Source organism: Serinus canaria, chromosome 2, assembly GCF_022539315.1.
Source record: "Serinus canaria isolate serCan28SL12 chromosome 2, serCan2020, whole genome shotgun sequence".
NCBI lineage: Eukaryota > Metazoa > Chordata > Aves > Passeriformes > Fringillidae > Serinus > Serinus canaria.
In genome coordinates, this window is record NC_066315.1 from 106271234 (window position 1) to 106376837 (window position 105604).

A 105604-nucleotide genomic window follows, 5' to 3' on the forward strand; every position below is an offset into this window, starting at 1 on the left:
CTGAAGGGAGGCAGTGAGAGGTGGAGGGAGCTTAGTTTGGAGCGTCTGTCATGAGGAGAGACTGTGGGAAGTGACCCTGTTATTCTACAGAATAGATGATTCATTAATGCATGTACACATCTCAGAGGAGGGGGCCAAGAGAGTGGTGCGCAGCGTCAGTACATGGAGCAATGGCCATAAACTAGAACACAAGAAGTTTCCACTTCGACATGAGGAAGGACTTTTTTACATGGAGGATGGCAGAGCACTCCAACAGCTTGGGACGATGAGTTGGACGGCTGCAGGTTCCCTGCCCTCAGAGTGAAACAGAGCAAGAAGAAGCTCGGCTGCAACATTAAACATAAAATTAAAAATGATGGAAGCCCTGAAACCAGCCTTGATTTGTTTCAGTGCAGCCACTGGGGGGAATCTCGGTGTCGCCAAAGAGCTTCATGAACAAGTTTTTGAAAGAATGAAGAGTTGCAACGGGCAATTGGTACAGGGACATTGAAAGTCCCCAGCCAAACCTCCTTTTTCCTGGGCACATCCATTGCGCAGCCTGTGTGCATTCCAGTGCCACACTACAAGCTGTGGGTACAGAATTCCTTGCCTTTGGCCAACTGGTGGCTGCTCTTGCAGCTGGCCGAAGTGTGTGTGCTTCCTTGGCTGGCGGGACACTGCCTGCCCGGTGACAGGGTACCACAGCCACAAGACATGAATCTTCATCCTTACTTGCTTGCTCTGTGTCTCAGCAGTTGCTGGTGGAAGGCCTTGGCTCTTCCCTCCAGCCCTAGCCGGACCTTTTGGTCCCAGCACACTTTTGTCAGTGGCATCCATGGCCACCCCGTGGGTGTGCAGCTGTTTCCCAGCTGGCATGCTCTCTCCTCACACTGGGTCTAGGCTGGCTCCTGTCCCCAGCCCCATGCCGATTACTCGTGCTGGCTCTGCTGTCTGAGGATGTGCTGCGACTGCCCCTTGCTTTTTCCTCTTGACAGGCAGTTCTCGGGCTTGCTGGCTCCAAGCTGTTGTTGCATTCCTACAGCGTCCCACTCCTCAAGGGCTCGCCACCTGGGCCTGATGCTCTCTGTGACCAGAATGACACTTCTTCTGCCCTGTCTCTTCAGATTATGCAGGACCCAGAGTTGATGTGATGCTAATCTGGTTTGCTTTTCTTATTTATCACAGCATAAATATCTGTGGCTCAGTGCTCGCTCTGTAGGTTATGCTAAGATGGAGCAATGCCAGCGTGTCCATTACTTTGTGTTTCTAACCATTCCACTCATCACTGTGGTCCATTTTTTGGACTATTTTGGTCCATTTTTTCTGTCTGCTACACACTTTATCATCACTATCATCATCATCATCATCATCATCATCATCATCATCATCATCATCATTGTCACTACTATAACACTTGTAGAAAACCAAAAATTAAAAAAGAAAATTTGAAGAAACCGTATTTTTCTAAAGTTGATATGCTTCATGCTCTTGGAGTGAGCTCAGAGAGTAACTGTTGTAGTACCTGTGTGTTCAAATTGGTACTTTTTTAGTTACTATCAACAGCAGCAAAGAACCCTACAAGTGAAGAATGCATGAGGCCATGGCTAAATCAGTGTAATCAGAACCAACTATCTCCCACCCTGTTAGTAACAGAATTATGAAGACTGGTTTTTCAGCACATACTTGTCCCTGGAGAACTGGTGAGGTGTCTGAAGGTGTCCCAAGGCTGCAGGCATAGCAAACATGGTCCCATGAAATACACTGAAACACTGGGAATGCCACAAAATGTTCTTCTTTTACCAGAAGTGTGGCATCCAGATGTCATGCTCTGGTTACCCAACCCCTGTGTATAAAATGTTTTGCACTGGGGTATCTTTGTGATAGTAGTGTCTGAGACAATGTGGGTTAGATGCCAGGCACATAAACACTGCTGTTAGGATCTGAATGTTCCATTTTGTTCTTCCACACTTTCAGGTTGGCTTTTGAGTTGAGGAAGAAAAAAAAAAAAGAAAAAAAACTTACGGGAGGCCACAGATGAGGAACCTTAAAAGAAAAGGAGTAATTTCCCATTTTATTTCCACAAATGGTCCAAACTAAATATGTGAATTCTTTTAGTACATTCATATTTCCATGCAAAATACAGGAGAGCAGTGTTTGAAATGCAACTCTGTCAGTTTCTAGAGGGAAGATACAAGATCATTCATTCATAGTCATTAAAACTATCTCCTTTGCCTCATTTTGTCTGAGGATTAAATGAAATTCTTTTTTTTTTTGCCATTTGTGATTTTTTTTCATTCATGTGTTTAACATTATGGACTTCCACATTCATAAATAGCAACAAATCTAAACAAACATTGAAAAAAGCAAGTCTGAAGCTCGTTGGTTTTTTACCATGCAAAGGGAAGTTCACATGCAAAATCAACATTAAAATAATGGCACAGATGCATACAAGCAGGGAAATAGCTACAATGGAAATGTGCCACATGTCTCAGAACACATAACCACAACAGGGTTTCTCTTTTATGACTTCCTTAATGCACTGCAATATGCCTGGATATCAAAAGACATATGGTATATTTTCCCTTTAATTGCACATTTCTTTGGTCTTGTGAGTTACTCACAACCTTAACATTATTTAATTGTAATTTAGATCCATAAATCTCAGTCATCATCAAGAGTTTTAAATGCAAATATGTTTCAATGAGATCTTATTTCCACCTCTATTTCAACTTTTTCAGTGTAGTCTTTCTTTTTTGTTGATGTGCATTTGAGTATGTCATATTTTTTGGAGAGAGAAGAATTCAGACAGAGGAGGATCAGTCCTTTTCTGAAATACTTTTTCCTATGTTTCCAACTCATATTTCTCAGAAACAAGTTGTTTTCTGCCACTTGTATTATGTAAATTCCCACAGAGTCACAGACATTTCCATCCACAAGAAGGAAAATACAGAATGCTGATTCACTAACATTTTTTAATCTACATTTAAAATTAAAAAAAGTTAAACATAGTACTTATGAAACTATATATACAAGAAAGGGACAGCAAAAAATTTTATGGTAGTACCACTTGCTTGAAAACCTTCATTACTACAGGTCTTGGTATGAAATTTAAATGTTCTTCCTATGAGCCAGGTATTTTTTAGAGCTTTTAACATTTTTTTTGGTCAGAGCACCTAATTTTGTGACTTCACTCCAACAGACAGCAATCTACCCACTTGATAATATGGATGATAACTCAGGATCTACTGCTAATAGATAGGAGAGTGGTGAATTTGAGCCTCTTTCTTTTTAGGGTAGACTCCTTTTTCATCTTGAAATTGAAAAAAAAAAAAGGGGGGGTGTTTATGCTGGTGTTTTGTAACACCAACAATACCATCAGGTAACAGAGCAGATCCCAAGGAAGAAGGGTCTTCCGGTTGATGAAAAAGGAAGATGGAAAAAAATGCCATTTTTGGTTTAGTATTTCTTTACCAACTGAACTTGGTGATCTCATAACTTTTTTGGGATTTTCTATATGCCCAGTCTCTGTGTTAATTCATCTTGTGGCAAAATGAAGCTTGCATCTGAAGGTCTGCCTATGTAAATGGTTGATATTCAAATTCTGTTTATTTAAAACCCAGCAACTTGTTATCAAAATACACAACAATATCAAAGTGGCTTTTAGGGTAAATGGTGCTTATGTTTCCTAAAAGGGATGATGCTAACAGAATAAATTTGTCTTGAATTTAATATGCCAGCTTCTTGCCTGATTGTTGGGGTTTTTTTTCCCAGAATTTTGTAATTTCCATTCTGCATTGGCTGTTTATTGTATGGAATAGTAATAAAAAGGACAACGAGAAATGCAAGTCTGTATGTTCCAGTATAAAATGAAGTACTAAAACAGCACTGCACACTTCAAGGATATTGGTGGCTCTGCCATATTCCAGAGGGGCAATAACAAACCCAGAAAAAATCATTGGGATGCTAAACTTTTATTTTACTACCTGTCATTTTAGTCTGCAAATATAAATATTTAGAATAAAGAAGCTCACAGCAGGTTCAGCAGTTTGCACTAATGGGAGTAAGTGCAATATCTGCACTGAGAAAAATCTTTCCATGTCCTGATTTTATTCTTCAAAATCTCCAGCCTCTAGGAACATATGCAATAAATAAAAAATAGCAGAACATCTAATCTAAGCCTCCTTAGAGCTGCAAATTCCTCAAGTATTCTTAGAAGTTAATATTTTATTTTATGGAACAGAAGCAAAGTGCCACAGTTCACTAACTTCTTCCGTTTTTGAATGTGGAAAGCAAAGCAGGAAAGACAAACGTGAGAAGGCACTGCCAAGCCGTACTGAAGAAAAGGTAGCGATGATCTTGAAGATCACTGAACTTTCATATCTGGTAAGAGGCACCACATTTTCAGTGGAGAGTCATACTGTTCTTGGGACTCTCACTTCTGCATCATCTCCAGCATCTGCCTTTTGAAGGCTCATGACCATGAAGGACAGAAGAGATGACTGAACAACTAGAGGGCAGTACTTCCACCTTGTCACAATCCCCATCAACTTCCTGAAGGGAAAGAGAAAGTGCAAATTATGTTGAGTGTTATTTCCTTTCAGAGACTCCGATCCCATGAGGTAAAGAAGAACCCCCTAATTCTGCTGGCAGTGCTCTTTCCAGTGATGTCCAAGATGCTCTTGCCCTTTGTGGCAAGGGCACGTTGCTGGCTTACAGCCACCTTGTCCATCAGGACTCCCAGGTGCTTTTCGCAAAGTCCTCCCTCAGCATGAGCTGGTACGTGGGATTGGTTCTCCCCAGGTACAGGACTTTGCTCTTCTCTTTGTTGAACTTCATATGGTTCATGTCTGACTATTTTTTCAATCTGCTGAGGTCATCCAAGAGCAATGGTGTAACAACAACTCTCACTCTTGGAATATCTGTGAACTTGCTGAGGGTCCAGTTCCCTGCTGTCAGCCAGGTCAGTAGTGAAGAAGTTGAGCAGTGTTGGCCCCAGCAGTGACTCCTGAGATGTATCACTGTCGGCTGGCCCCAGCTGGACTCCGTGCTGCTGATCCCAACTAATGTTCAGTACACCTCGCTGTACACTTCTTCAGTCTGTACTCCATCAGCTTGCCTCTGAGACTGTTGTGGGAGATAATGTCTAAAGAATTAACTAAAGCTGAGACTATTAAAATACTCCTCTCTGCTCAGGCAATATTTCTGTATTATTCCTTCACATTGCCTGTCCTTGCTTCCACCTCTGATATGCTGCATTTTATGTTTGGGTTTTATCAGGAGCTCCTCGCTCATGTTCATCCATGCAGACCCCTTGCATCTATGCATGTGTGTTTCTTTTCAAGAAGGAGCAAAAAGGAGGAGAAGGAAGATGCTTTGTGTGAGTAAAGTATGTAAGAAGAGGGTCCCAAGGCAGAGAAGGTCTGCTGTGAATAACAGGAGAAAACATAGAAAAAATAGTAACTATGTGGATTTCTGGTATTTCTTTTACAGATGTAGCAATGCTTTTTACCACTTTCTTTTCCTTTTATCCAGCATGAAATATTAAAGCATGCCTCTCATACAAAAAGATACTTTTAAAAAGTGTTATCCCATAATTGCAGTATATTCTTTTCCAAGTAAAATAGCAATATATCTTACTATTAAGTCAGTCTGAAAATCAAGTTGAGTTTGCTCTTGGTATCAATAAGAAAAATTCTAAGTTAAAAGACTAATTAGAAGCCTTGCTGAGGGGAATGTGGGCCATAAAAATTCTTATGCCTCTTTTATGTTGATTCTATAGGAATAAGAAAGTCTTTTTCCTAGACTGTAACCTTCATTATTAAATATACTAGTCTTTGAGTAATGACAAAATGCGGTTTTTGTAATGTTCTAAATATATTCACAGTCTTGCTATTAGTGTGTATGTGTTTTTCAAGGAATAAGGTACTATTGCTCAAATAAATTCATTACCCCCTTTTGCTCTTTTGCTACTCATAAATACTCTATTCTTCTTTAGTCATTCCAAGTGAGCCTTTGATTCTCCATCCATGATGTACCATTTTACCCTGTTGATTTAGCTAGGAGAATAATGCAGTTTGGAATAATTATCTTTCATAGGATTCAATATTTAGCTATCTGTTGAAAACACTAAGCATGGATTTTATTTTTCTTTGTCTTTTTCAGAATTCCTCATAGTACTTGGTCAGCATCAACTTGGAAAGTTGATTAGATACAGTCAAGGAAAATAAATTATAACCCACGAATGAAGACTTGAAATAACTTTACTCTCTGGAGAAAGGAAACAAAAAATTTGAATTCATCAGAAATTATGACAAGGAGAGCCAAGTGGAAGAGAGAATGGTCAAATCTGATGAGAGAAGCAGATTAAACCTTCTGTGTTTATTGATATTTATTGGTTTAGACCTAATTTTTCTAAGCAATGTAAAGAATTTTAAGGCTAGAACAAAGGACAAAATTTTAGTGGACTGACATGTAACACAAAACTGTCTATAAGAACTCTTTGCTGGCATATTTTAAACCAGAACTTTTATGAGCTCTAAAACAAGTATAATTGATGGCTAGATTCTATGTACCTATTGGTTTGGACTTTTGAAAAGAGCAAACATTTTATATTACAAGTGTGAAATCATAGCCTGTTATTTTTCTTAAATTACTAAAATATCAGCTTATGTCTTTTAAAATAATATACCATTGTCTACATTTATGCATGTGAAATTTTACTTTGTATATACTTTATATAAAATAGTCACAGAAATTGTAAAGTTTGATGTTGGTTGTGATATACCAAAGCTCTGGTCTTAGGTAAACGATAAGGAGAATATTTATCATAAGAAAATTGTGTAAAAAAGGGATGAGTTTTGTATGTAATGTACTAAAAGAGCTTTACTTTCTTGAGTACTGGATAAGAAGATATATTTTTGCAAGGAAAAGACTATATGTGTTCCTGTAAGCCTTCTTTTACATCAATTCGTTAGAGTTAGTAGGAGAGCATCTTTGAGGAAGACTGACTAAGCAAGGGAGGGGTTGCTTGTGTTGTATTTCAACCATGCTTGAGATGTTCAGCTCAAAATCCTTGTTTTTCACTGTTTTTCACCCTATCATTCATTTAATTTCTTCAGTCCATTGACAGAGCAGACACAGTGCACAGTTTCCTTTTTAATTTATTTGCATCTTCTAAGAAAAAGGTTTTATGAGGGGAAGTGCTTGGCTTCAAACTGAGAAAGCAACATAGTTCTTATCTGCTCTTGAGATGCTGACTAACATTTGTTCAGTAGTCTCTCTCAGAAATTTTCAAAGCAGGAGTTGTCACCCTTCTTTCCTTTCTTTCCTTTCTTTCTCTATAAAAGGAGCTTCTCATAAGTCTCTGTTTAGCATCTGCCTTCAAAACTCATCCCCACCAAAATACTTATGAAACCACTGACAGCATTTAAGTTCCAGTCTGGTATTACCTTACACTAAGTAAACCTCACAGCAAGCTGTTACCAAAATTCGTATTTTTCCTTCAGTCCCCTCTACACTCACTTGTGTTCCCACTCTGTCTCCTGTGCCATCACTTTTACTTGTCTGATCATGTAGTGAGATGTTTAAGGAAGCTAACTTGGCAGAAAACCAATTGCCTTTCTTTAAAAGCACTTTTCTGCCTGATTAGTTTCACAGCCTGGGAGCAGATGAGTTTCAATATCAAAGCAAGGGAAGATGATTCCGGGGCAGAAGAGTGGGGCAGCTTTACCCTTCTTTGCCAGCAGTTAGCTTTTAGAAGATTGTAGCCATGACTGCACCCATAAACAGTGAACATACTGAGAATACTACTCACCACATTGATCTGTGCTGAGTTGCTATCTGCCTGGGCTCTCATGTCTGTAACCACGTTATTTCCTTTCTTTTCTACTTGGCTATAAGCCTTTTGTCCAGGGGCTGCCGATCTGTACTGTATTTGTAAACCACAACTTTTGCAACTTCAAAACTTTTTGGTGTGATCTTTACCATACCTTAGAATTTTTTCCTTCCTAACAGGTGTCAGACCTTATTATTATTTCTAATTTGGGGAGGATGCCACAGCCTCCAGCTAACTGTTTGCCAATGTCCTTGTGAAATGACTTATTATTACAACAGCTCCTCTGCAGAACATAAATAAATATTTGGGATAAGAAAAATTTATCCTTATTTAAAAGGATGGTATTTGAGGGCTGAATACAGCTGTGTTGTATATACAAAACCAAAAATGTTGCCGAGCTTCAAGAGGAAAGAACTGTGAGGAGAACATGTGCACTGGTTGATCACACCAGTTATTGGTAGGTTATTGATCAGTTATTGCAGGTATTGCTACCAGTTATTGCACCACAATATGTTGCCTTGCAAGTATAGGATACGTAGGAGACCTTTAAAACTGAATTTATGAAGATTGAATATATGAAGATAACTGAAAAACTATTATTTTATGAAGAATATTGTGAAGATGGGCACTATGGTTTGGGACACTGGTACTAGGACATGAAGGCTTCTACACAACTATTTTGAACATGGCCAAGGGATTCTTATGGGGCCCATAGGAATAATTTATAATTCTGATTTTGCAAAATAAATAGAACTTCTTTTTTTTTTTAATTATCTTTCAGGTGGTGTTTGCATCTCGTTATTAGGAGGAAGCCACTTGGATAGCAGAAGTTGCTCTTAACTAATTCCAATGGCAATAGGCAGACTGAAAGAGAGAAGAAATGCTAACCTACAGATAAAATTCATCAAAACAAATGAGGATAATATTGGACAAATTTCTGGAGACTTGGAACACAACTTTGGGCTTAAATCTCTGCTGCTCTCCTCTTCCCCTGCCCTAGCTGCTGCCTCTTGACAAGTCCATCTCTTAAAAGAGACCCCTCTTCCAAATATATATATAAGCCAGTACTTTGGAGCATTTGCCTCCACAAGGAATATTTTTCTCAGATGAGGACTGAATGGAGGCAAAACTGCATGGAAGCTCAGCAGATGGTTAGCAGAACTGCCTAGAGCATAGATATCATCCCCCTGTACAGTTCCATGGCACCCTTAAACCAACTGGTCATTGCTACCCGGCACCTCAAGGCAAAGGTCTTACCCCAGGCTGTGCCCTCCCTGTCACTTCTGTGCTGGCCTTGCTGCCTGGCTGGGGCATGGTAAACCAGGCTGGAAGCCCTGCAGGGTAGAGAGATAAGCCAAGAAAACCAGAGAAGTTTTCTTGCAGTGTCTCCCCCCAGCCAGGTGAGAGCCACAGACTCAGAAGAGGAAGCAATTCAAAGAGCAAAGCCTCAGCACTGACTTGTTTAATTCTCACATTAGTGTGTGCTACTGGGTGGTGGCACTTCTTCCTCCTGCCTCTGCTCTGTCCTAAGCACTGTCATCTTCTCCCTGGTGCCCTTTCTGATACTGCTTTGGAGCCCTTGTGAGTGGACTCAGCTCACCAACCTCCCAGAAAAAAAAATTTTTACTTTCTTGTTGCATTGATTCAGTGGGCAGCCATATGTATCCCACACATGTGGGGCAAAGGGGGAGTGAAGGAAGAAGTTGGGGGAGGAGATGTAACTGTCCTTTTTTGGGGGTCAGACCATTAATATCACCCACTGAGGGTGGAATTTGATATTACACCTAACCAATTGTGTATGCAGGCTTCTGTTGAGGATAATTGTGCTAAACTCACTGATCTGATGCAAAGTGAACTTTTTTGTGAGTTGCCAAAAAGTTGCCAAAGTGTGATTGTTAAATCCAGTTCAAGGAAAGCTGCAGGAATGTCTGTGGAAATGGCTGGGAAGAACAGAACTGCAGTATTTTGTGGCAATCTCCATTTAGGTTATGCTATCAGGAGGTGAAACTATCCTCTTTGTGTGCCTTCAAAGAGATGAAAACAAAATTCAGCTTGTCAAAAAAATTGATTTTGAGTTTGATCCACACACAGGTGGATCAACAGTAATTTAACATCTACAGAACTGCTCATCTTAAAATAGAGAGAAAATCAAAATATGCAGTGAGAGGCAGGAGAGAGTAGAATCTCTTCTTTGTAGAAATGGGCTCTTAGTTTGGCTGATTCAAAATATGGAACTGCTCCCATAAAGGGGAGTCCAAGTGATCAAAGAAATTTTCAGCTTTTTGTAGTAAACAGCTCATCAGAATGATCCAACTTAAAAAAAATTATTATCTTTTACCTTTGGAAACTGCATGTTTTCACTGGCCTCAGAAGCAGGTGAATTTGTGGGAGAATGGGAGAACGAAGAACTACACCAGAGAGTGAATAATTTACTAGGAAATTGGGAAGTAAGGAATTTACTCAACTGGCTTTACCTTCAGGAAACTTATGATGTGGTACTGTGCTTTGGATTTTCTACAGTATCTTGTAATCAAGAAAAAAAAGGATGTACCTCAGTAGCCCTCTCTTCTTACACACTATCATGCTGCTGGCAACCCCCATTTCCTGGTACTGTCGTTGGTGGGAGTGGTACAATACCAAAACCATGACATGTAGTATCTAGGGAAGAAGGTGCTTTTCATATGTATTTTTGAAGTGGCTAAACCCATATTTAGTTATGTAAGTTAACTTGCTGTAAACTTAAAAACTGTTATGGCCTGAAATTTATTTAAAATTGCTAGTTCTCAGAATAAAGTTATTTCTGTGTCAGATTTTTAATTTGTCTGTTTTTACCTACATTGCTCTCTTAGCAGTTTTTGACTTAAAAAAAAAAAAAAAGTTCCAGTTGTTTCCTCCTTCTTGAATAACAATTTGTTGTTAGTTAATGAAGGAGTCTTTGTGAGGACTTAATCATTGTGGTTATGTAGACCTGACTGCTGGTGCCACAATAGTGACTTAAAGCCCCATAGACTGACTCTTGAGGGTCCAGCCACAGCAGAATACATCACACACTGCATTGCAACTTTAGCAGATAAGGTTTGACACTTTTAGGTTTCTGCTTAAAAGTGTCAGATGATGGTGAGTATCATGAAGAGGTATGGGAGCTGGTTGAGGAAATCCTCTGGCTAAAGGAACAGTCTCACCTGACAACAGCTGGTGCTGTCCATACTTTGTGCTCAGTCCATCAAGAATGTTACCGCTATGATCCAGTGGAGTAATTTCATTGCTGAGTTTGTGCTTAGTGGATTCTGGAAGCTCTTACAGTGCCTGAGCTGATGGGTTGCCTCTTCACTAGTAAACAAAACTGCTGAAGACCAGGTTTTGTCCTCTAGACCGTGCTCAAACCAGAGTCTCCTTGTCTCCAGAATGGACCAGCTGTGCCCTGGCTGCAGGCTCCTGATGTGTGCCAGAGACCATTGAAGAAATGGAGACGAGCCTGCTCCAGTGTCTGATGACCCTTCTGTTCTGGCATAAATATAGCTAAGGCAGCTGGAAGTTGCTGCACTGGATTTGTCTCCCCAGTGCACAGCAGGAGTGGTGTCCACCTTCACTGCTCAGTTTTAATTAGTTCTCTTTGGTAAGGCTTAGTAGGAGAAGAGAGGGAGGAAAAGAGTGCATCAGCAAATTTTGTAATTGCTTCTATTCTTTGTTTATGAGTAAATATGAACAATTTTTCTGATGAATTAAAACTCCCCCAGACCTGTAAGAGTATGTGCCTTGGTGAAGGCAAAATCAAGTGTTACACTGGCTTTGAGGCAAAGGACTGAAGGGCATAAGGATCCTTTAAAGGCTTACACTAATTTTATGTATGTTCTGTTTATTTTATGAATTTCTCTGCTTTTGTCCATCAATGAAATAAAAAAATTCAAGGCTGGATTGTGATAATCACTTCTGTTATCTTTATTTCTGAGTGGGTAGTTTTATTACATAAGTACTTCTCATCACTGTGTTGGTACTGTAAATGCTAGTTTTATCAGTTTGATATTTTTGCCAATTTTCTTTAACCTCTTAATGTTATTGATGCTTTGAAGCAGTTGCTAGAACTGGTAAGTAAGTACACACTTTGTGTTGTCCCTACTTAAGAACCTTGGTGGGGAAAGTTGCTTTTTGATAACTTGCCAGGTGGTAGCCATTCTTGCTGTTACTATTATCTCTCTCTCAATTCCTTTTTGCTTAGAGATTTGGGCTCTTAACTTGGAGGTTATGGACAAAAGGTAATGACAAGTCCTAATTCCTTCTTTTCCCCTTTCTTAAGTATTGCATGTTTGTTTGTGTGGTTTTAGTTTTCCCAAGGTAGCAGAGTTACTTACCAATGCAAGTGGTGGTGTTAAACTTTGCAGTCTTCTACTGTTCTATACTCTGATGTGCCCATCACACCTTCCTGGCTCTCTGCCCCATTGGGACCTGCCTGTACTTGCCTCTTATTCCTTAGTTTTTGCCTCAAGAGTGTATTTAATTAGATTACTGTTCACATTCTCTGTTTGATTCCCAAAAGAGAGAAAGCAGGGAAGCCCTTGCCCCATCTGCTTTTCCCATCCTCTGAATATCCTTTTTTCCCCTACTGTAAACAGTGCAGAACACCTTTCTTGCCATTCTGATTTTAATTTTTAAAAATGCTGATGGATGATCCTTGTCTTCAGGACTGGTGAACATGTGTTGGCAGTTGGACCACCAGGGATAACATTTATTGGAAAAGCACAGCACAGGTGAAAATGGTCATAATCACCTCTTCAGTAAACCCAGGTGAAGTTTCTGGCACCTTCTGCATCTCTTCTAAATGAACAAATGCTACTGGGGTTTTTTTAGTGCTATTATATTAGAATTTTTTTATTATTATTCAACTGCAGGGTGGGAAAGATAATAATTGAACTGCTGCAAATATCTATTCTCTAGATAATGTAAGAAAAGAAAACACAGTACTAGAAGCTAGTCTTGCACATTAGACCATGTGGACAATCTTTAATTCACTAGGAAGCTGATAGTGATTTAGATGCCAATGAAACTGGAAAAAGTTTGGAATTCCATTTGAGAGAAACCTTGTGCATGCCTTTTTTTCTTATCTGATGTAAAGAAGTATGTACCAAACTTTGCAGTTCTTTCAAATTGAGATTTTTGGCTGTTTTTGCAAAAAAACCATGCCCAACTCAGCCATGGCATTCCTAAAATGCTGAATATAGATCTACATGGGTTACTGAAATAGTCTACATCCCAGCTTACTCAGGATGCTTCTACCATGGACAGAATTTGAGTTCCTTCAACTGTTGCTCACAGGAGTGTGTTCAAGGATTGATGTTTTTGTGCTTTCCATAGCTGTTGATCAGAAGAGGTTTTGGCTAACAAGAGTTGCCGGAGAATAAAGACGTGGCATAAAAATAGATGAGAACTGTTTCTCTTGTGTATTTATGTTCCTAGATATCCTACAATGAAGTACTGGAATGTTAGCAGAGTCTAACTATGAGCTGCAAGGGGAAATGGTTGACCTTGCAGACAGAAAAGTTGTGCACTGCCTGTTGCATAGTGACTGTGAGGGAGTCCCTTTGCAAAATGTACATAAGCCTTTATAAGATCAATTTAAGCAGGTAAATTCATGTGTGTTGTGGTGAGATTTGCAATTTCCTTCTTTCATCTGCTCTTGCTGGCAATGGTAAAGCTGGGTAAGAGTTTTTGGAATAGAAATACTCCAAAGCTGCTCCAGGAGCTCAAAGGACACCATCGAATCAGCTAAGAAGTCATCCAGTATGAAGTGCATGCTAAAAGCTTCAAGAAAAGCCTGGGCCTCTTTCCTTCATAAACATGCAAAAATACTTGGTAAATATACTTGTTTTAATTATTTCATTGTATGCTACACTGTGAAATCTGGTGGAAAAAGCATTGAACTTGCTATAATAAGGAGAAACCAGCCATCCCGGGTATGTATTAATAACTCTATAAGAAACAATTATATAAATGGTATGCAAAATCTTCTCACAAAAATTATTCCAGGTGACACTTGTGCATTCAACTTGATGTATGAAATCTCCCCTAACATCTGGTGGTACAATGTTAGGTGACTTTTGTAGTGTCTCTGTAGGTTGATAGTGCTGGGAGCTATAATGGTTGCTGCTGATTTATAATAGTGTAAGACACGGTGGGAACACTTCATGCAGGAAGCAGTGTAGGAAGGTGTATGGCAACATGCTACTTGTGTGGGTTGTATAAGACATTATCATTGTCTTTGAAAATGATGAAAATTATAGCAGTGTTTTATCCAGCAGTGATCCTTACCACAGAGTTTCTGACATGATGTTGTCCCTTTGTAGCTTAATAGCTTCAGTTTCCATCACAAGTGGACGATACAGGCTATATAGTGTATAAAAAATTGCATTAAAATATTATCAGAATGCAGTATTCTCATTTTTCATAATAGTTACTGTAATACTACCTCTATAAAGTACTGCCAGCAGATTAAAGGAAGACAAACGTTCCTCTCTGCTCAGCTCTGGTGAGGCCACACCTGGAGTGCTGTATTCCCTTCTGGGCTGCCCAGTACAAGAGAGACATGGATGTACTGGAGAGAGTCCAGCAAAGGGCCCTAAGGATGATGAAAGGACTGGAGCATCTCACCTGTGAGGAAAGGCTGAGAGTGTTGGGACTGCTCAGCCTGCAGAAGAGAAGGCTCAGGGAGGTAAAGTCAATGTCTGTAAATATCTAATGGGAGGGTAGGAAGAGGACAGTGCCAGTGGTGTTCAGTGACAAGACTGGAGGTAACAGGCTCAAACTGGAACACAGGAAGTTATGTTGAACATCAGGATTTTTTTTTTATTTTTTAAATTTTTTTTTGCAATGAGGATGATGGAGCACCAGAGGGTATTGCCTGTCTCTAGCTATTCAGCTTGAATAACAAATTTTAATGAGTGTGTACTTTGAAATGCAGTACGCAATTCCTCTCTCCCAGTATGACAGAACTTGGATGTTTCAGAAACAGCACAGAAAAAAGGGGGGGGGGGGACAATATGTACATGCATTTTCCCAAATATTTAAATAGGGCAAACAGTTTGCTTCACATTAATGCTTTTTAAATTAGGCTAATTTTTCAGTTTTAACATTTGTTCAAAGTTTAAAATACCCCTCTTTCCCCCTTCAAATATGAGAACAGTGTGAAGGCAGGAAGAGGAAGGGAAAAAAAGTCAATATTTTTAATAATTACCGAAAGGAAAAAAAGATAAATCCAGGTATTCTTTGCAGGCACTTTTTGATCAAATAAACCAGTTTCTTTGAATTATCCATGGAACAAAAACACAGAAACAAGATTGCAGTTCAAGGTTCAGAAATCATTAGCTTTCTATGCTTTTATGCTCTTTGTGCATTAAGGGTGAATCAAATTCTGAATTCCCAGTGGGAGACCAGCAGTTCAGCTAAAAATCATGCACCTTCTTAATCTAAGGAAATTTAACACACCACTCCAGCAATAGTTTTCTACAATGTGATACTTGTGAGGATAAAGGAAAAATAGATTGGAGCATCACAACTGGAAATCCATGACATTAATAGTTTTGTTTTACTCAGATTTTTAATGCAAAAGATACTGAAATGTAAGTTACAGAAGCAGAGAAGGGAAAAAGATCTAAGTCACAGAACAATTATGAAAGCACAATGTTTTTGAAGCTCTAAGAGGCAGTAATTGTCTACAGTGTACAGAGTTGCTGAATGTACTTGTTTCTAAGCTGTTTTGTGGTTTTCCTGAAACATGATAGAGCTAAAGTCGTGCTACTTCCAATATGCTTGAGCTGTGTAAAAAAGAGGCGCTTTTTTCCCCCCTTGCACATGTATTTGCCCCGAAAAATTACTGATGTGTTCCAGAAGCTGGTGGTGATTGGCCTGGGTTTTTGGAGGTACAGGATATGTAAAATCTGTCAGAACCTCTGTTTTCCTCCTCCTTTTTTATTGTCATTTTTGCAAATAGGTTAATTACTGCTCAGTGGTACTATGAGTCCAGTAAAGATCTTATTTGTGTTCTGTTTAATTTACTAAGTGTTGCAATACTGTACATTATTCATGAACAATATTAATAAATTAATAAAATAGCAATGTCACCTTACATAATGCTGTATTATTAGGCCACTGCAGTGTCAGTGATAAAACTCTTTTCTTTGAGTGAGTTTTACTGGATAGCAAGTGGTATCCAGTATAGTTTCATAGTACAGTTCTGTAATTCTTACCATATCAAGTCAGATCAATTGGTTTTATTCTGTGTTCTGTTGAGAATATATTTGTGGCCAATGGCTAAATTTAATTTGTGGATTTCTTTTGTAGAGGCATTTTTACTGGACCTGTTTCCTGTTACTTTATATTTTCAGCTCCTCATGGCTATTGTTCATGCCCATTCTTTCCTTCTTTCTTCCTTTGTATACTTAATTTTCTGATCTATCTTTTTTACTTAGAGCCAAGCTTGTGAGGTGTTTGTGCTTTCCAGACTTTCCCACCTCACTGGGTCACTTCCAGCTGAACATGAGCCAGTGTGTGCTCAGGTGGCCAAGAAGGCCAATGGCACCCTGGCCTGTATCAGGAGCAGTGTGGCCAGCAGGACCAGGGCAGTGATTGTCCCGCTGTACTCTGCGGGACAATCTGGTGAGACTGCACCTCAAATCCTGTGTTCAGTTCTGGGCCCCTCATGATGAGAAGGACATGGAGGTGTTGGACCATGTCTAGAGAAGGGCAATGGAGCTGGGGAAGGGTCTGGGGTCTGGAGCACAAGTTGTTTGGGGAATGGCTGTGGGAGTTGCTGGGAGAAGAGGAGGCTGAGGGGTGCCCTTATTGCTCTCTACAACTACCTGAAAGGAGGCTGTAGCCAGGTGAGAGCTGGTCTCTTCTCCCAAGTAACAAGTGATGGGACAAGAGGAAATGGCCTCAGATTGTGCCAGGGGAAGCTCAGATTGGAGATTAGAAAAAATTTCTTCATTGAAAGGGCTGCTGAGCATTGGAACAGGCTGCCCAGGGAAGTCATAATCCCTGGAGGTAATGCAACAATCTGCATGTGTGGTACTGAGGGACAAGGTTTAGTGATGGACTTGGCAGTGCAGGATAATGGTTGGACTTGATGGTCTTCTCCAACACATGTTTCTATGACTCTGTGATGTAGCTTGGGGTTCCTCAAATCAGCTGGCACTGCAGGTGCACAGCCAGACAGGAATTCCTTTGCTGGGACTTCACGTGCCTCACTGTTAGCTCTTGCCATCAGTAGCTCAGTATAGTCAACCAAGCTTTATGTTGTGTAACAATATAAAAGTATATGCCCAATTCTTTTATTATACCTTCCTGTTGTAGTTTTAAATGTTTTATAAGGTTTTAAAGCTGCAGGGTATTGTTCCTCATGAAACAAAAACTTTGACTTAGGCAAATCTGTACATACATTGTGACCTGAATATCTGAAAGACGCACCTCCATAAAAAGATCATCAGTCAAGATAAAAAACAGGGCAGACTGTACCTCTGACTATAAACAAACACAAAGAAATCTACTGAAATTGCAACCAACTGATGATATTAAATAGCTATCTGTGATTTCACTTTGTTTTCATTAGTAAATAGATAACACGTTTACACCTTTGATTCCCCTAACTTAGTCTTTTTACTGACGTATTCTATTCCTGAATTTCTAATTAAGAGAATATAAAACTTTTGTAAAAAGAATCATGGACAGATTAAAAACCGTTGAAGCATACTAAATAGATTTTATAGGATTATAGGAAGCTGAAACCATTGCTGTATGTGAAACTGGCTTAAGACCTAAGGACTTAAAAAGGTCCATCTTTGGAAGAGTTAAGGCTGGCTGTGTGGACAGAAATTTTGGAGGGCAGTTTGTGTTTTAAATATGCTATTTGAAAGCCTCCAGAAACTTAGAGTAGCACAGACTGATTCAATGTGCACTGTGAAGGTCTCAGCTGTTGGAAACAAGTCATGCAGAGCAAACTACGGGCAGTATGTATCTAACCTAATAGCTCCTGGAAAGGAAGTCTGAGCTGCTGTTGTAATGCTTTCCTGTGCCTGGAAGGTAAAGAAGGGACTTCTATAGGAATGTCAGATGTGCCCATTCGTGGGTTATTGGAAGTAGTAGAGCTGGTCAGTTTGCCAAGGCCAGGTGTTCATTGAAGGAAGAGTCCCATGGTGAGATACATCTTCAGCTGACTTTGAAAAGCAATTACCATGTTTAGCAGTATCCCTCAGACAAGGTTTCAGGGTAAAAAAGAGTGTAGACAAGAATGATGACTTAATTCAGAGGTTTTTAATGTATGGGGTTTTGTTTTTTGGTTGTGTTTTTTGGTTTTTTTTTTTATGGTGGCATTTAACCAAGAGAATAAAGATTTTTAAAAACTCCAAAACTCCAGGTAATGACAAAAGTACCTTCCTTACATGTGCTGTAACCTCTTCAGTTATGAAAACAGCTTTCAAGTTCCAGATTCTTTGTTCCTTTTTATTCTGAATGACTTTTTGTATTTCCCTTAACTTTGCTAATAAAGAGTGCATACTGGACTACTATGATAACATGTTTCGAGTGTGGGAAAAGGACTCTTCCTTTTGTTTCCCGTGCAGTTTCATACAATGATGGGTGCCTCTGCTTTGTTTGGAGAAGATACTTATGGCACTTTAACTTTTAAATTTTTTTAAAGATATGCATTTTTCTACATCTTCTAGGTATGGTGGGTTTTTTTCTTCTTTGTTGTAATTGTGGCATGCCTTTTCTTGTAATGCATTTCATATTGCTTCCTTCGCTCCTTGATTCATGTACTTCTTTCTCTCACTATGCTGTATTTTCTACTTCTCATTTCCACACACTGCTGTGCTTTGCAACTTTGGTGCATACAATTCTGTTGTCTTTAGCTGTTTCTTTTTGCCTCCTTCAGATGCACTTTCACTCCTGAGCATTTGCATGGGGGTGTCAGAGATTGCCTCTACAGTTCAATAGCTGCAAGAAGATAAAAACTTGGCTTTAAGCAAGAAGCCAACTCCATTCTTCCTGAAGTCCAAAAATAATAAACATGAAGCCTTGCTTTGCATCCTCTTCCCTTCTGCCATCAGTCACTGTTGGTCTTTGCTGGAACTGAAGCATCCCTCTCTCCTGGTCTCTGTGCATCCTTTGGCATGTAGGAGGTAACTCACTGTACCCTGGTTGTTACTTTATGGGTGTAACACAGCTTCATATGCGTAAGAAATGATGTAATTTGGTCAGACTTGGCAGAGCTGTACAGAGGATGCCCTCTCTTGCGTTAACACTTCTTCTTTTTCACCATCTTCTTAGCTTGCTCTGACACTTGGAAACTCTGACCATTGCTGCTGCCACCTCTTTGAGATTTTGGGCTGATTTGTTCTGGAATAGAGTAGGCATGGCAAGAGGTGAGCAATTTCTCTTCTCTGTTTCTGTTGCTGCTGACAGCAATAAAAAGCACTAAAGCTGTGGAATCAAGCAAAGCTGTTACTCAAAATGGACAAAAAGAGGAGTGTTTCCATTTCTTGTCTACATTTCTACCTGAAAAACATAGTTGCAAAGGAAGTTTAACACAAGAGTAATTCTTTTTTTTTTTCTCCTAATATTCTTTGGACTTTGAGCTTTTCATACCACTTTAATGAACCATACAGTAGGCCCTGTATTTTATAATTGCTTATGTTGTGTTCAGTTTGGGTACTTATAAGCAATACTCCTTAAATTTTATGCATAAAATAAAGCATGGGCATCAACATGCTTTAGAATGAATTGAGATTTAATCTAGACTTGGTTATGATACACAACGACCTCAAAGCAGAATTACTGAAGGTCATGCTGATTTCCCTATCACACATGCAAAACCTTTCCATTGTATTTTAAAATTTGTTTTTAGAGCTGTGTCGTGTGTATACTGTCAGCATCACCCTTGCTTTACAAGGGAGACAGTTCCACGTCCTTCCTCAGCCTTTCTTCAAGCCGAGCCCCGTGCATGAAGGTCAAACGGGACAACGCTGTCCACTTCATCCGTACAGGTCTGCGCTCCTTCCGCCGTCTCGGCCTGTCAGCAAGCTCCCATCACGACAGGACGAACTCTCCCGCTTGCCGGAGCCGCTCTTGTTTTGAATGGAAGCCCCAAGGGCACCTGCAGCCCAGGTGCAGCCGGGGGTGGTCTGGCGCAGGTAGGCGGGCCGGAGGCTGGGACGGCGGGAGGAGCAGCTCCGCGGCTCTGCCCCGGCCACCCACGCATCACCCCCATCCCGGGGCCCCGGCTGCGTCCCCCTCCGGCCGCCCGGACTCTCACGGTTGCCGCCAACTTCACCGCGGCACAGCCGCTGGAGTCCGCATGGCTCCATAAACACGGGCGTGCTCAAAGGGGCGGCGGGGCCGGGCCGGGCGCCGCCGCAGTAGGACGCGCTGGCGGCATTGGACCGCCCTTCTTCCCTCCTCCTCCCCTCCCTCCCTCCCTCCCGCCGCTGGCAGGGGAGGCCGGGCCGGCGGGGCCCACGTGCGCGGCGCCCGGGAGCCGGAGGAGCGGCGCTGCCATGTGTTTCCGCGGGCGAGCCGCCGGCCGGGGCACCGCCTGAGCGCCCCCCGCCCGCGATGCTGCGGGGCGCCGCGGGGCTCTGCGCGACGCGGCCGCCCCCCGTCCCCTCGCCGCCTCCTCCTCCATGAGCACCTCGGCGGCCCCCATCAGGCTCATGCCCGGCGGGCACCCGGAGCAGGCGGCCGCCTGCGCCCCCGCCGCGGGCTCGGCGCCCGACCGGGGCAGCCCCGCCGCCGCTGTGCCCGCCGGCCCCGCTGCCGCCCCGCCGCGTCCCGCGGCCGCCCCCGCGGGCACCCCGGTGGTGCGGGGGGCCGCTCCCGGCGTCCCGCGGCCGGTGGCGCCCAAGGTGCCGCCCGCGGCCACCCTCCAGTTGCCGGCCAACTTGCAGCTGCCCCCAGGTGAGTGATCCCTCCCGGGCTGCCCCGGCTGCGGACACGTCCCGTGTCGCGACTTACCCGGCGTGCCGCGGTCGTCGCTGCCGGGGGGCCGGTGGGCAGGACGGAGTCCGGCGCGCTGCCCTTGCTGCTGGAGACGAGCCGTGGCGAAGGACGGGCAGGGCCGCGGGGGTGATGTAGTGGCGCTGTGTGTTTCGGGCTGCTTGTCTGCCCCAAACTTCTGGGAACCGGCGTGTGCGTCTGCCTTGCGGGGCATGGGCAGTGTGACTGGGCTCCGTCGGGCAGCGCTGGGGATGCTTACAGCCTGTCTGCAGGATGGATCTGGAAGTCTCTGGATAGAGGCAACTTCGTACTTCGCTGGATAGCACGAAGAGCAGGAGAAGTAACCAAAAACTCAGCGGCTAAGTTAGCCTTATGCGTGACTTGGAAAAGACTACTCGAGGCTTTAGTGGAACTTGGATGCAGGAGTATCTCGGGGAGGTGGTGTGAGCGTGGGCTGGACGCTGCAAAGCGACTCCGTAACTTACCGATCGGGTCCCCGTAACTTACCGATCGGGTCCGGCTGCCCGCACTCGCCTCCGACCGGGCGGTCCCGCGGGAATTCTTGTCACCGGCACGACCAGGCCGATGCGACTGTTCATGGAACAAGATACTGCCATGCCTAAGGAGGACAGAGTTGAAAGTTCATTACGTGTTGCTCCTTGAAACCATTTTTTCTATAAACCCTCTGTGGGAAACGTAAGGGTTTGGAGAGATGCTGCCCTAGCAGATGTGCTTCCTATAGCAGCAGTGAGAATATTAACGTAGGAGTTGCACAGTGCTGATACAGACATCTTAATACTTTGGATAGCAACAAGGATTGCCAGGGCTTCCACCTGCACTTTCTCGTAAGAGGGAGAAGGTGCTGTTGGTTCTGATCTTCTCATTTCTCCCTGTTGGGCTGTATTTGAGTACCTTTAAAAAAAAAAAAAAAAGAAGTTGCTTTGCTTCCACTGGTTTTGGTCTCGCTCTGTTGAGACCCCAAGATATGTAATGACTTCATTGCTATTTGATGCTATAATTATTTCCTGCCAGGACAGTTCTGTTGTTGGAGCATCTGTTGCAATTACTTTCAGGTTGGATATTGCTGAAAAGGATGACTGGCTTTACAGTAATTCCTGTGATGGTAGTGCATATTTGCTTTTTTTTCTTTTCTCTTTTTTTTTTTAATCCTAATGTCTTTATCAAAGACATGCACCTCCTCCCAAGGAGATATATAATGCTAGTTAAAAAAAAAAAAGTCTTTAGTCAGTCAGTTTCACTGTAGATTTCCCAGCACTCATGATGCTGTAATGTCTGGGTAGTCAGCAGTCAAGGATGAGTTCAAATCCTTGCCAACTTTCCTCTGAAATGAACCATAATGAAAATATATTAACTTGTAGCAGGGCTTCCCAGGTATTCAGGTTTTCTATTGAATACTTTTGCTTTCTGGAATGTATTGACATTCAGTTAAACACCTTTCTGTGAAGGTGAATGATCTTGTGAGTTTCCTGTGGTTTGGGAACTACAAGTTAGCAAAACTTACAGGTTTTTTGTAGTAACTTAGGTTTGATTGCATCCAGGTATACTGTTGAATGTCATCTGACTCGAATTGTAGTAGGAAGCAGATGTCACAAAAGTAGCATTACCCTTCACTTGCATCAGCTTGTTTTCCTTGCTCCTGGGACGATGCAGTCTTTGTGTCAGAAGTTCAGAGGTGCTGGTACTCTGCAGCATTGTAAATAAAAAATAACTGTATGGACTTGAGTGCTTCAGAAAAAACTAGACGTTGTCAGATTTCAAATAGATCAATGTTTCGGGGGAACTTGTCTATGTAATTGTTGCAAGGTTATATAAAAAATGCATTCTGTCTTGAAAAAGTGTTAGTATTTTACCTCTGTATTCTAGGTGGATTCAATTTTTAATTAATAATAAAAAATGCAAGATGGATAGCATTAAAGCTACAAGTGTTAGCAGCATTAAGAAAAAGAAGTGGAATAAACCACCAAATTCCAAGGCTTGAAAAGGTTTTTATTTCAAATAAACTGTCAAATCCAGCCATACAGGATAATATACAGAAGGGAGGATGCACTTAGGTTTAAAATCATGGCATTCATCTTTTGTGGCACCTGTTAAGAAAAATGCGTACAGAAAACATCCTTCCCTGGAGTTTCAAAGGGAAGTTTTTGGGGTGGCTTGTTCTGAGGAAGGTTGGACAGCACTGCCCTTACTGGTCATGCTGAGTTTCTGATGAACTACTTGTGGCTCAGAGTGGGCATTGCTTCCACAGCACTGCAGTTTGGGGAAGGAAGGGCACCAGTGGAGCTGTGTTTGCCTCTGTGACCTGCAGGGCAGTGGAGGTTCATGGAAATCTGGGATTTACACTGCTCTTTCTTTTGCACAGAATAAAGCCAGGAGTTGGAGAAAGCAGATCACTAGCTAATGACTGACCCCTTATGTCCCTGAGCACAGATTGCCCATCTGCTAAGTGCCTCTTTTTGTCTGATTGCCCAGGAAAGACCACTGTGCTTTACAAGTTCTCTTGGTCTTGAAGGACTCAGGCTTTCTCATGAGTAACAAGGGTTTTTCATCACCTTCCTGCGATTTCCTCTACAAAGTGCTGGTTTTCAGCAGAGCAGCCAGCTGCAGAGCAGTGCTGCAGATACCCAGGGCCATCCTCCTGTTCCAGTCCATCCCTGGCTGACCACCACTGCCGGCTTTAGCAAGCAGTAGGACTCCAGCTACTCTGACATCAGGGGTGGCTTTGGTCTTCTTATCCTGCATACCGTCAGCTCTTAGACTCAGTGGTTGGGCCATGTCCTCCCAAATGAAGGGAATTTGATCTGCCAGAGGGACCTTTCCTCAGCTGCCCTCTTTGCTGATGAGAGCAACAAGGCTAGCAGCATTTCAGAAGGCTTTGCACGTAGCAGTCTGGGTCTGCAGAGAGCAGAGCAGCATGGTGAGCGCTGTGCTGCCTCTGTCCTGAGCTCCATGTGGCCTGTGCTGATGCCTACAAACCTGCAAAAGTCTCATGTCATGGACCATCTGCTTAACAAGAAATCGTGTCCTTGGTTAACCTGAGCTTAATGGGGGGGAGAAATGGCTGGGCTGTGCTATTAGACAGGAGGAAATAATTGGGAAGGGGAAGGAGAGACAATGGCTGGGACAAATGTCTGTAGTTCACCTTAGTGTCTTTTGGGCCCCACACTGCTTTGGAGAAGTGGAGGGTAGAAAAAGAGCATAAAAACAGCAAGAAGAATGTTTCTTGGTTTGGTTTACTTTTTTTGAACTTAGGTTTTTGTCCCTTCTGTGTCTGTACTTTCGGTCTATTTCTGGCCCTGGAATGCTCATTACAGGCAGGTGTTGAAAGGACAATTAGTAGATAAATCTGCTTCTCTGCTGATGGGGTGAAAAAGGACAGAACTGAAACAGATGCCAGTATCCTCCATTGTTACCTTCAGTTTGCTTAGAGCAGGAAAATTCTTTGAAAACCTCACCTCATGCCACACAGGGCTGTGGCAGCAGCTGCCATCACTCTCCACTGTAGCATTGGCTGCCTCTGGTGTGTGTATTTCTGTTTTATGCTTTCCATTACTGCTAACACCAGTGGGGCTGAGCAAGCATGGTGTCAGCAAAGAAAAGGTGTCCTGAGTGTGCTGTAATTTCACTAGCAGTCTGGTGCAAGGCATGGTCTCCGTGTAAGGTTTCCTGACTTAGAGAGAGGAACAGCAGCAAGTTCAGCTTCTTGGTTTCTGTTTGCAGCTCAGTTGTCTCTGCTTGGATGTTTTGCCCTGTCTGTGGCAGGTTTTCCACTGCCTGCAGCTTATCTAGGCTGATAGTGGGTAACTTCAGAAAGCACAGCCACTGTTGTGTCAGGTGGCTGGGCTGTGTGGCGTGGGGGCAGGCAGGCAGCATCTGGACTCCTGTGGGTGGGAGGGAGAGACCTGGCGTGGGTATTCCAAAACTGGATTGGGGTGGTGTGGAGCCTGGTCTTGTTGAGTTTTTCTTAGTTGTCTGTAGAATATAAGGCAGGTAACCTGAAGAGCTAAGGGCTGGTGAACATCAGGATGCTGCTGGCCTCTGCTTTCTCCCTTTTCATGTTCTAGTTGTTGTTTTTCAGTGGTAAAACCATGAGGAGTTCGATAATATGAATATTTGGTGATATTTGTATCTGGTCCATTGCTTTAGAATAGGAGGAAATGCTGATTTTAAAATACTTCTTAATTTATATTATGTTTGAGTAGGAGTAGGCTATCTAAAGATTTCTTGTTTCAACAGGCAGAAAACTGTCAAAATTCCTTTAAAGTATGCAGTGTCTGGTTGTTGGTAGTCCCATGAAGTCTGAGCATAGTACTTGTGCTTAGACCAGTAGGGGCTAAATAATCAGTGCTTGTAACTTTTTGTTTCCCAATAACATCCTCTGTTTAGCAGGCTTCTGGGGATGGATTCTCTGCAAACTTCTCTTCACATTAGGTGACGCTGATCAACTTTTTTTTTCCTGAGGAAGGGTGAACAAAGCTTTGGTGGGCTTGAAGAACTAAGTCAAACTTAGATAATGGTGAGGAACTGCGTTGTGCTGTAACTAGTTGAAATTTCAACTGTACTCCAGGACTTGATTTTTCTTTCAGGACTGAGTATGTCTAGAAAATTATGCCTTCATATGATTAAACACACAGCCATGTGGGAATTAAGATTTAAATCTTGGCAGAAGATGCAAAGTTAATGTCTAGATTTATGGTTTTCCAAAACACAGGAGAAAAAAATAGATGCATCTTGAATACTGAAACATGGAAATATGGTGCTCAGTAAAATTAATGTTAAATGCTGTTCAGATTTTACCATCAATTGGAGTGTATTGCAAAGAATTACAGCTACAGTTTGGTGAGCAGTAAACTTTTTTTAATCCTTAGAAGAGAGAGAACGTGAGCATGACTTATGTTGCTTCTGCAGAATTTAAAGGACCTTTCAGCTTATAGCAGTAAAAATAGCATCATTCACACAGGTGACAGCTGGAGGAAATACTAATTATGTTTCAATATTCTTTTTCCCAAATATGCTGATAAAATCTAGGTAAGCTCAGGTGCTGTTATTTTGAGTAGCAACCATACCAGTTTTTTTAAGTCATTTTAGAGAACCAGGTATTTGTTATGCCACTTGACTGGAGTCTGGGCTGTGCCTAGTGGGGAGGATTGTATTTACAGATATATGTGTGCATGTTTTGATGTGAATTGCAACACTTTTGTTAACTATCAAAGATGAATAATTAGTACTGCCTTAACCATTTAGACAAAAGCAAAATGCAAATACTTTTTTGAGAATTTTCTTGGCATTTTCTGAAAATTTATGATGTCAGAAGAAAACCAGGTGTAATTTGCAAAATGGAAAAAATCACCATAAATGTTGTTAAGCGTTTTACTATTCAGATTGTTGAGATTAAGGTCTGCTCTGCCATCTGGATCACCTTTAGAACAAAGTCCACTAACAGATCTTTTCCACCAGTGTCTTGAGGAAATAAGCTCTGATTGCAGCTGAAGTGGGGTAAAAATGGCAATAGATGGAAGATCCTTGTTGCTAGTGAGGAAATCTAGGATCTGTTAATGCTGGAGAACTGGTGAAGCTCAGTGATCTTACTGTGCTGTAAGAACAGTCTGATGATATGGTAACACTTAATTTTCACAGCTCATGTTTGCAGACTTTTTCCAGAGCACACTTCCAGTTTGGTAGAAGCAGAGGAGATGCTTTCATTAGTACTGGCTGCTCCTAGGAGTCGCCTGGGAAATCAGAGTTCCTTAGGTGGATGTCCAGGCTAGAACAACAACTGGGTGAAACAGCATGCCCTGGTTGGCAGTGCACCTGAAGCCTTTCCCTGGCAGCTTGCCCAGTGGCAGTTCCACCTCTTCCCAGCGGAGCCCTGGAAGCCAGGTCCAGCTGACTGGTGGGTGGTGCATTACCAGGCAGTCTCAGTGGGGCAGCCAGTGTTCTCTGTTGAAGGGGGTTAGTGCACTCAGAACACCTTTACAGATAGGTGCCATACTAGGTTCTTGACAAAAATCACACAGTTCTGGTGACAGTTTCCACAATATCTGTGTAGACAGAAGTTAATGCTTCCCATGAAGGTTTTGCTGTCTTCTGCAATAGTTTTTGTTTGCTCTATCACACTTAGAGCAAGGTGGTGATCATTGCTAAAATTCAGTGTTGATCTGTTGTTTGCAAGTGAAAAAACATCCAGACGAGGAGTAAATTTGCACTTTCAGAAGTGGAATTCAACTTTCTTCTGGTCCCCAAGTGAGCAATGAGGAAACAAATGTCACATTGTAAAATTAATATGAATTAACTGACTTGATTCTCTTCTTACTTAAAGGAGACAGAGATTTAAAGAGGACTGATCTTGTCCTTTGTTAAAGCACTACCAAAACACCAATGATGTTTTCAGCAACTCTTGGTTTAAAGTTAAGATTTGTGGTTCAACATTTCAGCTTCAGATTTCTCTGTAACAGCCAAATGGCTGTTCCAGAAATGGTAAGTGCAGGGTGTTGGCATACCTTCTGGTCCTTAGAAAGCTGTCTGCTGTATGTATATGGCTGCAGTGTGCCAAGCATATAACTTACTATTTGAAGAATGTCACTACAGTGAGTACTAGGAGTACACAAGAGAATGTGGTGTAGAAACTCAATGCTTCTTACAGTGCAGTAGGAATTGTCTTGAGAGCAAGGAAGTGTCACTTTGCTCCTTTAAGGTACTATTTCACTGCCATCAGCTGGGTCCCCAGCAAATATTTGAAGATCCTGTATGAGGTAATTTGGGTCCCAGAGAATGCTCAAGTCAGATCATCTTAGCTGTAGACAGTCCTAGAACTGTCTGATTACTCAGATAGGAAGGAACCAAGCCTCGAGGTGCAAAGTTGCATACCACAAAGATGCGATGGGGAAATGCTAATGGGAAATGATCCCAGTTGCTGAAAGGCGTGGCCCAAGGACAAGAGCTAGATGCTACCACAATATCCAATAAAGCTCTGCCTTGTGGCGCACAGTGTTGGCTGGGAATCCCTAATGCCTACACACAATAAAGACAGCACCTCTTGGGATTCAAGTGTAATAAATGCACTCTGAATCCAAATAGAAATGGTACTGCCATCTTGTTACTATGCTCAGAAAACCTGTTGGTTGTTTGTTGTTGGTTGTACAGTTGTACTTTTGCTTAAGAGTTTTACTATAACTGTAAAATTATGTAGATATAAATGTGTTCTCAAGGAAAGAAATTCAGCCATATGTGCTGTCGAGGAGAACTCTTTTAACGCTGAAATGTGGGCCTGTATTCTGTGAAAAGGCATCAGAAAATGTGAAAACTAAGGGGGCCCAGTTGCTAGACTGTTAAACAGATACCCATCTGGGCACCAAAATACATTGATGAGCAGCTAGTCCTCAACAGCTTGGATAAGACTTGCTGGTTGAGCAGTGTGTGAAACTTGGCTTCAGATTTTTGCAGTTTTAGCATTTTGTGTCTAGTTCCTGGAGAAAGGGAGGGAAAGCGGACTTAGTTTGCACTCTTGAGTAAGATGTGTGGTGTCCATTATTCCTGACTGTTTTAAACAATAGGATACCAGAGTCTGCTCCATCCTGCCTAGAAGAGATAGCATCATCCCTTTCCTGGTTTTCTATATCAGCCTTGAAAGTTGTATTCCAAATTCTACATGAAACTGCTGTGCCATTTGTGCAGTTGGTAAAGATGCCACCAACATCTTTAAAGAACTTACAGGTATAACATTGTATATAGACTGTGTTCTGTTGTAGCATGAAAGAATATGGGGATTATGCCCCTTGAATTTTTCTCCTGACATGGAAATAAATTATTTCCATATCCATGGGTAAAACAAGGTGTCTTTCATTGGAATTCAAAATCTGACATTTCATTGTGACTCTGCAATATCTACATGCTAGTCACTTGTCCTGAGCCATTGCTATGAAGACCCATTAGTTTAGAAGCTTCCCTGGAACAAAGGGAAAGAGCACAGAGGGTTATTTCTGAGATATGTAATTGTTTAGTTTGTGTAACAAAATGTGAATGGAATTATTGGTTGAGGGCCTGGATGTGTGGTGAGTGATTCTGGTTGCTGTAATAGCAGTGTTTGATTGTGGATTGAACATTGCTGAATTCTTATATCAGCTAGAATCGACTTCCAAAGTTTGGGAGGAATTGCTGTATGGAGTAAAATGTTCTGTGGCTGTAGTGTAGATGCTGAACAATTTATCTTGACCCCACATAGGGTAGATGAGCCCTCTACCCTGCTAATCTAGGAAATACGAGAACAATCGCAGGTGCTTTTCCCAAGAAAAGCCTAAAACAGGCAATCTTTGACTTCACAAAAGATCTGAAGTCTGCGGTTGTCTGAAGTCAGCTGCATTTAAAAATACAAGTTAGAGATCATTATTAAGAGACTGTGATGAAGTAACCTGGTAAAGCATGTAGATCATTATTGTAGCTTTGTTCGTAAAACAGTGATAATCACAACTAGATGTTGCCTCCAAATTGGGCTGTTGTCCTTGTCTTGTCATCTCCACTACAGAAATTTGCAGTAGATATCTAGGAAAACTCAAGTACTGAGTGAGTACTTACTCATAGGGAGTAAGTAGTCCTCCTGCATGCACTACAGACCATACTTCATCTGAAAACATTACAGCCCCTTCATATTAGAAGGATTATGTCAGTCATGTAGAAGTTAGGTTACTGTCTTTCCCAGTATTTCATTAACACTTTGTGCCTCTTTAGCACTCTTTTTTAGCTAACACACTGACAAAATGCACCTTGGTACAATCACTGCTAGAACAGTCTACATCTCTAATAATGCCCTTTTTTGGTCTGTCTTATTCACTCCTGTAATCTATCTTTTAATACTTTTTGGTGACCTAGTCTGTGGAGCTTGATCAATGGAATTGAAAAGGAAAAAACAGGCTTTTATTTCCTAAGGGATGTCTTTAGGGAGAAAAACTGTATGCAAACCTGTTGCATGGATTAGTAGTGTTTGATAAGTTATTTTCCAAATTTTCAATGATCCTAAATAGTCAAAGAAACTTAAAAGCAATATTCCTTTCTAATTGCCACTTAGTTTTCTATTAAAACATCCCCTTTCAAGCTTGGTTTTAGCTTCAAATAACTTCCTTAAAAGTTATTGCTTTGTTTTGAGTGCTCAGTGAAAGAATGGGATTTGTTTAGGAACAGAGAGCTCTGACACATTACTGTTGTTTTAAAACATTTTTGCTGTTTCATTGCTGATTTGAGACCTGGAAGTCCCCATTTAGCCTTGTTTTTATAACTGGGTTTAAGTGTACTTTACTAAGATTGGCAGGATACCTGATGGAGGCACTCCTTGTTTTGGAATAAGTTAAATTTACCCTTCTTTGAATGCAGCTTTTGTGACTTTTGTTCTCTTAAATGAGCTTGGTCTCACTGCGGTTGGTTCTTGCTTGTATTTTATTTTAGGAGCAAAAGACTTTGCTTCATTTCCTCACGTTATTCCCTAAGCAGCAGTTCCCAAGAGCTGTTTGCTTGAGGAGTTGGGTTGGAAACCTTGTAATCAAAGTGGTGGCTTAATGTGACAGCTGCAGCTTCACCTGTAGTAACAGCATAAGGTGTATCTCCACCTTGGAGCACAAATGCCAGCTGGTTCATCTCAGGAAATTCCTGGGGGAAGTTCCCCATCAGAAATGTCTCAGGCTTGTCTTACATGGTGGAAGTTGCCCTTATGGTGGGACGCTTTCAGCATGCACTGGTGCTCAGTGCTGCTGGATGAAGCCCAGAGCTTCAGCTGGCAGCACAGGTTTGTGTTAACAGCATTGTGGCTTCCTTAACACTATTCCCTGAAATACAGTGAAGCCCATGCAGGTGGCATTACATACAGTGGCATAAACAGATCTCTGCTGTTATCCCACAGCTTCTTGCTCATGTCTCCAGTGAGGTTTTGGTGCTTTCAGTTAAAATGCAGAGGTATCTGGAAGCAGCTAGCCTGTGTTTTGTGGTTCCTGGGTTGGGTGCTGAACCAAGTTCAGAATAAGGTGGGTTTCCTTCACCAATGGTTTTGGGGCAGGAAAAATTTGTAGCAGAGGGATCTCAAGTTTGTGAAAGGAAATTAAGTGAATTTTCATTAGAAGGCCTCTGATCTTCCATTGCTCACAGTCTCAGTAGAGGCTGATCTGGGTGGTGGCTGCCAGAGCTTTGCAGGACTGTTGCCAGGCTCCCCTCCTCAAAGCAGGGTACCTGCAGCCCTGGTTCCAGGAGAAGGCAGGGTGTAGATCTCAATGAGACCTCTTCAAGGTAAGAAGGTGTAGCGTGGCTCCTTCTGTGTAGCTTTGGGGGAAACTGGGGTGGGTTTTGGTTGTCAGATACTTCCCTTCCAGCTCCCTTCACAGGGTTACAGCTGAAGAAAGGTGTGCAGAGAACGAATGGCTGAAACAGCTAGTTGTGTTTTAACTGCCTTTTCAGCCAGTGTAGGAAAACCAAATCACTTTCCAAAGTATTTTTTTGGCAGGACAGGCAGAATATCTAAGGATGGAAGTCTCAATTCATTGCAAAAAGGGTTTTGTTTTTTGGGTTTTTTTTTAATCTGTAGGAGACACTTGAGTCCTCCAGTGAAGAATGTAAGAAATAATCTATGATTGTAACTGGTCACTTTGGTTTGAAAATAGGAACAGTTTTGTAGCCCCAAAGGGATTGTGCCTTGCTCGTCCTATCAAAGTGTGTGTATAGTGAGGAAGTCATTCCCATTCTCTGAAACAATTTCAGTAAAACTATCAAATAATGTTCTTGGAAGTACAGCCCAAAAGAGGGCTTCTCTAATGTTGTGAGGATGCTTCATCACTCTTTATTTACTACCATTGATGCTAAAAATTTGCTCCATTTGCCAATACCTTTTCTGTTCTTAAATGCAGTGCTGAGAGATGTTAGATGAAACTTCGTGCTTCAGCTGTTCAGAGATCCTGTGTTGTTTCGTTTGTTCTCTCTTTCTTCCCCCCATTTTCTTGTGGAGTTGCAGTGACTGCAAGATATGATGTGTTTTCACATTTATTTTGTTACTATTTGCTTTCTACTGGATGTAAAAACAGCTCTTGATAAGAAGTACTATCTTTCCCCCCCTGCCAAGTGAAGAATGTGGATTCCTGCACTTACCTTCCTTTCTGATAGTAGCGTCCTGGTAGCTGCACCAGTCTGTTTACATGACCTTTCTATTGAGAGCTTCAAGGTTACCATCACCTGCTGTTCCCTCATTTCACACTTGTGCAGCTGTATAAAGTGTGTGAGACTTCAGGCATTGGTTTTAAGAGCCATGGAACCTCTTCTTCTGGCATAAGAGACCTCCTGTGCCGCCTCTTGGAGTCTGTGCCATTGGCTGTAGTATGGGGTTATTGCTTTTGTTTCCAGGCAGAAGGGGAGTACCAAAGTTGTGAAAAACTGTAATTAAATTGTGGCAATGAGAGGTAAAAAATAAGTGCTGTTCTCAACAGCTTTCAAAGAGTTTCAGGCAGTTCATGTGTCAGTTTACTGTCCCTTTGTGACATTAGGTTGTAACTGCCCAGAACTGTCTCTCGTGCTTGGACAAGATGTGGTTCTTCAGTGTCTGGAGCTGTAGCTCTAACAGCTGTTTCACATTTGCCTTCAGCTTTATCTGTGCGTCAGGCATCAATAGCATTAAGCCTGCAGAAGCAGTAGTTACTAGATTACCATAGTATTATCATTTTGCCAGTGTCACAAAGAGCTGCTGCCATGAAAAGGTTACCATGCTTTATAAAAAATTCTGCCAAATGGAACAAAGATAGGGACATGATTGTTACTCTAACTTATATTCAAGTAACAGGCATTATCATAGTTGAATGTTCCAATCAAGGCTATGACCACTGGACTGGCCTTAGGTAACTTCTGCTGTGGATGCTTTCACCAAGTTATTTTAATTCAGTATGGATGTCCTTGTGTTGCCTAATCCTGTTGCTAGGGCTGGAAAGCTGCTTTATGTTTTGGGTTACATCCTTTTTGGGATAACTGCTATCCTGCTCAAATGTAAAGGGCTTACTTGTTTACCTTTTCTTTTTTGGAGCTGTTAATGAATTTACATATGAACTGTATTGTATTTGTATAAACTTTCTAGCTCTGGCTCTTGAGGTAATTTCCTGTCAAGCAAGCAGATGGAAACTCACCCCATTCAGGTGACTGGAGGATGGGCTACTTTTCCAACAGGGTCTCCATCTCTCTTGAATGCCAACTGAAAATGCAGAACAGTAGTGCAAAACCAGTCCCTGCCCTGTAATCAAGTTGACTGGTATCAATATGGTTTCTCAAATGCAGAAGTAGAAAATGCACTTCTGATAATTTGACTTAACAGACAAATGTTATGAGTAGCGACAAAATATCCAAGTACATGAAAACTAACTCTTAATGCATTCCAGACCTCTAAAGGTATGAAATTAGAAGTTTATATGTGCCTTCTCAAAGTAGTAGAGCAGTCAGTGATGTTTTAAACCAGGCTTATAAAAGAAAAGCCTAAAATCTCCAGTAGCAGCACTTCTGCCATTCTGAATGTAGACTGAGAGCAGAGAGAAATGCTATTGCTAGCAAAATGTGGTCAACTTTCTTTCAGTGAAATCTGCATAAGCACGTGGTCTGAACAAGGGAAACAATACCCTTTTCCTGGCTGATGATAAATTGTTTGCCATGAATCACTGTCTAAATGAGATGGCGTGAAAAGAAAATGAGAAATCTAATATGTTTTCTATAATTCCGGTTATTCATTGATTAAATTAAATGATCCATCTGTACCTAAATATAATTATAGTCAAGTCATCAGTGGAGGAGGAGAAAGCTGAGTTGTCAGATGGAGTTAACAGTGTTTTTCAGAATATGCAACTTGGCTTTTGCATCTGGCCTGTGTAGTAAAAGCTGCTTGAGAAAAGAGGGGATCATGTAGATGCTGCTCTTGCAGTTCTCAGCTTGTGTCTGCTATGTAAATGGCAATATGTTGATGTTACAGAATTTTATACCAGGTTTTGTGTTGTCTTGCAATATCCTCTTATGCTTTTAGATGTGGAGGATGAAAAGCTGTTTCTAAGCATGTTATGGCTTGATTGTTTTTTTTTTTTTTAAATCCAAAACACACTCAACAAAACCCAACGCGTGGAGCTTGTGGCTTTTTCTGTTGTATGCATTTAAACTCAGACAGAAGCAGTGTTTTAGACTGTATTGTGTGGTCATATTTTGTCAGCTTTCAGACTAACCAAGTAGTAAAAAGACTTTCATTACAATCTTGTTTTACTCTAGGAAATATTGTAAGTGTGCATAGAAGATCTGGGTTTCAGATATTGGATAATTTGCAAGAAAGTTTAATGCAGTCCTCCAGAAACATTGAGGTAGTCTTATTTACGTGTCTGGATTCTCCTGTACCTCCTCCTTCTTTTTATTTGAAAGATCAGTGTTAAGTGAGGGTGTTTGAGGATGGTGTTTTCAGTGGTGGACTTTGCAGAAGCTGCTGCTGAAGGCAAAGGAGGTGAGGCACCACAAAGGTAGGGTCCTCTGTAGCTCCCTTGAAGGATCTGACATGGTACAGACCAAGTATCCAGCTGGCATTTTGTATTTTTCATTGTTTTGAATCCTCTGAATTTTTCAGAGATGAGCCCTTGGGGGAGGAGGCTTTAGTAGCTGAATGGTCCTTTTTTTATTCTTTCCCACTGAAATCTCCCTATTTGGTTTCAAACTCCTCCAATAAAACTCTAGGTTTTAATGCTTTTGGAAACACCCTTGGCAGAGGGAAAGCTTCAAATATCTCAGTTACCTTAATTTTCCTGGAGACCACTGCCCTCTTAACTGGGGGGGATGATCTTGATTCAGGTAGGTGAGCTGATGCTAATCAGGCTTCAGTGCTCACTACAGTTTTCTCTAAGCTGTATTTTCCAAGTATGTGCCTAAGTGTTCAGAAACTGAAGAGGCAGCCAAGTGTGATAGTGGTGATGAATTTTGCAGATGAAGAACTGCTTAAAATTAGTGCTAAAGTAATCCCAGAGCATGTGTATATTTTGTGTGTCTGTCTTTTTAATGTTCAAAATATATTTTTGACTCAAATGGTGAGCTGCTTTGCAATTTGCATCTTGTATGCGCACTGTGTTTCAGTTTGGCCAGTAGTTAAGTTTTGCTCTTGAATTTAGGAATTATTTTCTGTTGTGAGATGCATAGTAAAGCTGATGTGCACTTTATTCTTGTATTTCTTGGCAGCTGTTCCTTGGAGTAATAAAGTAAATATTACATTATCTAGTGTGGTCTAGTTATTTCTTCCACAGAAATATAGGAAAGCCATAATATAACTTAATTTCACAGTCTGAATGTGGTTTTTTTCAACAGGAACTGTTCTTATCAGAAGCAGTGATGGCCACCTAATGCTGGTATCTCAGCAGTCAATAGGACGAGCCCAGAACCAGACACAAAACAACACAAGTGTGAGACCATCTGTGCCAACCAGCACACCTGCAATCAGAATATGTGCTGTGCAGGTAACTTCTCTCATAACTTTAGTTTGGCATAGCTGTATGTTGTGTAGTTAGAACAGACTTAGCAAATAAGTTGTGGAGGGTTAAATAAGTGTTTGAGCCCTTTCTGAGTGGGGTGATGATGTTTGGTTTTGCACCAATAAACATCACTATGTGCTTTGCTTTCTTGCTTGGAAGAAAATTTGAGATCTGTTACATATGGTAACGATCAAATTAGTGAACTCCTCTCTGATGATGATGATGATGATGATGGTGATGTAAACCATTTTAAGAAAAAAAAATGCCAGCCAAAATTGCCTAAATGGTTACTGCTAGTATCTAAAACCTTGGGATCCTCTGTTGGGATATTTCTCCAAAGCTGAGGACCTTTCCCATGTTCCCAGGATGTTCCTCTTTCCCTGAACTCTGCTGGCTTTTTGCTTCCATCTCTTGTGTAGTCAGCACACAAGAGTAAGGAGCTACATAAAAGTAACAATTTATGTTTTTCTTTAACCATTTTATCCTGATTGTGCATTATCTCTAAATATCTCTGAATCTGTTATTGAATATTAAACTGGTAGACAAAGAGCTTTGCTGAGCAGTGTTTAAATGATATGGACTGTGTGAATGATGCCTGTATTATTACTATTAAGAGGGTGTGTCTCAGTTTGTATCTGATCCCAGCTTCAATGTCTGTTTTGTCATTGACTTGTCTGACAACTGTTCTCTGCCCATGTGTAATTATTTTTCATTTTTATTTTTCCAAAGAATTCTGGCACACAGTTAGTAAAGAAAATAGCAGCTGCTCCTGTGAAAACGTTATCTCAAACAACAAATGCTGTGGTTTCTACTGTTCAGACACCTGCTGTAATACAGGTACTTTGCAAGATTTATAGTAGGTGGAATAAGTGACAGAAAGAGCTAGAGAAAATATGGATATGTGCTCTTGTTATTTCTAACAGTAATCTGGTTTTCAGTAAGCTGAGTAACCTTTGTCCTCATAACAAATTATTTCCCAAATCTGTTTTTTTTAAATACATAATTTAATTAGGCTTCTGTCAGTGTGTGTCTGATAATCTTACCTCACTACAGTAGAAAGCACATGAACAATGAATAAAATAAATAGTTCAGAGAGCCAGAGAGCCATTTCCAATGCCTTTGTAGGCTGTGATAGAGCTCCTTCAATCTCTTGCTAAATCTTTTCTGGGAGATGTGCTCCTGTTGGGGTTCCCTGACTCCTTAGTGCAGAAAAAGGTATACCTGAGATGATGTTGAGGTGAAAATGAGCTGTCTGCACCAATCAAGCTGTTTTTCATGTATATGATGTTTTTCCCCCTCATTATAAACTGAAGGAAGGTCATAGCTGAAGACCTGTTCTCTAATTGAGTGTGGCAGATGGGTTCCACAGGTACAGCTGTAAATAGGCAGTGGTTGAAAATGCCTCATTATTTTCAAGTAGTATTTTTGTCTTATTTCCTAGGTCTTATTTTGCTTTTTCTAGAGAAAAAATGTTGTAGACCCCTTCTGAAGAGAGTTTTATCACCTGCAGAGTATGAGAATTTTCCTATGTATGGTTCATCCTCTGTTTTTGGGGACCAGGCTTCTGGATGAGCATGTGGAATGAAAAGAAACCTACATTTTTCTACAGATAGTATGTTCTGTTCATAATCTGTAGGAGAAATCATGAAGAAGTCTGGCTTCTACTTGTATTTTGTGACAAGACTTCGAAGGAGACTGAGCTGTAGCAGTTGACAAAAGACTCAGTAAATGAGCAAGATCAGTCATTCAAAAAACATGCTGGATGTATGTTCTTGACCCTGAGGGTGTTTGAAGGGTTGGGGGATGTGTGTGCTGACAGTGTAACAGTCTGACTAACAAGTTCATCCTTCTGCTGTTCTTCTGTACCAGCAGCTGAACGCTGCTCACACTCTGTGCTCTTTTTTCAGTTCCTTCTCACTACAGATGGATAATGTTGGGGCTAAAGTGGAAAACCCAGAGGCCTCTCTTAATACAGTCCCTATTTTGCTCAGAATGGAAACAGTGTATGCTTTGTGTCTAAATACAGTAATGGATGTTCCTTCCTTTGGTTTTGGAACAGTAGCTTGCAAACCCTGTGTTTGTGATCTCTGCATAGAGGTTTTAGGATATAAAAACAGTAGTCATCTACTATACTACCCTTGCACTGGGGAAAAGAGATGAAGGTCATCCATCATCTGATGGATGAAGTCGCATGCATCCTTCACACTCTCATGTGGGTAAACACTGAGATTCATCATGCTATTAACTTCTCTTTTTAAAACTTTTATCTGCCTGTGGCTTGGTTTTTCTATACTTTAATTCAGTTTTGATGTAGTCTATTGAGCTTGTGTTCTTCTGAGATATTTAAAGACATAGACTTGGAGTATTTTTTGTAAGCTTTTTTTTTTTCCCCACTGTAGAAACTGGAACACTTGGAATGAGCTGTAGGGCTAGATTTAGACAGCAGGAATGATGTCTCTAGGAAAAATTGACAGAGCTGTTTTGTTTGGAGTGGCTTCCTTGAAGCCCCTCTGTTTTACAGAGGATTGCAAAGCCCTCTGTACGAGCTCCTTGTAAATGAAGAGTAAAGAGATGCAATGTGGATACATCTTGCCATCATGTGGTCATGTTGCTCCTCACCCTGGGGTGGACAAGGGAAGAGTGCTGAAAAGGGAGCCAGTGCAAAAAGTTGATGGAACCATCTGGGGAAAGAATGGCAGAGCCCTTGAGTCTGATTTCCTTGGCAGCAATTCATTCATCAGTCTTAAAGTAACTTCCTGATCTTAGTCTTGATAATTTTTTGAGATCACAGGAGTGTTGGTCTGGGAGTATGATGTCACCACTGAAGGTGGTAGAGAGTGGAGAGGAAATAATACTTGGCTTCGTTCTGCATCTTCAGTCTTGTGTGAAATACAACTTGGAACACTCCCTGCAAAACTCTGTAGGTACTGACTGCAGGATTATTCTCCTCATCAACGAAAATATTTTGCTTTTCTGACATTCCTGAATGTTTAAGCTGTGAGGTCAGACAAAATTACCTGCACATTCTTATTATTTTACCTGTTTCCCAGATGGCGTAACAAAGCTGCAAAGTGTCTAATTAGCATCATGCTGGGGCACTTTCATTTAGATGCAGAGCACTTCTTCTCCTGAAATGACTTCAAAATATGCAGGATTAATGCCATTTTTTTTTGTGGTGACCGTTTCTCTGTTGCTCAAAGTGAGAATGAGAATTGTCGGTAGCAAAAAAGGTTGACAGCAGATGACAGAAATTAATTCCCATATATTCATTTTCCTGGGAAAAGGGTCCAGCAGACTTCCTGTTGTTTCCTCCCTCAGCTGATAAAATGCTGTTCTAGTCTTGATGTGTAAGCATGCTGGAATTTGCAAGAGATCAGCTCCTGTTTTCGACTTTTAAAAGCCCAGGGCATTGCAGCTTGGCAGATCTGCACTGTGTCCCCTTCCGTCTTCCTCCTGCCCATCTGTTTGTGGGATTCTTGTGCCCAGTTTGCCTCCCTGTGGTCTCAGAGCTGTTGAGCCTCATCCTTGGAAGAGGCAGTGGTGGTGGCAAAGATCCTGCAGAGAGCTATTAAAGTGTAACCAACAGTGGGAGCCTAAGCTAGAAAGCTTTCTGCTAGCTGCCTGCTGCTTTCATGTCAAGCTGGCAGCAGCTTGGGGAGGAGAGGACACCCACCCAGAAGAGAAAAAATTGTAAATGTGTGACAAAAGTGTTATGGGTTTGCTTTAGCTTTAAATGTTTGTTCATTAATTTTCCCTATCCCGAAAGACTGCTGTTCTGTGTGACGTCTGTCCCACTTTTGATAAGTTTTTGTTTTACCCATGGCAGGGTAAGTTAGACTCCTGTCTGACTCTCTTCTGATTGATGCAATTAGCCACTATTAGTTGTGCCTGTTTGACTAAGCTGGGGTGCTTAAATGTATTAAGAGTCAGTGAAAGCCATTACATTGTGCAGATCTGAACCTAAAATTTGAACTACAGAACCAGACTTTCACTTCCTCTTCGCAGGCTTGGAGGAAACATGACAGCCAACTTTAGGTTTCAAATGTTAACCTGGAACTCTGCCTGTGGGTTCCCTCTGGCTTTTCAGTTTTTAAGTTGAGAAATCAAAAGTTGTGGTTTTTTGTATGGGCAGATTGCTTTAATTGTATTCTGTTGTGTGAGCTGTGTTGGTGTTTTGGGTATGGTTTGTTTGTTCTCTTTAAAACCTGAAGTAGAAATACTTCAGTTTAGTGGGTTTTAGATTTGGCCTAGTTTGCAAAGAAGGGAGGTATTTTTTTCCTAAACCTTAATTACTCTCCTGTTGCTGGAGCTTCTGAATCTGTTGGTAAATTATAATGAGCTTTTAAAAAGAGGTCTCAAAATAACTGGATTTTGTAAGAATTTCTGTCAGGGCAGAGGAGAAGCAGATCCAAATTGCTGCCCACGAGGAAAAAGCAGGAAGAACTTGGTAGGTCCATTTGCTGAGCTGGCTGCTTCTGCTGGCACTTACATCCTTCCAAAGTTGACATGATGTCTTTTGCCTACTCTGTGTGTGATAGGAAAAGCAAGGGGTGTTGCAATGGGGAGAGGAGCTTCAGGGCAAGACTGGAAGATAAATAATGACTTATGGTTCTGTTTGTCTTCAGAATAGTATCACCTGGCTTAGTATTGTCCAAAATCCATTAGTCTTACACTGTAGGAGCCTGGCAAAGTTAATGTATTGGTTTCTTCAAGACAATTTTATCTTCCTCTCTTCCTTCAAAGTTACAGGCAGTGCTTTGGTCTGGATGTGTCTCTGTAATGTCTTCCCCCCATCCTTGATTTATAAATAGAATTATGGCTGTGGCTGTCACTTACTATATTAAATAGAGCCTCCCAAAACAAATTAATCTAAACTCTAAAAACAAGGAGAAGAATTGTTTCTTTGTGCTTCACATAACAGTGTGGAGGGAAGCTGCTACCTGGTATGCTTGCAGAATCCAGGGAAGTTGCTGCCTTATATGCTAGCAGAATCCAGTATGTTTGTCACGTTGCTCCTTGGTTAAAAAGTGTTAATTTTTCTCTTCAGCCAGCAGCTGCAACAGCTAGTGTTACTACAGTTACTGCTGTAAAGCCTTTGAGTACTGGAACACCTGTAAAACTTCCAGTTACAGGACCACCTGCACAAGCTATCTCCCAAAAGGCAGTCTCTGTGAAAGCAGAGGGCACAACAGTAGCACAGACCAGCGCTTCTACAGTAAGGAAAAAAAAAAGTTTTTAATTAAAAATTAACATTCTGTATGTTCATCAGAGGTTGAAGAGACAGTGCAACATCTAACAGTCTTCTCTTTATTTCCACACTAGGAGATGCTAGAGAATGTGAAGAAATGCAAGAATTTTCTTGCTACGCTGGTAAAATTGGCGTCTAGCGGACCTCAAGCCCCCGAGATGGGGCAGAATGTGAAGAATCTCGTGCAAAACCTACTGGTGAGACTTTTTTCAAAACAAAGTCTGCATCATTTGTGTATAGATTTTTGACATTTACTTTATCATAGTTTTGTTCCTGTTATTGTGTAGCTTTTTTTTTTTTTTTTTAACAGCTCAGGAGTTGGATTTGTGGCTGGGTGCATCTGACCCTTGTTAAGTCTTACGTTATAAATCTTACTTTTTTTAACTGGATCCCGTGCTGTGTTATTTCCCCCCCTCACATTTCTGTTTCACTTTATGCACACAGGTAACTAATAGCAGGAGGAGCTGGTAATGTTAACACAGCTTCTGAGTATCTTTTTTTCATATTAGTGTAGGTTTGAGTCATCAGTAGCAAGAATCTGACGTGGAGGTTGCAGTGCAGCACTAAGTCCATACTACTGCTTTACTCCAAGACAGAACTGAGCAGTGGCACAGGAATGACATTATCAATAGCTTAAAACAGTAGGATGGAGCAAACAATGTGGTGGCTGCCAACCCCTCTCTCTTTGCAGGTGGCTTCCGTATGGTGCTTCGTGCTGTATCCCAGCACAGCTGGGTTTTCCTGGTAACGATTTCTCCTGCCACTTCTTGTCATGGCATTTGACCGCTGCTGCTGTGTTGTTGTTCCACTGTAGCAGAAGGCTGTGTGCTGGTGGAGGGGGGTGGCTTTGCCAGTGGTACCAAAGGGCTTTTCAGTCTGGGAAGGTGTGATGTAGATAGGTGTAATTTCAGAGAGCAGATTGTTTGAAGAATGCAGCCTTGCAAAAATTTGATTTCTTAGCCTCTGTCCCTGCTGGACTGTACACTTTCCTTCTGTGGGAGAAATTGAGTTGTTCTTTCTTGTGCTTACAGTACTTGGTTTTTTTGTTTTTTTTTTTTTTTTCTTTTTAAAGAGCAGTTATTAAGAGACATTAATACATTATTAACTGCACATTTATTTGCTTTTTGTAATAGTTTAAAAATCTGCTATTCGGTATGTGTATGATTTAAATGCATTTGTGTTATGAGAGAAATGAGTAAATAGGATCTGGGCAGCAAAATGATCCTTAAGGCAGTGTTTCATGAAGTGGGTGTCAAGCACGCTGTATGCACTGAGCCTTAGTGTACCAAATCACTTGCATCTGTATCAGGGAGACCTCAGTGACCCATGTCTGCATCTCAGTGAGATCTAACAGGCAACAAATCAAGTGGCTAAATGGGAGAGCTGCTGGAAGCTCTGTTTGTCTGCAAAAGCACAGTCTCTAAAATCCCTGTCCTGGTTGTGTAGCAACTTGGAACAGTTGCTGCAGAGGTGAATATGGGTGAGAGAAGTACTTTTTCAGCAGAAATGGAGATTGGTGTTCTATTTGTGTGTTTATACCTTTTTGGAGGAGCTAATATTCTTGATGATGCTGGGAGGGTGAGGAAGGGCAGCAGAGTCTGGGGCTTAGCCCTCTGTACAAGTGAGGGGTCTCAGAAGTTTGCTGCAGCTTCCTAACCCTCCCAAGCCCTTGAGTCAGGTGTTTGTGTTGGGACAGGCTGGAAAGCATTAAGAAAGGAAACAGTACTCTGCAATTCAGAGGACTGTTACCATGAGGGTATGCAGAAACGTTTTGATTGCTTTGGAAAGACTCTGTTAAATGTTCTGTTATCCTGTGTATGCAGTAGTCTGGAATTGTCTTACAAAAACTGCTGTGTTGTCACTAGTCTTCAATGTCTCTAAGCTTATTTTTATGCAGATAAACTAACTTTACTGAAAAAAGTACTAGTAGTTGATTTAAAATACATCTACATAACAGTGAGATACTCAAAAGGATCAGTGTTGCTTATAAACAATTTTCTATCCCTTCACTTCAGTGACTGGGTGTGAACACCTATCCCTAAGTGTGTTAACTGCCTGTAGCTGAAGGAAGCATAAACAACTTGGGTAATACTATATGAACATTACAACATTCTTCTATCCTAACTCCCCTTTTTATTCTTTTTTAAATAAAGCAGGAAAAAAGCATCTGAGTACTGAAATTGAACAGTGCCATGATAAGTTTCCATGATCTTTTGATACGTCTTGAGGTGGATTCAGTTATAACTTAAAATTGTAATTTTATTTTCCTCTCAGGAAGCAAAGATTGAACCAGAAGAATTTACAAAAAAGTTGTACACAGAGCTTAAGTCATCTCCTCAACCATATTTAGTTCCTTTCCTCAAGGTAAGTGTCTGATTATGGATCTGTAGTATTTAAAGAGGCAAGGGAGAAGGACCAGAAGAGAAGAGAGTTGGGACATTCAGATTTGTTCAGGTCAGTTGAGAATGGTGCTTAGGATACCTCTGTGACTGTTGTGCTTGGAAAGGCAGTTCTTAAGGGGGAGAGGAGTTTTTGAGGAGTAATTTATGCTGTGTTCCTAATGTTGTAGAGTAATTGCCCTCTAGGTGTTAGTGGAGACTAGTGTGTTGGAAGCTGTGCATCTAATCTACAGTAGAGCAACTGTGTTAAGATGACCTTCTACTTTCTCCTCAAAACTGTAGCAATTCTGAGTTCTAACTCAGAGGCTGACAGCAATGGCAATGCACAAGCTTATGCCATGTTAAAGACCAAAGAGTCTGCATAAAGCTATTCATCTTCTGCTGGCTTATGTTTAGCTGGAGGCAGGAAAAATCTCTGCCCCTTGCTCCAGAAAGGGTCTGACAAGACTACTGTAGCTTAGGAAAAGAATCCCAGGGACTCTACTTCTGTTCAAGCTAATAATCACATAAAGGAAAAAATGCTTCCTTGAGACTTTTAATCATATTATAGAATGGTATTAACAAAATAAAAAATTAATTATACAGCAAGCATTAAATCTCAGTGAAAACATGGAAAACTATGTTAAATTTACTAAATTCCAAGGTAGACCATACTCTTAGGTTTGTTAGACCTGTACATTCATTATAGGCATGATGGTGAATAAAGGAAGAATAGTTAAGTGGTAAAGCTAGGACAGAGTTTTTCTGGAGTTTGCCCTTTTGCTTGGTATTTGACAGGCCATATAACAATTCATGTGATAATGTTGATATTGCTCTAGATGGCTGGTGCTCATCTGCTGAAATCTGGGATAAAAATTTTCCTTACAGTGGCGATTTTAAATGCCTTGCTAGCAAGTTTGCCATGAGTCTGAAAGAGTGCAGTCATCTCTGCAGGACCTTAAGCTGAGATGAGAGACTCAGATTTGATATTAGAAAAAAAATTCACTGTTAGGATGGTCAGGTGTTGGAATGGGTTGCCCAGGGGAGTGGTCCAGTCACCATCCCCGGAGGTGTTTAATAGGATCTGGATCTGGTGCTGGGTGATGAGATTTAGTGGTTATGGGGATACAGTGGTAGTGCTGGACTGATGGTTGGACTTGATGATCCTAAAGGTATAAGGTCTCTTCCAACCTTGGTGATTCTGTGATACATAAAATTTTATCATTGGTCATTTACTACCTGTTTAATTTCCTGGAGGCTTCTTAAATAGCCATGCAAAAGCCAGACAGATAAACAGCTCTGAGAATGGGTTTTCTGCATCCAGTGTGGCTCTGGCTGCAGAAGGACCAGGCTGTGAGTACAGGGTCAGTGTGACTGGCACTCACAGAAGTGCTCAGCTGTTACAAGAAGCCATCCAGCGATGTGAAGAGCTGCTACACTTCATACAGAGAACTCAAGACAATTCTGCAGGGGTTAAGTTGGGTTCATCAGCGTGGGTCAGACCCTGCCCTGTCACAGCAGAGCCCTTGTGTGTTTCTTCTGCAGTGCACTGCCAGGTACTGGCATCATCTAGGCTTCTCTGATTTGGGCAGTATCCATACCACATAATCCTTGGCACGGTGCTGTCTCCCTGTTGCGTGCTACATTAACAAAGATATACTGTGACTTCAGAAGTGTTGTTCAGACATGGTCAGAGTTAGCTGACTCTGCAGTGTTGCCAATCCTTTAAAACATCTTGCACCCAGATTGCCTTTTCCTGAAGCGCTGTAAGGATGTGTGGCTGATACACACAATTAGGTTGATCTGTAACTCTGAGCAGCTGTGACAGGACTGACTGCCAAATGGAGGATGACTTCAGGAGCACTTCTGGAAGGTGCTAAGAGGATCAGTGCTGGCCTTGTTTGTGGGGGAAATGTTTGCAGCTTGAGTCTGGAAAGAAATGTGATACGGCTTTTTGCCAATCCACTTTTAGCTAGTGAAGTGGAATTTTAGGGAGGTCTCTCTGGAGCCAGCTCTTATCTTTGAGCTGCAGGTTTTTGGTGAAGTTGTGCATGTGTTTCGTTTTGTCTGTTCCAAGAGGTGGAAAAAGTACAGTGGCTTTGGCTGTGAAGCCTGCTTGATTTTCAAGTATCCTGGATGCTTTTGGTACATAAATTGCATCAGGAGCTAAGCAGCTTTTTAAAATAAAAGGAAGTGAATGTTAAAAAGCAGATTGGCTGCAAAAGGTCCAGTTGTGCAAACAATATGATTACTTGGTATGCTAGCATGTAAGACATGCACCTTTTGCATGAAGTCCAAAGTGGCAGCACTGTGTTAGGAGCTCTTAGAAACTTTAGCAACTGTTAAGAAAGGAGGAAAAAAACACAAGGGTTTTCAAGAATATATAGGTAGGTGCAGAACTGATTTCCCTTGGTTCAGAGCCATAGCAGATTATAAATAGTGAAGGATAAAAGTCTGTAGAGAGTTTAAAGATTATTCTGTCCATTAACCTTCTCAAACACAGCTGTAGTAAAAATGAGATGTTGCCAGATTCCTTTACTTTTGTTCTCCTATTGCAGAGAAGTAGCTGGCTGAAGTTGTGTTGCTGCAGCTCTACAGACATTACTAAAGTGGTATCCCCCCCTAGTGTAGATACAGCTGTATTGGTATAAAAGTGTTCTTGTCTTCAGAGCTTGTTCCTGCCTTCACTGGATAATTCGTAGCTCCCTGTCTGGCTCCATGAAATAAACACAGCTGTTCCAATATAGCAGGGGTTTTTGGCAAAACAAAATTCTTTGAGGTAATAAAGCAGTTAAAATCATCTTACTCTGAAACATAAATTCCAAATTGAAAAATCCAAACAGAAGAGCAAAGTTATATGTGAGTTTCCCCATCGATGGGATTACTATGTGTAGCGTAGCTGTGGTGATGGTTGACCTTTGCTCAGCTGATGTTGGTGTTTCTTGTCATCTTCACTGAACAGGATTGTCCTCAACCTAAGCATGCCTGAAATTTAGCAAAACTTGTTTGCCATTTATTGTCTCATGAAAAATTTAATTGGAAAATTAGGAAGAGGATTCGGTTACAAATGTATTATTATTATTATGGAAAACTCTGCTGCCACTACATTCAGTGTTTTTTCATTTTTCTTTTAGAAAAGTGTGCTTGCCTTACGGCAGCTAATGCCTAATCCTCAGAGCTTTATCCAGCAGTGTATGGAGCAGCCAGCTCCAGCCCAAGAAGAGGTTTCCACTTGTCCCTCTGCAGCAGCAGCTCCTTCGACAGGATCAGCAACCTCGGCTGTAGCAACAACTGCTCTTCCAGCTGTCAAACCCTCACCTGCCTCTGCAGCAGTCACAGCCCCTGTAGTTATCACACCAGTCCTTGCCAGCACTTCGGCAGCAGCTCCTCTGCAGGCTGGGAAGGCCATTCCTTCCCCTGCTGCCAGGACAGCAGCGCTGGGACCCACAGCTTCTGTCCTCCCCACGGCCGTGCCGTCATCCGGGCTGAGCGCTGTCCAGCCAGGCAAGCCGGTCCTCACCTCTGCCGTGCCAGCGCCCTCTCTGCAGTCTGCAAAGCCAGTGCTGGTCTCAACAGTGGCATCTTCAGCAACAAGTCCTCTCCAGCCTCTGAAACCAGTCATTGGAACCCCAATTGGTATTAAAATCTCGCAGCCCAGCTCCATCGTGGCGCGGTCAGCAGGTGCTCAGCAGGTGGTTAAAGTGAAGCAGCTGGTAAGATGGATTCTCTGCTTCTCTGTAATAACCAGCCTCCTTTGCTTTGATTCTTGCCATTTAATAAAGAGGGATACCTGTTTGGACCTCTGGTTCTTCTTTTGTTTTTTCTTTTAATTTTTGAAGCTAGTCTGTCTTGAGTCCATCGGTTGTGTTTGTGATAGTTTAGAAATGCTGAGCCCTTGCTGGAAAGGTGAATCTAAAGCCAAGCTGTCAGCTTGGTCTCTTGTAACACATGTTGACCACCGTTTCACCAGACTGAACACCCATTCTGAGGGGCTGGAGGATAGGAGGTCTAGCCCCCACTAAGCACATAGCCAGGTTGGCACCTGGAAGAAAAGGTAGGAAATGCGAGTGTCAGAAGCAGAAACTGCTGATGGAATATTTACATTAATTGCTCTTGGATGCCCTGTTAGTGCTGGGCTTCAGTTAGCCACCAGGGATGCCAGTCTCTCTCCCCTGGGAGTTCCTGCCCTGGGTACTTGGGCAGGCACAGGTGGCTTGATATTGTTCAGTGATCTGTTATCTGAAATGCATGAACTACCTCAAGGAGCTTTTCTGAGCTGAGTTCTGACCTCCACGTTTACTAAGACATGTTAATTATGAAGTTGTCCAAAAGTGAGTTTTTTCTATCAGGCCTCATTAGCTAACAAATTCCAGGAGGAATAACTGTCTTATTAAAACAATACCCTCAAAAGCAATGTGTTAACATTTTTTGTTCTTGGCACAGGTTAACTTCTTGCTAATATTAATATTAAATACCAAGAAACTGTGGATCCACAGGTATACCCGAAAGAGCAAGTTTGTGAAATAAATTAGGTTGGCTTATAAAGTGTTTAGGATACCAAGTAGCATGGTGTCCAGCTGGTCTACCTGTAAGCAATGCTTTCAAGTATCTTGAGAGAATTAGTCTCCCTTTGGCAGATAAAGAACTCAAATCTTGCAAAGGAATTCCTTGTAAATTTTTTTTTTTCTTTAAAAAGTGGGAACACCATTAGAAACTAGATTAACTTTCCACAGGTATGGTAGGACATCTGCTGTGCGAGTTTTCATTTTAGCTTGGATATTGTGTACACTTGATTTAACAGTGTTCAGGCCCCTAAAATGTTTTGCCTTTTTTAGTTCCTTTCAAAGGGAATAAAGTAGATATATTACAACAATCCTGCATTCTAAATAAAGAGTTCATGCTATGGTAGTGTAAGCATGCACTTTATAGCTTTCCAGACTTGCTTATGGATGGGGGGGGGAGTCCTTTTTCTGAGTGGATTTGTTAAAAAAAAAAGAGGCAAAATACCCTCAACCCCAAAACTCCAAAGCAGAGTTGTTAAGCATATGCACTGACAATCTTGGCTAGTAGTAGCTAAAATCAAATTGGAAAAGGAGTTGGTACTCATATTGTCTTTGAGGACTAAGTTTGAAATTCCAGCCAGAAGAAAAGGAGAATTTCTTAGGTAGTACAAGGGCAGGATAGCAGTTTGTTGGCTACACAGCAAGCCTTGTAATCCAGGGGAAAGGTTGACCATCTGTACAAATAGGCAAGGAAGCTTTGCTCCACACAGGGGAGTCAAAACACTTCTTGAATTTGATATTGGTGAACTCAAGAAATGGCTTCTGCCTCTACACTGCTGCACTGTGGCAGTCTGCTGCAATTGCCTTTCTTTGCTGTGCCTTACATATATAGAATTGCATACAAAACATGTTTTTATCCTCATTTGGGTAGGCACAGTGATTAAAATACTTGCTCTTCTCAGATACAGTTGAGGGACTGAGTTGACTGCTTCACAGTTTAGCCATATCAGGAGCTTGGTGTTTGCTCAGACAACGTACTAGCACAAAGGGCAAGTTAGTAGAAGTGGCTGTATCTCCTATGGCTGCTGCCCTGATGCCTTCTCTTGAAAGGGCAGAGGGTCTGTCTTCTCCCACAAGAAAACAAATCTGGACCTGCCCTCCCGAAACAGAAGGGTCCTACTGCCAGCTGAAAAAGGAAGCACACTGCCAGCTGTGCAAATCTGTATATACAATGCTGCCAGCAATTTTTTCCCTTTTCAGCCCACAGGGATGTCTGATGCCATACACTCCCTCTGTATGCCCCTTTCTAATTTGGCCTCTTGTGCTTGAGAGAATTTGAACTTTGACGTGCCAGCTCCACTATATATGTTGGCGGTGCTTAAGAGTGCAGTGCTGCTGTATTTTGGTATCAAATTTGGGACTGGAGTGATGCAACATGAAACTTGATTTCTGTAGCATTATTATCAAAACTCTTTGTGGACACTGAGGGGCCTGTTCTTCAGGGGTGCTGCTGGGATTGACTGCATTCCTGTGCTGTGGCAGTTGAATATTTTGAAGGATTTTCTGCTGTGACTTTCTTAACACCACCTCATTTAAGGCTGTTGGCTTACAAAGACATTAAATCTTGAAAATACAGTTTGTCTTGCTCTAGTGTTGCTTTGTCTCTTGTTAAAGCACAATAAATGAAAATTTACATACCAGATGCTGGCGTCCATTGGTGAGAAAGCTGCTGTGAGATTACACCTTCATGTCAGGCATAACCAGCTAGGGGTTTATGCTGTAGTCCCCACAGTTACCAGTGAGACACACTGCCTGGAGATTATTAATGACTGAACCAAGGAGTGAAGTGTTTATGCTGTTGCAACTGCTTGTTCTTAGTCAGTTGTTAGTGTCATGACCCCTCAGAGGTGAGCTTTCATGAGTCCTCTCCATTATTTTTATTGTCCTGGTTATTGCTCTTGCAGTCCATTAGTGAGGCTTCCTTCATGAAGCAATACTGCTTGTGTGTGATGATACCTCAGCATTCCTCTGCTGATCTCCAAACTTTGTTTTATGAATGTAAAACAGGTTCAGTGAGGCCCATCAAAGTCTCTTTCAGTCAGCTGTCTCTTCATTGTCAGCTGAATGTTGTGTTGCATTTTTTTTAACTTAAGAACATCAATAATTTTATTCTGATGTCTGTGTCAGCCTGCTTAACAGGGCACAAAAGAACAGTCCCTTTTCTTTTATTATTTCTTGCTGCTAACCTGAAGAAAGGATATTCTCACAGATATTACCTATGTTGGTAAGGCTTTGTTCTGGCATTGGATCCTTGTTGAAATTTCCGGTATTGTTGTTCTCTCCCATTGCAACTCTCAAGGATTTCCAGCTTTTGTTAGTCTAGAGCTAGAATGGCAATCAGAAAATGAGCTCTACTGCCAGCACATCCTCTCTGTTTCTTGGCAATGTCACCTCCTTGGTTACTGGACTTACAACCCAGTCTCCACTTAGACCATTTTTGTAACATTGCTATCTCTGTTCTTTTGTCTGCTGTACCTCAGTCTGGAATGCTTATGTTTCCTCCTGTGCTGTTCCAGTGTTTTGCATGCTGAAGATGAAGCATCATTCTCCCTGGTGGTAAGGAGGATCTCTAGGTGTGTGTTAGTGCCTGGGGAGCCTGTGAGTAGTGTGTCCAAGCTGGTTGGTTCCTCATTAGTTACCTGAACTCACTAAAGATGCTGCTAGTGCTATTCACAACTTGCAGTTTTGGAAGCCAGATCTTTCTGAGAGATCAAACTGAGCTTTGGGAAAAACTCATCAAGGTAACCCTTAGCATCTGTTCTGCTCCATGAGGAAGTGCTGCATGTGTGAGCCTCATCTCTGTCCAGAGTCTGTCCCTGTATTCCTGTAGTTCTTTCCTCCTCTAGATCTTAATGTTAACTGTCTGTCAGGTTTTCAGATACCACTTCAGATCAGTTATTCTATTACTCCTGCTACAGCAAGCCTTAGTGCTACCAATACAGAGATGGTTGAGAGGTTTATCTTGACTCTTTGATAGACAAAGTATCTTTTTGTGAATGTATGATGCTTATGTTGATGATATTTATTAATAGCAGAGAAGTTAGGTGACAGGAGAGAGCCCAATTTCTGAAGTATTGTAAATGTCAATTCTTTAATTACACTTGAGCAAGCACCCTCTAGATTTTCTGAAGTAAGAATGAAAGATGTAGAGGAGAAAAATGGCTTCTTGACCCTGATATTTTCTATGTTAGTTTTCTGCTGCTGAAAAAAATAGAATTCAGTCTGAAGGTGTTGATTTTATGCTTTGGTGAAGTAACATCTTTCTACTGCCTGTAATCAAGAACTTTTTTATAGATGTATCAAAGCTGAAGCCCACATTCTGCTAGCTAAGAGGCTTAGAAGTGAGATTTTTAGGGATGCTGCAATTTTATTACTTTCTTGCATTTTAATAGCTGCCCCTGAAGAGGAAGGATTAGTATTTATGGGCTGTGCCTGTAGGTCTGTGTTGTAGTGACATCCTGCTGTCTGGTTTTGTTTCTTTGAAGAGTCTCTTTAAACAAAACTATGAGCTGCCTTCCTTTTCACCCTTCAGCTGTGTACTGATGTCTTTGTGTAGAGGCTCTACTTGCTATAGGTGTTGCTATATAGTACTTCATGTTCCTGGCAACTGTTTAGTGAATTTTAGCTTAACACTTTGAAACTCAGCATCTCAATTTACAATTGATGCTGCAATTCCAAAAACACATCAGTGATTTTATAGCACGTACTCTTTAATTCTTAGCAGGTACAGTATTTCATGCAAGATTTCAGTTGTTTTGGTGGTCTCCCTTTTTGACTAGGTGTTTGTGATACCCATCCTTTTGAAGTTAGTGGCAGACTCACTCTTTCATAGTTAGTCTGCTGGGCGAGGTAGATGAAAGCCTCTCAGTGTAATGGCTTGTGTGATAATTAGTGACACTTGTAAAATAGAGTCATCAGTAGAGAACAGGGGTGAAGTGTCTGTTAGAGCTCACTGAATGAGCTTACAGCTCACTACCACTTGTTAAGATTTCTTGACATGAAGTTTAAGAAAAAAAGGTCTTTCCTGAGCATGCTGTTTGCTTTAAACTGAGAACTAGACAAGCATACCTGCCCAGTGGCACTTCTGGCTAAATGGAAACATTGATACTGTTTATTTCTCTGTATTTTTAGCTCTTCTCACTGTTGATATTGGATATTCCGCTTCCAGGTAGTCCAGCAACCATCGGGAGCCATTGTCAAGCAAGTATCCACGCTCCCACAGCCCTCAGTACTCACCCTGCAGACATCTGCTGAGAAGAAAATGCCACTGAATACCCTCGTTCAAACCAACCAGTTTCCTGCAGGTAAAGTGCAGGAACCTATTTCATGGACAAGGGGGAGCACTGCTGAGGTACAGAAATAAGTGCAGGCTGTTGGTAGATTTTAGGAGTGCAAGAAGGTGGCTGTCTGTCAGGAGCAACCTGTTCTGTGCATTAAGTTGAACATCTTTACTGTCTGGAGCTCTGATGAGGAAATCAATGTCACATCTACTTCTGGCACTTGTTAAGAGCACGTCAATCAAATATTTGTACTTGTTAAAATACTGGGATTGAACTCCTTGCAGTGAACTTCCTCTAAGATGAGGATTTTGAGAGTTGTTTCATGAGGCCTTGCTTTTTCCTTCAATGAGTCCAGGTTGATACACAGTAAGAGTTTGTCTCAGCCAGTGAGTTTGCACTGAAACATTTCCCTGGTCAGCACAGAAGGGAGGGTGTTTGCTGGGAGCGTGAGACTTTGGGCCATACAGAACTTGTAGAATGTAAGATTCTAGAGTGTCTGGTTTTCAGATGGACCCAATTAGTTGTTACTGAGTCTGAGTAGCCTTACCTAGAATAATGAACTAACTCAACAGTTGTTTCAGCATTTTTCTTTGTACTGCAGCATGTTCTTTGTTTTGTTTTAGGTTCCATTCTGAAGCAAATTACCTTGCCAAGAAATAAAATTCTGTCGTTTCAAGCATCTCCTGTTCAAAAAGTGAAAATGAAAGAGAATGGAGCAACATCCTTCAGGTAAAAATGAACAATATCAGAAGTATAAAAAGGAACAAAAGGAAGGAGCAAGTACAGAGGTGGGAATGGAGCCCAAATAATAGCAACTTTCTTCAGAAGCTTTTTTTCTGATACATGCTTTTCACATCACAATACTCATGGGCAGTGGGTAACCTTAAAACTTCTACACAGCTGTTAATTATTCTTAGTGTTAGAAAACTGTCCTGGTGAGGTTGGGTTTTGTGTCAGCTTTTCACTAACATGTTTTCCATCCTACGAGTACAATTACTAATCTAGTTATCTTGTAGTAAAGTCTCTCAACAGGATTAAAGCAGATGGAACCTCTGGTTTTTGCATATAGTCTGATAGCATTGAGCTGTTATTTGGACTGGCTTGTAACCGCTCTAAAGCTCTGTGCTGCATTTCAGAATCTTTTATTAGCTCCTTGTTTTTGTTTGTGTGGTGGAAGTCTTTTACTGCATCTCTAATCACGATTTCTGACATGTTCTCTAGGCCTTTAGATTGCAAGAGTGCTTAAAGCTTTTAGTTCTAGCAACTGATTAACTTTTCAAAGGCAGAAATTATTTTTGCAGCTGTGAAGTGTGATGTTGGACTAGAGGTACAGACTGCCATAAGCATTATTAGTCTTAGCACTTCAGGGCAGGTTTGACATTGCTCTTCCAAGGGAAAAAAGCATACATGACCTCTCATTGACCAGCTGACTTATCATCTGTTGCAAGCTGCAGCTTTGAATGCACTGCTATAGACAGAAAGCAGCTGCTCTTTACAGGAACACACAGTATACAGTGAACACTTAAAAACAGTGGTTGCCAGACGATGAAATGAAAAGCTCATATTAAAGCAATAGCTCTGTTCATCTGCCTCAAGGTCTTACGAAATATACTTTAGAATGTAATGTGGGATGTCAGTTTGGTTAGTGTTGTTTAAAAAAAAAAAAACACTCCTTCATAAATATTATAATAAAAAAAAGCAACAATGAACAAAGTCATACCCAAAAAAGAAAAAAAAAGAAAAAAAGTTCTGTGATCTTCCAAATGGAATATATTAGCTGTCTTACATGAGAAATTTGAATTTTTGTAAATTGTTCCCTGAATTGTTAGATTCATAGTGTAGGAAAAATACTGCTTTTACTGTGTGATTCAGTAGAGATTTCTCTTCTTGCTTTTGGATTGTGATCTTCAAAGTAGCATAAGTCCATGAGAATTTAGATAGGAAATCTCTAACTCACCCTAAATTTTCTTTGTAGAGTCTCTTGTCTCTGAAGAATTTGTCTTTGGATACACCCTTTTTGTTTCTTCTATTCAATGCTATAATCAAACTTTCTTACCTATGATCAATCAACTGCTGGTCATGAGTGAGGCAGAGAGAGGCACCATGGCCTGTTTTTAGGTTTTGTGATGAAATTTGTTACAAGCAGAGAGTGTGTCTTGTAATTGATGTGATTATACATGTGGCACTAATGAGAGTGCCCTTATTGTGCACTCTCACTGCAGTGTGTCATCGAGCCTGACTCCCTCTGCCATAGTGTGACTGGGCTAGGTTAGGATTTGAGGACATTCTACTCACTAAGCTGTACTTCATTAGCTGCAGTTTGACCTTGTCTGCTCTTTAACACCCTGCTTTAGGTTGCCTGAGCTAAGCAGTAGAAAGAGTGGTGATTTCCTGCCCCCCAAGCAAACAAACAGAAAAAAAAACAACAAAAGACAAAGCATTTCAGCCTTCGAGATGTTGTTTCAGCTAAGCATGGACATTGCACCATGGCATGTCAAGAAATAGCCTGGTTTTGAAATATCAAGATTTTTGTAAACAGATCTACATGTTTCTCTAAAGTATATGCTAGAGCACTCTAAAATCACATATTTCATCTTCAAATATTTGGTTGGAATTTATTCTGCTTAATTGAGTTTTTCTCCAAAGCACAGGCAACTTTCTGGCTTGGCTGGAATTGTTCTGGCCTGGGTAGTTGTCAGGGATGGTGCACAGAGGTTTGGGTTCAGTGTGTCTTTCTAGTTTTCCCTTTGACTCTTGGATAAAATTGAGTAAATTAGGGATATTCAGAAGACAAGTGCGGTCGTCAGACACCAGAGGGTGCCACAGACTCACTTTTCAGGCAGCAGGCAAATTCATAGATGTGAGGTGCGTCTGCATTGCTCAGGCTTCTTTTGCAGTGAATATCCAGCAGAAATGCCAAACCTGACTTTGTGTGGTTTATCACTCAGAGCTCCCAAGTTCTGCTTTCCACCCCGTCCTAGTAAGCTTAAATCACTGGAGGCTTGTAACAGCTGGGTGAGTTTTTTCTGCTCATTCCTGAGTGGGACATGATCAAATGACAAAGGCATTAAAGGAAGTGGTGCAAAAAAGGGGCTTTATGGAGGGCTGCTGAAAGTGAAAGCAAGTCAATATCCATCAGAAACACCTGCATGTACACTCTCTAATATTTTAAATTTATCACCTTAGTAGAATGATTTCTACAGCTTACTCAAAGTACTTGATACCTAACTTAAAATGATTGAAGTTTGTTTGAACAAAGAAAAGAGTAGTAAAAAGTATGAACTTACCATGGCTTCTGAAACTTCCATTAATCTCTCGTGAGCACTTTTCTAAGGAATATTGTAATTTCTTTGGGTTAAGTAAAGTAAGTGCAACAGTGTTTTCATATATTTCATCAAAGCTTGATGCAAATTTATGTCTCACAGTGAATAAGTTAGAATGGGTACTAAAGAATGGTACAGGTAGAGATGTCTTCTTGCATATAAACACTTGTATGCTTGTCCCACTAGAGAGACTGTGTGCATGGAAATAATCAAGAAATAGTAACCTGGTAAAGGCAGGTTATAAAGAAATGAACCTTCTCTATGTAGAAAAATGGATAGATGTACATTATAGAAGTTCATCTGTTGTTTGCTTGAGTGTTTAGAGTATGTGGCCAGATTAAAAGCAAAAATGATTTCCTGAAACTCCATGCTATGCAGTTGTACCTGGGATGCAAGCGTCCTTACTGGGATTCCATAAACAGTTCCACTGGAGTAATGTCAGGTTCCAGCACCGACAGCTTGTGATGTGTGTTCCTGGTGCTGGTTGTGCTGATTTTGTCAGCAGATATGTGGCAGTTGCTGTGCTTCAGTGGGATTCTTGTCTCTGCCATCAGCAAAGACCTCTCTGTAGTGGTCACTAAGAGGAGGAAACTGGAATGTACTTGTGAAGATCAGTTAGCACTCAATTATCATCCCATGAAGCTTCATTGACACGCTTGTTGAAAGTTCAGGGTCTCTGTTAGGCTGATAGAGCCTGAGTATACACTTGGAGCTGCTCAGCTGCTGGTTGGGAAGGAGTAGGAGGAGGGAAGCTGTTCTGGCACTGTTGGCTTCAGCTTTAAATTGTAGCTGTGGACATCTAACTCTTCTGACAGTCCTGGGATATAACACTTTTCTTAGCATGATGGATTTGGGGCACAAGCCTGGTTGGGAAGCTATTGTGTCTAGTTAGACATAAAGAGCTGGAGCTGGTTTGAGAATCTACTGGGTCTTTTTTTCCCTGATAACACACACACACACACACACATAGGAACTGCTAGCAATGAGGGCACACGAATGGAAGGAGGGGTAGAAGAAGGCTGGACTCAAGGCTGGACTCCTTTTCTGTCTGGATCTCTCACTGGAAGTTTGCAAAAGAATTGTCGCTTAGAAATATACTGAAACCCAAAGGAGAAAATGCATCTGTAGTTCTAAGAAGAATATACTGACATTTTCTTGTGTCTTTTGAGTATTGCTTAACCTCAACCCCAACTCATGTTCTAATAACTTTAGCCTCTGCCTCTAGTCAGTCAAGGGATAGCCTCCAAGAAATATCATTTCACCTTAGAACGACAAATTCCTGGCTAACCCTTGTTCAAGAATTATTGAGGCCACACAGTGTTTTCTGAAGGTGAACTTTATCAAACCTTGCCAGAGAATACTCTTCAAGAGGGGTGTGTCTGTGTTGGTTTTGTTTTCTGTGCTTTCCAAATAAAAAGCTGTTCAGATTGAGTGATTTTACTTATCTGTCCTAATATGTCTGTTATGGATTGGTCCTAAATCCCTGAAGCTACCATTAGGGCCTTTGTCACACTGGGAAGTAAAAATGCTTTCTCTTGATGGTCTGAACTCATTTGATAAAAACTTGGATTGTTTCACTGCCAAAGTAGTGCAAAAACTTTTCCCTATCCGATTAATTCAGTATTTTAACTTAAATGATGTCCAAAAAAAGCCATTAGGCTGAAGCACACAGGCTGTTAAAGCTAGCCTGAGTGATGTTCACCCTGAGTTTTTACTTTGAGCATATAGTCCAAAGCTGCCACATGAAAATCCAGCTAATGGAGTTACCAGCTAGAGCTGTGGCACGGTGCTTCAGAAGCAGTGGCATCTTCCCTGCTGTGTACACAAGTATAGTAGGACTGATTCAAAGTACAAGGTCTGGATTTGTTTTAGTAAATAATCAAGGAGTGTTTGTGTCCTGTGTTTTAAGGGAACTCACTAAAGAAAACTGAAGATCATGTCTGTGCTAATAAGCCTGTGCTTTAAGCCTCAGTTTGCAAGATAGGCATCTTGGTTAGAAAATGGGCTTGTTTATAGTCCAGTGAGTCAACTTTCAACTTCATTCCACACTTGGTTCTACCTGGTAAATTAGTTTTAGAACAAATTTCAGGCTGCAAGAGTGGTGGTGCAGGGTTAGGGGTTGTGGGAACTTTTAATCTGGGTTTAACTCAGTCCTGGGTTTCCAAGCTGGCTCAAAATTTCAGTTTCATATAAAGAATTTGCATGCCTAGCAACTGAGGCATTAGCCAAATTAATGTTTCAGAAGCACCTTGCAGAAGTGTGAGAGCTTTTAGGAGCTCCCTGTCCACACCCATGCTGAACATCTGTTGTATATAGGAAATGTGAATGTGGCTGCTTGTTGGTAGTTGAGACTTCTTCTTTGTGTCTGTTCTAAACAAAGCATAAAATGTTGGTCTCCTCTTTTGCAGAGACGAAGATGACCTAAATGATGTGACTTCTATGGCTGGGGTTAATCTCAATGAGGAGAATGCCTGCATTTTGGCAGCAAACTCTGAGCTCATTGGCACAGTGATTCGCTCTTGTGCAGATGAACCATTTCTGTCTCTGGAAGCTCTTCAGAGTAAGATCTTGAACATAGGTGAGAACAAAGCACACACAGCAGATATGTATGGATGTAGTGTTTCCTTGCCTCTTTCATCAGCCAGCCTCCAATCTTTGAAGAAGGACCTGGAACTATTATGATCTACCATCTCATGTGTTTCTACCAAACAATACTGAGTTTTCACTTCCCCTTCTAGGAAACAACTGTCCTTTAAGGTTTTCTTTACACAGAAACTGTCTGAAGCACAACCCGAAAAAAGAAACTGATGCCACTTTAATATGTGAGAAGTGAGCAACTTTCTTACTCCTAAACCTAATGCAACACTTAACAACCATAAAGTGCTAGCATCAAAACACTTAAATGTGCTTTTCTGTCTCAGCAGCTTCCAATTTGATGCATTACGCTGACTTCCCTAACAGTTTTTTGCATTCCTCTGCCTGTTCAGGTATATGTATCTATCAACTAACATTAGGAAGAAGTTTCAAACTTCCAATACACACAGAGCACAGCTTTGTTTATGACTCCCTTAATGGAAAAAACTTTCGTTAATCTTATATAAAAGAGATGTTGAAGATGTTTGTCTGTATAATGAACAATACTGTGGAATGTATGTTGAATGCCTGTGTTACAGGAAGTTTCTAATGTAGGTATAATTTCTTTTGAGCAAAAATAATATGTGTTGCATAGTAATGTGTTATGTCAGAGCAGGGAGCATGCAGTTGTGTAGCAGCACACTGGCTGGTCCCACTCCTGTCAACAGCAAACTTGATGCTTGTTGCTCAGCTCCTTGCTTGTGCCCTCTGTCCAGTACTTGCTGTACTGGAACACTGAGTTTTACAGCTGAGCATCCAGTAAAGCCTGAATGTACAGTCACAATTCTGTCACAGAGACTTAACCACATGTTCACAAAGTCTTTCTGTTTCCACACACAACTGGTCCAGAGTGAGCAGCCAGCCTGTGACAAGCACGTAACCTGCAAATGCTGCCTGTGACCTTGGTGCTCCTGCCCCAGTCAGCCAGATGGGTCATCTCAAGCTGTATGGGGGGTAGCAAATGCTGTGTTACTAGTGGCAAAGGGAAAATGCACATCAGACCTGGTGCCCAGAAGATGTTCTCCAAGTTCTGTAGAAGATGAATCAGTCATCATCAAGGAAAAATAAAGAGCTCTGCAGAAACAGAGAGAGTATTTCTAGAATAATTTGCTGGTTGTGGGTATAAAGGCATTGTGTTGAAAGATGGAGAATAGAAGCTTGGCTGTTTCATAGCTAGAATGGTAGTTGTTCCAAATTAATAATAATAATAATAGCAATATCAATAATTCATGTCATAAATGATAAGTGCTTGTTTGCAAGGAAAGGAGTGCTGCCAGGGAGTAGAGCAATTCAGAAAGTTAACATGTCTGCTTTTGAACCAAGCCATTTTTGGATTAAGAAATGTGTGTGTAGGGAGATCTTGAGGTTTGGGGGGATTTTATTTTGTCTTTGAGTTGCTGTTTCAGTAATCTGATAGTCTAGTGAGAAGCTGCAGAGGAAGTATTGAAAGGTGATTGACCAAAATGAGCTTTGCACTCAGTTAAAATACAGGCCAGTGCTTACTGATCAAACAGGGGAGCGCTTTGGTTGTACGTGGGAAAACATTCTAGGTTCTCCCTGCCTTGTGAGATTGTCATTCATTTTCAGTAACAGTAGCAAAAGCAAATGAAATAGGTGATTAGTTTTTTTACAGTGTGCTGTTTATCCATTCTTAACACTTCGCTTGGCAGTAAATACTGAAATGGATTTTGAAGGCGTGCTGTATATTGCATCATAAAGTATTACAGCTGCTGTAAATGCAGTGTAGGGCAAGGAAAAGTGCTTCTGACAGGTACAACACATGAGGCATGTGGAACTGCTGCCTGCCGTGCCTACCAGGGAAAAGCCGCTGCCGTCCAGGTGTCCGATGGAGCCGCGCTGAGTGATGGATGGTGTCAGCCATGGGAAGGCTTCTCCGACGGCAGCCTGCAGCCGCGGCAAGGTCACAGGGGTGATGCCCAGCTCTGGGTGCAGGGCCAGCACAGCCTTGCCTGGAGCTGTCACCAGCCTCGGTCGCAGCTGCTGAGAAGCTGAGATTCAGCAGCAGCCCGAGAGGAAAGGTTGAAGGTGGTGGTGGCAGGATGAGCCCGGCTGGACTGGAATCCGCGCTGTCCGAGCGGCTGCTGTGGCTCGGGTGGGTCTGGCTGCCCCTGTCGGTCGGTCAAGGCGCTTTGGAGGGTCTCGTGTGCCTGGAGTGCGCTGCAAAACCCATTCTTGCTCGTCAAATAAATGTCATGAGTTGTTAACAAGCACGGTGTCAAGCAGGGCAAAATGTAATTCTGTATTTTTTTAATTACTGGAATTAACAGAATATGGCACTAATTTCTACAGCTACCGCTTCTCCCCCTCCCTGAACATGAAGCTTGATTTGTGTTCTTATTAACTTTGTCCTATAAATGACCTTGCAAGGAGAGTGGTTCTGGAGGCTAAGTGAAACAATGTCTATATTTTCTGAAGCTCCAGGCTAAGTTTTATTAATGTAATGTCTAAGATCTTTGAAGTTGTGACTTTACCAGGAAAATCATAATCTCCAAACCTTTATTCATAATGGGTATGACTTCCAGGGGGAACAGAATACCTGCTGTGCTAATTATTTCAATTATCAGCTACTACTAAAACACGTAATGGATTTTCTCTGCTTCCACAGGTAAAAGGCATGACATTATGGAACTTAACTCTGATGTTGTGAACTTGATCTCCCACGCTACACAGGAAAGATTACGAGGGCTCCTGGAAAAACTAACTGTAATTGCTCGGCACAGAGTATCAACCCACAAGGTAAAGGAAATCATTAGCAAGTTTTGCTCAAAGTTTTCCTGCTTTGCAGCCTTGAAGGTAAACCTCTTCCAAGTGTGGGCACATCACAGGTGACATTTGCATTCTCAGTATCTACCAAAGACTGGTTTTAGCTGTGTCTAGCCCAGCATAGAACTGTTCCATTTGACTTGTTGGACAGGTGCTCTTAAAACCCAGCACAAGACTAAATGCATGTTTTTCTTCTCTTCCATAGCAGTGGTGGCTGTTATCCAAAATCTCTTACATGGTAAATGGAAAGCTGACTTTGAATGCTCTTGATGGTGGGTTGATTTAGGGACTTGTATTTTCCCTATGAATGTACTGTTGGTGGAATTAAACTTAGTATTGGCTCAGTAAAAAGCCTTGGGAAACTGAATTGATTATTTTATTTTTAGAAAGTTCTCCATGAAGGCAGAGGCCCTTTTCATCCTAAGTCTTTTTTTTTAGCTGCATTCTATATAAAGTATATTGTGTCCCAGTGAGCTAGTATCCCTTAAGATGCTTGTATGGTGCAAATGAGAAGTGATAATTTACTGGCCAAACCATCTCTTTCTTTTTTTCTTTTGTCATTCAATAGCAAGATACTAATCCTTACATCTTTCAATGTGAAGCTGGTTTAGAAAGAAAAAAAAAAAGTGAGGAGCAAATGTGTCTGTCTCTTGGTTTCCTGTTTGTTCAGGTTGACTTTTTTACAAGAACTTTATACTTAATGAAATTTAACAAGACCAACCAACTGATGGAATAGGAATTATTTTTGTACTGAATACTCTTTATAGGCTTTTCAGCACCACAGCAGAAATAGTAAAGAGGAGCAGCTATTTGGAAACTTCTGAGTATTTATGGTGTTTTCTGGAGCAGTAGGAGTATTCTGTTCCTTCCCAGAAGAAGATGTAATAGGAAAGAAAATCAATACAGAACAAGTACAGAGTTTTGTAGGAAAAGACTTCAGAAATCTGCACTTGTTGTATGTTGTTTTCTACAAAGTGGGAGGTACTCTTGAGCTTGTGAGCAAAAGTGAGGAGGAAGCTGAAGTCCAGAGTAACCAGTAGGACATAGTGTCTTGCAGACACCAAGAACAGAAGGAAATGGTTTTGGACAGTAGGCTGGATAGGGCTAGTTTCTTTCTGATTGAACTAAAGCAATAGAAAAACAGGTTTTTGTCTGATTGAATTGCCAGAAGCAATGATAAGATTATAAGATTGCAATAAGCTGGCTGTCTTTTCCTCTTTTCTCAAAAGCAAAACAAACAAACAAAAAAAAAAATCAAAAGTAACGGGCACAGTAATCTTAGAGGCACAGATACCCTCTTTTGTTAGGAAGATGGTATTACGTGACAGAGGAGTGTCCTACAGGATTGCCTTTTTGAGCAATGCTCTTGTGAGAGATGCTGACAGGCTTTTAGAAATCTAAAGTTCAAGAAGAGAGCACTGCAGGGTGCTGGAGTCCCGTTGTGTATTAATATAGGTATTTATACAGCCCTGTATTCCATCTGCCCTGGTGCTTACCCCCTGTTCTCTTTTCCCTCCTGGCTTTTGATTGGTCCCTCTGTGCCATGTGGGCCACATCTATGTCAGATAAATTCCCAGAGTATTTCCAGGAGGGTTGGGTGATTGCTCCATTAGGGGTTTTGCATTGGCCTATCTTCATTACAAAAAGACATTAATAGGGGTAGTTGTGATGAAACCAGAGAAACTATTGTTAGGGTGGGAGTTGGTGTAAAAAGGCCAGTAATTCATGGATCATAGTCAGGAGACTCTTCTTTCCAGTTTGCTCAGCTCATGCCTAACAGCTTTCATCTGATAGATAGCCCTGCAGAGAGAGTGAATTGGCAGGGTAAAAGCTTCATGCTATGCCATCAAGTAGACTTGTCAACTTTAGTGCTTATTTTGTTAAATTTAAGAAAAGAAATTATAATTGGAAGTCACTGACTTAATTGGGATAAAACTATAATGGTGGTCTCTTTTTATGAAGTAGGAATACCCTTTCAGATGGTCAGGAGCTGCTTTCTGTGATGCAGCTCTTGTTGCAGTGCTCTATAGAGCCTTTGGAAGACCATAAAGGAAAAGGGTTTTTATGTGGATTCATCCCAGCATGAAACAGCTGCCATGCTCCTGTGGTTGGAGGCCCTGAACTCATGGCTCTAAGAGGCATGGTGTGGTGCTGAGCTATAAATGATGCTCATGAAAACATTTTCCCCTCATGCAGTAGCCCTGAAATCCCACAACACTAAACTGCATTATCTGTAGGGCCATGGGATGTGGGTGATAATGCTTCATCATAACAGCACTGGCCACAAGTCATGAACAGGGGCACAATGTAATGTTTTCTGTCTCAGCAATTCCCTGCTATATGACCACAGAGAAGTTCATTGAGTAGGACAAAATATAACTGCAGGTGTTCCTCTTTTAAAAATTCCTGAAATAAGCTATCTTAAAACAGGTGATGAGCTGAAATACTGTTACTGAAATAGATGCACCTATTTCTTGTCCCATATAAGCTCATGGTGGTGCATTGGGGAGCTTCTGCTTGAGAGACTTGCATTGCTGGTTGGTACAGGGTCATGGATTTGTCTTAAAATGTGTAAATATCTATTCCAAAGCTAAACACTTCTAAAATTTGGAAAAAATAATCTTCTGGTACTACAGCTTTCTTCTTTGTCCTTTTAAAAGGATTGTGGCATGGTGGTGGATTATTATAAACTGCTGCTTCAAAACAAGTTGTACTGATGTACTGAGAGTGACTCAGAAATAGCTTATGCTTTTGGAGAGCAGTTAAAAAAGACTCAAGCAGTGACAGAAGTGGAGGGGAAAAGGTTTGTTGGACTTTTTTGCAAAGCCACAGACACTGCTTGGGAAAGTCTCTGGTTGCAGTATACGGTGTGTTTTGGGCCACAGTTGGTAATATGTGACAATGAGGCGGCTCATCGAAAAGGACCAAATGTAATACCAGAAAAGGGATTGATTTCATGCTCTGACTCAGTTGTGAAAATTCAGATCACGAGGCAACAGTGCTCGACAAGACAACTTTTACTTTCCTTCTGTCTTTTCATAATGCACAACTGGGTGTGAGGAGAAGAGTCTGAGTATAGTATCCTTGAAAACTGAAAACTGAGTAACTGAAGCCATGGATAGTCCATATACTTAACATATAACCTTGCCTAAAATACAGCTGTAAAATATCCTGTACTTCTTTTAAAATAGTTGTATGTCAGAATTGTTTCATTACAAGGTGAGACTGGTGTAAGATAGAAGGAAGAGACACTGAAAGTACATGGTGTTTTTGGCTGATAAATGCCCCAGGATAAATTTCTCAGGGGAAAAAAAAAAGGCAAGTTGACAAAGTAACAGAGAAAGAAGACAGCTGCAGGACCAGCACTAAAAGGTGGTACAAACAGGTGGCACAGACATGCCTCATCTAGAATGGGCTCCCTGTCTTGTGTTGCCTAATTGCCATCTGGCCAACGCATGGCTCAAGGAGTCTGTCTTTGGAAGAGCAGAGTAGTAAAACCAAGCTTTTCATTGCCAGTTCACCATGTTTTGGATCTTTCCTTTCTCTGCCTTTCTGAGCTCAAGTAAATGTCAACTCAGGCTTTCCAGTGGGGGCAAAAATAGAACGTAAAATAAACTACTGATTGCTATTCTTGAGACCAAAAGGACCTCAGTCCTGTTTCAATGTCTGTGTGTCCAGTGATTGTTGGACTAAAACCCATCAGTAGTATTCACTGGCCCAGCTTTGTACAGGTGGCTGGGCCAGATGACTTCCCTAGGTTACCTTTCAACATAAGCTATCCTGGCACTTGAAAGATTCACTGAGACAAAAATATGTATTCTTAAAGCTATAATAAACCATATATGATATATTTCACCTTCTTCACCCCTAAGATTCATTATAACTGGTTCTAGACCACCCCTCCAATACACACATCATCTTTTTGGAAATACCAGGTGATGCTTGTTTCAACTTCTGCATTAAATGGCTGAAACTGGAACACAAAGCACTAGAAACTTATGTCAAATTCTAAATATTTTTTTCTTCAAAGGAGAAAAGATATTATGCCCTGCTGCTTTACAATTCCTTTTTCTTTCCTGACGTGTTTACTGGATAATAAGTTGGTGGTTTAAAATAAAATTTCTTTAGTCTAAGGTTAAGGAAGACTTCTGGTATTATAGTCAGTATAGACTGGATGTTGTTAATGTCAGCTTGTTCAATAACCTCTTACTAGTCACAGACACCTGGAAACATGCTTCAGTGGAGAGGAGACGTGTAAATGACTACCTACCACCTGAAGTCTTTATAAAACAGCCCACGCTCTTCAGCTTTGAAAAATAGTGTTGTTCTTCTCAGATTGTTCCCATTAGGTTTATGAGCTCCTGGTTGTCTATAACAAAGTTCTTTTTTCAGGGGAGCGATAAGTACATCGTATGTAGTGACACCAGAGCACAGCTGAGATTTCTTGAGAAGCTCGATCACCTAGAAAAGCAGAGAAAAGATGAAGAGGAACGTGAAATGTTGCTTCGGGCAGCCAAGGTAAGGCTCAGGGTTTCCAGGGGAAGTGGTCATGTCCTCTAGATTGGTGACCATCTTCAGGTTTCTCCTACTTCTGCTTTAAACATAGTAACCATTAATTCTGTCACTGAAAGTCTATAATGTTTAGGACAATTGAGGCTATACAGAAAAGGATTTAACCTATTTACATTTTTTCAAAAGTCCACAAGAGTTCTTTGAAATGTGTGGTGGGTGAACTACTTTTTTGAGATTATTTCTACTGGTCAAAATGAAGTAAAAAAAATCAGTAAGTCCTTCCTGTATCTCTTTTTGCCTCTGAAACAGAAGTCTGGTGAGATCCACCATCCTTGCAGGTGTATTTGTTTTCTGTAGTCAAGTTTAGAGGGCTAGCCTTGGAGCTGGTACCACAGCATCCATGAACAGCTGATGGAGCTCTTGCTAGTACAGAATAAGTTTCTTCTCTCTTCCTTCCCCTCGGGAAGAGGAGGTAAAAAAACCCACGACAGTAGATGTTGCTTCATCAGCTGTGACTTGACCATCTTCTGTTGATTCTTTTTTTTTTTTGTTTTGTTTCAAGCCGAATTCTGGAGCCGCATGGGTGGAAGCCTAAATCTAGAGTTGAACGAACAGTGTTGTGCTTGCATGAATAGAACTCCTTTCTTTCCTATACTTCCTGTCCTTTTTAAGTGTCTGCTGCTGACGTGAACAACATCATGCCTAGACTGGACCTGACTGACAGTGTTAGCATCATTTTCAGCTTAATCTTGCCTCTGGCTAGAGCAGAGGCAGCCGGCCCAGATGAGGAGGGGTGTGCACGTATGTGTGTGGAGGGGGATGGAAGCCAGTCTGGATTGAGGCATCCAACCCTGGAGCTAAATCTTTCAATCACCAGAGAAAACTGTCATTTATTAAATATTTAACAGATAGGATGGTGTTTGGACTCCAGTAATTTCTATTCAATCTTTTTCTTCTTCCTTTGGTAGAGCCGTTCCAATAAAGAAGATCCAGAGCAACTGCGGTTAAAGCAGAAAGCGAAAGAGGTAGGAGTTTCCAGTTACCATGCTTGCCTTTGTGTGTTGAGAGAAGGTTGGCAGCCCTGTCCTGGCAATTAGGTCAGGGTTTATTTTGCTGCTGCATACCATTTGCAGAGGCCTTGGGGAAGGACAGGAACTGCCACAGGCAAGGGCAGTGCTTCAAATGAGGTCAATGAATTATGAGCTCTCTTTTTTTAACATTTTATTTTTGCAGTTTCAGTCCTGTCTCGAAACAGTCCTTTGTAAACTGCAGCAGTACACTTGGTAGGAATATAATGTGGGATTAGAAAAAAAAAAAAAAAAAAGAAACTTTGAGATTTAGCATCTGGGACTGTACAATAGGCTACATTTTTCCAGGGTAATTGTTCGTTTTGTAAATCTGATACTGCTTATAATTCTTTGGCTGGGAGGCGGTACTGGGATTTAGTTTTAAATGGAAAACGCCTCTGGCTTTTAATTTTCTGGGCCCAGCAGTTTTCTGTTCTGGAATGGAGCCCTTGTTTCACACAGTTCATGTTTAGCTGCAGGGGTTTTAGTTTATAGCTTAGACTGGTTAAGCTTTTACTCCCAGAGGCCTCTGCATAGCAACTGTAGAAATCAACAAATAAGTTCATTTATGTCTGCAGCCTCCTCTCAGTAGCTGACTTTTTACATTTCCCAATATCCATTTCCTGACTTTTCTAGCCTGAGAGAAAAAAGCTCCACTAATTGGAGCTTATTTTAATTGAGCCTTAATATTGGATCTCACTGGAGTTGCCCCCAGAGCTACTGGGAACAGAATGAAATGAAAGTACCTAAGGTTGAAGATGTGTGTGTGTGTGTATGTGTGTGTGAAATTTTTCACTTGACCTACAGATTCTTGTCCCTGCTGAATAAATCATCAAGCCTGTTCACATTTCTGATTAAGGATCTGACAGCAGACGATAATAAAGACAATTGAGGTGTGAGACGTGTGATACAGAGCTGAAGAAATTGGTTTCTATAGTTACTTGACTGATTTCATGCAATTTTTAAGGATCTTTGTGCTAAATGAGAGTGATTTTCTGAGCAACCTTTTTCCTTAACTGTGCCTCTTGAACTATGAAATTTGTTGTTGCTTAACATTGCTGCACTTGGCTCCTAGGTGCCAGCAGCAGCAGCAGGTTATTTATGAGTGCTTTAAAGGCCCTTATTGTTTGGATTAATGTAGGAGCCCAGGCAAAACAAATGGAAATCCAGTAAAATAGTATTTGAATCAATGCTCTGGATTTGCACCACAGTAGATGAAATTTGTAAAATGAGAAAGAAGGAACTTGGTTTACTATCTATCTTTTAGTTTTTTGTTTCTGCTTACAACTCTTTTCTTCATTGCTACAATCTGTGAGTACGAAGTTGCCCTAAAGCCCTTCCCAGTTTGCCTCTAGTGCCACCAGGATCAACAATCAGTGGGTGATGCTAATCTGTCTTGTTTTGTAGGTGACTTTACCTCTGCATCAGCTGATCATTTCTAGATGTACTTTCTTTTAATAAAGACTGCAAAGTAATTCATTTTTGCAGCTTCTTTTCACTTGTTTTCTGAACAATAATGTGTAAAATCATTAAAAGTGTTCTGTGGTTTGCATATTTAGAACACAAAGAAGGTTAGATTCAGTGATATTTTTCATGAGATCTCTTTTAAAAAGTGGCATAGTGGTGTACAAAAAAATGAGCCAACAGAGCAGGGAAGGCAAATAAGTTTAGTGCTTGGTGTTCTAATATGTCTTGAGTTCCCCTCCTTCAGTGCATCTCATCTTGTGCCAGACTAACACAACCTGCATCACTCTTTGTCTGTGTGTTTCTCCATGCTGTGCTGCTCCCAGAATGAGTCTCCAACTGCTCCACCAAAAGAAGAGGAGGCAGATGTGCCTCTTGGGGCAACACAGATCTTTGTGTTGGTATTCACTTGCCCTCTGTCCTGCTGCTTTGATATCCAGAGAATGAGGCAGCCAGAAGCTTCTCCAAGCTTCACACGGAGAATGGGGACGCCCACCTTCTGTGCCAGTGGTGCTTTTTCATCTGGGACCATCTCAAGATGGAGAGTGGAAATGAGAGCACATGCAACTGGAAAAAATTAGCACTTTATTGACATTTTGGAAAAAACTGGTCAGCAGACACTTGCATTGAAAAAATGGAAGCATGAATAGGACTGGAATAAGAGCAAAATAAAAATCAACAAATGTCCTAAGACTAAAACTGGTGACACAGAAGCATGGTGTGCAGTGGAATGAAGGCTTGAAATGGCTTACCCTTCTCTGTCTGTCTTGTCATGTTGTGGTTATAGTCTGATCCTAAGGAACCAAACTTGGAAACTTTGTCAGCTGGAATCAGATCCTTTCCAGGTCACTCCAGTCGAGTATCTGCTGGAAAGCCTGATCTGATTGTCTGCTTATAGTTCTTTAAGAATTAATATGGACCTGCCTTCCTCAAAGCTGTCTTTTGTATCTTGATGGGTATCCCCTGGGAGAAGGAAGAGGGTGGGGAGTAATGGCACTGTAGCATGTTCTAAAGCAAAGTTTCCCAAAATGCAGGGTGTACATCCTGACAATGAATACTTATAAATCCAGGATGTGCTGTCATCCAGTAGCTGGGAGCAACATCTTAACATTGCTAGAAGTACATCCAGAGACTCTGCAGTGGATTCTTTTATCCAAAAGGCTATACATAATTGCTGTGACCTTTTCATCCCTTTTTGCATGACCTATTGCCTCAAACTTCCCCTATGCTAAGTCATTTACTTTCCTATATTCTTAGCCTATGTAGCCTGTCCTGAATTAAGTCTGTATTTATTTCCCTCTTTCACCTGTTTCAGCAGATTTTAATACCTATGGAAAGTGCACATTCCTTCTGAGACAGCTGCAAGGCTTGCCCCAAGCTGCTGCTTTGTGCACTCAAGAATTTTGTCCTTGCTCTCTTCACAGACCAGCTCTTTGTGCAGTGGCATTCCTGCAGTCTGGGTAAATTACCCCTGTTTTTCATTCTGCTTTATCTGCCTCTTCAGGCTGAGAGGATGCAGCCCTCTCATTGTCCGTAATGTTTGCGCTATTAAACCCTGACTTTTTTTAGGTGGTTTCTGCTATTTCCTATTCTACTTTCCACAATGCTTCCAGTTACAAAGAAGATGTTCAGTCAATATGATTCTTGTTGCTGTATTTATAGTTTATCTGTGGCTTCTTCCCCTTTCCTGAAATGAGCTTTCCTAAATTGAGTAGGTGTAGGATACTGTCAAATGTGCAAGCCAGCCATATGAACGGTTCATTGCAGAAGACCTGTAAAAATGTCAGTATTAAACAGTGTGTACTATAATTCTAAATATAAACTCTGATCCCTTAGAATTGTTTAGTTTGGAAAAGACCTCTAAGATCATTGAGCCCAACTACTAACCCAGCCCTGCCAAGTCTTGTACCATCACTAAACCATGTTCCTAAGTGCCAAATCTAAATATTTTTTAGACCCCTCCAAGGATGGTGACTCAACTACTTTCTAGGACAGCCTGTTCAAACACTTGACAGCCCTTTTGGTGAAGGAATTTTTCCCAATTCCTTTGTACTCCTGTCCATCCTCTTCAAAAGTGAGTGTTTTTGTGATACAGCTTCAGGAAGCTTAAGGCTGAGCCTGGGCAAACCTTTCAGAATGTATCTGGCAAGACACATGCTTGGTGTTGAGCAGGTGAAGAGGTGTTTTACTGAGCATCTTTGCTTATTTCCATGGTAGCCACCTTTATCCCTGCTCTTACCTTGTGTCACCTTGCAGCGCCTCTCAGTGCATAAAGGGGAGCAGCTGCCTCTTGAGCTAGGGGAGGAGTGTGTGGAGCAAGCACCTGAGGGACAGCAGATTTGCCTGCCCCATTTTTTGCCCTCTCAGCAGCTCTGTTCACTTGGGACTGCACAGATCTTCCCACTCCTTGTTCCTGCCTGCTTGATGCACTCGTGCATTTTTTGACACAGATACAAGATGGCAGTAGATGAGATGCTGAGAAAATTCAATACCTTTAGTATGAACTCACTGGGAGGAAAATGGCAAACCCTAATGTTTTTGTAGAGACAAAACAACCCCTACAGAAAACATCAGACAAAGAGCCAGCATGATTCCAGTGTGTTCTTGGTCTTACATAGTAATGACTGAATTTTAGTTGTTCTGTAGTACCTTTTCAATGGTTGCCATCCTTTTTTCCTGTTTCGTATAACCTTCTAACTCCCTTATTTCCTCTCACACTCTCAAGTTACTGTAACTTGATTCTTTGCTGCTTGCCCTACCACCTCCAACTCACATTTTCAAGCTGTTTGTTTTCTTTTACCTCTTGTGCTGCTTCTCTATCTAGTCTTCTGGACCCAGTGGTTCAAATTATTTAAGACCACTCTTGTGGCAGGGCAGGAGTTAACCATAACTTCTCAAAAAAGCAAGTACAGGTTGCTGCAAACAAAACAGGACCTCATTGTTATCAATTGGCTTTTTTTATAAGCCTTCAGTGGCAGCCTAAGAGCTTCTGCTTAATTGCCTGATTTATATTATCTTTATTGTTCTGTAGTGTTTCTTACCTGCTCCTGCATGTTTTGAAAAACAAAAAAACCAAACCATGATAATCAAAGAGACATCAATTTTGTTAGCTCCAGTGTAGCCTTACAAATTACAGAGGGCAATCATCAGAGATTCAGTGTGTTACAAGTCTTGTAAAAAGTCAGGAATAGAAATTCCATGACGTGTTGGATTATAGGGCTACAAAGCAAACCAAATGCCTGTTTGTGACACTCATATTGGTGTTTTGAAGGAATGTAAAAAAGAGCAGCTGGGACACTGCATGTAATACCCTAAAACCATATGCCTGAAAGATGGCAACAACTATCTATAGTGAAAACCAGCCCCCCCACAAAACTCCATTAAGTGTGTTCTTGGATTTACAAATAACCTTTTCTCAGTTTGTCTGAGAGACAGAGAATGAACATAAAACTGGTTGAAAGTATGGCCTTGGATTAGAAATTTGCTAATAGAGGAAACTTTAGGGCTGAAAGTACAAAAAGAAAATGATAATGAAGATCCGCCAGAGAGCTGTCTGCCAAGAAGAGTTGGGCGGACTGCATGATGAGATGGACAAACCTGCCTGCTGATGGTCATTGAACAGTCTTCTCCTAAGTGACAGCATCTGAAACCAAACCTGTGGAATATATTGCTTTGCTGTGGGGTCCTGGAGTCTTGTTTCTTGTCCTTGCAGCAAAATTAGCCTAAGCAGTGTCTGAAAGAACATAGAGAGCTTGATGCTGGATGCCGGACGCCCAAGAACTTCCATGGGCCTCCAAGTAAGGCAAGCTGATGGGACTGCACGGGGGAAATCAGGTTCCAAGTGTCCTATAAAACACAGACATGTGTCAATAATGGTTATGCAAAGAAAAAAAAAAGGTAAAAGGAAATACACACTCCAACACATTGGAAATTCTTACCAAGAGTGGGCAGAATAAGGGGTCAGGAAGTCACTGCACCCTGATTTATTTCCTTGTGTGGAGTTAATTATATATTAGGAAGTATCAACTCAGAATACCATTTTTTCCCTCCTCCTATGGGTATCCTGGAAAAATGTTCTGTTGTTCTCCAAAGCATTTAATTGCAACCTTTTAGACAGGCAGAGCACCTGGTCTTAGGGCACACAGCCACAGTAGGGCCTGTTCTGCTACTGAAGCAGGGATGTGGGATATTAACCTGAAAGAAATCTTCAGTACTATAAAACTACAGCTTTATTATAAGTCAGGGCTGCATTTCAAACCAGTGCATGCTATTCTGCCTTTCTGCTGTTAAATCTAAATTACAACAGAGGGAAAAGTCAGTGGAAACTAATTGTATGGCTAATTAAAACAGTTTGAAAGGAAGCAATTGCAAGAAGAGAAATTGCATTATAGGCAAGAGGAGAGGATGGTAAATGTTTAAATATGCAGCCTCCAAGTGTCAGTTTTCCTCAGAGAATGTCCCCCATATGAGAAGTCTGCTATTCAGCTGCGTTCAACCTGTAGGGCAGAAAATTTTGTATAGGAAAGGTAGAGGCTGGAGGCAGTAATGCTCATTGAGCTTTATGACAACCAGTGTGAGAGGCTTGGGATTGAAAGCAGATTTTAAGGTTTATTTTTCATTTTCTTCTCAAGTTCCTTAAAATGCTTAAAGGGAATGTGAAAAAAATTGCAGTTCTTTCTTCCTAAGACAATGAAGAGAGAAGTGATTGAGAGCAGTAGACAACTTTCAAAGCCCTAAACAGAGGACATAATGAAACCCAGTGAAACCTTGCTCGAAAAAGCTAGTCAAAAAGAGAGAATGGATACAAAAAAAGTCATTTCAGTGGGATAAGTGGACCCATTAAAAAGATACCTCAGCATTTAGTTCTTTAAAAATACACAGTAAAGGGCAATAAAAGGCTCAGATAGGTCCTGAGGTTTCTCTTTCACAGATGCGAACAAGAAAAGGTAGACATTGAAATTTGGTCACAGTTTCTTTGACTGACTTTGACTTTTACTATTTGTTAATTTATTGTTTAGTTTCTTTATTTAGGGAGCTGATAGGATTGGGAGCTTCTGTCTCTTTTGTATGCCTATATTCCTTTCTCCCCCCCCCCCCCCCCCCCAAGTCTTATAAAAATTCTTGTTCATCTACTTTAGTGCTTTTATTACTCCTGATGTACTTATTGCTGGATAGCACACATAACCCTTAGGCATACATTAAGTTGTCTGCAGCCTTCCCTGGTTTCCTTTCCTGACAGTTATTCTGTTAGTTTAAATATTTATTTAATCTGTCCTGTACTCCATCTGCCTGTAATGTCATATGTGGAGACATCCCCACTTTTTACTTAATATTAAACCCAGTATCTTGTACATGTACTTTTAAGTCTTTCTCTTATATTAATTATAAGCAAGTCCAAAATTGTGGTGTTTAGCCACCTTTGTATTGCCAGCATTTCTTCTGAGCTCATTTACATCCATGGGGCTGTATTTATTTGTTATTGCATTGCCAAGACAATTTTTTGGCTTTTTTTTTACCCCAGGCATAAGTTCCTAGCGTTCAAATGAAGAGAGATTTCTTTTCTCTGCTCCTCAGATTTGTTTCCTAGTACTTTGTATATTGAAGTGCCTGCAGAAGCAGACTGTGGTATGAATTTCTCATACCAGCACGATGCTGGCATGTCATCTGCTGGACAAGGGTTGCCTGTCTGGCTTTTCTTTAACCTCAGTCCTGTTACTGCTCTGTGAGCCCTGGCTAAGACAGGTGATCTCATCTCTACCTGTAGAAAAACCTTCCCTGGTAAAACTGCTTTTTTGAAGATCTAGAGAGCAAATATTTCATGTACTTTGTCCTCTACGAAAGCTTATATCAAATATCTGAATCCTGTCCTGGGGACTTTGTGACCAGACACAAAGACTTTAATCTACTCTTTTTTCCAAGGTGAACTTGTATTCAGCTAGATAACACTCTTTTTTTCCCCACCTTTGATAATACAGCCACCCTCTGCTGTACACATCATGGATTAGCTGCTGTGAATGAGTTGCCTTTATTTGTAGCAGTGTATACTTTTCATCAGTTGTGTTTAAGGGATTCTTTCTCTTTAGGGAAAGCCTCGAGATTTGCATAACTTGCATTATTGAGGCTCTGATAAGGCAGGCAACCACATTATCATGTACTTTGTAACCAAAAGAGTTTAAAACCAATCTGCAATATTGCTTTAAGTAAAAGTTTCAGCATTTCATAGCTGAAGTACTTCTTGTCTTCTTATACAACTTGAAATTTATTTTTTAATATTAAAGTGCCTCAAAAATGTCGTTGTAACAGTAAAAATAGATTTTGCTTATTTTCTGAAATGTGGTGTATGAGATGTGAGAGAGTTTCTGTGAGCAGGAAAAAAATACTTTTCTCAGAGGATTGAGTGAAGAACAGAGAGGTCAATTTTAAAACCTTTCATTTCGTGTGATTACAGCCATGCTGCAAATGCCATTTCACTATAAGGAAGGACTTTAAAACGTACCTTATTTCCTGATTTCTGCTGCAGGTCAGATTAACTAAAATGGTTATTGTGTCACCCTAGAGATTCCTGCTTGCTGCAAGACCAGACTTTAAACCCTATTTTTATTATTAAAAAGGCCAGCAGCAACAAAGACTATTTTACAAGTTCTGAGACGTTTTCATAGCAATTCGATCTTTATACACAGGTTTTTAGAACTCTTTGTACTGCAGTTCTTAGTGTATGTGAAATTGGAAAGGGGGGAAGGAAGCATGAACATTCATTTGCCACTTGCCTGGAACCCATCCCCTCTTCTTGCCCTTCTTGGGGAACCAATTTTGAATAGAGCATGTGTTGGGTTCTTGTGTTGTGATGGAAGAGCAGCATCTTTCAGCAGATGAAGTAGGTCAGGTTGAGGAGCAGCCTGCTAGTTTGGGGGTCCAATGTATGGTGCACCTCCCCTCTGTTCCTCTGCAATTGCCATCACACACTTTGGTCTTAAAGGAAGATCAATCTGTTGTCAGGAAGAGTATGATGGTATAATTTCACCTGGGTGTGACAGTTCTCCTTGTATCCTATCGTACTCAAAGACACCAATGTTAATAAAACTGACTTCTAGAAGGGAAACCATGCAGCTTCTCTATGTTATATTTTAATAAAGTGTATCTACTGCTTTTACTGCCCCTTTTGCAGTGATCTTTCTTCCCTAACTTATGTGCTACAAAACTAATCATGAAAGAAAGATTTGACTCCACACAGTCGCCTCTTGCTCTTTCCTAATCTTGTTTAGGAAAATCTGGCAGTAGTTAGCCAGCCAGTATCCTCGGGTATCCCTTGACATTATCTGCCTGTCTTCTCCTTATCCTGTGCTTTTAACTGCTCACACAATGTTTAGACATTTAATCTGCAATTTTTAATGGAACAAAACTTGATGAAAAGATGATTTTGCTGGCTTCAGCAGGGTAATTTGGATGCCTGCCCGTATCGCTTAACGGGGATCTGTTGAGTCCATTATAGAAATTGAGTGTTTAAATTCATTTGTCTTAATTATGTTCTCAGAAAAATCCCTGGGATGTGTAGAATGCAACAAGACTATGATTTTTTTTTGCTCCAAACCCTGGTGAGATTCTTTATGATTTGAAAAATCCTTTGACTAGCTAGGAGGTGGAAAATGTATTGGAGAGAGCAGATGTTGGTAATGACGTGTGATTCCAGCATTGTCTTGGAAACTGGTGGAAGATGCATCAGTTCTGTTTCTAGAAAGCACATCTTTTTTTATACAGTCTCCCAAGTGTCATCCTCTCCTTTGTTACCTCTGCCAGCACTGCCCTCCAGCAGCATTGCTCCCTCCTGCAGTGTGTCTGTGCCAGCAGCATGCTTGGTCTGCTACAATTCCATGGGGTAAATGATGATGGTGCCAAGGCACTGCCCAGTCCTCAACCAGAGCAGCATCCTGATGCTCCACCATGACAGCCTCAGCTTGCCCAGTCGCCTGCACCCTATGCCAACCCAAAGCCCTCTTGGTATTTAATTCATAGCTCTGCCTTTAGTCTTCACACTTGACCATGGCTGCCCATCAATAGCATTTGGAGAAAGGAGAGAGGGGCTTATTTCAATGGTGCTTCAAGGCAAAGGTGTTCATCAACCACACGTTTTTGGCAAGTCTGACTGCAGTAAAGCTGGTTGGTGTGTGTTTTGTAGGGTTGAGAGGGAAGGGAGAGGTGTTTTCCAGTGACTCCCAGGGATGGAAGCACACCGTTAGACTAATAAAGGCTTTTGATTTGTTTTGCTTTGTCTTAAGTTTAAGTCATTTTACTTTGAGTGTATTGGTTCCTAAATTAAAGCAAATCATCTTTCCCTTTCTGGTTTTCTTTTTCACTGGAGCCTTTAGGAGTTTAATCTTTCCCCAGAAGGGTGCTGTGTGCATGGCTTGTTGCAATGCCCCTTTCTCATGGCAAGAAGACTCTGGTGTACCTGTGACCATTGTGATGGCTGAACTACACTGCTGGCAGGAAGGAGTGCTTTACTTCTTCAGGGATGCTCCATTAGCTGCCTGTAAGGAGGAGTGGCTCCAGGTGTTGGAGGCCTGGGTAGCTGAGGCTGGAAGTCACTACCTGCCTCTGCTAAAAATTTCAGCATTTTGTTGCTGAGATTTAACGCTTATTCTAAGCATTTTATTTCTCCTGCCTCAATCTTTCACAGTTTGCAAAGTTTCAAGTTTTTCTTTTAATTTATTTTCACTTCCCCCATCTCTTATTGGCTGGATATATGATAAAGAATATAAAGATAAGGGATTTACTATATATGAGATTGAAGGAAAATTTATCCTAAACATTTTATGCTAGTAAGCTGGCTGGAGTTAACCTCAGACAATTGCAAAATACTTGTAGTTTGAAAGTTCATGGCGTGTATTCTTGAAAGCAGTCCTGTATATTTGGCTAAAAACAAGCTAAATGAATTGAATAAATTTTGATAAATAAGGTTTTAATTGTGTATACTGCACACTAAAACAAAAATAGTGTGTGTGGTAAGTGAATTATGGTATCTAGCTTTGAAGAAATACTACTATGTGAAGAACTACAACTACAATAAAAGCCTATGTTGGGTGATCAAAGATGACTTGCAAATAGGGCTGTTTTCAAAACTGAAACATACAAACCCTCTGAAAATTTAATTCTCAACATATTTGTTAAAATCTCACTTTCCCTGATTTCTGCTGAAAAGCCTTGAGCAGTTTGAGTCTTCCAGGGGAACATTGTCCTTTTAGGAATCTTGCCCTGAAATCCTGTTTTTGTTTAAATAAAATAGTTGGTGCCACCATCTGATGAGAAGTTGCCACCATCACTAAAGTCTACTTAAATGATGTAAAATAAGGCTTATAACACCACCCACCCAGAAAGCACCCAGCCAAAATCGCTCCCCCAAAACACTCCCCATGAGCCCCAAAGTATTTTTTTGTTGTGGATTCTTCTTTATTTAAGTGGCAGCAAGTAGGGGACTTCACACCATGTATGGGCTGCAAGTTCAGCTGTTATCAGCTGCTCTTCTCCTCTCCAAGTGGGACCTCTGAGAGCTGAAAAGCAAGCAAAATCATAGAGTGTTGCAAGCTTGGTAAGCAAGCTATCTGTATTGACTGGGTGAGGAAATCCAGGTAATTCATTGGGTTTATGATGGGGAGGGCAGGAGATTTGGATGCTTTCCTACCCATGTTATGTTTGTACTTTAATTTTTTTAAGAAATGCACACACAACCATGCAGAGAATCCCCATCTGAGCAATCTCCTAAGTCCTAAGGGAATAGAGAGGACATGGGCTACAGAACTATACTAGTTGCAGGTCAGACCATCCCAGAGTTGACATCACCCAGAGGTTTATGTTTGCAAAGCCCTCCTTCTCCACTTATGCTCCAAGTTGGACAGTTGGTGGATCTGGAAGCAGTGTGGTTGTATTAGTGAGGAGGCTGATCTAAGACAGTAAGTCTGCCAGCAGCAAACTTGACTGGGTTGAGCTCCAGAGCAGCTGGCATCTGTAATTATTGAATAGAATGCATCTCAAGATACAAGAATAAAACTTTTTTTTAACTTTTTTTTTTAATGCTCTTTACTGTGGGTTTCTATCCCATCCCAAGTTACCTAATCTAGGTGAAGGTTGTCTCTAATGATTTCTTAGTGTTCAGCAGTTTCGGAGGTGAGTGAAAATAAACATGAAGTGTATCTCTACCTTGCTTCTGATGTTCCTGAACATTCAAATACATACTGGGAAAAGAAAGACTAGCAGTCAGCTAGCAGCATCCTGTTAAATTGGGTAGTACAGTGTTTCACAAAGGCAATATTAAGTGCTGAGTTCAGGTGATAGAGGAAATTGGGTATCTTGCTTGTGCAGTCAGGAATTGAGATTTTGAAATAAGAATAAAAAACCAGGTCACATAACTGATAAATTCAAATTTAATACTAATCCAGCTTCATAAACCAGTTCAGACCAAAATTTCCCATTAACCAGAAACAACAAACCTTATGAAGTAAGGAAGCAGCTGCAAGGCTCGTGTTAAGGCTGCATAGATACCACGGTGTGGTCTCCGTAAAAGGTGTGAGTTAAACAGTGCTGTCCATAGGGCTCCAAGCATGACTGAGTACTAGAATTTGTCAGAAGTGACCAGAAAGAGGGGAAAGATGCCATGAAACACATTGTTTCTGTAGAAGCTACAGAGCCATCTGAAACACCTCTAAAAAGAAACTTGAACATAATGTATATCATAATTAAAGTAGGTGTTTTCTTTTTAAATTAGATGCAACAGCTGGAATTAGCACAGATGCAACAAAGAGAAGCCAACCTCACAGCTTTGGCAGCCATTGGACCAAGGAAGAAAAGACCATTGGATTCATTGAACATTGGATCTGGGCTCGAGGTACAGACCTGGCTTGCAATGACTTGCTTTGTGTTACATCTTCATACTGAATTACATTTATCTTTTCTTGTAGGAAGAAGTGCGAATTCTCTCACACAAAATGGTTTGTTGCATGCTGTAAGAAACCTACTTTGTGTGTTAGGTGCTTGAAAGGATTGTTTCTGGTAAACTTGATGGGAGTGTGTAATTGTGTGTTAAAGGAAAGACTGTGCATAAGAGCACTGTGTGTAAAGGACTAAATGAAATGATGACTCAGAGAAATTCCCATCTACAGTAGAGGGTAACCAAGCTGTGGTGGCCTTCCACAGTGGGTAATTGTCATGGCCCCTGAGGTAAACTCACAGTTCCTGGTTTGGATGGCTTTTGAAATGGTTCTTGATTTGACATTTTGACTGCGGACATTAATCCGTGCGCAGTGCGTAGGGACTCTTCTCAATTATTCTGTGAGTTCACCTGGGCTAGGTTCTCCCAAAAAGCAGTAAGTCAGCAAGGCAAGACCATTCAGTTCCTGCAATGAGCCATACCATCTTCTATGGCTCATGTTGGATACTGAAAGTGCTTTTAACAAACCCTTTCTGAGAAAATATCTCAATGTGTTGAAGAGTAACTGTTCCCAGTACCTGGGAAGCTTTTCTGGCTGCAGAAGTCCTTTCTGAGGAACCTGACAGCCCACTTCTGTTAGAGGTCATCATCTTTGCTGGAGATGGGATAAATTTGTGTTACAGCCAGTTTTGCCCCTCTATCACGAAGCCTCAAGTGAAAGGTTGGTTGGCCTGACATAATCACAACTATCAGGAACCTGGAAAGTAACTCTTGTGTGGAGGCAGTGGTGGTAAAGTTGTCCTTTCTGATGAACCTTCAGTCTTTTTCATTCTTGATGTCTGGGAAGCTTAAATCGATGGTAGGATTGAATATACTCTGTCATTTTAGCATAGCAGAGTCTGGGAGGACCTTGTCCTCATTTATTTGCATTGTAACTGAGACAGTGGTGGCAACTGTCCTGTGGTTTTTCCTTCATCTGGACTGTGACTAGAGGCCTCGCTAAGCAGGTAAGATAGACTTGTTTCAGTGAATTTTTAACTTATTGTTCCCTGACATAGATACAGAATTAGGTCTTTTGAATACTCCCTGTTAGCCACAAGTGAAGGGAAGCAATCTTTCTCTAAACAAGTTGCAGAAAGCAGCGTTCACAGCTTTTGAGCAGCTTTTCTTCTCTTCTTTGAAGTTTTTTAATGCACTTTCACATGAAGCTAAATGTATGGTTATTTTTTTTTTAATACCACTGGAAAAACTTGAAAAAATCAGTCTAGCACAAGAACAGTTTCCCCCATCCTTTTCTCATCTTCCCCCAAGCTTCTATCGGGTAACTATTCCTGTTCTTCATAGTGGTTTTCTGTAATTATTGTCGGATTTGTTTCTGAATATTTAACAAGTCTGCCTGTTAAGTACTTTTCAGTTATTTCTCATCATCTGTGGTATGTCTGCTTTATTAAAAGCTTCATGAGATTATGCCAAAGCGAGACAGATAACAGTGTTGCTGTTGAAAGCTGGTTATCCATTATTTACTTTGCCACTTCAAAAGAATGTGGACATGACACACCTAAAACTGACCATACACCTTGATAACATTCCATTGTCATAAATTTACCTGCTGTATTTTAAGCAGCTTCTCATATGGTTGCCATATGGACTGATTTGTAAGGGCAGTAGGTGAAAGTAATTCTGACAGTGAAACCATTTTTGTTTCTTGCATGCAAGCTCACATTCCAGTGCCTAGTTCTTAGGCTTCGTGCTACTGGAAAGCATTTCTCTGCCGACCTTTTTTTTTTCTATTATGTGAAATTATGCAGGATAGCAATCCTTGAGAAGGATGTTTAGATTTAAATGTTTTTAAGTGTCCCAGTATATCTGAGCAGGATTTATAAAAGGCTTAAGACTTCTCATGTAGAATAAAGAATGGTTTTGACAAACACTCTCTAGTTCCAGAAGCAGAACATTTGTAATACATTCATGATAACATGGCAAAACATCCTGAGCAGTAAACAACATTCCATTCTTCAGAGATGAAAGGAGGTCTTTGAAACTGAAAGCAAGTACAATATGGCCTTAGGCTGATACACATTTGGGCATCTTTAAAATCATCTTTTTGGGCAACCTGTCTGAGAATAATTTAAACAGGCAGGATGTGCTTTTTCATTTCAAATTGCAAATACAGACAAAATACAGAGAGCTTTACTCTCAAATAATCTTAAATGTCAGAACTTCTAGATTGTGCAATGACAAGTAAATCTGTGCACAATACTCCTGTGACATTTTTTTAAAATTTTTTTTTAAAGACTGATAACTTGGTAGACATGTACGATGGAAGAAGTTATTCCTAAATAGGAATTATATTTAACAATATTGAGTGAAATCACTGATGCTTTAAGATTAGGATTTTTAACTACGACTTCAACTTTGTTTGGATAATGTTCTTTGTACTATGTTTATGTCTCCTATGGCCATGTCAGCTCTGTACAACTTCGTTTTATGGTTGCCTACTGCAGTAATTAAAGGAAAGGAATTGTTTCAAGCAATTATTGATGCAAACCAAAGCCCTAATGTATTTGGGCAGACAGGGAAGAAATAATCAGTTACAGTATGTATTAAAAAAGTGAAACTCTGTAAGCAAATCTGTCGTATATTTGCCTTTCTTTATTCAGTACCAAAACGGAATGGAGACTGGGAAAGTTCAGTTCAGCAGACTGGGTTGGTTGGATCTGCTGCCTGCTGTTGCAGTAAATGTGAAGGGCTCAAACCAGCATTTTTAGGGAGGGAGCTTATCCACAAATGAGTATCTGTGTTTAACTGGGATGATTCTTCAGCCCAAGGTTTTCTGTTTCTCCACACACCAGCACTGGGCTTTGCTCCTTTTCTGAAAAGTCTTTTTCCCAAGATACTTGAGCACATGATTCCTGCCCGTTCATTTTATTTTGATGTCTGAAATTGTGCTTTACTTAGTCTTTCCAGGAGACCTATTATGGGTCATTTTAATGTGGTAACTAGAACATGTGGTGACACAAGCATGTGGTTTCCAGCTAGAAGCCTGCTTGCCAGCAGCCTCATCACCTCATAGAGTAACAAGTACAGAAAGAGGCTGTTGTCCAGAGGAGTGCCTGTCAACTAATTTGGAAGTAAAAGCAATATAAAAAGAATAATCTGTATGTTGCCATGATTGCTTATGTATCTCTAAAGTTGAAGTAGCAGTAGGGACAAATCCATGGTGATCATGTAATGAAAAAATAAGGCTAATGCTCTAGGCCTAATTAAAAAAAAATAAAAGAAAAGTCAGTAATATAATGGGAATTCTTTTTCCTTTCTTGTTGGAAACACTAGTTTGGGTAGTTTTGCATGTTCTCTTCACTGCAGCTTAACATTTGAATGATATTGTTCAGAAAGAGCAATTTGAGAAAGCCTTGGTAAGAAAGTCCCTCTGTTGTGAAAATGTGTTAATTGGTGCTACTTGTAATCCAGAGGTGGCAATATCTTCATCTCTCTCATTCTTATCCCTCTGGACACTTTTGGATACAATGAATAGGGGAGGCCTTTGGATTTCATTTATATGTGTCTTGGGGTTTGTGCATTTGTTACCCACCTCTCCTCCTCCCTTAGTTTGAGGGCATGTGGTAAACAGTAATGAATTAAAGGGTAGGAAGAATTGAAAACTAACTCATCTTGGGAAGGGAGGAGACTTCTAAAACAAATAAGAAAAAAGTAAACTTGAAACCACAGACTCATTTTCCCAATTCTTTGTTCTGTTTCATAGCTTTTACTGGCTGGTAACACACCCCATAATGTTTTCAATGCTGATAAATAGTCAAGGATTTTTTTTTTTTTATTTTTCATTAAGTTTTACTGTTTTTCTGTAGACAAAGCCATTTTGGAAACAGCTTTTTCTCACTTCCACTGTAACTGAAATCTTAGAAATTTGAAGACTACAGTTAAGAGTCCTTAAACTTTGTTTCCTTCTATTCAGAGGTGTCTTGGGTGCAAGGTCATCTTTGGCCTTGAACCAAGAGCTGTGTATTTGTGCAGAATCATGCACCAGGGAGGAAAAAAGTCTACAGATGTTTCTGAAAGTAGACTCAGAAACAGACTGGCTGTTACACTTATGGTCGTCATCTGAATACTGTGGCTGAGCCCTTCTTCTACTTTGTATAGGAAAACTTAGTTGAACACCAGTACTTCTGTGTAATTTTTTGGGTAGAACACTTGCTTTGCATTGCTTTTCTGGCTCCATGGTAACACCTTAAGCACTGAAAAGTGATGCAGTCTCTCCTGCCCCGAAGTGCTATTGCTGCTGGGTTCTTCACTTGCTTTCCTCCAGGTTGGTTCCACTGACTGACTCAGTCTTGTACAGCTCATCTCTTTTGTTTCTTTTTTTGCCAGATCCAATGGCAAAGGAAAATTTTCTTTCCAGATACTGCTTGTATTTTGCCAGATCCAATGGCAAAGGAAAATTTTCTTTCCAGATACTGCTAGTCCCCTGCTAAGACTAGCTGCTCTGTTGGTAAGTGTGGGTCTTGCCTCATCACAGGCAGTCTGACTTTGCTGTGGAAACATAAGCTACTGCAAGTAGTTGCTACATTAGTAAATCATGCAGCTGATATGCTGTGATCAGTGCAGAGACATTCAAATACTCCCTTTCTGTCAAACTCCCAGCCCTGCCAACATACTTAAAATAATGTGATAACTTCCAGGGTTGTGCACATGTAATACAGCAATCCACACTTCCTGCATTCTCCTTCTGCAAAGAAGTCTGGCAAGCAAAAATGGAAGAAATGCCTTGTTTACCACAGTGGTCATTGTTCCATTTTTAGTATTGACTGTGGGTGGAGGAAATGAGCTTGTCATCTTCTCTTGTGTCTGCCACATCTGATCATTGTTAGCAGAACTTAAACTTACCCCTCTTGCTTTACAGCTTTGGGATGCTGGTATGCACATTGATGAAACGTATTCTATACACGGTGCTTGTTTGAGCTTTGCAAATGTTCTTTAGGTTGACTGAGGAAGAACTAAGCCTTTGAGAAACAAGTCCTTTCTGCAGAATGGAAGTAAACCCAACTCTTCCAAGTGGCCGGGGAAGAGACATGATTTGTTTTTTCTGGTGTGTGACAATCCAATTGCTTATTTTATTTATTTATTTTATTTATTTTATTTTATTTTATTTATTTTATTTTATTTTATTTTATTTATTTATTTTATTTTATTTATTTATTTTATTTTATTTTATTTATTTTATTTTATTTTATTTTATTTTATTTTATTTTATTTTATTTTATTTTATTTTATTTATTTATTATTATTTTATTTTATTTTATTTCCAGGAGGGGTTTATGCTCTTATAAGTGGTAACTGTAGAAGCTACTGCCACTTTTTTTTGGCCATAAGCTCTTCTGATGAGGGAACATTAGCACAACTCATCAGCTTCAGTACTGGTGTTAAGGACATGACTGTGTCTAAGTGTGAATTTAAAGGCATGAATTAGCTCTGTAGCAAATGATAGCTCCCTGTGCAGTGAGACCACTGTCTGGTCTTTGGCATGGGTACATGATAGTCTGCTAAAGTATTTTCTTAGAAGCTGTGTAAAATTAATTTAAAAGCAATCACTTCAAATTGGGCTACTTATATATAAGTGGGTGTTCATAACGAGGCTACAAAATCTGTTTCTATACTTCAGTGTTTTCCCTCACTTTCTCTGTGTCTCTTTCTGTCTCTGTCACCTCTTCCCCCAGCCCACAGGTTATTAAGTGATACTGTAGGGTGAGGTTTTTTCTACTTTGCATATGCTTAATGTATGCAGACTCTTGATTTAAATTTCTGGTTCTTATTTAAGCTCTTGGACAACTGAAGTGTCTATGACATGGTCATACCTTTGGGGAAGAAGGGAGCTAAAAGTTACTGCAATTATAAAATGTCTTCAGCATCTTAGTTACCTGTTTCAAGACCTAACAAAGCACAGCTCTGTCAGCTAAAGAGTTTCAGTTTCTGTGCTGAATTTCCTGGTGCCTGTCAGTCTAGGCTATACACTTGATCTGAATTTTTTCCCCATGTAAATAGGCAAAAATATTCTCAAATGCCATTCACACACTTCAGAAATACAGCTCATTGGCCCATATCATGCCTTCTCTTTGCTAGAGAGGAACTTAATTCTTCTTATATGTGAAAGAGATCTGCAATTTAAATGACTAATTGCATTGTAGCTTTAGGCTGAATGTATTGGTAATGCACAAATGTTGATGACATGTGAAGGGTCAAGAGATTTATAATTTAGTTGACAATACATTGCTTAAAATGATGTGGCAAAGAGCCAGAAAATTTCAGCTTAATAATTGTCTGTTAACTAACATGACATATTTGTATAGGATTCATTACCTCCAGGTACAGATTAAGCATCTGATGTACCCATAAGAAGTGACATGCGTACATGAATCTTGGGCATAATAGTGAATAAACTGACATTGCATTCACAGTAATTTGTTTCAATATGTAAAACATGTTGTTGCCTACATTTGAAAAGACTTGTAGGAATGTTGCAATGAAATCTGAAGAAAAATGTGTAATTGAATGGAGTTTTCTATTATATAGATCTGACAACTCTGTGAGGCTTTTTTGTAGGCTGCAGATAACATCATAAATACACATTTGTTTTCAGCTGCACAAGAAGCAGTCTGGGTATAGAGATCTGAGTCTTTCAGCCATTGGCTTGAGCTACTCTAATGGTCTATAAGGTAAAAAATAAAATAAAATCCCCAAACCTAACAACCAACTTTATTCTTTTTTAAAAAAGAATCCTATAAATATTCAGTCACATAATATTTTAGTGTTGTGAATGTGGGAGTATTTCTGTCAGACCAAGGTTTGTTAGAATAGGCAGCATCAGTAGGCTAGCTTGCCACCAGACTGCTACCAACTTCTTTCATTTTGTTTTCTCTGGCCTACATTAGGCACTTTTGTGTATGAGCAAAAATGTCACAATTTTGCCAGGGTCTGTTCCTTTCCCCCTGGCTGTTGGAGGAGACTAAGGTCAGTGCTCGAACACAATGTGTTAATGGTTTTTTTAACCCTTCCTCCTATAAGACAGGAATGTGTCTTGTGTTTTACAGCTGGGAAACCAAGTACAGCATACACTAGATATCACTGATCTCAGTGTGACCACACATGACAGAAATGGGGGTTGAACCTGGAAGCTTTTGCTTCAGTTCACTAGGTGCTCTTACCACCTTTCAGCAACATCTCTGCTGCACCCAGCTGTCATTTTTCAGTGTTTGGGGATGTCATTGAAAAGTGTTTCATGAGTTTGCTTCCTTCTGCTGGTGGTATTTTTATAATGTGCAGCAGAGCTGCAATAACAGTTTGCTCTCTTGGGATCTTGGCTCTGGGCCTGTGATATGTTTATGCCACACCAAAAATTGAAATGAGAACTCTTGGCTTGACTTTTAAACATTTGACTGAGTACTTTTCTCCCTTAAAGTGTCTCCCTCCCTAGAGTTTTAAAATTTTGAATTTTGATTGGTGTGAAGTCACTGAATTCGGGAAGGGAGTGTGTACTCCACCAGGAACAGCTCGCTGAACCTGACTGGAACTTGGTGGGGAGGGAAATGTCTGCAGACTTCTATGAGCTTTGTGTCAGGGCCTGTGGAATAGCTCAATCCTTGTTGGTATCCATGATCCAAACTTGCAGATGCCAAGCTCCAGATACCTTGCAGACTAGAAGTAAGGTGGGAGTGATGGCTCTGTATTAACTTCACTCTTGCCTTTTCAGAGAATTGTTATTTCATTCTCCATCCAGCCACTGGAGAGAGCTCTAGAGATCTTTAAACAGATTTCCAGAGCAACCTCTGAATGAAACTGGCTGTTCAACAGCTTGGGACTACAGCAGGAGCACAACAATGGGTTCTGCTGCCAAGTGAGTGTAATTGATCTCTGTCAGGTTTTTATAAAGGCTCTAAGGGTGACAGTGTGCTGCTGTGGAAAAGGTGCTGATTTGGGCTCAATTCTGAGGATAGTTCAAAAGCAGGAATGCTGCTGTTGTGACCTCCTGGGTCTGATTTTAAGCCAGCTGTTGTCTCAGTACTGGGATGGGTGGTTTACAGTGGTGCAGTTACACTGCTGTAGTGCTTCACCTGGCTTACAAACAGGATTTGTCAGCTGGGATATCCAGGCTGACAGGTAGAGTCTACACTGGTAGTTGGCCCTCCTAGGCTGTGTGTCTCTGTCATTTCCCTTATGGAAAGAAGGCAGGATGGTGAGGGTTTACTCAAAGGCAGGAACTTCAAGGTAACAAAAAAAAAAAAAAAAAAAAAAAAAAAAAAAGGCGAGAAAAAAAAGAAGTTGTTGCCAGTTAGAGCACTAATAATCAGATGTTGCAGTAGGGGGATACAGGCCAATTGCAGTACCCTTTGTTAGAATTGATTCTACAGGGATGCATTTTCTATTTGTTTATCTTTATACTTGTCTGTGACCTGGTTGAAGAGCAACACTTTTCCCCTAGAAACAGACAAAGCTGTCTTGGGGGTATGCTGAAGACTAGCAGTGAACAATCCCCCAAAACAGCAAGACAAAGGTGGTTGCTGCCCAAATGGAAGAAGCTTAATAGAGGAGTCAGATAGTGTTTTTCAGGTCTCAAAAGTTTCCTGCTTTTCAGGAAGGGGTATATGAGATCTAAAGGAGAGGATTACTGTCTGTTGCCTAGGGCCAGACAAGGTTGACTTCCTATCCAATAGGAATTCACTCAAGTGGAGCAGCAGACGACCCTCCCCTAAAGTGTCCCTTGTGTCAGCTTGAGAGCTCACAGCTGGACATTTCATAAGTCTTGGACATGAACAGAGGGGTCTGTGATGGTTCTTTGGGATGTGCAGATCTTGGACCACTGCTTGGTCCAAAGTTCCAAAACAAAACCAGGAAAAAACAGTGTTTCAATACAAACTATGGAAGACAGTAGCTAACAAGAGATGGTGCTCAGGACTGCATAGATTCACTTAAAAGTTGGCTCCCCAGCATGGTCCCTATCTGGACTTGAATGACCTAGGCTGTCTGTTGGCTTCTTTAATTTTAAACCAACATGTACTTTGAGAGAAGGACACTCTCTTTTAAAGTGTTAGGAGCTGTTGGTTGTGGTAGGAGCTGTTGGTTGTCGAAGAGCTCCCTGGTCCCTGAAATGCTGTGCTTGGTAGCTTTGATAAGCCAGAGTGATGCTGTGGGAAACTTAGAACTGTGAATGGCTGTCTTAGTAAACAGGGGCCCAGGACAAGCTTTGACTTTGGATGTGGTATTACAGCATAATATTGTTTTATGTCTCTGCAATGGGCATGATGGGTAGGAATTTAAGAATAAACAAATCCATAACTCTGTCTCAAACTCAGGCAGTTTCTGCCTTGTTGTAGCATCTTGCAGCTAGAGCAGCTACAGCAGCTTCCAAAGCAGGCTGGGCGATATGTGCTGTGTATCTCCCTTTTTGTAAGAGTGAACAGAATTGAGGTGGCTTTGTTTGGTGTCTTTTTAAAGGTAAAACTTCCAGTCTAATGACTTATTTAGAGAGAAAATACTTTCACCTCAGTAAAGTTCTTTGAATGATAAAGGACATTGCTGTTGGGTTACTGAAAACCCTTGGGGTTTGTTTCATTTATAACATTGCCTCAGGCCTTCTGCTGCATCCTGTTGGACTGACCTCCTTTTCAACCCGTGCTGGCAGCTGCATTGCAGAGCTATCTTTTCCCTGGATCCTTCAGGGTTGTCATATGACAAACTTGAACTGTGACCCTTTTGTGTCTTACCAGGACAGCAGTGCCCTCTGTGCAATGTGGCCAGCAGTCTTCCCCACGCATGCATTTGTTCCGAGCCATTTAACAAACTGAAAGTTTCAAATGATGGCATTTCATAGTGTTTAATAGTATTGACTGTAAAGCAAATGAAATGGTGCTGAATACCCTGCGTGCTGCTTGTAAAAAAATACAGCTTCCATTTCTGCAATGTGCCCTGGGTTTTCTGTGGCTAGCACGTGCTCTCTGGTGAATCTCTTTTTATTTTTAATAAATTTCAATGCTTCCACCCTAACAACAGTAGCATTTGCTGCTATATGTAGTCTAGCACTGGTAGTCATTTCTAATAAATGGGGGGTTTAAACAGATTTCTCTAAGCAAAGTGGGCAAAGTCATTTTGCTGAAGTCTTGCAGAGAGTGTTAGGGTAAGAATTGATATAGTTAACACTGCATCCAAGCAACACCATCTCCAAGTGGTGTTGATGCTGGCAGGCATTGCCCTGCTGAAGTTACAGAGACTGAGCACTCGTATTTGTACAAATTACATTCATTACCAAGAACCCTCCAGTAGTGATAAGAGACTGGCTGTGCAGCACAGATTGGCTCCAAGATAAGTAGCCAGTCTATTGTGCAGCTCATGGTAATCTTCCTCTTCCCCACCCCTAATAATAAATCTTGGGGCATTTTGGAAAGTGTGGGGTTTGCTCATTCCAGTAGCTTGAATACAAAACTATTCAATGTCATCATCTCCTACCAACTGTATTTTCATAACCAAAGCAGCTGGCTGAGGTGGAAAGGCTCAAATACAGTGTTCTGAATATCTGGATGCTTTCACTGAGTATTTGTTGCCCTCTTAAAGGACAGAGCACAGATGATGGCTGGGATGAGTTTCACCTGGCCATTTTCCAAAGCTAGGGTGCACTGACAGTGACAGTTTTCCTCATTAAGAGATGGAAACCTCTGGAGCAAGTGGTAGTAAGAGCTGTGCATGACCTGGGACTCTGCATAGGTACTGTGTTAGTACCTTCTTCATAGTTGGCTGATGCTTTCTCAGTGCAAGTTTGTTTAGCAGACTTCAGTGAAACAGCAGTTATTTTACTATATATCATATACCATATCTTACCATATTAGTATAATTTTAAAGGAAGAAAGGACTTTGTGGTTGCTTTGACTGAAATAAGCTGGCAAGCGCTTGCTTTGTCTTTTTCAGTATATAATCTGCAAGGATTTTTGGATTGCTGGTTTTCAACGTGGAAAGCTGAACATCAGTGGGCTAGTTTTATACAAGTAGGCGGTATAATCCAACCAGTTTAGTTAAAACTTCTATTTACATGAAATTCTAATGTTTCTGATGGGTTTTTTCTTCCTCTCTCCCCCGTTTAGGGTTTGAAAAGCAATGGAATTGCTGGATCATCAGGTTTTAGCCTTACGAAGCAGATGCTCTGTCCACGAGTAACCCGTGTCTGTCTCAGGGACTTGATATTCTGCATGGAACAAGAGAGGGAGATGAAGCATTCTCTACGCTTGTACCGTGCCCTTCTGAAGTGATTTGAATCTTGCATTTCACCGTGCTGTCTACTGCCAAAGATGACACTGAAGCATTGTTGCACTGTCTTAAAATTCCAGTTTCTGGAAAATGATCCGTTGTAAGGATAACTCTTGTTTACAGATCAACATTTTTATTAAATACCTAACTTAGCACCTGTAAGGTTTTTAATAATACTTGGCTTAAATCTGTCTGTAAACCAGTGAAAACACTGAGCTGCACACATAAGTACCTATCTGCTTGCATTGAACTGTCTTACAAGCTCTGAGGGCTTGAGAAGTGTCCCTAGTTTATGTATGCCACTTGCTTCAGTACTCCAGAGTCTGCAACATCTGTTCTATGTGTAGTGCCACCTTCCAACCCCGTCTTATTTAGGGAAACAAATATCATTATAATGGCACAGCATAGCATGGCAACTGTATTTAATAATGAACCAGCAGTCAGTAAACATGCTAATGTATTGCCTGTGTGACTCAACATCTTAAATTTTCTGGGTTTAGAATTACTACTGGATGCTCATTTGTGAAGATCAGAGTAGCAAGCAAAAGGAATGAAGGGTCCTTTGTACCCCGCACTTTGCCTCAGTTGCCCTCAGCCTTTCCTCTGAGAAAGTGACTGAGGGAAGGAGAATAAATCAGTCATTCTTGTGATTGAAGTACACCACACAGAGTAGTTAGGGCATACTTGGATGGTCATGGAAAATTTAGAGTTACTAAAAATAAAAGGAGTAAAAGATTCTAAAAAGGGAGGGTAAACAGAAAAAACAGTTTATCTTTCTGTGGATACAAAAAATAGCATTGAACTTGAGCATAGATGTGGAAAGATATTAATAAAACCTGTTCTGACTACAAAAAAGGAAAAAGTTGAGATGCATCGAAACTCCGGAGCTGAAGACTCTCCTTGGAGAGGAGCAGTGTTTGCAAAGTACAGGATTCACTGCTTTAGAATATTGTTTTAATACTTTAATGTGGTGTAACAGGGAAGCTTCTCAAATAGAAAGTATTTAGACAGTTGCTTTGTTCCTATTCAGTGAGAAGGAGGACTCTGGATTATAGAGACTTTTAGAACAGGTTCAAAGATTGTCTGCTTGCTGGTAAAGACTGCCTTGTGGTGGAAGGAAAGCCCTCTGGGTCACCCTTCTCCCCAGGCTCCAAACATGTTGCCTTTCGTGACACAGCACTGTATAGCATGGCTGTTTCCCAGGACTGGTGGGAAAGACAGACTGCATCCATGGAATCACAGAATATCCTGAGTTGGAAGGGACCCACCCCAAGGATCACCGAGTCCAACTCTAAAGTGAACGGCCTGCACAGGGATCGAACACAGAACATGATTAGCACCATGCTCTAACCAACTATTGAATGGCTTCCTGCTGAATTTTCTTTTCTTTGACAAGAAACAAGCTTCCTAGGGTTACTTGGCATGCTGCTTCAAAACTTGAAGCAACTATTTACACAACTATTCTGCACTGTCAGAACCACTGTAGATGGTGACCAAATTCACGAAGTTGTGAATCGGTTATGTTGGTTTTTGTTAGAACAGTAGTAAACAAATCTAGTAAATGAATGCTGTAAATTATTTATATATGTATATATAGCACACATATATATAAATAAGAAAAGTAGTACTTTGACTATAGTTTGCAAGATATTGATGACATCTGGCAAAATTGTTTTTGTATTATTAAATGCTTAGCTTTACTTTTTATGTAAAGTGCAGCATTTTCCATATTTGTGTACTGTTATCTTATTGATCAGATGTTTAAAATTATTTTAAATACTGCATTAAAGCAATTATTTTATAAAAAATAATAAATTGGTAACTTTGTTTCCTGACGTGAGAAGTTCAGCATCTGAAGCTGTCAGCACCATGACTAATGGTGTGACTTGGAGAGCCAGTCCCAGCTGTCTGCCCATCGCAGGAGCTGGCACAGTTTCCCCATGTAACATATTAACTATGAACATCTCTGTTTGAAGGGGTTTTAAACAGAAGTAGGTGACAGAGAAAAGGATTGCTGGAAAGGGGAGGGGTGAGCAGGGAGAAAAAGAAATGTCTCTGATTTTCTCCTCTCAGCACAGAGACTGGGCTGTGGGGGTTTTGGGTAACAGCTGGGCAGAGGTGAGAGCTTTGCACATGTTCTGGAAAGCAAAAACATGATCTGTGTCAGACTTCAGTAATGTGCTGTGGAAGCACTGTCCTAGATTATTTTTAAAGCAACTCGCAATTAATTAAATGCAGGCTGGAGAACCACAGAGAGCATCTGCAAATTGGCCTGCCTCTTTCTCTTGAAACCAGTGCAATACTGAAGTGAAATATGTTGGAGAAAATAATTGATAAATAGATATATCTAAGGGATTATGGATGATTCAGGTGTTTTTATGGCCTGCCTATGATGCAGATCACATGCTTTTATTGCTGCCAGAACAAGTTGTCTCTCACCAGTAGATTCTCCCTGTGTGCTTCCTCTTCCCCCATGTGTCATGTCCACACCCACCCCACTCCCAAAAGACCTCTCAAATCCAAAATTTTATACTGTAAGGAGTAGCAGATGTTTCAAAAAGGTTTTTCAGCAAGTCTTTAGGCCTAATTTCAGACAGGGACAACTTTGTCCTTGGTGCAAAAACTGAAAATACTTGTCTCCTTGCCAAGGGTTCATCCTGCCCCCCAGATGAGCTCAGCTTTGCTTCTGAGAAAAGTGTCCTCTAAAGTGGCTACATCAGGAATTAAAGGAGAGATCACCAGGGGTTCACTTCCATGCTTTTCCATGCTCTTCCTCCCCTTTATGGGAATACTGAAATCGCAGTAATAAAGTTATGAGGACAAAACCTGCTATCATGCTGCCTTGCCTTTCAGTTCTCAGTGTGCTCATGTTCAAGCCTGGGAACCTAGGGAAACTGTCTGTGCCACCGGTGCTGGGAGGGCTCTAAAACTTGCCCCAGGCACTTCCTGCTCTCCAGCTGGCCTGCTAGCCTAGTGGCTGTTTCTGATGCACTGAGCTGGCTGGGCAACTATCCCTGCCACTGAAGTGCTCAACCTTCAAAGAAAAAGGTATACAGTTGGGGGAGAAAGCTGTTGTTGCTTGCTCTTTACTACTATCTCAGCACCATTCTATGCCAAATTTTGTGTGTTACTTGATGACAAAAGGGGGCCTATAATGTTTCTTCTCTAACTGCTGCTTTTTCCTTTTATTGCCATTTTCAAGTTTTAGCACTGAATCTAGCCCTTTGCACTGTCTTTGACTTCAGCTTTTCCCTTCTCCCCATGGGAAAGCCTAGCTGGAGTGCACTAACACACCCTGCAGCTTTGTTGGAGGTTTAATGAGGAAGGTAGCAGGGGATCGTGAGACAGTGCTGGATGATTCCTCAAAGCCATTGCACTCTCTTGGACACTTTGACACGAGTAGCTTAAGGCTACAGTTTGCATCAAGTTGTTCTAGGCCCCCTCTCTTTGTAGGCACCTGTGTCCTGCCATGTGAGTGCACTGTGCTGAGCAAAAGTGCTGTCAGCTGTTCTCCAGGTTCATTTCTTTGCTCTGTTCTTTGCTTTCCCCTTCATTTGTAATCACTGGGGTGAAGAGAGAAAGACTAAAGCAAGTGAGGATGTCCTGAAGGGGAAGACAGTCCAAGTGATTGGACTTGGTGAAACAGGCTTGTTCCCAGCAGCTTTTCAAATGAGGGCTGCTGGGTTTCTGAGGCCAAGTGCTCCACACTCTTCCCCATGCATGTAGCGCACGATGTCTGTGCATGCTGTGAAAGCTGGATGCCATTGTTAGCCCAGGTCCCACGGCTGTAGCTCTGGAAATAACTACAGCCTGTAGTGAAGGCTTCACTCCTTTGAGGGGTGCAAAGCTGAGTACCAAGACTGAAGAGCACAGCACACCGGACCTGTCAGTTTTGACACTTTGGGTTCTGGGTTCATTACCACGTGTCAGTGCCTTGTCCCTCCCTCACTGGATACAAAGGCTGCTTGTGTGCAGGCCACAATGCCAGTGTTTCACTTGGTGCAGGCCTTCAGTAACCTAGATAAGCATCCTATTTGTAACACTGAAGGAATAAGCAATAAACTTCGTCTTTTCCTTTCAGATTTATCCTGTGGCCTCTTCTCTTCTCTTGCAGGCATGAGATGATCACTCACTGCCTGCTCTTCGTAGCTACTCGGGCATGTTAGCTGATAACTTTGCTACCCAGTCTCTTCTCATGAGAAACATTATTTCTGTTCTTAGAAGCTGGAAGGGAGGATGGAAGTATTTTTTTCAAGTAATTATGTGTGAATATACATGTACTCTGTGTGTATAAGGATGACTGAGTAACTTCTAAAAAGAAATACTCTATGTAAAGACTGAGTTATAACAGCTTGACAGTTCCTCTTCTGGGAAGCCTGGTTTTGAAAGGTTTTTTTGCTGTGAAGTAGGGAGGAAAAGGAAGACTTTCATCCTGGACTTTAATGGTTATTCTGGAGTGGAAGGAGATGGTGGCACAGGTCAACCCACTGCCCTGAGGCTGTTACTTTCTGCACCAGGAGGATCCTTGCAGGAAGTTGGTGTTTCATGGTGGCTAAGACTCACCATTAAGTCCTACTTCAGTCAGAGGTTTTCTGCAAGGTCCTTATAACAGTAGGTGCCTCCCATCTTCCAAGTGATGTTTCCCTGGCAGAGCCACCCAAAGTTCCTGCTGGACACCCCATCAAAAATGGTCATCTATTCTCTTCCCCAGCCCCATCCCACAGTCCCACAGCTCTTCCATGTGTCTCATTGTCTGCCTGTGTGTCTCAGAACTAGCAAAGGGCACAGAGCCTGTTTTGTGTGATTCAGGTGGACTTTGAGGGGTGTCAGGACCCACACTGAGGCCCCAGAGGGTGACCAATATGTGTTTCACCAGAGTTCTGCCCATTTGCAGTGTCACTAAAAGAATACCTCCCCTGGGGCTGCACCCTGGTGGGAGGGAGCAAAGGTGGGGGTCTTCTGCACAGGTACTGCTAAGGCATAAAGTGCCTCTTAGCAGCTTGGCATGCCATGCTCCTGCTCCACAGGCTTTGTTTGATAACTGCTCTGCAGTTATCAGTAAGCAGTTACTGTCTCTACCAGATCACAGGGAATAGTATTTTTAAATCTATTTGAAATGAAAAATTATCTGACAGATCATCTGGTTTTGAGAGCTAATTCATAATTATGTGTAGTTCCCCAAGCTTCTTGAGATATTTGCTCTTCCACTTTGAAGTGTTTAGCATGACGGGGTTTATTATTTACAGTTATTTTAAGGTGTTTCTAATTTCTGTTCTTAGAAGCTGGAAGGGAGGATGGAAGTATTTTTTTCAAGTAATTATGTGTGAATATACATGTACTCTGTGTGTATAAGGATGGCTGAGAAACTTTTAGAAAGAAATACTCTATGTAAAGACTGAGTTATAACAGCTCCCAGGTGTGAAACTCCAGCAACAAGGAGAGAGGAAAGAAGGAGATAAATTATCTTCTTTCTTTAAGAGGTTTCAAGTTTTAATGTGTTAAAATCCTTTGATACCTTTGTGCAAAATTGGGCAGAGAATAAAGACTCCCTTGAAGAGCTGATCAGTGGGAAGTCTCAAGAAGGAAGGGTAATAAAAGGAGAATGCATACAGAGAATCGAAAACAGAGCTTTCTCCTTTCTTCAGGAGCTTCAGTGATACATTTAGGTGCATTGTGGCAGAGGCTTTCTTTTAGAGAAAAGACAGAAAAGGACCTTCCTAGAAACAAAGTAGGTGAGTACATGTAGGCAGGCTGTGTATTTAATGAAGCAGAGTTGCTGAGGAAAAAATCCTTATATTGTTGCTTCCTGCTCAATGCAATTTTCATTTTTAAGTCCATGTCTCTTAACATTTGGAAAACCCCTCCGTTATCACCTCATGTCTCTGAAGGAGTAGCAAGGACTATCACCAGCACACAACTGAGCTACTGTGGGCTGTGGGCAACATGCTGTCCATGGGAGTCGGTGGCCCCATGCTGAAAGAAGAGGCTGGAGTAAGGAGAAGATGTGTAGCTACATTAGACAGACCAGGAGCTGTGTAAATACAGCGTGGGCTACTCAACATCTCATAGCTGAAGCAATTTTCCTCTATTATTGTGAACAAACCACGGCTTATAGCCCATGTGAGCACCTGCCTTGCGTCAAGCTGAGGTGGTAATCAGGCTTGTGCTACCTCTTGTCAGGGCCAGGTCTGTAATTTTCTGCACCCTGCCTTTCACCAGCCCATTCCTTAGCCCTTTGCAGACCGGGCTGGTGGGTGGTGCAAGCTCAAAGAGGCCTCATCTCACACAGCTCTCAGTCTTTGCTTCTAATTTGAAAGCTTTAGCCTTCTTTATTAGAAGGAGAAAAAAACCTGAAAGTGACCCAAACATCAGGTACAGAGGGCAAATATTAAAAGTAAGCTTGTTTTTGCCTTTGAAATTCCACACTTCTTAGAAGCTGTTGGTGAGTGATGCCCCAGAGCTGAGGAGGATGGCTCCAGAAAAAGATCCCCTCAAGTGTGCAATCAGCCCTTCACAGCAGTCTGCCGGGGATGCTGGAACAGAAATCAGCGTTTCGAGTTTTTTTCCCATGCGGCAAAGAAAAACCTGTGGGAAGGTCCTGCCTATGTCCTTACACAAAACCAGGATATCCAGTTATTAGTGAGAGATACCTCCAGGGCAAGCTCAAATTTTGCAACACTTCCCAAGGCAGGGAAAATGCCCTGGGCTAGGGCAGTCTTGGGAAGAGAATGAGTCAGGAGCCCTTTCTTTTCTTTCTTTCTTCCTTTTATTCCTTTCTTTCTTTATTTCTTTCTTTCCTCTCTCTCTTTTTCTCTCTCTTTCTTTCTTTCTGTCTCTCTCTCCCTTTCTTTCTTTCTTTCTTTTTTTTTCTTCTTCTCGGTAGTCCTGATCAACTAAAATCTTCGTAGGGATGAACACTTTCCAGAGACCCGACTCTTCCAGACCTCCCTGTACCTGGGTGAGGCTCCTCCACCTCCTGAGCTAGACGTCTGCCTTTTCAGGCTTTTTCTCCTTAACAGGCTCAACTTTCTGCAGTTCTGAGCCATGTCTGGGAGCGGGGAAGCCGAGCTGACCCCCGGTGCAGCATCCCCCAAGGAACAAAGCCCGGGAGGTGCCACCCAGCCCTCGCAGAGTGGAAGGGCTGCCTCATTTGGTGATTCCTTCCCCTCCCCCCAAAACGCACGGATCATTTAAAGAAGGGCTCAAGAAGAGATTGAAAATTCCTGTTTAGCTGTCACCCGCCTTGGGCGGCACCTGACACCCGGGAGGAGCCGAATCAGCACAGGGCTGGGGCAGGGCGGGTGGCACAGGGGCGATGGATGGCGGGCGCTGGCGTTCGGCCCTCCGGCAGCTCCTGCGCGGCGACCCAGCCCCGGGAAGGGCGGAGAGGCTGCGCTGGCGGAGGCAGCCCTGAGAAAGCTCCGGCTTGGCTCGGGGCCCAGAGCAGCCAGCACCGCCCTGCTGCCCCAGGGCCGCCGGGCCTGCCCGGCCCGGCCCAGCCCCTGGGGAAGGCCCTGCCCTGGGGACGGCGCTTCCCCTCGGCGCGCCGGCGGCTCCCGGCCAGAGGGCGGGCGGGAGGCCTGGCTGGGGCGGCTGTGAGCCCTCCCTGAAACATGATTCCCTGGGTGTCCTTGATGTGACATGGCACCAGCCTCCTCTGGCACATCTCTCATTGACAAGGTCTCCTTGAGAAACCAGTCTGCATCGCAGGCAGTAAGCCATACGTAAGGGACCCGAGTTCCTCACGTCGGGATGCAGCGCAAGCATTCCCTGGCTCTTGGAACAAACATCCCCAGGGACATCTGACCAACATGCAGTGGCCCTGCTCCCACTCTTGTCCCTTCCACCTGTTTTCTGTGGTGGTGGATCTCCTTCCCACCAGTTCTTTACCCCTACAGCTGCCTTAGTTTTGCATCTTTCCCCCCTGCTCGTGCCTTGCACAGCCCTGCTGTAGCACTGCCTGCCTTCCCTTACTGTTCTCCCCAGCCTTTCCTTTCTCAGTGTTTTAACCCCTGGGAATTATGTTTTGAAAGTATAAGGTGTACCCTCCCCAATAAACAATGCTGGGATAGTGGTGACAGCAGATAAGGACAAGGCTGAGGTACTCAACAATTTTTTGGCTTCAATGGCAAACTCTTTTCCACATCGCTCAAGTGGATGTACAGCAGGATGGGGACTTGGGGAGCAAAGTGTTTTCCACTGTGTAAGCATGACCACCTGAGGAACCTGAATGTACATAATTTGCCCAGAATCCTGAGGGAATTTGCTGATGTAGTTGTCAAGCCACTCTCTATATTTGAAAACTGAAGCCACTCAACTGAAATCCCAGATGTCTGGAAAAAAGGAAACATTGTACTCATCTCTGTAAAGAGTAGAATGGGAGACCTTGGGAACTGTAGACCTCTCAGTCTCATCATGCCTGGGAAGATCATGGAACAGATCATCCCAGAAGCTATGCTAAGGCTCATGAAGGACAGGGACATGATTTCAGACAGCCAGCACAGCTTCCCCAAGGGCAAGTCCTGCCTGACCAACCCAGTGGCCTTCTATGATGGAGTGACTACATCAGTGGACAAGGGAAGGGCTACAGATGTCATCTAACTGAGTATCTGTAAAGCCTTTGACACAATATCCTACAACATCTGTCTCTCCAAATTAGAGAGAGAACAGTCCATCCAATTTGGTGCATGAACTATTAGATGGATAAGAAATTGGTTGGATGATCATATTTGGAGAATAGTGGTCAATGGCTCAGAGCCCGGAAGGAAATCAATGTTCCACAGGGGTCTGTATTTGGACTGGGGTCATTTAATATCTTCATTAATGACATAGACAGAAGGATCAGGTGCACCTTCAGCAAGTTTGCAGATGACACGAAGCTGAGTGGTGCAGTTAACACACCTGAAGGATGCTATCCAGAGGGACCTGGACAAGCTCAAAAAGTAGGCCCATGGAAATCTCATGAGATTTAACAAGACCCAGTGCAAGTGCTGCCCCTGGGTTGGGGCAGCCCCAGACATGAGTACAGATGGGGGAAGAAGTCACTGAGAGCAGCATTGATGAGAAGGAGTTGGTGTTTCTGGTGGATGAGAGGCTGGACATGAGCAGGCAACATGTACTTGCAGCCTGGAAAACCAACTGTGTCCTGGGCTGCAGCATGGTCACAAGATCAAGGAAGGTGATTCAGCCCCTCTACTCCGCTATGATGATTCTGTGAATTCTGAACTGGGAGGGAACTGTCTGCTTCATCCAGACACCCTCCAGCCTGACTTGAACTTCTGTGCTTAGGCAAAACCCAGGTGAAATGCTCATGGACCAGCAACAGCCAGACCAGGTGCTTCTACCTTCATCTTTCACCACTGTTGACCACTCCTGCTCTGCCTGAAAGCCTGCCTTTCTCTTCAGCTTCCATGGCTGCTCTGATTCTCCTCCCCATCCCTCAAATAATTTGTTTTCCTTGGATGACTGCCATCGTTTCTCAGCCTACTTCAGGTCTGCTGCTTTGATTGCCTTCCATAGGAGACAACTCCTGCACAAGTAAGTCCTCAGCTGCCCCTTGTCTGAGCTGAGAGCTCACAAAGCTTTATCACAAACCTGTTGTCCAGGCAGGAATTGTGAGCACTTGGGGGTCCCTGTGGGCATGTCGAGACATTAAATCCATTTGAACAGGGCTAAATTAGGGCTGTTACTTTCTCTCCCATTTTCTTTGTTAATGAGTAGGCAGTGCCAGTCCTGTGGTATTTGCGATCTTGAGAGCTTCTAAACCTTGAAAGTAACTTCTCGAGAGCCTTGAGGAGTGCTGGCTGCAAAAGTCTCTGCTGTCATTTCTGCCTTTCCAAGGTGTCAGAGAAGCAGGTTCCCTTTTTCCCAGGGAAGGACAGCCTGGGTGGAGGAGCTCTCCTTGCCTAGATTCTTGTGTGTACCTCCTGCAGAAAGAAGGTACGCTGTCCCAGCCAGCTGCAGTGCTTCTAGGCTATTAAGCTCTTTCAGATGTCTCGTTCAAGTTGGGCTTTGCTGTGATGCCAATAAAAACTTGCTGGTGTTAGGCTTCTGTGGCATCACAGAGAATGCCATGAGAAGGAAGCACTCCTCAGCAGCTGAAACCCTGAACTGGGGATTTCCCTCCATCTAGTTTTTGGTAGTTCCCTTTCCCAATGTGCCATCCTCTGTGGATATCCATGGCCCATTGCTTGAGGCAATGTAGGCCAAGGACAGAACTATATTATACCTTCTTAAGATTTACCACAACAAAGCCTTTTCCTGAAATTGGCTGTGGATCCTAAACTGACTGAAAGGTCACATCTTGTAACACCTCCGAGCATGTGGGGCCACTTTGGGGATGGCACTTTGCAAATCCTCTCCTTCATCCTTTTGCTCCCTGATTCTGCTCTGTGCTCAGATGGGCAGGGAGCTCTTAGAGAAAATGGAAAACAGTCTCCACTCCCATGGGTTCGTGGTTTTGCCTTCCATTGTGCCAAGAGCAGGCTGTCTGAGGGAATACAAATGGTGCTCAGCACAGGGGTTGGATAATTAATACTGTTTCTTTCAGCTACAGAATTACTTATGCCTCTGGTTGATGTCTACAATGATAAAGATACAGTCATTTCTATGACTGCACAAAAGAAATATATGGGAGGAAAAAATGGAATTTTTGCTAGTCCAAATTAATATGGGCCCAAAACTCTCACATTAAATCTCCCAGAACAAAACCATCCTATTTTCATGATCCCAGGAAAGGCCCTTCGATGCTCTTCTAGGAGCTTATGTGCCTCCATGTACCCAGACCTCCCTCCCCAGAGCAGCTGGGGGGACAGGGGCTCACCTTTCCCACAAAAACATGTGGGGACAGATAGGTCACATCCACCACAACGGTACAGGGCTTGTCTGTCACCCCCAGCATGCTGCAGTGGGGGGACAGCATTTTCCTGCTGCTCCTTGGGGAAAAAAACCCTTGCTCAGTATATCCTGCCCCAAGGCAAAGCAAAAGCCGTGAGGAGTCGCTCCAACCTGCTGTGGTTGGTTTAGACTATAAAATTGTGGGGGATTTTTTTTGCTGTTATTTAGTGAGCAACTCACTGTGAATTTAATAGATGAGTTTTGCTATCAGTAACAACCCCCTTAACCCCCAAGCAGTTTATTTCATGTGTACAAGAGAAAAAAAGGGAAAAGTAAGAACACCTCTGGGGAAAATAAGGGGTTGGGAAATGGCTGTAAGTGTAAGCACAGGATTGCCAAACCCACACGTTCAAAAAGTATGAATCAGATCTCCAGGAATCACAAGACTGGTGGTCTAAATTCCAAGTATGAAATCTGGGCAGTTCCTGAAGGGTATTTCCCTCCATATTTTCAATGCTCTAGGGGAAGCCGTATGCCCTCCCTTGGGGAGAGAGTGTTGGTGGGCTGGAGTTGAGGCTTACACATGCTTATAAATCCAGCTTCACTGTAGCCTGAGATGGTTGTGTTGCACTCCAAATCCTCCAAACCTGCCTTGTTGCAGTGCTCTCCCCACTGTGGGGCATTGCTGCTGCTCCCTCATATCCCTGATGCGCCGCCTGGAAGCACAGCCAAGCCCCAGTGCCCACCTTGCCACAGCTGGGAACGACAGCTGCTTGTACCAGGATTATTCTCCTCCCTGTGGATAGGTGGTGAGGAAGAGGCATCTTTATTTAGTCCTCAGACTTTAATAGGAGAGAGACGCAGGTTTGAATAGTCCAAAGATATACTTAGCCAGGGCCATAAAACCAGCTCAGCACTGCCCGAGGTAGGGAGAGCTGCCTGCAACACCTGTTCTGGAGGGACATCAATTGTTTTTCTGTACTGTGCAGGAGCTTGCTTTAAGACAAAGCTGACTTTTTTATCTGGGGGTACAAATTAATACCTCCTCCCCCAAAGTTACTCAAAACCCCCAAAAACCTGAGAAGAAGAGTGCTGTGGCAAACTTCCTTTGTACTAGACCAAGTGGCCCAATTTGTTGGTGCCTGAGCCCCCAGGCAGGGAGCAGCCTTCACCCACACCTCCAAATATGGGTGTGCTGGCAGGAGAGAGAACCTTCCTCTGTCTCCTGCTTCACTTGAGGGCCTCTAGATATATAACTGATCTAAACTGCAGTTGCCCAACTCGGCCTTGCAGAGTCAGCTTTGCTGCAAGTTCTTTCTTGTTTCCCTCTGGAGTCCCTCAGTTACCATCTGTGCCACAATGTCAGTCCTTGCAAGCTCTTTGGTCATGGTACAACTGCTCAGATACAGCTGTCCCCACCAAAGGAGCAGCATGACCTCCAAGGGAGAGGACTCCCTAGGTGATTGGCTACACAGCACCATGAAATGGTCTACCCAAGCCCAGCACATAGTGTTGCTTCCCTGCACTGGACCAATATCTCTTCTGTTTCAGCAGAAGCCACTCTCATCTTAGTGTGTTGCCTCCTTGTTGCTCTTACATCTCAACTTGTACCAGTCAGGACTCATTGGTGTGAAATGTGGGGAAATCCCAGGCTGCATGGCTCTTCCTGAGCTCCTGTTGGCTAGGCAAATCACTTGTCACAGGGAGAGAATTCAGGAGTTAGAGGGAATTGCCATGCAAATGGGAAGAGCAACCAAAGAGCCCCAATTCTCCCAGATCTGCTGAGGCTAAAGACTGCAGTTGGCAGTGCACCTGCTTTGGTGAGGGGTGGAGCTGTGGCTGTGCAATGGGTAAACCTCACAGCCTTTCTCCTTCAAAGCCAAGCATCATATTTTGCTCCAAAGCAGTTGTACCACCCACCTGTGAAAGAGGAGTGCCGGTGACTTCCAACTGGATGGACAGGCAGCGAAACCACTCACATCTAACTGAAGCTGCAGCTCTTGTAATGGTAGCTGATGAGCAGAAGCTGGTCGGTTTCCAGGGCAGGAATGACTCACAGCCCGTCTATGATTACCTGTGAGTCCTCATGCCCGGCTCCCAGCTCCCCAGGGCCTGGTGCAGCAATGTCTGCTTCCTGAGTTCAGTGAAAGGGAAAAGGTCCCTTGCTCCCTGTTGATGAGTGTGGATTAATCCATGCTTGCCTTAGGTTGGAGATAATACCAATAGCACCAAGCACTCCCTCCTGCTGCATATCAAGTTTGGGAGACCAGAAAGAACCAGATGTATTAGCCTGACCCATAAGTGAAGCATCTGCATCAAAGAGGACGCAAGATTAACATGTACATGGACAGCTCGTGGCAGCGACCTTTTGTAACTATGCCTGCTTGCCTCGTTACGGGCCCTTTATCTGGTAGATGGACTCATTTGCCAGTATAAATACACACTTGCCAGCAGGGGTTGAACACAGTGCATAGAGTGCTGGAGAAACTGGAAGAGCAAAATGTGTCCAGCATACACGGCAATGCCAGGAGAAGAGCACCGTTGGAGCCAAGGAGAACAGACCCAGCCATATCACAGCGTAGTTCTTGCTTTGATTCCTCTTCCCCCAGTCTCTGTATAGCCACAGCTGCCTGAAGGGGAGAGAAAAAGAGCAGAAGTCCCTCTCAATGCTCACTGCAATTGCATAGTGATGTGCAATCACAACAGCCCGTGCTCTTTGTTGGAGCAAGGTGGTGGGACCTTTGGCTGCTCTCAGGCCAGCTCTCTGCATTGTGGTATCTCCAGAGCAGGAAAGTTCACTCTCTCTTTCACTCTCAGTGTACAGCTGGCCCTCACAACCTTCTCTTGTTCGCAGCAACAGACCCACGTGGGCCATGCTTCCTAGGGCATCTGCCAACACAAGACTTGAGCCTCCTGCTCTCCCACAGCACTGGCTCCAGGGATAAAGGATGTGGACATGACAAAGATGTCTCTGCCTTTTCCCTCCCAGCAGGAGCTCTGCTACAGTTGGATCTTCATCTAAATGCTGCTCTAAATGCTTCGCAGTGAACACCCTCCAGATCTCTGTGGAGTTCCCACTCTTCCTTGGGACCAGGAGTGCACAGTGCATGGTGCTAGGCTTAGTGTACCAAGCTCTTATTCACATTGCAAGCCTGGTGAGTGATCCCTACTTGCTAGGTTTCCTGATACGTTATTTCATCTCCAGATGCTGCCCACAACCTCTCTGGAGAGCCATTCTCCACAGACGCCATGTACACTTCTCCCACTTGTCTCTCTCATGAGAGTTGCATACAGAGTGGATATTTTGAGATTTGGAATGTCAGTCCACAAGCAGCAAGTGAGCACTTTTACCTGTTCCAAGCTCCCCATTAGGTTCTTCAGTGTATGCAGACTCTAAAGAGCTATCAGGTTGTTTCTATGACAGAGTACCTGTCTGGTTGGAGCTACATGTGCTCCAACCAGAATTCTTCTGAATTCTCCTCTCCTTTGAACAGGGAGGGATTTCCCATCCTTGCTGTGAACTTTCTCTCATGAAAGAGCACTTCAGTGTGGACAAGATGGCCTCATAAGTGATGGCTCCACTCCTCCATGCTGGAGTTCTGAATACTGCTGACTCTTCAAAAGACTGGATTTGCTGCTCAGCCCTTCCCTCAGAGTAGCAGCCCTTATCCAGCTAAATTCAGCTGGGGGAATTCCACCTGTAAGATGTGCAAGTAAGGGCAAAGACATCCTTTGCCTTGTCCCTGTCAAGTTTCTGCTCCCCAAGGCCTTGCTTTCTCTGTTGGTAGCTGTTGCATGCAGCAGCAAGTCTGCTCCCCGCGTGTTTCGCTGAAGCCAAGATGCCCACACATTTTTTCCATTGTGAACCTGGCTTCATCCCTGCCAGCTCACGCAAGCAGCTATTGTTAAGTAATTGTTTGAGTCATCCATTGAGCCCACACCCAAGCAGACTTTTCAGATTTAGAACATGGGAGATTCACTGCTGTTGGCGTGGCTTTGGGGTACCCTACCTCCTGCCTCTGCCCAGGAGGATGGCAGCAATGAACACACTCCAGATGGGCCATTTCATGCCCATCATTGCTTTCCCAGCCTCCAGCCACCAGCAACAGAAACTTAACGCAATACAGAAGAGCCACTAGCTTGCACCCAAGCTGGAGCAAGGGATTTTTCTCTTGATGCTGCTAGATTTCAGAGGTATCCCTTTCTTCCCCTTTTCTCCCTATCCCCATTGTCATTACCAGAACAAATGTCAGAGCTGCTTCCCTCACCAGTGATGATGCTTTCCCCTCAACCTTACTTGATGAGTGGGGCTTATACTTGAATTTTATTTTGGCACAGTTGCTACTCCCCAGCCCTGGCAATTAGAGGATTTGAGAAGTTCATTATGGAGCCCTAAGTTTTCATATGGTCATTCTGGCTGACACCACACTTTTTACCACCTTTTTACATACACAGCCAAAATACTCGGCACATTTTCAGAAGAGGGAAGATTAAAATCCCAACAGAAAAAAAAAAAAAAAACCCAACCAAAAAACCCCAAAAACCACCAAAAAAAAAAAAAACCACCCCAGGAAAAAACCAGAAGTGAAGTACTAAAGTTTATAAGGGTAATACTTTTTAGGGCTAGTATGCACAGGCCTGGGGCCTTCAAGATAATATAATCTAATACTTGGAGATCCCCTGATGAAAGGCACTATATATGCAAAGTGCTTTATAAACATTAATTAGTTAATGTTGAAAATTTTGCCCAGGGCAAAAAAAAAAAAAAAGAAATCCTACCAAAAATCCCCCTTCCCTCACTCTCTCTAGTCCCTAACTATACAAAGTTAATGATTCTGTGTGTGCAAACTTAGAGTATGTTTTAATTTCTGTTTACTTCTGAGGAGTTGGAAGCACTGGAAGTACTTTAATATATGTTATGCTTCTGCAAGCATTAGTAATATGGTGGCTTCTCCTATCGAGTGCTTTAATCTCTGTGAATGAGGACACC

General features: G+C 41.8%; 1 protein-coding gene across 1 annotated transcript; it reads left to right on the forward strand.

Moving 5' to 3' along the window:
* Positions 1-20478: 20478 nt before the first annotated feature.
* On the forward strand, positions 20479-91557 carry TAF4B (TATA-box binding protein associated factor 4b). Its single transcript, XM_050971371.1, has 15 exons — positions 20479-20752; positions 35141-35289; positions 36034-36141; positions 40352-40519; positions 40627-40749; positions 42827-42916; positions 46065-46643; positions 51661-51796; positions 52396-52501; positions 57504-57673; positions 60356-60486; positions 64906-65031; positions 65994-66050; positions 78313-78432; positions 89616-91557. The coding sequence occupies exons 1-15, from the start codon at positions 20479-20481 to the stop codon at positions 89778-89780; spliced, it is 2502 nt and encodes an 833-aa protein (XP_050827328.1). The 3' UTR covers positions 89781-91557.
* The last annotated feature ends 14047 nt before the right edge of the window (positions 91558-105604 follow it).

Excerpts from the sequence above, each read along its gene's own strand:
- TAF4B (XM_050971371.1), top strand. The coding sequence starts at position 20,479 with ATGAGCACCTCGGCGGCCCCCATCAGGCTCATGCCCGGCGGGCACCCG. Across the intron at positions 36,142-40,351 it reads AGACACCTGCTGTAATACAG|CCAGCAGCTGCAACAGCTAG; the intron begins GTACTTTGCAAG and ends TTTTCTCTTCAG. Across the intron at positions 52,502-57,503 it reads AATGGAGCAACATCCTTCAG|AGACGAAGATGACCTAAATG; the intron begins GTAAAAATGAAC and ends CCTCTTTTGCAG.